The 137,945-nt window shown below is 34.0% G+C and overlaps 21 protein-coding genes, 2 long non-coding RNA genes and 1 other non-coding gene across 56 annotated transcripts in view; 9 read left to right on the top strand and 15 right to left on the bottom strand.

Moving 5' to 3' along the window:
* The window catches only part of LOC123916064 (E3 ubiquitin-protein ligase CHFR), a 7,895-nt gene extending 3,620 nt beyond the window's left edge, over positions 1 to 4,275 (bottom strand). For 5 of the 7 annotated variants that reach the window (XR_006812052.1, XM_045967404.1, XM_045967408.1 and 2 more), the window contains exons 1-11: positions 4,111 to 4,251; positions 3,002 to 3,152; positions 2,525 to 2,622; positions 1,858 to 1,919; positions 1,669 to 1,760; positions 1,452 to 1,575; positions 1,024 to 1,110; positions 712 to 808; positions 482 to 589; positions 228 to 328; positions 1 to 5 (exon numbers count right to left, since the gene is read on the bottom strand). The exon at positions 1 to 5 is cut by the window's left edge and continues 61 nt beyond it. Coding sequence is in view for 6 of the 7 variants with exons in the window: in XM_045967404.1 (XP_045823360.1) it covers positions 1 to 5; positions 228 to 328; positions 482 to 589; positions 712 to 808; positions 1,024 to 1,110; positions 1,452 to 1,575; positions 1,669 to 1,760; positions 1,858 to 1,919; positions 2,525 to 2,622; positions 3,002 to 3,152; positions 4,111 to 4,174 (989 nt within the window). In the remaining variant the exon portion in view is untranslated. Of the gene's footprint in view, positions 6 to 227; positions 329 to 481; positions 590 to 711; positions 809 to 1,023; positions 1,111 to 1,451; positions 1,576 to 1,668; positions 1,761 to 1,857; positions 1,920 to 2,524; positions 2,623 to 3,001; positions 3,153 to 3,769; positions 3,829 to 4,110 lie in introns of those variants that run through there. The other 2 variants (XM_045967402.1, XM_045967406.1) reach the window with 2 other exon arrangements.
* Positions 4,276 to 9,210: 4,935 nt separating this feature from the next.
* LOC123916061 (calcium-dependent protein kinase SK5) lies at positions 9,211 to 14,241 on the top strand. The gene is made up of 7 exons (XM_045967391.1): positions 9,211 to 10,007; positions 11,346 to 11,489; positions 11,607 to 11,759; positions 11,898 to 12,013; positions 12,725 to 12,892; positions 13,344 to 13,568; positions 13,950 to 14,241. The coding sequence occupies exons 1-7, from the start codon at positions 9,455 to 9,457 to the stop codon at positions 14,070 to 14,072; spliced, it is 1,482 nt and encodes a 493-aa protein (XP_045823347.1). The 5' UTR covers positions 9,211 to 9,454; the 3' UTR covers positions 14,073 to 14,241.
* Positions 14,242 to 14,792: 551 nt separating this feature from the next.
* Positions 14,793 to 20,201, bottom strand: LOC123916062 (VQ motif-containing protein 31). Of its 9 annotated transcripts, none has more exons than XM_045967392.1 (5): positions 20,050 to 20,201; positions 19,357 to 19,671; positions 19,226 to 19,280; positions 17,012 to 19,127; positions 14,793 to 15,725 (listed from the first exon to the last, which is right to left on the bottom strand). In XM_045967392.1, the coding sequence occupies exon 5, from the start codon at positions 15,690 to 15,692 to the stop codon at positions 15,117 to 15,119; it is 576 nt and encodes a 191-aa protein (XP_045823348.1). In that variant the 5' UTR covers positions 15,693 to 15,725; positions 17,012 to 19,127; positions 19,226 to 19,280; positions 19,357 to 19,671; positions 20,050 to 20,201; the 3' UTR covers positions 14,793 to 15,116. The 9 variants fall into 9 exon arrangements, with proteins under 9 accessions (XP_045823348.1, XP_045823354.1, XP_045823356.1 ...); XM_045967398.1 differs by having other exon boundaries at positions 17,012 to 18,653; XM_045967400.1 differs by having other exon boundaries at positions 17,012 to 17,321.
* Positions 20,202 to 24,520: 4,319 nt separating this feature from the next.
* On the bottom strand, positions 24,521 to 27,494 carry LOC123916060 (protein FAR1-RELATED SEQUENCE 5-like). Its single transcript, XM_045967390.1, has 2 exons — positions 27,371 to 27,494; positions 24,521 to 26,576 (listed from the first exon to the last, which is right to left on the bottom strand). The coding sequence occupies exon 2, from the start codon at positions 26,570 to 26,572 to the stop codon at positions 24,632 to 24,634; it is 1,941 nt and encodes a 646-aa protein (XP_045823346.1). The 5' UTR covers positions 26,573 to 26,576; positions 27,371 to 27,494; the 3' UTR covers positions 24,521 to 24,631.
* Positions 27,495 to 28,202: 708 nt separating this feature from the next.
* Positions 28,203 to 36,019, bottom strand: LOC123916059. The gene is made up of 12 exons (XM_045967388.1): positions 34,647 to 36,019; positions 34,266 to 34,400; positions 34,029 to 34,173; positions 33,270 to 33,572; positions 32,246 to 32,471; positions 31,891 to 32,057; positions 31,702 to 31,812; positions 31,384 to 31,435; positions 31,149 to 31,255; positions 30,919 to 31,047; positions 30,393 to 30,482; positions 28,203 to 29,740 (listed from the first exon to the last, which is right to left on the bottom strand). Exons 1-12 carry the CDS (start codon positions 35,861 to 35,863, stop codon positions 29,189 to 29,191), a joined length of 3,234 nt encoding a protein of 1,077 aa, XP_045823344.1. The 5' UTR covers positions 35,864 to 36,019; the 3' UTR covers positions 28,203 to 29,188.
* Positions 36,020 to 40,632: 4,613 nt separating this feature from the next.
* On the top strand, positions 40,633 to 47,343 carry LOC123916057 (respiratory burst oxidase homolog protein C). The gene is made up of 12 exons (XM_045967386.1): positions 40,633 to 41,472; positions 41,712 to 41,874; positions 41,963 to 42,011; positions 42,193 to 42,306; positions 42,411 to 42,833; positions 42,951 to 43,337; positions 43,434 to 43,529; positions 43,680 to 43,795; positions 43,970 to 44,072; positions 44,224 to 44,297; positions 46,106 to 46,641; positions 46,928 to 47,343. Exons 1-12 carry the CDS (start codon positions 40,944 to 40,946, stop codon positions 47,035 to 47,037), a joined length of 2,700 nt encoding a protein of 899 aa, XP_045823342.1. The 5' UTR covers positions 40,633 to 40,943; the 3' UTR covers positions 47,038 to 47,343.
* On the bottom strand, positions 47,335 to 55,731 carry LOC123916058. Its single transcript, XM_045967387.1, has 12 exons — positions 55,597 to 55,731; positions 55,310 to 55,438; positions 55,073 to 55,181; positions 54,797 to 54,930; positions 54,550 to 54,694; positions 53,669 to 53,847; positions 52,857 to 53,094; positions 52,001 to 52,099; positions 51,715 to 51,860; positions 51,458 to 51,562; positions 49,854 to 49,942; positions 47,335 to 49,543 (listed from the first exon to the last, which is right to left on the bottom strand). Exons 1-12 carry the CDS (start codon positions 55,663 to 55,665, stop codon positions 49,033 to 49,035), a joined length of 1,953 nt encoding a protein of 650 aa, XP_045823343.1. The 5' UTR covers positions 55,666 to 55,731; the 3' UTR covers positions 47,335 to 49,032.
* A 3,123-nt stretch (positions 55,732 to 58,854) lies between these two features.
* LOC123916055 lies at positions 58,855 to 59,693 on the bottom strand. The gene has a single exon (XM_045967385.1). The coding sequence runs from the start codon at positions 59,475 to 59,477 to the stop codon at positions 59,118 to 59,120; it is 360 nt and encodes a 119-aa protein (XP_045823341.1). The 5' UTR covers positions 59,478 to 59,693; the 3' UTR covers positions 58,855 to 59,117.
* A 1,718-nt stretch (positions 59,694 to 61,411) lies between these two features.
* LOC123916054 (glutamyl-tRNA(Gln) amidotransferase subunit A) lies at positions 61,412 to 66,116 on the top strand. Of its 4 annotated transcripts, none has more exons than XM_045967382.1 (13): positions 61,413 to 61,731; positions 61,849 to 61,896; positions 62,491 to 62,592; positions 62,676 to 62,900; positions 63,179 to 63,261; positions 63,394 to 63,494; positions 63,855 to 63,978; positions 64,069 to 64,223; positions 64,467 to 64,603; positions 64,681 to 64,851; positions 64,997 to 65,221; positions 65,388 to 65,621; positions 65,744 to 66,116. In XM_045967382.1, exons 1-13 carry the CDS (start codon positions 61,555 to 61,557, stop codon positions 65,879 to 65,881), a joined length of 1,920 nt encoding a protein of 639 aa, XP_045823338.1. In that variant the 5' UTR covers positions 61,413 to 61,554; the 3' UTR covers positions 65,882 to 66,116. The 4 variants fall into 4 exon arrangements, with proteins under 4 accessions (XP_045823340.1, XP_045823338.1, XP_045823337.1 ...); XM_045967381.1 differs by having other exon boundaries at positions 62,488 to 62,592; XM_045967384.1 differs by lacking the exon at positions 61,849 to 61,896 and having other exon boundaries at positions 61,412 to 61,731.
* Positions 66,117 to 70,224: 4,108 nt separating this feature from the next.
* LOC123916053 (ribonuclease TUDOR 1) lies at positions 70,225 to 77,053 on the top strand. The gene is made up of 17 exons (XM_045967380.1): positions 70,225 to 70,482; positions 70,666 to 70,837; positions 70,940 to 71,014; positions 71,137 to 71,250; positions 71,342 to 71,446; positions 71,985 to 72,191; positions 72,682 to 72,891; positions 72,968 to 73,075; positions 73,886 to 74,056; positions 74,150 to 74,347; positions 74,422 to 74,784; positions 74,882 to 75,112; positions 75,200 to 75,388; positions 75,468 to 75,545; positions 75,626 to 75,820; positions 76,058 to 76,435; positions 76,574 to 77,053. Exons 2-17 carry the CDS (start codon positions 70,673 to 70,675, stop codon positions 76,760 to 76,762), a joined length of 2,976 nt encoding a protein of 991 aa, XP_045823336.1. The 5' UTR covers positions 70,225 to 70,482; positions 70,666 to 70,672; the 3' UTR covers positions 76,763 to 77,053.
* Positions 77,054 to 77,639: 586 nt separating this feature from the next.
* LOC123916052 (calnexin homolog) lies at positions 77,640 to 82,184 on the bottom strand. 2 transcript variants are annotated; one of them, XR_006812051.1, is made up of 7 exons: positions 81,777 to 82,017; positions 81,603 to 81,672; positions 79,385 to 80,508; positions 79,189 to 79,260; positions 78,971 to 79,087; positions 78,674 to 78,878; positions 77,640 to 77,975 (listed from the first exon to the last, which is right to left on the bottom strand). XR_006812051.1 is itself a non-coding variant. In XM_045967379.1 (6 exons), exons 1-6 carry the CDS (start codon positions 81,882 to 81,884, stop codon positions 78,747 to 78,749), a joined length of 1,623 nt encoding a protein of 540 aa, XP_045823335.1. In that variant the 5' UTR covers positions 81,885 to 82,184; the 3' UTR covers positions 78,511 to 78,746. The 2 variants fall into 2 exon arrangements, 1 of the variants encoding a protein (XP_045823335.1); XM_045967379.1 differs by lacking the exon at positions 77,640 to 77,975 and having other exon boundaries at positions 78,511 to 78,878; positions 81,777 to 82,184.
* Positions 82,185 to 82,777: 593 nt separating this feature from the next.
* Positions 82,778 to 90,754, bottom strand: LOC123916050. The gene is made up of 3 exons (XM_045967378.1): positions 90,584 to 90,754; positions 89,898 to 90,492; positions 82,778 to 82,954 (listed from the first exon to the last, which is right to left on the bottom strand). The coding sequence occupies exons 1-2, from the start codon at positions 90,596 to 90,598 to the stop codon at positions 89,989 to 89,991; spliced, it is 519 nt and encodes a 172-aa protein (XP_045823334.1). The 5' UTR covers positions 90,599 to 90,754; the 3' UTR covers positions 82,778 to 82,954; positions 89,898 to 89,988.
* LOC123916051 lies at positions 82,952 to 89,225 on the top strand. 13 transcript variants are annotated; one of them, XR_006812045.1, is made up of 15 exons: positions 83,561 to 84,016; positions 84,508 to 84,604; positions 84,737 to 84,920; positions 85,126 to 85,308; positions 85,437 to 85,486; positions 85,563 to 85,620; positions 85,788 to 85,971; positions 86,193 to 86,315; positions 87,118 to 87,177; positions 87,343 to 87,431; positions 87,545 to 87,619; positions 87,706 to 87,774; positions 88,129 to 88,233; positions 88,385 to 88,526; positions 88,829 to 89,225. It is a non-coding gene; the product is annotated as an uncharacterized LOC123916051 (long non-coding RNA). The 13 variants fall into 13 exon arrangements; XR_006812049.1 differs by having other exon boundaries at positions 83,567 to 84,016; positions 86,222 to 86,315; positions 88,139 to 88,233; XR_006812050.1 differs by adding an exon at positions 82,952 to 83,366 and having other exon boundaries at positions 83,459 to 84,016; positions 87,545 to 88,233.
* A 1,007-nt stretch (positions 90,755 to 91,761) lies between the features above and the next one.
* LOC123916049 (pentatricopeptide repeat-containing protein At5g61800) lies at positions 91,762 to 93,674 on the bottom strand. The gene has a single exon (XM_045967377.1). It carries the CDS (start codon positions 93,472 to 93,474, stop codon positions 91,993 to 91,995), a length of 1,482 nt encoding a protein of 493 aa, XP_045823333.1. The 5' UTR covers positions 93,475 to 93,674; the 3' UTR covers positions 91,762 to 91,992.
* On the bottom strand, positions 93,642 to 93,723 carry TRNAS-AGA. The gene has a single exon. It is a non-coding gene; the product is annotated as a tRNA-Ser (tRNA).
* A 2,928-nt stretch (positions 93,724 to 96,651) lies between these two features.
* On the bottom strand, positions 96,652 to 101,161 carry LOC123916048 (calcium-dependent mitochondrial ATP-magnesium/phosphate carrier protein 3-like). 2 transcript variants are annotated; one of them, XM_045967375.1, is made up of 5 exons: positions 100,953 to 101,161; positions 100,253 to 100,784; positions 98,324 to 99,106; positions 98,113 to 98,203; positions 96,652 to 97,713 (listed from the first exon to the last, which is right to left on the bottom strand). In XM_045967375.1, the coding sequence occupies exons 2-5, from the start codon at positions 100,704 to 100,706 to the stop codon at positions 97,521 to 97,523; spliced, it is 1,521 nt and encodes a 506-aa protein (XP_045823331.1). In that variant the 5' UTR covers positions 100,707 to 100,784; positions 100,953 to 101,161; the 3' UTR covers positions 96,652 to 97,520. The 2 variants fall into 2 exon arrangements, with proteins under 2 accessions (XP_045823331.1, XP_045823332.1); XM_045967376.1 differs by having other exon boundaries at positions 100,249 to 100,784; positions 100,953 to 100,992.
* Positions 101,162 to 101,446: 285 nt separating this feature from the next.
* Positions 101,447 to 103,047, top strand: LOC123916047. Its single transcript, XR_006812037.1, has 3 exons — positions 101,447 to 101,688; positions 101,946 to 102,166; positions 102,715 to 103,047. It is a non-coding gene; the product is annotated as an uncharacterized LOC123916047 (long non-coding RNA).
* Positions 103,048 to 104,255: 1,208 nt separating this feature from the next.
* LOC123916046 ((+)-neomenthol dehydrogenase-like) lies at positions 104,256 to 106,042 on the top strand. The gene is made up of 4 exons (XM_045967374.1): positions 104,256 to 104,338; positions 104,970 to 105,228; positions 105,325 to 105,519; positions 105,647 to 106,042. Exons 1-4 carry the CDS (start codon positions 104,256 to 104,258, stop codon positions 106,040 to 106,042), a joined length of 933 nt encoding a protein of 310 aa, XP_045823330.1.
* Positions 106,043 to 106,699: 657 nt separating this feature from the next.
* LOC123916045 (succinate dehydrogenase assembly factor 2, mitochondrial) lies at positions 106,700 to 109,149 on the bottom strand. Its single transcript, XM_045967373.1, has 4 exons — positions 108,882 to 109,149; positions 108,670 to 108,796; positions 107,187 to 107,255; positions 106,700 to 107,089 (listed from the first exon to the last, which is right to left on the bottom strand). The coding sequence occupies exons 1-4, from the start codon at positions 109,097 to 109,099 to the stop codon at positions 106,943 to 106,945; spliced, it is 561 nt and encodes a 186-aa protein (XP_045823329.1). The 5' UTR covers positions 109,100 to 109,149; the 3' UTR covers positions 106,700 to 106,942.
* A 1,117-nt stretch (positions 109,150 to 110,266) lies between these two features.
* Positions 110,267 to 112,292, top strand: LOC123916044 (uncharacterized protein At4g14100-like). The gene is made up of 3 exons (XM_045967372.1): positions 110,267 to 110,899; positions 111,274 to 111,509; positions 112,014 to 112,292. The coding sequence occupies exons 1-2, from the start codon at positions 110,419 to 110,421 to the stop codon at positions 111,471 to 111,473; spliced, it is 681 nt and encodes a 226-aa protein (XP_045823328.1). The 5' UTR covers positions 110,267 to 110,418; the 3' UTR covers positions 111,474 to 111,509; positions 112,014 to 112,292.
* A 467-nt stretch (positions 112,293 to 112,759) lies between these two features.
* LOC123916043 (transaldolase-like) lies at positions 112,760 to 115,928 on the bottom strand. Of its 2 annotated transcripts, none has more exons than XM_045967370.1 (7): positions 115,796 to 115,928; positions 115,234 to 115,411; positions 115,090 to 115,139; positions 114,513 to 114,813; positions 114,062 to 114,250; positions 113,628 to 113,810; positions 112,760 to 113,302 (listed from the first exon to the last, which is right to left on the bottom strand). In XM_045967370.1, exons 1-7 carry the CDS (start codon positions 115,918 to 115,920, stop codon positions 113,060 to 113,062), a joined length of 1,269 nt encoding a protein of 422 aa, XP_045823326.1. In that variant the 5' UTR covers positions 115,921 to 115,928; the 3' UTR covers positions 112,760 to 113,059. The 2 variants fall into 2 exon arrangements, with proteins under 2 accessions (XP_045823326.1, XP_045823327.1); XM_045967371.1 differs by lacking the exon at positions 115,796 to 115,928 and adding an exon at positions 115,520 to 115,761.
* A 1,905-nt stretch (positions 115,929 to 117,833) lies between these two features.
* Positions 117,834 to 121,211, bottom strand: LOC123916038 (probable beta-1,4-xylosyltransferase IRX10L). Its single transcript, XM_045967366.1, has 4 exons — positions 120,829 to 121,211; positions 119,402 to 119,790; positions 119,034 to 119,275; positions 117,834 to 118,665 (listed from the first exon to the last, which is right to left on the bottom strand). The coding sequence occupies exons 1-4, from the start codon at positions 120,932 to 120,934 to the stop codon at positions 118,152 to 118,154; spliced, it is 1,251 nt and encodes a 416-aa protein (XP_045823322.1). The 5' UTR covers positions 120,935 to 121,211; the 3' UTR covers positions 117,834 to 118,151.
* Positions 121,212 to 124,378: 3,167 nt separating this feature from the next.
* LOC123914529 (protein FAR1-RELATED SEQUENCE 5-like) lies at positions 124,379 to 127,110 on the top strand. Its single transcript, XM_045965731.1, has 3 exons — positions 124,379 to 126,532; positions 126,623 to 126,961; positions 127,045 to 127,110. The coding sequence occupies exons 1-3, from the start codon at positions 124,379 to 124,381 to the stop codon at positions 127,108 to 127,110; spliced, it is 2,559 nt and encodes an 852-aa protein (XP_045821687.1).
* Positions 127,111 to 135,460: 8,350 nt separating this feature from the next.
* LOC123914528 lies at positions 135,461 to 135,953 on the bottom strand. Its single transcript, XM_045965730.1, has 2 exons — positions 135,801 to 135,953; positions 135,461 to 135,712 (listed from the first exon to the last, which is right to left on the bottom strand). Exons 1-2 carry the CDS (start codon positions 135,927 to 135,929, stop codon positions 135,461 to 135,463), a joined length of 381 nt encoding a protein of 126 aa, XP_045821686.1. The 5' UTR covers positions 135,930 to 135,953.
* Between the last annotated feature and the right edge of the window lie 1,992 nt (positions 135,954 to 137,945).

Genomic DNA, 137,945 nt, shown 5'->3' with positions numbered 1-137,945 from the left:
GAGATCTGCAAAGAAAGAGACAGGAAAAGGTCATAAAGTGACCATTCCATATCATAAAGATCAAATAGAGGAAAAACATTTTGCATATTTCACTAGATGGAGTTGACAAAAAAATCCACCATGTAAGGGAACGATAGTTACTTAGAAATATAAGAACTCTCCAGAATGCAACTTTGATAAGAAAAACAATTAACATTAACAATTGTTATACACAAAGTGGCCCATACAGGTTTTAAAGTATCTCGGGAACAAACAGGATATGAACTGCTCCTAGTTACTCCAAGAGCATTCCAGTAAGGTCCACAAAATGGTCTGTCACATCCTAAGCCTACAAGAAAAGACAAATACGAATTCTATGATATTTTGAATGAATGAATAAATTGAATATTATAGCTCACCATAAAGAAAGTTGAAAACAATAAAAATTGATTTCGCCGGTATAAATATAATGATGAGACACAAATCCCAAATGATGACTTACAATATTGAGGAACACTAAGACCATTACGGGAAGGCATCATTCCTCCACATGCTTGACATTGGAGATGATCAGTGTTATTATTGCATCGAAACCCACCAACAGCAGTAACTAAATTGCAAGGGAATTAGTGAATTTAATGAGTATGATGAGATAAAAATAAATAAGAGGTCACAAATTAGACTGCAGGCAATGATGAGGCCTCATCTGACATTGTATAACAGTAATATTACCACACTGCGGGCAATGATGATCGCTGCCATCATTTTGATCAACCATTGTTGTACTTGTGTTGGCCCTCTTTCGACTTTTCTTTGCAGATCCAATGACCTAATAGTAAAAATACAATAAACTCATTTTTTCCGATAAACTTGCATAGCAAAGAGAGGATATTATACTACAGGTCAACAACTAGACAACAACAAAAAATGAAAAAATTATAGTTAGTTCATTTTTGGTCTGATATTTCAGTAAGGTTGGAGCAAAATTGCATAACACTTCAGCAGGAGAGAAATTCTGATCATTAAAGGAATGATCATACTTACAAGGTTTGACCGTACTGATGCATATGTATCTAAAAGCGCAACTTCATCATGTGAGCGTCTTAGGGAAGAATCAGCTCTCACCATATCCTGAAAAGGGGGGGAACTGTGTAAAAATAACAACAAAGCTTCATTGCACCTAGTGGAATAACTATATGAAATCATGAATCAATCCAGACCATTCAGATAAACTGCTGAGTGAAATGAAATAAGAAAATCAATAGATCAAACAATATAGAAGTACCGCAAAAATGAAAAAGAACTCTCATAACTAAGAACAAGAGGTTCGTCAAAAATATGGACAAAAAAATGCATATAAGATGTCAAATATTCACTATCATGCCTAAATGCTATCCTCCATGTCAGTAATAACTATCCCCATTTTGCGAATCAGCTTTAATCTTTGTGAAATATTTCTGCATAAAATGTACCTCCGCAATGGTACGCAGAAAGTGATTTTTGCCAACAAATTGAACAACTGCTCTGCATTGAGGACAAAGTACGGTCGAACGTTTTTCCTGCGATCTCCGTAACCACTCTGAGAAGCAACCGTTGCTGTAATGTCACATGACAATTCAAGACAAAGTCAATGAACTAAACAGAACCATGTTCATCAAAAAAAGAGGATCAAAAGGCTATCATATATACCAAAAATTATGAAGGCATGGAGCAACAGTCACAACATCATGCCATATGTTTAGGCAAATACTACACTTTGCATGATCAACATCGACACATATCTGGAAAAGAAACACAGTCAAGTCATCAGCACTGCTGCGGATAAAAAACAGTATTGAAGAAGACATTAAGGATGCAGACAAATTAGAAAATGCCAACCTTTAGCAGCGTCTGGCTGGTTTCTGGGCTAGACATGATTTGGAATTTGTAGCTGAAAAATCCTGATGCCATGGAATTAAATAGATTGATAATCGGCTTAGAAATAATACACAATGGTATCAAAAACAAAATAATTTACATAAATTTTTTGTTCGACTGCACAATAAAGATATTTACTGGTTAATTATTCAATGGACCCAAATACCATGTTAATAATATCAATCATAATTAGTATATGAAAGCATGAACACTATCGAGGCAAGTAATTCTCACTGGTTATGAATATAAATGGGTTAGGATTAAAACTCGCACAATTACATGCCATGGTTTATGCCAATGTTACAGTCCACAGAACATGCTTGTCAATCGATCACACAAATTTTCATCCCAACACCTTGATTGAGTTGCTTATTTAATACACCAAACAATTAACACGACTAGTTTTGTCAACACAAGTTTGAATATTATTAAGGAAAACCAGAAACTTGGAATACATCTTTACTTAAGATAAATGGATGAATTGATGCGAGACCAACTGGCAACGCTACTGCATTGAAGTGTACCAATTAGTTCATAGATATAAAACACAATTTACAATTTTCTACCCTATATATGTAATCAGCAATAGGAAGTATTACACTAGCATAAATATTTAAAAGGTTCTAACCTTCTCTATCCGGGCCTGGGATAATTTCACTTCCATCCTTGATAACAGCAGTGTCACCATTGCCTACCTCAGCCCCATCAACAAGTATTGTATTTGAACTGCAGCATGAATGTGTGACACAGCCAAAAAATAAATTCTTTTTTGACAAAAACATACAACAAATATGCAGAGGAAAGGAGATAAGACCCTTCTTGCACAGAGACATAAACTTTCAGTACTTCAAAGGAGAAGATAGGAATGAAAAACGTGTAAAAAAAATAAAATTGGTAATCAGCATCCTTCACTATCATGAAGCCGAAACCTATTATAGTGATTTCAACAACAGCAAACCAGGTTGCTAGCATGTTTTAGTTTTATGAGAAATGGTTCCCTATTCTTCTCAAAATAATTTCTAATCAAACAAAAAAAATTATCTTGGCAGATAGAGAGCATAATTTACACAATTATTTAGTAAACACTAGTTCGTCGTGAATTTACCTCTTATTTTCCATTGTGGCAGAACATAGATCAGAATTCCTTGATATTTTGCACCAGCTATGTTTGTCACTAGAAGTAGCTGATATTTCCGAACATATTTCGCCTTCATCTGACCTTATTTCAACATTCAAGTATCTCGAGTCTGACTGAACTGCGTGAAGGAAATAGTTTGACCGAAATAAGTACCTTAAGAAAGTCCCAAACTTCACACTAACTATAAGAAAGTCCCAAACTTCACACTAACTATATCCTTTCACTTGATAATTTTAACAGTCAATTTGGTGTCCCCTCTAATTTGGGATGAAAATCCCAGATGAGTTTTCAGATTTTTCAAAGAAAAACCGTTCCTGTATTTTCCACACTTGTTTTCAACTGGAAGCCAAATGTTCTAGTAATTAGCAGGTTTCAAATAAAAGTCCGCAATCGCGATTTAGGGCACAAACGTGACATAACGATTTGTCTCTAGTCGAAGCCAAAGTGCAACTGCAATTGAAGCTGCATGCATCAATTGCATTTTATCACAATTCTCTGCAATATCAAGAATGGCAACGCGACTTGACAACAACCGCAACCTTTATCACTATTTAAAACCTTGGTAGTTAGTAGACAGCATCCAAACACCATCAAAGTGTAACAGTGATATACATCACTAGCCTCTATGGTCACTCCATTCCTTCCCAATTCCACCCTATTCTTCCCCACCCTTCTTTCAAAAACATTGCAAACCTATAAAGCTATTGTCATTGCTAAGAATTAAGATAGCAGCACCTATAAAATTGAAGCCCAAAAGTGACATGCACACAGTGCAAGTAATTAAATAGTGTAACCTAGCAAGAAATGAATTTTCAATCAAAACTTACATAGTGAACGAATACGAGTAAAAAATTGAATTTTTATTGTTTTACAAACTGTTGTGTTGAGTGTTAAACAGATAAAAGAACAAACATTTCATATACCCTTTTGATTCCAATTTAAAATTGAAGGGTTAAGACGAAATCCCAATAGGGGAAAAACTATGAAACCCCCCCAAATTTGAAACTTGAATTGATAATTGTAGTGTGTGAGTATGAATGTGGATACCCATAATTGAAATGAGGAAAAAGAGTTACCAAGCTTGGCCCAGATTTCATCTGAGGGTTTGGCTGAAGCAGAGGATTCTCCCATTTCCACCATTGATCAGAATCAAAAATGGATTCTTCTTTGTCTCTGTCACGTAGCGGCTGAAGGGTTTTTCTTTTTCTTTTTCTTTTTCTTTTTCTTTTGGGGTCATATATTTATTTATGTAATATTAATGTTTATATAAATGCATTTATTCACTATTTACTTATTTAGGTATTTTAATACTACAAAATTGAATATGGTTTTTATCTTTTTTTTTTTTTTTTTATCTACTATCAGCGTACAAGGGAAGATTTAGTACGTTTGTATATGTCCCTGTCGACTATCGTTTACTACTACGTTTGTATGTGTGTTGTTGACTAATCATTTTTATTTGAGAATCATATTTTGTGGACATCTCTTCATATTAGTTGTTTCATAAATTGTTAGAGAATTTCTTAGAAATGAAAGTTGGATTAACTTATACGTACAAAATTGACTTTGTAAAGTAATAATTATATTCATTTATAAATTCTTATCCAGGTCAACTCGTGGATATAAAAAGTGGGTAATCCAACGGATTTTGAAAAAACTTTAATATTATCTTAGAATTAAAAGTTAGACCTAACTCATTTATATAAAATCGACTTGTAAGATGATGACTATCTATTATTTATAAACATTTATCCAAACTAACCCACATACGATAGGGACTTTTTAATAAAATCGGGCATTCAAATAAGACACTTCTTTTATTTTGACTCATGCTTTGTTTGACGAAAAAAATGAGAAAAATGAAAGTGAGCAGAAAAAATTATTTTCATTGATGTATGAAAGAATCTTGGAGATAGGGATATTGATTGGTCTAGAATATTTTTAAAGAGACATGAGGTTAAAGAAAATAGCGGACATGTTAAAAAAACATTTTAATTCCGATTTATAAGAATAATGGTGATGTACAAAAATGAACAAAGTATATCAAATTTGATAGAGAATATCATGGTTCGATCTACCTAGGGTTGGGAATAGGCCAGACGGCCTACAGGGGCCTTCGCCCTGACCTGTATAAGTCTGGTCTGACCTGGTTATTAAAAATGTCAGGCTTAGGCTTTGAAAACGGTCTGTTTACATAAATAGGTCAGACTTAGGCTTCTAAAAAGGCCTACGAAGCCTGATAGGCCGGCCTGTTTATAATAATTATTATTTATATAATATTATTATTTATATCTTATAAAAAATATTATTTATATAAATATTATTAGCTTTTAATTATTGCGACTTTTCGTAATCGTATTTGTTATTTTATTAGTTTTTAATTATTGTGTTAATCATATTATTAGCTTTTTCTTAATGTTGTAGAAATTATAAAAATTTAAATGTGAACTTTTTAAGGTCTGTTTAGCCTATTTAAAAAAACTATATAGAGAAGCTTTAATGTAACACAGACTTTTAAACAGGCTACAAGGCCAGGCCATACTTTTAAAAGCCTCAGGCCAGGCCAAAAAAAATAACATTTGATAGGCCACAGGCCAGGCTCAGGCCTGAAAAAAAATCGTAGGCCAGGCTCAGGCCTGTCAAGGCCTGGCCTTGCCTGGCCTGTTCCCAACCCTAGATCTACCGCAACTACGATCGGGAGGGGCTAAAATAACTTAATCATCAAGTTTTGATGCACTCCCAAACCAGATTAGGCGGGTGGCCAATAAATGTTCTAAGGCTTAAATGCAGTTTTACCCCCCCTATTTTGAAAAATGCGGAATTTTACCCCCCCTATTTTAAAATGCGGAATTTTACCCCCCCTATTTTATAATTTGTTGGATTTTGCCCCCCCCCCACCAAAATTTTGCACAAAATCTGCTTCTGAGCCTCAAGTTCAAAGCTACGCACAGAACTCAATTTGGATCAATAATTCACCAAACTGGTACCGAAACGACCGCAATCGAGTTAGTTTTCCACAGAATCAAACTCCACTAAATTTGGAGTTACAGAGAGAGATTAATTACTGTTTTAGTGAAGGTCTGTTCAAATTAATTATCGTATGAAACTACTACTGGTATTCTCGTCATTCCTCTCACCCTGTAGCTCATTTTTTAATACTATTTACATGTATGGAAATCTAACGAAATTACCCTTGTTGGCATTTCAATTTCGTAGAATTTGGAGTTACGATGTGTTCGGTAGACGATGTTGAATTTGAAGATCACAAGTAGATTTCTGCAGAATTAGTAATTGGACAGACCTTCACTAAAACGATAATTAATCTCTCTCTGTAACTCCAAATTTAGTGGGGTTTGATTCTGTGGAAAGCTAACTCGATTACGGTCATTTCGGTAGCCATTTGGTGAATTATGGATCCAAATTGAGTTGTATGCGAAGCTTTGAAGTTGTGACTCGAAAGCAGATTTTTTGCAGAATTTTGGGGACATACCTTCACTAAAACGATAATTAATCTCTCTTTGTAAATCCAAATTCAGTGGGGTTTGATTATGTGGAAAGATAACTCGATTACGGTCATTTCGGTAGCCGTTTGGTGAATTATGGATCCAAATTGAGTTGTATGCGATGCTTTGAAGTTGTGACTCGAAAGCAGATTTTTTGCAGAATTTTGGGGGACATACCTTCACTAAAACGGTAATTAATCTCTCTTTGTAACTCCAAATTCAGTGGGGTTTGATTATGTGGAAAGATAACTCGATTACGGTCATTTCGGTATCCTTTTGGTAAATTATTGATCAAAATTGAGTTGTGTGCGAAGCTTTAAAGTTGTGACTCGAAAGCAGAATTTTAGGGGGGGCAAAATCCAACAAATTATAAAACAGGGGGGGTAAAAGTCCGCGTTTTAAAACAGGGGGGGTAAAATTCCGATTTAATCAAAACAGGGGGGGCAAAACTGCATTTAAGCCATGTTCTAATTAGATTTGTAAAACATGTTCTAATTTAAATCTTGGAGATGCTATAAATATAAATGGTGGGTGGCTGATGATGTGTGATATGGTTAAATAATATTGGTGATTATAAAGTTGAATAGTTAATTCAAATATATGCATAAAAATAGTGTGAATGTTACGATGAATATCATTACAAGTGGTTTATTGTGAACCGGTACTTAAAATTATCATAAATTATAATAACTATTAACAATACTCTTTAGACATAAAAAAATATGACATTTTTAGTCATTATGACTAAAACAATAATATGATTGACATTGATTCAATAAAAGTTACATTTTTAACTCATGTTACAATTATGTCATTATTTCAATAGTCAAAATAAAAAGAACCATCGGTTCATATTTCTAAACAACAGTGCATGTAATAGAATTTTTTTTACATATTTTTAAATATTAGTCCACCGGTTCATATTAAAATTTTCCTAAAAACTATAGGAGACGTGAAATGAAGCATAATTTCAGATATCCAAGCCTAATTTTCTAGAAAAAACAAAGAAATGAATATATATGGCACGTGATTGGTCCTCAAATCTATAAATAATGTCTACTCCCTAACTCAAACTTTTGTGTTTATTCAGTATGCCACTCGTGATTATATGAAATATGACAAATTGCATTGCAAAAAAAAAAAAAAAAAACATAAATTTATTATTGAAGAAAAATATGCCATTCGTTTGAAACTAATATTTTTTATACAGAAAAATTTAATTACAGCATTTGATTAATAATAATATATACTTGTTTTTTTTATTTACAAATAATATATACTTGTTAGAATATACAAATGGATATATATGACTAGGAGTGTACGTGAGCCGGATGAGTTGAGTTTGCCTAAAACCAAAACCCGAACTACATAGGGTACTCCTGATTGAGTCTAGTAAAATAAACACTTGTTAGGACATTTGGTCAGATCGGGTAAATTCACTAATTTTGGGGTTGAGTTGGGTTGTGAGTTATTTATACAAATTATTTTTCTATTTTTTTTAATATTAAATATCAATATGACGAATCATCCTATTTTTTCATTAAAATAACTCACCCATCGTATTTTATTGAAAAATGATGTAACTTTTCTTCACTATAAATTATAATCACCAATTTTTGGTGTAAACAACTAATTTACGAGTTGGATACTGTGCTACAATCCAAATTTTTTTTTTTGTTTTTCCGATAACAAATGACTAAACAATGAATTATCATATATGTTTATAAAAATTACTAATCCCCTCGAGGTAACTGAGATCCATTTAAGGGGTTGACCTATCCCAACAAATGTTTCTCCATACGCACTGACCAGGAATCGAACCAGGACCAAATACTTAATAGGTCCAAGTATATATCATTTGTGTCATGTTGGTGTTGTAGTTTTAGTATCATAATTTCCACATGCTCGTATTATTGATCTCCTATTTTGAAAATTATCAGCACTCTTAAATTTTGAAACTAAAAAATTGCGATGCCGAATATTTTAAACAACATGAGATATGATTGAATAATATAAAATAGTCAACATCAAAAAAATCACGATAAAATTAATTAAAAACTTCAATTTCAACTTTATAAATTATTAATCTAATTAATTATTTTCGATCAATAAAAATTCTTTTTATTAATTATTAATTTTTATAATATAAAATATAAATAATTAATTCATCTAACTTTTTTGACCAAAATTAATTCATTTAATTGATTATATATCATCATGTCATATAATTTTTCTATTTAAAATATGCTGCATCACTATTTCTTACCTAAAATATCCGCAATATATATTCCAAAACAGATGTATCTAAAAATGGAGAAGACCAAATAATAAAAAAGACAGAAATTGCAATTAACTTTCCTTTTTCTTTTTTCTTTGTTAACACAAACAATAAAAAAAGACTTACCAAAAAAAAAGTGAAATCATCGGGAAACATATTATGTGGACATGCATCGGTACATTTGCTGAATCAGATGATTTTGATTAGTTTATATATACAATATTTATTGATTTTTTATATTAAATACTATATGTGGACCAATTTCAATTATCCACCAAAATCGTATACCGATACATATCCACAATAATATGTACTAGTATATCGGAGTCTTACAAAAATAAATAAAAAAAGACAAAAATGGCAATTAAAGTTTACTTTTTTATTTGTTGACAAAAGCAACCAAACCTTCAAGTTGAAAGTTGAAAGTTGAAACAGTACAAAGACCAAGCCCACAGATAACAACCAACAGCAACATCATTAGTACAAAGACCAAAAAGAACAAAAATCTAGGATGCCCAAAAACATGACCACCTTAATTTAATCAAATCATTCATTCATAAAACGTGCCAACCATTCAAGTCTCTGAAAAACACAAACACAAACATTCAATCTCATTCAGGTTCTTTTTTTCTCTCTTCAATGGCTAAAGAGAATCCAAATCCAACCATAACATTGAAACCAGTAACATGGGTTTTACCTTACAGAACAGAGAAGGTAACTGAGATATACAGAATGGGTAGAAAATTGGGTCAAGGTCAATTTGGAACAACCTATCTTTGTACACACAAATCAACAAACAGAACATTTGCTTGTAAGTCAATCCCAAAAAGAAAGCTTTTTTGTAAAGAAGATTATGAGGATGTTTGGAGAGAGATTCAGATAATGCATCATTTATCTGAACATTCTCATGTTGTTAGAATTGAAGGAACTTATGAGGATTCTATTGCTGTTCATATTGTTATGGAACTTTGTGAAGGAGGTGAACTTTTTGATAGGATTGTTCAAAAGGGTCATTATAGTGAGAGACAAGCTGCTACTTTGATTAAGACTATTGTTGAAGTTGTTCAATCTTGTCACTCTCTTGGTGTTATGCATAGAGATCTTAAACCTGAGAATTTTCTCTTTGATACTGTTCATGAAGATGCTAAGCTTAAAGCTACTGATTTTGGTTTGTCTGTTTTTTATAAACCTGGTGAGTTTTATTTTTGGTTAATTTCTATGTTCTAGATTCAGTATCTGAAGTGATTTGATTTTGAATGTTTATTGATCTGATTGGAAATTTGCTTAATTTGGTTAATTAGGGTTTACTGATTTTGTTTTTCATCAAAACTTATTATGTTATTGGATGTGATTAATTGCTTCATTTGTTCAAATCATTGGCTAGAATCTATCAATGCTTTTTTGAATTGATTTTAAGTTTTGATCTTTGATTACTGGATGGAATTAAGGGGATTTAAGGATTATGTGGTGCCTTAAACTAAGTATGTAATATTTGTTTCCTCTTTCTTTCATTGATTATGAGGTGCTGGACTGCTGGTGTTATTTTACTATGGATCCATGTCTTGCTTGTAGTGCTTGATTGCATCTTTTCATGTGAATCTGCGGTTTCCTTTTTTCCAGTGAGCGGAATTTTTTTCTTGAGTTTGCATGATGATTGATGATAAAAGCAGCAATTGATGTGTTTGATAAGAGTATATACTGTAAATGGAATTTCATCAAGTTTATGAATGTGTTTTCACTTTCTAGGTTAATTATTGATATTCCATGTTATGTTAGAATCGGGTTATAGTTGATCTTTTCCGAAAATAGAATCTGGTCTATTTTTGTTAGGTTGTAAATTGGAATCCAGTCATTCAGTGTTGGAATTTTGTGTCATGTGAATGGATAAGGTTTTTAGTTATATTGTATTTCATTATTAAAATGCAATTGTCATGTCTAACTGTCTAAGTGATGAGAATAAAATTATTTTCTTTTATATTGGAGGCCAACAGTGGTGATGCTAGAAAGCGATGGGATATTGTAAAGGGTGTTCAAATGGAATAAAGGCACTTAGTCACATTTTCTGCCCCATCCTTTTGATCCCTTAACACATGAACCTTTTGGCCTTCTGATTGCTACTAAGTATACCGCGGAACTTGTGAGTCTATATTGTAGTATTTTTTTGGGTATGCTATATTTAAGTTTGTTTTGCTTGGAAAACTTGTAGAATAGTTGACAAAATTACGGTCTTTCTTAAAAGTTAAAATGGAGTCTTACTGCTGCATCCTTGTGGACTATGGTTGATAGTTGACACAGTTCTTTTCATGGAACTAAGTCTTAGGAAAAGGTTAACCTATTCCTAAGTGCTTAATCTTAGTGCCAATTGTGAATGCGAAAAGTAGTGATTAGCAAAATATACATAGCTATTGAAAGTTTAAGTAGAGGTTATGTGCTCTTGTTTTCATTCTAATTTTCAGTCATTGACTGGTTAACTGGAAAAACTTTCATGCTGTGTATGCCAATGTCCCTAACACAGTGATATTCTTTTCAGGTGAATCATTTTCCGATGTTGTTGGGAGCCCATACTATGTTGCACCGGAGGTCTTGCGCAAACTATATGGACCTGAGTCCGATGTGTGGAGTGCCGGCGTTATTTTGTACATCTTATTAAGTGGGGTGCCACCATTTTGGGCAGGTAGCTATTTGTTATTCATAATATGTTAAATTATCAACTGGGGATGTTAGCGTGTTTTTATTCATGTCCATCGTTCATTGTTATTGATACTGATGATCTGTAAATTTTCACCTTCAGAAACTGAACCGGGGATCTTCCGACAGATTTTAATAGGAAAACTTGATTTTCAGTCTGAGCCTTGGCCTAGCATTTCGGACAGCGCAAAGGATCTAATTCGGAAAATGCTTGATCAAAATCCAAAAACAAGGCTAACAGCACATGAAGTACTCCGTAAGTCTCTTAAACTTGTATTTTGAGCAAGTGTCATAATTAAGTTTACAGCATTGGTACTTAAATCAATTTTTTAAGTTGGTTAACAGATGTAAGATTTTTGCAAGGTTATGGCACTAAAGTGTATTTCTGTGTCAGGCCACCCATGGATTGTTGATGACAACATTGCACCTGATAAACCTATTGACTCAGCAGTTTTGTCACGTCTGAAGCAATTCTCTGCAATGAATAAACTGAAAAAGATGGCTTTGCGTGTAAGCTTTCTGTAGCCCTTTCTTATACACCGAGCATGAGTGAACACATTTGCTCTCTTGGATATTAAGCTGTGTGTATTCTTGTTATTCCCTCCATTTTAAATTTACCGTCGTTTTAAGGTTTTCCACAGGAATTAAGAAAAAAATTAATATGAAGGCCGGTTTTTTCTTTTATATTCATTCTTGTTATAATGTGCTCTTGGATTTTCGTTTGGTTCTCCATATACATTCCACTTTGTACGAGTGTTGGATATGGACCATGAAGCGGCTTCATCATTGTTGTTACATTATTTTGTTATCAACCATCCCTAAAATTGAAAGACACGGCTTGCACAGTTTCAGAGGAACTTGAACTGTTGCTTTTGTGCAAGTTTTTGTTACTTCAAGCAGGGAATACCAAGGTCGGAACACAAACATAAAGAGAATTTGAAAGAATTGTGCATTTTTTGTCTTGCCACTTGGCAGGCTAAGTTTCAAATAAATTAACATAAATCAGCAAAAATTATGAAATGCTGCTTTGTTTGCATCCTTGCCCTGAACCTCAAGCATCATTGTGTATCTTTAGTATGTAAAGTGTTACTATTCATGACGTTTTTGAGTTAGGATTTGTTATTCCATCCTTTGAAAACACTAACAATATTGTGTAGTTTTCTATATGGCAAATTCTAATACCAGAACATTTATAGTTTTTCGCTCACTTTATCCTACTAGGTTATTGCTGAGCGTCTATCTGAGGAAGAAATTGGCGGCCTAAAAGAGTTATTCAAGATGATTGACACCGACAGCAGTGGAACCATAACATTTGATGAGTTAAAAGATGGCTTAAAGCGAGTAGGATCTGAACTTATGGAGTCTGAAATCCAGGATCTTATGGATGCTGTAAGTGTTTTCTTGTTAGAGGGCGATTCATATTTTTTTTTTTTTTTTTTATGTAAGCCTTTAATTTAATCCAACGGGGTTGCCCTAGTGAAAGCATGCTATGTCCGCAAGTAGGAATGTTTAGAAAAAATCAAAAACCAAATACTGAACTGCACCGAAAATAACTGAACTATGGCTTACAGATCCCTAGCTGAAATGAAATAGTTTGGTTTTCCTTCCTCAGCCGAACCATGAACAGCCCTATGGACCTCTAGTTAGGAGAATGTATACAAGGATAATCTTTAGTACGAGGTGTCTGGTTTGAAAAATAAATCTCATATCCTTGTTGATTTTTTCGGCCTTAAACATGATTGCCTCTAGGCACGAGATACATGCAGATTTCACCCAAATTCCTTTTACTTCTTTAATTTTCCATTTTTCATAAGATCTTATTATTTTTTGCACATGACAGGCTGATGTTGATAAAAGTGGGACAATCGACTATGGTGAATTCATTGCTGCAACTGTTCATTTAAATAAGCTGGAGAGAGAGGAAAACCTGTTGTCAGCCTTCGCTTATTTTGACAAAGATGCTAGTGGTTACATAACCATTGATGAGATTCAACAAGCTTGTAAAGACTTTGGCTTAGAAGATATCCACATTGATGAAATAATCAAGGAAATTGATCAAGACAATGTAAGTATTTCATTTTTTTATTGACAACTTGATCAATGATGAATGCAAAGGACTCTGTAGAATCTTTATCTTCTTTTTGGTCAAGTAGCCTAGTGGTTAGAATTTCACATTTTAAGGTAAATAAGTGGAAATATCAGGGTTCGAATCCCGATCCCTGTATATTACATGCAATGACCCTGCCAACTGAACTATACTCAATGGCAATGGGCTCGGAATCTTTGTCTTCTAATACCATATTACTTAAATATCTCATTTATTGATAACCTGATCAAATTATCAATAAATGACATATTTCAGTAGTATATAGTTCTCTTGAAATGTGCACCAATTCCTTAAATTGTGGCAACTTGTGTTTATTAACATGAAAATTTTGTGGTGCAGGATGGACAGATAGATTATGGGGAATTTGCTGCAATGATGAGAAAGGGAAATGGAGGAATAGGAAGGAGAACAATGAGAAACACACTAAATTTAAGAGATGCTTTGGGATTAGTAGGCAATTGATCCAATCAAGTTATTGATGGTTACCTTAAGTAATCACTTGGTGACAAAAAAAAAATTGAGGAAAAATAATTAAATTTGATAAATTTAAACATTATCTTTAGATTGACCAAATTTTTTGCATATCTTTTATTAGATTGATCATTCCAAAAAAAGATATTCTTTACCTTGATTATTATGATGTGGTCCATGTGGGGTAGACCATGCATGATGCATTACTGCTGCATCGTTTTCTATAGTACTCCGTATTTTATTGCATGAAAATTTAAATGGTCCACACAACAAATTGCAGGTTCGTTCTTAATCAAGCTCTATGATAAGCTATCATTTTCTTTCTCATTTTTTGAGACGATAAGTTGTCATTTTTTATGTCCTTTTTACCATTTCACTTTAATCCGGAATCAAAGGTCATGTAATAACACTATCATGTAATTTATTTGTCCCAACCGTAATGAATCTTAATCATTGATTTTAAACAATTGCTATGATTAATTTTGATCAGACGATCGAGATCTATGACGGTGCCACATACAATTGCAACAAAAATTCTATTTCATTTTCATGCATTAGCACACCACTGATTGTAAGTTAAAAAGAAAAAAGTGGAATTTGTGGTCTGGTCTCAAACTCAACTCACAGATTCAACTCAAACACTTTTATGAATTCAAAATGCACCCCCTTCTTTTCTTATTTTTAACAATAAACAACTGAGAAAAAAAAATCTAAATGAAATAAGTGTAGGCCTCAGCAAATATATATACTTACAATTTTAGTATGCAACAAATATTTTTCATAATTACATAATAAAAAAGAAGTAAATAAATTGAAGAAAGCATACATTACAAATTTATTTCCCTTGTTAAAAATACATAGCATCATATATTTTTAGCATATCTTTTAACCCTCTAATTTACAGGGAAACAGATAAAATTTGACATATGATTATTTCAGTCAAAGATTTGAATTTATATTCTTTCGAATGATTCGTGCTTACATAGTAAATATAATTTGAAGCATGCTGAAGATAAAATGGCAGCATTCTTGAAATTATACTTCCTCACTTGCCTTAGGAGATGCCAGGGGAAACAAAACAAGTAACTCCGGTTCCCCGAAACCGCCTGATTTAGACCTCGGCGACGGATGCAAATAAAACCTTCTCTCTTTGATAGCTTTCTCTTCTTCTTCAATGTTAATATCATTTAACTCTTGTTTCCTTTCGTCTTCCACAATAGTTAACCGAGAGAACAATGTTGAAGGAGTGGTAGGACTTGGAAGAAGACTAGAACTTCCACTTCCTGATACAGGACTTGAAGGAATGCTAGAATTTCTTGACTTAGAAGAAGGTGATGCACTTCCTGGTTTATAATATTGAAAACTTGGTTTAACTATCTCAAGTTTTGGTTTCATGCATTTTCTTCTTTCATGAAGTTTTGATGGTGTTCTCTTCATAGGAGGTGGTGCCTTTGTTGCTTGGTCTTCTTTTGTTGCTGTGACTTCGGAGGGACCTGTTAACCTTTGCACTACTTCCCTAAATCCATCTGTGTTGGTTTGAACAAATGTTGTTAATGGTTTACAATCACCTGTTGTAGTACCATGTGTTGGTGGCTTATCCATTCTCATCATGTTCTGATTTTTTTTTATATTCACTTGCCACACCTATATGAAAATTCAGAAACTATAAGCAACCATGAAATGATCCATTGCATACTTAAAGATGAAACCGAAAAAATGCTATAGTACAATGTTTTGATGAAGAATTATTGTATTGGAAAAAAAACTCAATTCTCACCTAAAAGTTGTTTTTGCTGATTCTGTGAAGATGAATCAGACGTAAAATCTAAGATGATATTGGAGTCTATCTTAGATTGTTTACTAGGCTACCATATTTTCAACACAATAAACAAAATCTAAGAATTTTGAATAAAAATATTTGTAATCAACATGCCTTGTGCATCAACAAATAGAAGAGAAGAGGAATCACTTCACCAAGGAGTCCTATGTTTAGAGAAGCAAAAGGAAGGTGTTGTATATGACTAAAGATCCAAAGATAGATTTATTGTAGCTGAAGATTCTAAAGATTATAATGTAGGATTAAATATTTTCATGATTTGATCATAATGACCCACATGTCCTTTAGAATGTAAAAGCAAAATGCTTTGTGTCCTATTGAAAGCATGTCATATCAAATAATTCAGGGTATGTCTTAACAATTTAGATTCGGGAAGAGATTTTTTGAGGTATGTGTATGTCTATAAACATGGGACATGCTATTGAAACTATATTATGTGTCCCTTAATAATGATGTTCTAGGAAAAGGGTAGGCATTTGTTGACTGGTAAATTGTTTATCTTATAATAGAATGTACCTTAATTAGATTTTTGCAATTCATAACACTTTATGCCTAACTAGTAACTGTCTATGACCTGTTTATCTTTGACTCTTGACTTTTTAGGTTTTAGAATTGGACTTGTCCCTCTGTTCTTTTCTCTCATTTAATTAACTGAAATTGATAAATCACCAATTTAGGGATTTGAATCACATGCACTCAGAATATCAGTGGCCGTTGGATTAAAATCAAACGGTCCAGATTTTAAGTTTGATAGATTAGTAAAAAAAATTGCACATTTTCTACACTGTCCGATAACGAACACCGATGTTCGGATTTCTTGCGATCCAAATCCCAAATTTCGCAAGGGAATACAGACCAATAATGTTTTCTATTGTGTGGTATCAAGGGAAGGGGCATCATATCTATATATCATTCCATTTCCCACAAAAAATAAGATGAATTCAAATTATTTGCAGCTATGACAATCAATTAAGATGAAATGAATCCAAACCACATGATAGAAACCAAACAAACACATCAACTTTATAAAAAAAAAAAGCCATAATTAAGAAACATATAGAAACTAAAATGAAAGGAAAAAGTTATTTCCTACCTAAGATGATTTGATGGTAGTAAAGTTACTCTTCTGCTTTTCTTTTCTTGTATCTTAATATAACTCTAAGAAGAAAATAAGTTGAGAATGAAAGGGAAAGGAAAAGGAAGAGGAAGAATAAAAAGGTCTCAACTCTCAAAGACAGAGAGAATCCTGTAACTATTGGGATGGAAGTGAGTGTAGTTAAAGATTGCTTTCTGGTACAAGGTTGTGAGCCAGTTAGGACAAAGAATCTCTGACCTCAAAAAAAGCAGTCCAACCATTACCTTTGCCACATCAACATTGGACCACAACACTTTCCTTCCAGTAACTGCCAAATAAAGATTTGGTTAACTCATTCAAATATAATAAGTGATTCTAAAAAAAGACAATTACAAATTAAGGATTCTTTTTTGCCTTTTTTAAGATTTGTGTATATATGTCATCTAGATTAGATAACAGAAAAAATAAACACCATTTATCTCCAGCGGTAATTCACTTTCAAAAAGGTAATTAAAAAATCCAACCATAAAATTCTCAACCATTATAACTAGAAAAACTTGACCATTATTCTCAACCAATATAATCTAATAAATCATATGTGAAAAATTGTTGCTTCATTCATGAGGAATTTGAACTAATAAATTTGTGGCATAAAATAAAACACAATAGTGCTCAGAAGGTAACTAGCCTAACCTGAAAAGCCATTAAACCAAACCTAGGAGATAATGAACAATTTAAACAAGCAAGTAAATGCCATACCAAACATAAATATTCAATTTTGTAATAGAAAAATATAAATTAACATGCGTTTATATGACTCTCCCTTTGTCTGCATAAAAATCATGTCCCTGAACAAAATTTCTCACATTATATTTTCCATTGAGATGCAATAAACAATGGTAAAAAAAGTAATGAGGGAAAAATGAGATTAATTTTTATCAAATCAATCCATAATTACACTTACTATATTAACTCTTAAAATATCTCCACAAATATTTATATAAAAAGTTTTGCATGTATAAATTAAACATAAATATTGCACAACAATTTGACAACTAATCAGAATGGAAAGCAAATTGAGATTGGAGTCATCTCAGTGTGAAAAGAATGAATAAGTTTTTAAATAACAACAAAAAGAGCAAACCAACTATAAATAGCATGAAATTATCAGGATATTCAGTAGAAAAGGTATTGGATCAATCCATTAATCAACACAAAACTGATATGAAAAAAAGGATAATGGGAAGTATGCAACGATAGTAATCATCATTTACTAAATTAATACCAGAATAGCTGTTGTTCTTCGATGCATTATAGAAAACTTTGCCTTTCAAATAAACTATAGCATTATGAGCTATCTCACCATAAGTGAGTGTACATAAATAATTCAGGACCAAGTCCTGTATATCTTTATCAAAAAGACTAAATAACAAGTACTGGATTCCTTTCCCTAAAGTTCACCCAAATTCCAAAAGATAAATTGGCAAAATGACAGTTTATCATGTCCTATGCTCATAATTTACAATGAGAGCAAGCAAGAGACGGCAGATAGATCAAATAACTGAAACATATCTCTTCTTCACCCCCCATCACATTGACCGTGTAGCAGTATATGTGCTAGCAGAATTAAGTTCCTCCGGTTTAGGTTACCTATCTATACCTGTCCAAATATATTCAAAGAATAAAAATATGGATTTAACACAACCAGAAACATTTAAGGAAAATTGGAAATGTTTTGGCAGTTGCTACAAATATCAAAGGTCAAAATTAAATAATACAATCGCTAGATTATCCATTAATCAATGGATGCAGAACACAAAAAATAAAACTATACCTTCTTTTCATCCTGCTCAAACATTCATATTTCATAAAGGAAACTATATTCCAATCTCAATTACAGTAGCAAGGCATGATTAGTTAACAGAGGACAGTATTACCATTTATTATTCGTTAAGATCAGTTTACTGCGCCGAATCATGATCAGTTAAAATCAGTGTATTTGTTACTTTCAAGGAAACTAATGCTCAAAATGTGATTGTAATGCGCAAACTAATTTTTTCTCATTCAGTAAATTCTCATATTACTCTCACCATCTTCCCTGGAATAATTTTTCGCCTATCTATCTACCAAGCTTCTGAAAAGGAAAGTCATAAGTTGTGTCTCAAGTCAAGTAAGTGACCAAATAGAGTCATAAATAATTTTTCACAGAATTACTAAGAATAAGAAACATACAGTGAGGAAGGTTGAGATCGCATCCGGATACTCTGCATCACTCTCTCTAAAATAGCTGAGATATATTACATAAAAATAATTATAAAAAAAAAATGTTGCAGGTTCAAAATTTTCATCTTTATGTTGCTTACCAACTCTTGCTTCCAACATTTTTTTAGGCTTGTGACTCCATTGGTTTGAACACGGGAACATAGCCATATTTATGTTGCTTACCAACTCCAGTGGCACATGCCTTATCTTCTTGAACATCAGAATGCTCATCTCCACTTGTATTACTTAAAACTGTTTCCTCAGACACATTCTTTTCCTCAACTTCATCATTGTTCGTGGCTCTTGAGGCGCAGATATGAAAGGTGGAAAAGAATGTGTCTGAAGAAACATTTTTAATAATACAATGTTGTAAAAAACCATACCAATCTTTGACTTCCAATCTTGTATCAACAATGCTACATTTCTCAGAACAAAACAAAACAAACATATTTATACATGTATAACAAACCAATGAGAGATAACTCATTCCATATAGCAGCAAGTATATTTCTTTTTTATGAAAAATAATAATAATTCATTTTCAATTTCCAGATCGAACATATAAAGTAAATGTATAAATGTCCACAAGTCGTCGACCAACAAATTAGTGATTTGTGCTAAATGGATTGAAATTGCAAAAACCTATGAAATGCCATAAAACCTAAATATGATAATTTGATTATGATATATTATTATTATATAGAAAAAGACTAAACTTTAAGATTGAAACAGATGGAAAATGAAAAACAGCACCATCAAATCAAATTTGACGTTGAAAGCAAAGAATTGGGTACCTGAGTGAGAACAGTGCGATTGCGAAGCACGAGAGCAGAGAAGAGAGAGTGTGATTTTCGGACTTGAAAATGTTTCGTCAATTTTTCCATTTTCATTTTAGGTTTAAAGACAACAAAAGGTTTAACTTTAAAGGAAGTACAGCCGCCACACCACTTCAACCCTAATTTCTCGTCTTTTTGTTTTTTTTTTATATGGTGTTTGTTTTGTTCATATTTGCTTGGATCCAAATTCATGAAGATTTAATAATGATTTTAGAGTCGTCAATGTTGCAGATCCGGATACAGACATTCCGGACACTTGAATTATAAAATCGTTTAATATGTTATTGAGACCGATTATGATTAATGATTTATGCATTTTTATTGAATACTGTTAATCTTGATCTATCACAAAAACATATCAAAAGATTTTAGATTTTTGTAAAATTTAACATAAATGATCTATACAATACAAACTTTCAATCCAACGGTGAATTTTATAAAATTTGTATTCGTTAAAGCGTTATTGAGCGGTGTAACATTATTCAAATTTATCTTTCCTTTGTTAGTTTGGTCCTCAAATATGTTTTATGTTAGTCATCAGTTTGTCCAAAAATTACTAATAATAAACATATTTGAGAATACTTTGTAATTTCAATACACTTTATTTGACAATTAATACTTCATATATTTAAGGACCGATATATTTTATGTTAATCATTTATTTTTATCATAGTATAATTCATAATACTAAACTAAAGTGTTATAAATAGATAATTAAGACATAATAATAATATATATATATATAGGGGGCTGCTAACTTAGACCCAGTTTGGTCTAAATTAGCAAAGTGCACCTTTTCAGTTGGACCAAAATACTCATTCTTTTTAATTAATTAATCAAATTACCATCAATGGACGCGGATCCAGTGTCGCGCGCGTACCGCAGGACCATGGTTACAGGCCGTTGATTTCCATCAGACAGCCAAGATCTGATCTCATCAAGACTGTCTGATCAATCAGACATCCCAGATCATCCGAATCCATCAGATTCCAGCGCGTGCACCACACTGGATTACACCCTGGAGAGAGAAGAATCTACTTTTTAAAAGCAGGACACGTGTCGCTGTCTGATTGGCTGGGCGTGATTTTTTTCCATTTAATATTTTGAACTCAATTATTTCGTTGTAAATTAATTTTTTATTTTTATTTTTTATACCAAAATTCATAATTTTTTTTTCTCTACAAATAGAGACTTGGTTCGTTTGATTTGGACACAGAAAAAAAAACCCAATTTTTCACTACCTTAATCTCATTTTTCACTACCTTACATCAACTCACTGAAACCATTCTATCAGGAAAATGGTTTCAGATTACAACTCTCTGAAACCATTGTACCAGATAAATGGTTTCAGAAGCAAACACAATTAATAAATTACTCACTGAAACCATTCTACCAGTAAAATAGTTTCAGAGTACAACTATGTGCAACCATTCTACAAGCTAAATGGTTTCAGAAGCAAATAACTAATAATCAACTTACTGAAACCATTCTACCAACAAAATGGTTTCAGATTACAACTCTCTGAAACCATTGTACCAGATAAATGGTTTCAGAAGCAAACACAATTAATAAATTACTCATTGAAACCATTCTACCAGTAAAATGGTTTCAGAATACAACTATGTGCAACCATTCTACTAGTAAAATGGTTTCAGAAGCAAACATTAGTTTTTAATTACCGTTTTATCTCATTTAATTAACTAAAAATAGTTTCAGGTCTCCAAAAATTTCATAAAATATACCAAAAGTTCCAGAATATTATCTACTATTTTCCTGGTATAATGGTTTCAGTGAGTTGGTTGAGTGATGCGTGTTAAATTACAACACACAAGTAACGTATTTAGTAGACAAAAAATGAGATTAAGGTAGTGAAAAATTACATTTTTTTTTCGGTGTCCAAATCAAACGAACCAAGTCTCTATTTGTAGAAAAAAAAAATTATGAATTTTGGTAGAAAAAAAAAAATAAAAAATTAATTTACAACGAAATAATTGAGTTCAAAGTATTAAATGAACAAAAATCACGTCCAGCCAACCATTGTGTGACACGTGTCCTACTTTTAAAAAGCAAATTTTTCTCTCTCCAGGGTGTAATCCAGTGTGGCGCACGCGCTGGAATCTGATGGATCAGGATGATCTGGGCTGTCGGATTGATCAGACAGTCTTGATGAGATCAGATATTGGCTGTCTGATGGAAATCAACGGTTTGTAACCATGGTCCTTCGGTACGCGCGCGACACTGGATCCGCGTCTATTAATGGGTATTTTGGTTAATTAATTAAAAAGAATGGGTATTTTGGTCCAATTGAAAAGGTGCACCTTGCTAACTTAGACCTAACTAGGGTCTAAGTTAGAAAACCCCATATATATATATATATATATATATATATATATATATATATATATGGGGGCTGCTAACTTAGACCCAGTTGGGTCTAAATTAGCAAAGTGCACCTTTTCAGTTGGACCAAAATACCCATTCTTTTTAATTAATTAATCAAATTACCATCAATGGACGCGGATCCAGTGTCGCGCGCGTACCGCAGGATCATGGTTACAGGCCGTTGATTTCCATCAGACAGCCAAGATCTGATCTCATCAAGACTGTCTGATCAATCAGACATCCCAGATCATCCGAATCCATCAGATTCCAGCGCGTGCACCACACTGGATTACACCCTGGAGAGAGAAGAATCTACTTTTTAAAAGCAGGACACGTGTCGCTGTCTGATTGGCTGGGCGTGATTTTTTTCCATTTAATACTTTGAACTCAATTATTTCGTTGTAAATTAATTTTTTATTTTTTTTTTATACCAAAATTCATAATTTTTTTTTCTCTACAAATAGAGACTTGGTTCGTTTGATTTGGACACAGAAAAAAAAAACCCAATTTTTCACTACCTTAATCTCATTTTTCACTACCTTACATCAACTCACTGAAACCATTCTACCAGCAAAATGGTTTCAGATTACAACTCTCTGAAACCATTGTACCAGATAAATGGTTTCAGAAGCAAACACAATTAATAAATTACTCATTGAAACCATTCTACCAGTAAAATGGTTTCAGAATACAACTATGTGCAACCATTCTACCAGTAAAATGGTTTCAGAAGCAAACATTAGTTTTTAATTACCGTTTTATCTCATTTAATTAACTAAAAATAGTTTCAGGTCTCCAAAAATTTCATAAAATATACCAAAAGTTCCAGAATATTATCTATTATTTTCCTGGTATAATGGTTTCAGTGAGTTGGTTGAGTGGTGCGTGTTAAATTACAACACACAAGTAACGTATTTAGTAGACAAAAAATGAGATTAAGGTAGTGAAAAATTGCATTTTTTTTTCGGTGTCCAAATCAAACGAACCAAGTCTCTATTTGTAGAAAAAAAAAATTATGAATTTTGGTATATAAAAAAAAAAAAAAAAATTTACAACGAAATAATTGAGTTCAAAGTATTAAATGAACAAAAATCACGTCCAGCCAACCATTGTGTGACACGTGTCCTACTTTTAAAAAGCAAATTTTTCTCTCTCCAGGGTGTAATCCAGTGTGGCGCACGCGCTGGAATCTGATGGATCAGGATGATCTGGGCTGTCGGATTGATCAGACAGTCTTGATGAGATCAGATATTGGCTGTCTGATGGAAATCAACGGTCTGTAACCATGGTCCTTCGGTACGCGCGCGACACTGGATCCGCGTCTATTAATGGGTATTTTGGTTAATTAATTAAAAAGAATGGGTATTTTGGTCCAATTGAAAAGGTGCACCTTGCTAACTTAGACCTAACTAGGGTCTAAGTTAGAAAATATGAGTCTCTAATCAATTAGTTAAAAAAATTATAAACATACAACCAGAAACGAAACAGTGTATTTGTCACTTTTCGAGGAAACTAGCTCAAAATGTGATTGTAATGCACAAACTAATATTTTCTCATTCAGTAAATTCTCATTATTCTTACCATCTTCCCTGGAATAATTTTTCACCTATCTATCTACCAAGCTTCTGAAAATGCAAGTCATAAGCTGTGGCTCAAGTCAAGTAAGTGACCACATGAAATAGAGTCATAGATCATTTTTCACAAAATTACTAGGATTAAGAGACATACAGTGAGGAAGGTTGAGATTGCAACCGGATACTTGCATCACTCTCTCTAAAACAGCTGAGATATATTAGATAAAAAAAAAAATGTTGCAGGTCCAAAATTTTCCCGCAGACAGGAACCATAACATTTGCATCCAACATATACTGAAAAACCTATACCCGAAAAACAACGAGAACTATATCCAAAAAGAAGTCAAACAACCTGAAAATATTTGCTTCACATTTTCTGGATCGGTCAATGTTGTGATATCCTTATCAAAATGTTCTTATAATTTGAAAGACACAAGCAAATGTTTCACCTCAGGATGTGATAAGAAATTGCATTAGTTGGAAGAAATGCTCATATAATTGCGGAAATTTACAATAAGCTAGTAAAACCAGTGACATTGATTTAAAGAGTAATTGGTTTCTTACACAGAAGACAAAACCAAATGCTACATGCTATCTCTTATATTGCTAAGGAACTGACTTGGAGTTACACTTACTTGATTATTTTGAAACTCCAACATTTGCCTATCTAATTCATCAATAACTTTGCTAAGGAACAAGAATGTTTCTTTACTTCTACACGCTTCAATGGCTATCCTAATAAGGCGGGGACAAATTTTTTTGTAGCGTTGCGATGGGGATAGATCTACATCTTCTACCACGTCACTAACACCAACATTAGGTAAAGCCCCACTTCTTGCTAACTTTGTCCACCTTTTCAGGATATAACGTGCGGGCACTGATTTGACGTCCATATGAATAAATACCTTTATACAATGACAACAAAGTATACCAAAGCTCTCAAACTTACGACAAGAGCAACTAATTGAAGTCTTATCCAAATCAAAAGACACTTGCCACTCTCCCAAATCCCTTACCATGGCAATCACAAAATCAATTGTGGGTGTTTGCATGTTCATATTTTTGTTCATGCTCTTCACGGAACATGCTTCAAATAACTCATACTCGTGTTGAAATAGATCAAAAATAGTGGGAGTATAAAGCCCATACACGCTTTGTAAGATACCAGAATAAGGGTACTTGAGTCTTGAAATATTTTGGCGTGCTTCACATTCAGACTTCAGTTCATTATATCGCTTTTCTTCTACAACACCCTCAAAATGCTCGAAAAACTTGATTATATCCAAGTCTGCATTCATGAAACTTTTAATTTCTACATTCACATTGTCACTAAGTTGGGTGCTTTGCATTCCTAATGTAAAAGCTTTCTTCATATAACAAGCTGCCCATTTCTCCTTTATAGTGTACACTCTTTGCAACCAAGTATTTTCCTTAACATCATACTTTACAAGGAGGGTTCTCCAACCTTCTTCAAACTGTTCTTCATCTTCATAGTCATACATGCACTTCTTAAAGTCAACAATAAAATCGGACTTGTCCTTCATTAAATTGTCCAAGTTCTGCATCAAGTGCCACGTACATAAGCCATTGTAAGTTCCAGGCATAACAACAGCTAATGCTTTTTCTATTGTCTGGTTTTGATCAGTAAAAAATGTTTGAGGCATTTTCTGCTTATGTGCCTCTAGAAATTTCTCAAAGAGCCACTTATAGGACTCTGCTGTTTCATCATATAATAACGCAGCCCCAAAGATCACCGTTCCTCGATGATGGTCAAATCCTGAAAACACTGCTAGTGGTATGTGCGGACAATCGGTGCAGTATGTTGAATCAAGAGAAACCACATCACCAAAATACCCATAATCAATTAGCATCCTTGCATCTGCCCAAAACACATTGGTGATTCGATCTTCAGCATCCATTTGATAGGCATGGTATGAAGTTGGATTTTCAACCAATTGTCTTTGAAAGTATTGCAATAGATGCCCAACTTCCCCATTTACCAAACTCATCTTCCTTCTTTTGTGGATATTATGCTTTTGATCGGGGGGAGTATATCCAGAGTCACTACTACCTTCCACTTCTTTACTCATTAAATCAAGTGATGCCCTATGTTGTAGGCCGTCATCATTTGCTAGATCAATTTGATGGCATTGAACTTCTAAAACTTTTTGTTCATATGACAACATATGAATGGTTTCTTGTAGATGTACATTGTGGTTATGTTCCTCTACAAAATCATACACAATAAATTGTCCACCCGTATGCTTAAGTCCTATCCTTGCTCGACAATTTGTTCTAGTCTCCGGTCTTGGATTAATTGTTTTATAATCTCGCTTGTCTGGCTTCCGTAAGCCTTCTTTGCAACAAACAAACCTACAAGAACTGATTGAGCCATCTTTTTTCTTGTGTGTATATTGTTTCCTCACTCCAAATCCAAGTCTTCCACCATAATCAACCCAGAACTTCCAAGCTTCTTCAATGTTATAAAAAACCATACCAATCTTTGGCTTCCAATCTTTTTCCATAATGCTACATTTCTCAAAACAAAACAAACATATTTATACATGTATAACAAACCAATAAGAGATAACTCATTCCATATAGCAGCAAGTATATTACTTTTTTTTTATGAAAAAAAAAAATCATTTTCAACTTTCAGATCAAGTGTATATTATTTATAAACCCATATAAAGTAAATGTATAAATGTCCACAAGCCGTCGTCCAACCGACAAATGCTGAGATCGTTAGGCAAGACACTTTCACCCACTTCGAATCCATAACAACCGGTGTGTGTGAGTTTCAGTGATATTTGTCACTCCGTCTAAGACAGATAAAAAGTAGTAAATATCTATACCATATATAAAGAGAATACAACAATACCCTTGATTTTTTTAGTAGCAACAAAAATGTTTTATTAACAAACTCACATGATATAAGACACAATTTTTTTTAGCAGTAAATTTTTTTTATTAACAAACTCACCGTAATATAAGACATTTGGACATAAGTTAGACACAATCAGGCGCGGAACGCGCTTTCCTGGCCGCTAGTATATATATAAATCATATGGTAATAAATTAGTTTAAGTTGAATAAAAGATTGTATTTTGTTCCTAGTCACTTTAAATTGGGGCTGTAATAAATTAGTGATTTGTGCTAAATGGATTGAAATTGCAAAACCCTATGAAATGCCATAAAACCTAAATATGATAATTTGATTATGATATACTATTATATAGAAAGACTAAACTTTAAGATTGAAACAGATGGAAAATGAAAAACAGTGGCATAAAATTTGACGTTGGAAGCAAAGAATTGGGTACCTGAACAGTGCGATTGCGAAGCACGAGCAGAGAAAAGAGAGTGTGGTTTTCGGACTTGAAAATGTTTCGTCAATTACTCATTTATAATTTTTCCATTTATCAGTTTAGTTTTAAACATAAATTTCTTTTTGACACAGTTTAAAAAACATAAATAGATTACAGAAGGTTACCCCAAAAAAATTCCTTCGAGGAAAAAATTCACTTTGAACATGTTTTTTTTGACAAATTTTTCTTTGTATTTTTTAAAATATATTTTATAAAACTGTTTTTCAAAATATTAAAAGTTTTTTTATATTCATTTTTTCTAAATTAAAATACCAAATTTAATATCATATAACATAAACATACATCGTTGAAGATCAAAACATAGTCAAAATCTTAATTTTTTCAAAAAGTTGTATTTCAAAAATAATTTTTTATGAAGGATCTTGCTAACCAGTGCCCCCGGGGCACTAGTTAAGGAAGAAAGAAAAAAATTAGAAAAAATGTTGGATTGTATAAGTCACAAGATAATTACCCTAACTAGTGCCCTAGTATTTGCCTTCAATACAATGTTGGGAGAACCTTCAAGAGACATAAACTTTTCTATAGCCAATAATAAAAAAAAAAAAATTCAAACTCAATTTATAAGTAGCGTAAAAGATTCAAACTTGTAGAAGTTGAAAAGCAAAACGGCATTTCATTGACCTAAAAATGTGGGATGACTACCATATACTAATATTGTTTACTGTCTCAAGCAATACAACAATCATCCAGTAAAAAAAAATACAACAATCATTTCACTTCACTATGTAATAAACAGGTTTAACAGACTACAAGTATATACACAGACTGATCTTACAATCTCTGAAATCAGTGTTACATATTGAAAAATGATCAATAAATTACAGTGTCGCTCTATTTAGAGTCCATAGAGCTTATTAACTACTGTAAACTATCTAACAACATGTAAGCTAGCCAACTGACTTACAGTTACTAACCATACTAACTAACTATAGTGTATACTTCACACACAATCCAATAAGAGGTGGTTGCAGCAGCCTTTTCGGAGTTTATTACTTACAAGGAATGTATCGAATCAAATATTAATGCTCAAAGATACAACAATGTAAAGCCTTACGCTTTACAGATCTAATATAGTATACCATGCTGCAGAAGATTTTGCCATGTTCAGGTATGCTAACCCCACTCGGACTGCAAACACCGTGACAGCATTTTGATCTTATGAAAATTTGGAATCCTTAAGCCTAACTGGGGGTCTATTGGTAGCAACCGCCTCTTATCCAGTCGGTGGTTTCCAACGCTGGTTATCAAGATTTAGCAGAAAAATAATAATTACAGTGCTATACACAAATCATCTAACTATCACTTTCAAATCCTCCAATTGAATCCTTAATTAGAGCTATAAGAAATGTTATTGGTGGTCCTCCCATTCTGTTTATCTTTATAATATATTTCACTAAAAACCCCCATTTAGAGGTGGAATTGAAGCAACAAGGTGCACAGAGCAAATCAGATTGGGACCTGAAGCAAGAGAGTGGTATCAATAATTCGTCATGCCTAAAATGGACTGAATTACATGAGGTTGGAAGCACCACTTCCTGCTCCAAATATAAATCAATTTGCATCAGACAAATCGTTGTTGGACAAGTCCTAATCAGTTTCTCTTAACCGCAGGTCAACAACTTTGCTCTTCAATCCTAATTAATATCTTAGATTAAGTTGGACATCTGCAATTATTTATGTAGGTTTGAAAGCCACCCTTGTATGTTGCGACCAGATACCGCGACTCCCCCAACACCAATGTCACCAATATACTCATGTTGACTGCGCCATAGCTACTGCGTCACTGTCCTGGGAGTGGGAAGAATCAACCTGACTCCAGAGTATATCAGCATATGCCTTCTCTTCCTCCTTCTCCTCTCCAACACAATTAATTTCTTCTATTTCTTCCTCTTCCTCAAGAATCTCTTCCATCATTTCTTCTTCAGCTTGTTTCTCACCCTCTCGTTCAGCAAGTTCAGTCATCGCCTCTCTCATAGCAAGCTTCGTAGCTGGCCTATCTTGAGATCCATATTTTGGAGCAGGAACAACAAATGGCAGAATAATATCGTCTAATTTTGTGCTTTTAGCTTTAGGAAAATCATTATTTTCTTTTGGAGGAAAAGTAAATATAATCCCAAGTTCATAATTGCAAATATGAAGCGCTGAATTCACAGATGGATCTCCTTTATGAGGTCCGTCTGTTTTTGTACCAGATGGATTTGAAATTTGTCGCCCCCAGGCAGCAGCACTAAAATTATGAGACCCACAGTATACCCAACCAATCGAAGGTGCGCCCCTCCTAGACCAGAAGCATCTGCGTACCACCTGCGAGTTCATATTAGACAGAAAAGTGAAGCATCTCCATAATTAATGAGAAAATCAAAGGAGTAGATTTTAACAAATTCATAGTTTTTTTTTTAAACGGCCAATATTATTATTGTCAGTATTATGCTGGGAGTGGGGATTGAACCCTCAACCTCCTTATCACACTCTACTTCTTAACTCCTCCGCCCCAGCCACCAAGCCATCCTTATATCCTCCAAATTCATAATTTATTAATTGTTGATTTTCTCTATAATGGTTAAGATGTTTTACTTTTTCATCCTTAAAGGAGTCAAATCTCCCTATAGAGCAGCATGACATATATAAAAAAGGAAATCCAATGACAATCACACCGCATGCATGAATCAAAGTTAATAAATGATTCCTCCGAAACCTACTCATTTTGGGATACATTGGTGTGTTGTGTGTGTGTGGTGGGGTGCGGGGAGGTTGGTGCAATATTTATTAAATTAATATGGTAATTCGAGTGCTGTCGTGACAGATATAACCTAAATACGTTTAAAATTATGTCGAGATCAAGAAAATGCGCACCAAAAATCCCAAGAAAAACAAAAAAAAACTTGAGTATATTTTCTATTAAACATTTAATCATCAAAACATAAGACTGCAGGAGAATTAGGGTACAGTTAGTTACCTTGGTATGCATTGGATGTCCTACTCTTTCATGAGAGTGAGGGATGGCATCATGAAGTACATCTAACGTCTTCAACCTTTGCCATGTTCTCTGTTCAAATGGAGAGAATCAGTTCTTTACGCGAAAGCATCTATAACATCAAAAGTTCACCTCTTTAAGATAAATTCGAAAAAAGTTCCAAAACTAATTATAAAATGTTATCTGGGTAGGATAGGGGGTAGTCGTCGGCTGATGATTGAGAATCATATCTGTGGCTACTGCTGTTTTACCTGTCTGTCTGTCCCCAATAATCAATTCTCGCTGGCCACGCCCTATAGGGATCATAGAATCAATAGCAATAAGTCCCGTTTGAAGAGGTTCATACACAGAACGTCTGGAAATAATACTGGGAGCGAACTCTCTCTCTCTCTCTCTCACCAGTTTCCTTATAAAATAAAAGGTACCAAAGGAATATAACTTGAAAAAATATTACATATTGCAAGACACAGCCTTTACCCATTCAAAGCCGATAAGAAAATAATATTACCTCTGAGAAACAAAGAATACGTCTTGAAGGTAAAATCCCATCATAAGCATTCTTCACTCTTTCAATAGTGGGGAAAATAATCTTAACAGAAGGATTCTTCAATTCTTCCCTAGCATTCCAGCAGCCCCACTGTCAATGAACACACAAGTTTAATGAATCATGCATCTAGCAGCAGATATGTAAAAAAATTCAAGCAAATCCAATAGAAAAAGCAAAGGCCTTCAAATTACTTCAGGATCAGACTCTTCTGAATCAAAATGTTGCAGTGATTTCTTCCCAGCAGCAGCCGAAAATGCAGCAAGAAATTTTGAATTGACAGAACCAATGGAAGAAGCACCTGATAGACAAAAAAAGACCAAACAAAATAGTCCAAAAGAATGGGGGAAAAGGTCAGCTAGTTGATTTGAACTTCTAGTGAAATAGGGTTGGCATTGTACTCTATAATATTCAATAAAATGGACTTACCATATACAATTTCAGACTTCAATGATTCAGGCCATCTATATTTATTCAGAACCTATTATAAACAGTAATAGTTATTATACATAATTGGATATGTCAAAAGTTATTGGATATGTCAAAAGTTATTTTAGCATAAACTTTATCCATATGCAAGAAGATTGGAAAGTGTTTATGCAACAAAAAAAGAAATTTTTAACTCATTAAATCCAACCAAACAACAAAAGGAAATCAAATATAACCTTGGCCCCAACATTAAAATAAGTGCAACCACTTCAATAAAAAATTCAAAACAAAAAGTATTCCCATTTTAGTGCAACTTACCTCTTGTAGTCTCCAGAGTCCATAATGTCTTTGCATTGAAGCAATGAGTGAGCAAAAAGCAGCAATTTGTTCAGATTGCATCATCTTTGACATATCTCGAAAATGATGCCCCTACAAGTTTTATAAATATCAGATCACATATACGAAGACAATAACCAAGTCATCCTATAGAAGACACATCCAACATACCTCTGACACATTCAGTATCAGTTGAACTTTCTGGCAGTTTTCTCCCAAAGCAGCTGCAAGGGCCTCTTTTGGAAAAACATATCCAGAAAATGCAAAGAATCCAGCATCCCAAAGAGGAGAAACCCATTTTGCTACATTTCTAGGCAAAAAACCAAGTTGAACATAATCTACAGATAGGAACAAAAAAGCATTATTTATTATTTCTGTTACTGACAGCATGGAAAATACAACTGTTAAGTCCAAAACACAAAAAAGATAAGGAAATAAAACTAAATTTCAAAATCATAAGACAAATGACTGAATGAGGGATCAATACAAATGGCACAACAAAAATCCGAAGCAATGTAGCTTTTACCTCCCTCAGAAGTTTGATCAGACTTGGGAACAAGAACGCTAACAGCATTTTCATCGGCAGGCACATTGTGATTTCTTCTTAAAACAATCTTGAACGTCCCATAAGCATTATTACAAGACTTTCCAAGGACAGCAGCCAGTGCTTTTAGACCTGCACCGTTTGAGTCCGCCACAGTACGGAAAAGATGGCTCAAACCAACTACAGATGCCACAACTGAGCCAAGAAACTACAAACCAGATGACAAAAGGCATTGCAATTAGTGTCTATAAGAGTATAAATTGCAGTTAGAAAATCCAGAGCAGAAAGTGGCTTTAACAAAGACATCAAATCAAATTATGGCTAACAATAAGGCTAAATTAACACAAAAACAAGGATCTTCTCTATACACTTAACAAAATAGAAGTTCCAGAACTTCTGTAAGCCACTGCTACTATTCATCTTCCAGATGTTTTTTTTCTTCTCTGATTTCTTATTTGGCCTTCCATCACTACTATTTGGGTTAAACTTAATTTCTTTATTGTCCAGGCTATGTGTTATACAAAAAAAAAAAAAAAAAAACAGAAAAAAAAAAAGAAGAAGAGCGCTTTATGTTTAAATGAAATTTTAGAATAAGAGTAGGGTATAAAATAATAAAGATGAAAAAAAAAAGATTAGATAATACACAAAACTTTCTTCAATTTGATTTAACTTATTTTTTCAGAGTTTTGTTTGTTATTATTTTGTGTTCGATTATGACACTTTGATATCAAATCACGAATTTTGATAAAATCTTATACTAATAATAAAATAAATAAATAAAAATTAAATGAGTAAATTTTAAGACAATATACACTGCCAATGAAGCCAATAATATTCCAACCCACCTATAAGTTAGGTTTGCCCTGGGTGCAGTTTTTCAAATATACACGGCCAAGAAAAGATATTGTTTATATCCGAAAATAACAGTACAGATGCAGTGGCAAGGCAGTCAGCCATCACCTTAATTAAGTAGCAATATCTTTACATGACATACTTAAATACTTACAGAAGAGGACTGATAGGATTCTGACAGAATAGAAGTTCTATTAAGGTGAACTCCAGGTACTGAAGCAACAAGATGCCCTGTTGCACCGCCAAAGTCATATTTTGTGAGCTGAGTAATCCAGTGAGCCTGGCTAGGTACATCAATAACAAGTGATGCCATAAACCCAGCCAATTGAGCAGCAAAATCACATTTTGAGTCTCTATGAATCTCATCATCATATATTTTTGGGAAAAGTGAAGCAAAATCAACCAAAATGGCACGAGGGAAATCTTGCCACCATACAGTGTTAGTCACACTGTTCCACTACATAGCAATAAACATTGATCAAAATATTGTTATATTAATGACATATAAACATAACATAGAGATAAACCTACTCACTATGCTTGGTAAGTTTTTCTACATAATGGTAAGTTTTTCTTTACTAAATGAGTACAGGTCTTCATTCGTCACCATAGAAGAGCATCATTCTAACTTCCAACGCACAACCAAGCATGATTAACCTTATATTCAATCATGCTAGAAAAACGAATTAAGTACATCACTTCTGATAGAATGTGGATACAAGACCACAAAGGAACAATACTCCTAAACTATAAACATTTCACCAATCAGTGCAATGAACCACCAAGCATTTGATGTCTAAATTAATAATTTAATAAATCGCATCCCAAGAAAGCAACATTTTTCTATCCAAATTGCAAGATAAAAATTATGTATTAGTAATATTAATAACTAGAAGTCCGGCTAACAAAATACCTGCTTTTCCACCAAATTAGCAGATGTAATGACAACTCGAATACTATCTTCTCTTTGCAGAACAATCAACTTTGGGTGATGGCAAGCTATCCCATGTCTCTTGCGGTCTTTACCAAATGCTATGGTTTCAGGGAATGGAGGATGCCTAATATTCAACAAGAAAGTAAATTACCAGAGAGGAGAAAAAGGTTAAGCTGTCTATTCCCACCACTAAACAAAAAGGAAAAAAGTCCTTACACTACAACTAGGTTAGGATAATTATGGTAAGGCACAGATACTCTTTCATCAGGCTTTGAACTCCAACATTTCTCGGTATTCTGACAGGCGATTGTAACTGGCAGATGTAAAGGAATCTTGCAATATGTCAAGAACCTAGCAAGACAACTCTGTTAGGGGTTGTAAATAAAACAACTTCAAGTGCTAAAGTTCACACATGGTATTGAAATAACCATCGTCCATCGGTATAAATGTAATGAAAATGCACATTGCAGGTTATCAAACATGTAAACACAAGGAGGCACTAAAACGAAACACAAATCAAGGAGCAAAATGGTTTGAAAAACAATATGAATATCATCAAAGGAAAATAATACATTGGGAAATTTTAGACGAACCCACCATGGTATGTCACTTGTAAATGTTGCAATAAACATCCTCGTCATGCTTTCAATAGGATGAATAAGTTCATTGAGCGATATAGATTTATCAAGACCCGACAAGTCATGGTTCATAAATTCAAGGCGATTAAGATAAAAATTCTTTCCAGGAGGTGGATAAAAATTGCATCCATTTTCACCCTGCCCATTATTGCCATCAGAAGAAACATTATCCTTCTCAATATAATCTGACACTACCAAATTCAAATTCTTATCAGCAAAAGCATTAACATTAACACAATCAACTTCCAAATTCTCTTTTGGACAAAAACTTCCACCATTTCCCTCCAAATCCATCCCTTTACTTTCACAAAGTAAAGCAGAACTTGACTGCACAATATCAACACCATTATCTTCCACCACCTTCTGCACTAACCCGGTTCGAAAAGCACGCTTATATCCACATTGCAAATCCAAATCAGACCGTAAAATGCAAGACAAAGGATCATCACTGAGCAATATATCTCTACACCTATCTACAAGAAACCTTGCCCTCCCAACAACCCCATCAAATTTCGTATCATTGGCCTTCACCGCAAAAACCCTCTTACTCCTTTTCCCACTTTGAGAATGCCCTGAAAATGTTAACCTATCAATTTCACCATCATCATCATCATCATCACCAACACAATTTTCAAGAACAATTCTCTCTACAACAAACCCAATCCGATTCCGAATCCCACACGAACCGTTCAGATTTCCACAAACAAGCGAAACCCTATCCCCTTCATATAATTCCACCGCCATTCCCTTTCTAATTTCAACACCATTAACAAAAACACCATTAGAAGCTTCAAGAAACGGAAAACCCTCACTCCCGCGAGAAAACCTCACTCTTTTCCTAAACTCATGAACAAGTCGAAATTTTGAATTAACGGTAGAATCAGTGAGTGATAAAACCCCACTCAGAATGTAAAGTTTACGAAGCGAACCGTCGAAGAAGATCTGACAGTGTCGTTTACTGACACGGCGGTCGTTGAATACGAATTCACAGTCACGAGACTTCCGGCCAATCAAGTACGGTTTGTCGGCGTGAAGATGCATAGATTTGCAGATCGAAACGGCGCCGTTTTGAGTGGCGGAAAAGAGAGGAACTTCGAAATGGTTGAAAACGACGGAGGCTGAAATTGAAGAAGGATTATGTTGGAAGGGTCTCTTGTGGTTGGAATCTGAATCCATGATGATGGTGATAGATTCGAATTGGAAGAGGAAAATTGAAAGGGAAAAATGAGAAGAAGAAAAATTTGAAAGAGGAAAAAGGAAGTTTTTTTATTTGTGAAGAAGTGTGTTGGGGAATTTTCGCTCTAAATTATTTTCCCTCCAAAATTATGATTTTGGAATGGTTAAAAGGGGTTGGACTTTTGTAGGGAAAATGAATTATCTAACTTTTATGTGTAAGGACGTATGAACTGTGAGCGGTTAGAATTAGAAATATTTAGACTAAATTTTTAATTTAAAAACAATTAAAATCTTATCTTAACATATGAATCGTCTATATTCTTACAGGGTGTATTGGATTGAAATTCTGAGAGCCAATTTTAACAAAAAAAATATCAAAGATTTTATAGGATTGTATTGATTTTAAGATTTTTTTTAAATATTTTTTACCATCAAAATTATATTAAGTTCAGATTTTAGTGGATTTATAATAAGAGTTTCAAATTTTTTTTTTATGGATTTTTAGATTTTCAAAAGATGATTGTTTTTTTTTAAAAAAAAAAATTACAAGAGTGAATGACATAAAAAAAAAAGTTTGCATTATGTGTTCATTATATGTTTATCTATTATGTTAATTTTTTTTTAATGTTCGTATTATATTTAAGAATTGACATGAACACGTCAAAATTATATTCATTAGGATTAAAAACATAAAATTTTAAGAGAATCAAAACATTTCCCTTTCATTTTGTGGGCTAAAACTAAAATTCGCTATATTTTAAGGTCGAAAAACTTATCTAATTCAAAATAAAAATACAATCTAATAATCACTTAGATATTATAATAATATTAACGCAATATCAATGATAGAGAAACGATTAAACAATGAATCATGAAAACAATTCACATAGCCAAGGAAAAAAAAACTGAATAGAAAATAAAAATAAGTTGACAATTAAATGGATCACGAAGACAATTCATATATAGAACTAACTTAAAGAAAAGAAAATCAACTATTGAAGCATGATAGGTAAATCTCATTATTTTTCATATAATCGTAGTAAACTAGATCTTCTCATCTTAAATTTCTCTACATTTCTCCTTACTCTTTAATTTTACTCTATCTTGATTTATTTATTATTTTTTATTGAAGAGAGATTGAAATTTAGAAAGAGATAGAGAAGTGTTATGGATTGGCGTAAGTCCAATTTGGCGTCGAGCTTGGTCCAGTTAGGCGTCAAGCTCGGCCGAACAAGCATGTTGCCTCAAGTCGAAACATCTATGTTCAGCGGTCACAAAAGTTGGCGCATTTGTAATAACACCCGACCTCAGAATGATCGAGAGTTAATTAAGTTATTATTCCGACAATCATTAATGGTGATGACGTCGTATCTGTCCTTGTATTTACGATATTGACTCTGCCTTTGGGGCTATGTATATCATTCTCATGCATAAAGAATTAAGGACCATGTATGATTTCATTTTTACTCTAAAATTTTGATTTCATGCAAATAACCCAAAAACCAAACCGAACCAAACAAAAAAAAAACTGAACCATAACTAACAGTTTTAAAACTGAACTGAAACAGTTCGGTTCGATTCATGATTATCAGTTTGGTTCGGTTCAATTTGGTTTAATTGTTCAATTATTTTTAGTGAAAAAATAGTTATGATTTGGTTCAAAACCATAAAACTGAACCACTTTAACAATTCAGTTTGGTTCAGTTTGAAAGACAAACAATTCAGTTTGATCCAGTTACTATGAATTTTGAAAACAGTTGGTTCAGTTCGATTCACTTTTCTTCCAAAACCGAACCATACCCGCCCCTACTTTTATCCAACATCTCGTGTAACATGCATACAGAAGACTAGAAGAGGACAACAAACATAAAGATAGGGAAAGGAAAACCCTACATAAAATATGTGTGGATCAGAAAGTTTAGGTTTAAGTAGACGCTTTGTATTTCACATGCTTTTTTCGTCAAGGTATTTCTTTCACATGCTTTAATTTACACTATTTCGTACCAAATAATGCATATTGTAGTTTGGTTCTTTACTAGACTATATGCTAGCAAGTAGTAGCAATGTCCCATCACTTTCAAATGATGTACAATATATTTTTGCTACAAGAAATTTTCGGGCATAAGAAATATCCCAAACCTTTTAATTGAATTATTGAGATGTTAATTCATAATATTTTATCGTCATTTTTTAATGATATTTCCTTGATTGACTAAGTAAATATTTAATAAAAAGAAAACAAAATAAACTATTAGTATTGAATAGCAATTTAGAAAGCTGTAATTGAAAGTGACAAATAGATACTTAATAAATAATTAAAGGTACCACACTACTACTAATTAACTTATGCAACTGCATGTGCAATACTTTATTTTAATCTTGGATTTCAATTAAACGTCGTTTAGCAATTAGCATTGCTTTAGTGTAATGCATCGTGGCATTCGTAAGATATCAAAGATTCAAAGCGGTGAAGAAGTCACATGATATATGCCCCACATTACGGTGCTTATCCTTATTTCAAAGGTTTTGGTACAATGTGGGGGATCCTCGCTGGTCAGGTGAAACGGAATGACATATGCCTTGTTCTATTTTTTTTCTTACCTTAACCTTCAAATTTTAATGAAAGAAGATTTTAATAGTTACAAGTTAAATAAAGTCTAATAAAAAAATATTTCACTCATAATTTAAACTCGGTTCTATCAAAAGACGTGTCTAGTTCAACTGGTTTCACGGGTTTTTCGACAATTTTTTTTGGTTACAAATGTAACATTTATCGTGGAATGGTGGAAAGTAATTAATAAATATAAAAAATTTACATGTTTGTTGAAAAATGTAAAAGAAGAAAGAAAGAAACGATTATTTTTGCTTGAGTGACTTTAAAGAAAAAGATAAGGAATAGAAACAATACAATGCAAAGTAAACACCACTGTCTTCTTTTTTGGGGGTATAGAACAACGTTGCTATCTGTCTCACAGTGTTGCATGCAAAGTCAAAAGATGCAAACTCACTATCTAAATGAATAATACAAACAAATTAATTAATTGCTAAATTCAATTAGCCAGTTTAGTTATGTAAAAAAGCCAGCTTAGATAATTTCCAAAAATGAAAAGGGGCATATACATAGTAGTGGGAATGGATCCCCTCCGGGTGGAATTTTCAATTTCACTGGATACCCTCATGTTTTAATCTGAGCCATCAACCATCATCTATTTTTTCAACTTTTTTCTCTCTTTATTTTTTTGTAGGGCTGTGATTAAACTGGATGGTAATGTCACTTCAAGTAATCCACTCCCACATAGTAGTAGGTCCTTTTTAACCCACGCACACGGTACACCCAATCAATAAGAATCTATCGTACTCCATCCGACCTTATTTATAAGCAAAAGTTACTTTTTAGATTCATTGAAAAACCAATGTATTTAGTCTATATTTAAGCTAGATACATCAATTGTTCAATGAATCTAAAAAGTAACTTTTTATTTATAAATAAGGTCGAAGAGAATACTTGTTAAAGAAAATCACAAACTTCTGTACAACTTTTAAATAAAGATAACCAACAAATTACTAAATTCATCCATAGCATTGTAAAAATGATTTTTTTTTCTCTAAATTTTTAAATTACTAATTTAGTGGTTAAATTAATGAATAAGATGAATTTATGAGGTTTGAATCCTAATCTCTATATACTCTCTTCATCCTTAATTATAAGCAAAAGTCACTTTTTTAGGTTCATTGAATGATTATTGTATCTGACATATATTATTATAGACCAGATGCATCTGTTGTTGAATGAATCTAAGAAGTAGAGTTTTGCTTGTAAATAAGGATAGAGAGAGTATACTATCAATTGAGTTAAGTTTATGGTGACAAATTGAACATAAATCGCAGATGATCCACTCTACATGGAAGTGACATCATTGTTGCATCATACAAATTATGGTTAAATATTTTTTTAGTCTCAATAAAGTTACTAAATTTTGTTTTTGATCCATATAAAAAAAGTGGCGTATTTTGGTCCTTATAAAATTATTATGAACATAGGTTTTAATCCCTACTATTAAATTAATGTGTATTTTTGATTGATTATTGTTAAGAACATTATAAAAAGTTTCTAAAAGAAAAAAAATTCAAAATTTGATTTTGAAGTAAAATTTTCGTTACTTTATGTTTACCTTTTGAAATTTTAAAAATTACTCCATATTTAATTTCTCATTTTATTAAAACAAAATGAGTTTTAAAAAGGGACCCACATGGATCATTGTGCGGTAGTTGGAGAAACGACACACAAAAATTAGCAAGATTAGCAACTTGAAAGTGAGAGGTGCGACCAAATAATGAAAGATAGGAAAAGGTATAACTGTATAAGTAAGCCTTAAATTAAAGTTTTATCTCCTTTAAGGAAAAAAATATAATTTTATTGATTTATTTTTCTTATCTAGTGTAAAATAAGTTTCGTTTTATGAAAGGATAAAAAGATTTCATAAAAAAGGGTAAGAACGTATCTTTTTGAACTAATAATTAATTATTTAAGCTACTTGTCAAAAAATAAATACTAGGAACATTTATTGACAATAAATCGTTCCTGATAAATAAATGATAAATAGCCTGATTGTAAACCAAAAAAAAAAAAAGATAAATAGCTTGTAACTTAAATTATCAACCAAACTCATACATTTTTAACTTTTAAAGTGCGCCTTTTACTTTAAAATGATTAGGAGTTTACGACTCTACACTTATCTATCAATGTAAATTGTTTGACTAAAAAAATCAATATGAATTGCAAAGTGTAATTTTTACTCTAAAAATGCTAAAATCTGTTAATCAAATGGTAAAAAAAAAGAAGTAAAGATGCATGAATTCTTTAAGTTTTATTATCTTTTTGATAAAAAAAATCATATGTGCTATTATTATATCATTATAAATTCCCTGTTGCAAAAATGCAACATACTTATGTTTATGTATATATAGGGAGAGCAGATGGAGTAAGTAACTAATAAAGAAAAGAGCAAATGGGTGTGACAAAAGAGACAATAAAGTGTTGAATCAGTGGAATCAGAATTCAGACAAACAGAACAGCAACATGGAAGGATCTTCTCCAGATCTTCATCATCATCATGAATCAGATATAGAACTCATTGCACCTGAAAACAGCAGAAAGTTAAGCACTACCGAGTCCAAAGCTGGCACAGATGTTAGTTATAACAAAGAAGAAGATGCAGACTATGTTGAAGTGACCATGGATATTCAAGGTGACTCTGTTGCCTTACACAGTGTGAAAACTATAACAGAAAGTGACATGGGAGAAGGAGATCATGAGAAACTGAGTTTGACTGGGAAGAGGTTGGAGACGAAAAAATCATTTGGTGCTTCAGTTGTTCAGAATGCTACCAATCGTATAAAGCAGCTGAAGCGAATGGCAACATTTTCGAGACCAGAAGTAAAACGGTTGGAAAGGACCAAGTCTGCAGTGGCTCATGCTCTCACTGGACTCAAGTTTATCAGCTTGACTGATGTTGGTGCAGGGTGGTGTAAAGTTGAAAAAGAGTTTGAGAAGCTTACTGCCACCACTGATGGATATCTTCCTCGTGCTCTCTTTGCTAAATGCATAGGTATGCCTGTTCTACTATATTGCTTCAAATGATATGATAAGAATTTTGATACTTTGACCATTTTTTTAAATTTTCTGCAATTGCATTATTGGTCCATGGCATCAACTATTAAAGCTGCATCAGTTGTATTTGACAACAACTCTGCAATATCAAGGATCGTAGTGCGCAATCAGAGTGATTTAAAACTATGATTATAATTATAGAAAAATTTCTAAGTGTTTATTTGCCTTCAATTGCAGGATTGAATGAGGAGTCTAAGGCATATGCAGAGAAGCTTTTTGATACTCTTGCTCGACAGAGAGGTATTCAAGGGGGTTCTATTAACAAGATCCAGTTTAGGGAGTTCTGGGACTGTATTTCTGATCAGAGCTTCGATACAAGGCTCAAAATATTCTTTGACATGTAATTCTTCGTTTTGATTAATGTAAGCATCAAGTATTTGTTGAATATTGCTTCGTAAACATATCACCAACATTGATCTGGAATGCAGGGTTGACAAAGATGCAGATGGAAGAATCAACGAGGAAGAGATAAAAGATGTATGGTATCATTAATTAAACACTAAAGATCTAAATATGAACTGTACAGCCTGTAGTGAACTTTACTTTTGATGATTCTTTAACAGTAAAAAAATTAGTAAAGTAGTTTTTTATCAGCCAATTTGTGCTTGAATGATTTTTATGTGTTATTTGATCATGTTTTATGTGATTCTTCTGTCAGATTATATGCCTGAGCGCCACTGCCAACAAACTGTCAAACATCCAGATACAAGCCGAGGAATATGCGGCTTTGATCATGGAAGAACTAGATCCAGATGACACTGGATACATATTGGTAAATTAAATGACAAATTCTACACTATAATCTTCATATTAAAAAAATATCTATTTCAATATTATAGAATTGAGACATTAATCATTTGATCATTTTTGTAACAGATAGGCAACCTAGAGACTCTCTTATTGCATGGACCAGAAGAACCTACAAGGGGAGACAGTAAGGACCTGAGCAAAATGTTGAGCATAAAACTTAGGCCTACAATTGAGGAAAATCCTATTAAGAGGTGGTATAGAGATATCAAGTACTTCTTCCAGGATAACTGGCAAAGATCTTGGGTATTTGCACTATGGATTGGTGTTATGTTTGGTCTATTTGCCTATAAATTTGTGCAATATAGGAGAAGAGCTGCATATGAAGTGATGGGGCATTGTGTGTGCATGGCAAAAGGTGCAGCTGAAACACTAAAATTGAACATGGCTATTATCTTATTGCCTGTTTGCCGAAACACCATCACATGGCTCAGGAATAGGACCAAGCTAGGCGCTTTTGTTCCCTTTGATGATGGCCTCAACTTTCACAAGGTAATTTTAGCTTCTGATTTTTCCCTCGAGTGGCAAGAAAATAAATTACACACATGTTTTGTGAATTATAGCAGCATTCACAAGTGAAAAGGCATAAAATTAAAATTATTTTTGCAGATGATAGCTGTGGCAATATCAATTGGTGTTGGAATACATGCTATTTATCATCTTGTTTGTGATTTTCCTCGCCTTCTTCACGCAAACAATGAAAAGTACAAGCTGATGAAGCCTTTTTTCGGAGATAAACAACCATCGAATTACTGGCATTTTATCAAATCATGGGAAGGAGTAACAGGGATTCTAATGGTTGTGCTAATGACAATAGCCTTTACACTGGCCAATCCTAGGTTCAGGAGGAACCGCACCAAACTACCTAAACCTTTCAGCAAACTCACAGGTTTCAATGCCTTTTGGTATTCTCATCACCTCTTCATCATTGTCTACACCCTGTTGATTATCCATGGAACCAAACTTTACTTGAGTAAGGAATGGTATAAGAAAACGGTCAGTACCTTCAGTTAACCCTCACTTTGGTCTATTTTGTATAGTTTTTTTGAGCTAAATATAATCACGGGCACTTAATATTATTGTGTATTGTAGACTTGGATGTATCTGGCTATTCCCATCACCATTTATGCATTGGAAAGGCTTATTAGAGCTCTTAGATCGAGCATCAAGTCTGTGAAAATATTGAAGGCAAGTACCAAATAATTATAATAAGTTATTCATCACTGTATATATATGATTTGAAGACACATATGGGTTCTCCCGTAATTACTTTTCCTAAGCTTAGACAGCATATACATCTCATCTCATCCCGTTTTCATTTTATTGTCAAATTTAAAGGTGGCTGTTTATCCTGGAAATGTGTTGGCAATTAATATGTCAAAACCTCAAGGGTTTAGCTATAAGAGTGGACAATACATGCTTGTCAATTGTGCTGCGGTGTCTCCACTTGAATGGTATGTATTTGTTTATGAACAAACATGTTCTATATGAAATGTGGGTTTATGTGGTATCTAAATAGCACCATATAACCTTGGGCAGCTACATACTTTTTCCTACTTTTTTATTTCCAAATGATCTGATTTATGTAATGTATATATATCTCAATTCATTATTTATGCATTTCACAGGCATCCATTTTCTATAACTTCCGCCCCTAATGATGATTACCTTAGTGTTCACATTAAAATACTCGGTGATTGGACTCGAGGTCTGAAAACTAAATTCTCACAGGTTGTTGTTGTTGTTATTATTACTATTATTATCATTATTATTATTATTATTATTATTATTATAATAATAATAATTATTATTTTTTTATCATCATCATCATCATGATGTGGTTTCTCCTAATTAACAAGCTTATTGCTTTTGTTTCTTTCAGGCATGCCAGCCAGCCATCAATGGACAGAGTGGACTTCTAAGAGCAGAATGCTTGAAAGGAGATAACTGCCCAAGGTATGCCTTACATTGTTTTTGCAAGTAGGTATATTTTTCCCCTTCAAATATGTGATGGTAGGTAACATGCAAAAACTATAGTCCGGTTTCGTCACTTAAACAAATTTAAATGCAATTAGATAACTGCTAATATATTTTAATTTGTTATAAATAATTGTTAATTAAGAAAATTTGACTATGGCTTTGAATGACTTCACTTGAATATACTAAAGAAGAAAACTCAATCGCCACCTAAGCCCCTAATTTAACATCCTTAAGTTCTTGCTAAAGAAGACAAAGAACAAAAGTAGACAATTTATTAAAGAATAAATTATTTAAATGTTATGTTGGAGAGACTAAATTGTCTCTTTTTATTTACTATTAGGGACCAAACCGTCACTTTTTAATTATTTTTGGACATAATTGTTCATTTTGTGACTGGTGGTTCATGTAACAACTAAGTTGTTCCATTTTTATTGTTCTCACAGACCAAATTGGATCTGCAACTTTTTTCATGAACTAAAATGAGTTTTCAAGTTAGTTATTCAGATACTCCACAAAAAGTGAGTTCCATGTTGGTTAACTTCACCTGTAAAATAGGTGATTTAAATCCCAACAGAAGCGCCTATAACTAAGGTTAGGATGCTGCTGCTCTATAAAGACGTGCTAGTGAAACTTAATTTCACACCCAACAAGTGTAACTGTGTAAAGACTAAAGACCTTATGATATTTGGTTAATTGAAATATAAGAAGGTTATACAAAGGCAAAAATGTATGCTAGAGAACCACATTCATTACTGGATATATTACAGGATCCAATAATTGAAGAACGTGTTTAAAGTGTTTTTTTCATTTTATTTTTTACGAGAAGTGTTTAAAGTAAATTAAGAACATGTTTTTTGTTTTGTCCAATTTGCTTTGGATGTCAATTTATCGTTACCGAGATTCCCATAATCCCATTACAACTTGACACATGCCCTGTTTTATATTCAAATGATTATGTTAGCATTTATTATGCGGGGCCAAATAGACGGACTGTTATCTTGTTTTTTTTTTATGGACGAACTGTGGTTGTCATCTGAACTTTGAGGGAAAAACTATTAGGGTGATAAGGACGCTTTTTGAAAATGTAGGCATGCAATAGCAATAAAAACCAAAGCGAACCCAGAATTTTTACAGTAAACTTTGGTATGCAATCTTATCCAGCCAAACTGTATGTTGGCGCAGAATTTTTGTTTGCAAATGTTTTTATGCAGACGATTACCTCAGCTATTAGTTTTTTATTTTTTATTTTATTTTTAATTAAGGAGTATTTAGGATACTTATTACAGTAACTGTCTACCTAACGGACCTTCTTAACAAGTATCTATGCGAGTCTCTGCATTTTTCATTTGCCTACTTTTTAAAAATGATAAATGTTAATTGTTAAGTGGGGAAATGAACTTGTGAACTTTGTATTATGGATTATGATGCTTTTGACATGATGAGTTTATTCTGGTTAAAAGAAAAGAAGCTAAAAAGGACCTTGTAAGTTTTAACCCAAAAAAGAAGAGATAAAAAGAAATACGTTACCCAAAGTATATTTAACAGGTGGTGATGATCTGAACCAATCATGCAAAGACTATGATGAATTTCCTATGTCATGCATATTAATCATATAAGAGAAAATTTGAATCTAACAAAAGTTGATGTATTTGGTCAACAAAGATTGATGTATATCCAGGACCGGAGGGAGTAGTAATTAACAATGACGTTTTCAAAAAATTATGTGCATATCCCTTAGTTGAATAACATAAAATGATTGTATTTATGATTATGATATTATGCAGTGCTTTTCCTAAAGTTCTGATTGATGGTCCGTATGGAGCACCAGCACAAGACTACAGGGAGTATGAGGTGGTTTTACTTGTGGGGCTGGGAATAGGGGCCACCCCAATGATAAGTATACTAAAGGACATGGTCAATAATTTCAAGGCAATGGAAGAGGAAGATGGGTTCGCAATAGAGGAAGGATCACCGGTGACAACCAACCATAAAGACACTAAGTTCAGTGACTTCAAGACAAGGAGGGCATACTTCTATTGGGTGACAAGAGAACAAGGTTCCTTTGATTGGTTTAAAGGGGTTATGAATGAAGTAGCTGAGGAGGATAGAAGGGGATTGATTGAGCTACACAGCTACTGCACCAGCGTCTACGAACAGGGTGATGCTCGCTCTGCTCTTATTGCTATGGTGCAGTCTATTAACCATGCAAAGAATGGTGTGGACATTGTCTCTGGCACTCGTGTCAAGACTCACTTCGCCAAACCCAATTGGCGAACGGTCTACAAACGCATCGCTCTTAATCATCCGGCAGCACGAGTTGGTGAGTCTCCACTTATTAAATGTGACAAGTGCTTTTGTTTCTTCCTTGAAAATCAAAAGTTAAAAAGTAATTGCTGATCAATGATCAATAATAATATGCTTTGGAATCCAACCAGAGATGCCTCTGGAATGTTAATTTCAACGTAATAAAGAAAAAAGTCTCTTCGAAGTGGTGCTTGCCTTTTTTATCAAAATCAATCAACATTTACCTTTTTTTTACGTGTTTCATTAAATTTAAACTTCTCATCATATTGCTAAAAATTGACAACATGCTTTATGTAATGCAGGAGTATTTTACTGTGGGCCATCTACCCTGACCCACGAGCTACATCAGTTATCATTGGATTTCTCACATAATACATCCACCAAATACGACTTTCATAAAGAAAATTTCTGATAAGATGAAAATAATTGAGGATAACAGTGGAAGCTTTGAGCTAGTCCTCCACCAAGATGACTCAGCAATAATCATGTATTGTCTCCACCCTTTTGTTGATAACATATAGTGTGTTTCTATTTCTATACCCATGGTTGTGATAGCTTTGTAAAAGAAAGGTAAACGTCGGGGGTAAATGGTTTGGTGGTGAGTTGGCTACCAAATACTAAAGGTGAGGTAGGATGGCCCCATTGTATAAGTGTGTCGTCGTGTCTGTAGAAATATAGATTTCATTAATTAAAGGGAAATAGATAAAGGTTTTATGTTTGTTGTTTTGTTTTTTTATTCATTTTAATAATCCCAGGAGAAGGGACCTGGAAGAAAGTAAATCAGGAGGGAAATAGTTTGTCCGGATGCAGTACAAGTTTATATTTTAATTTTGTCAAGAAGTCTATATTTTAATTGGTTTTGTAAAATTGATGATGAGTACGTTGGAAGTGAAATTATTAAATGAATAAATGAAAGTTTGTAGTATTAAAATAGTGTAAATTATCAATCCAAAATCAAAAGCTATGTTTCACCACTTCAATTTAAATCAATATTCCAACACTATCTAGAATCAAAATAAAAAACATCAACTTGACAAAAAAAAAAAAATCAAAAAATTCTTAAAATCACATTTGAAATTAAGTGAAAATGATTACATGTTTCTCTTCTTTCAACTTTCAAGGCTGCTTAGTTCGTAGTTGAAGGCAGGTCTCGTATCCCGAGATCTATGTGAAGAGAATAATCTTCCGTGAGTGAACAATGAGGCTATGCTTTCTACAAGGCACCGTAAGCTCATGGTCAATCCATTCATTGGGAGGAAGGAAATCATAAAAGAAAGAAGAACCAATCTTCTGCGTATTTGGATTCACAGCGAGATTGATATAATCATATGATGAAACACGGCAATTTTGACAAAATTTTTATCTAGGATGTTTTGGGTTTTTTCATAGGTTCTCTTGAGATAACTTTATTTAAGGCGTGTCAGACACGATGAATATCTCTCTTAACTGAGATTCAAACCTTAGTTTGTCACATCTTAGGAGTCTAACATAGACCAACCCTCTTGGTTTTTTTTATCTAGAATCATTTACTTGATGGTATATGCAGCCCAAAACAAAATTGAGTCACTTTGGTTAAGAAAGATGTGGATTGTGGATAACCTACACCAGTGACAGGTTGACTGATAAAAGTGGGGAGGAGTTGGAGATGATCGAAAGCTTATTATTATATCTGCATGTCAGTTTCCAATTAGTCAGTTTGCCGGCATTGTTTTTAAAAGAGCAAATAGATATATTTTTTCTTAGTGTAATTGTGTACTGTACTATCTTTGTCTTTGTACTAAATTTTATTAAGATATTGCTTGATATTTATCAAAAAGAAAGGTTAGTGTCTGAGATCATGCATCATACGTCACGTATAATCCTAATATCCTATTAGTGAATATATTACCGCTCCCTTCTTTTCTATTTTGTGATTATCTCAAAAGATAAATGTACTTACTTGAGATATACTATTACACCCTTATTTATTTGGGAAATTTCACAACTCCGCTGAATTCTGTTTAAAGGACACTCTAAAATTAAATTGATCCTCTCCACCAAATCGGGGAGAGAGATAGAGAGAAAAAAAAATAGAAGAGAGGGAAGATGAATCGATGACAGAGATAGGGAGTGGAGCGGAGAGGGGTTTGATGGAGAGGATCCAAACCATCCCTTGGAAATTAGTTGTGAATACTGTGGAGAGAAGTAGAGATAGAATTTTAACATAATTTATTAAGTGAAATATCGATCCCACTAAAAAAAGTATGTATTTTAACGATTCTGATCCATTAGAAAACATGTTTCATCATTAATTGACTTTATTTTAGCAGAAAAATAACTTGCGGCATAATAAAAAAGGGAAGAGAAATATACTGACCTTATAGACCTTTGAACAATTGTTTTCATGAAACATCAAGTTGCGTTCTTTTCATCTTAGTTTTCTTTTCTGCCTCTGAAAGTTTGGTTTAATTAACTGGCTGCCGACTATGACTTGTTCTGTATTTTGGCTTGGCTGGAATGGTATTAGAGGCTTCTTAGTGGGCACAGTTATATTTTTCATACAACTTTCATTTGAAACAGGAGAGGCTTTCTTTCCTTTCAATGGCCTTGGAACCTCCAATCTCTCCAAAATCCTTGATGTTTCCTTGTCTAGCTGTCTATTACCATTTTTTGGTGATACACTCGATTGATCCAACTTGGCTTTGGGCATGCAAGATGGAGAGTACAACTTGGGCTCTTCGCTTACAACCAATTGCTTCCACTCTTCTGTAATACAGGCCATGGTTCTGTCGTCTTGATCCGTAATATCCATGGACAAAGTTTCCTCATCCACAACAATGACGTTAGTTGCTGATTCTGCTCTCCCGATGACCTCTAATGAAGGTTGTCGAGTTGAGCTTACTTCAGAAAATGCACTGTCCATTTTGGGAAGTATTGACCTACAGACATCATTAATAAACATACAAATCTTTGAATGTTTGGATAACAGACTAAATTTGCAACAATGGCCCATTTAGAAAAACGAGCCAAAAAAAGGCAGTCTTAAATCAAAATATCATGTCATCTTTTATCTTCAAAATAGTCAGTTGCTATATCCGGCAGCATATGCTCAAAAGTGCTAGCTGTTAATTCTTATTTTTACTTCATTTGAAAAAAAATATTTGTTTTGAGAAGTTATTCATGTCCAAAGGTATTATCAAGTTCATGCATTGTCACATGTCAAGCTGCATGTAGAAAGTAGAAGCTCACCCCAATTGTAGGCTTTCTTTGACAAGCACATTTAGTTTTTTATGAAAGCCTCTTTCATGTAACAATGGATCATAGTCTGTTAGATCAATCTGCAAGCAAATTTTGGTTTCAATACTCCGTAAAATAAGGTACTTATTCAAGTTTGTAAATATTTATGTGATTCAATTTGAATTCAAAATCTAAAGTTTAGTGTGCATAAGTTTGCAAATTAATTCTTTTGGTAATCAAGATGTTTGGACAGTCCATAATTCTACAGTCCCCTATCCCCACATATCAGTCCATAATTCCACAACTTATCGACTACAGCACCTGCCAAGCTGAAATTAACCAAACAACCCTTAATGATACTCTTGATGGTTACTTCAATCAAGAGCAGACACACAAATGTTAGTGGTAAGATGGTTGGACAGGATAACAGGCCTAGGTTTAAAAAGGCTAGGAGAGAAGCCCTAAGATGGCTCACAGATTTTATTTTTAAGGAGAGTATAAGGTTTAAGAATATGCCAAATAAATAAAGGAAAAATTCATTCTTTAATCCCTGCCTTTAAGAACAAGAATGACATACAAAACTGTGAAACCTTTGGGAGAGAGTGATTGAGCAGAGATTAAGACAAATCACCACAAAAAAACCAATTTGATTTTATGTAGTGGACATTGATCATGGAAGTCGAATACTTGATTTTCTGTCGTTAGTAAAAGGTACAAGGAACCTAGGTCTTCAGATTCACCAGCACTCAGGCTTCAATTTATATGTTTTCTTTGATGCAAATTGGGCAGATTGTTCTCAAATGAGACATTCCGTAACTGGTTACTGTACTTCTCTTGGTAGAAACCTCATCCACAATTGTTCGCTCAACTACCAGGGACGTGTCTTTTGCTAAATTGCCACTACCAAATTTACCTGGATTTCCTTTTTTGCTAGAGACATTGGTTTCCCTCTGCTAGATCAACCCACACTCCTCTGTGATAGTGACAACTTGAGTGTCTAACATCTCACGGTCAAGCCCAAAGTTTGATTCTCGACATTGGTTTCCCTCTGCTAGATCAACCTACACTCTTCTGTGACAACTTGAGTGTCTAACATCTCACAGTCAACACAAGGTCTAAGCACTAAACGATCAATTTGACTAATTCTTTGTTGGGAAAAAGTGGCACGGAATTGTTAGTCACTAAATTTGTTCCACCTGCATTGCAACTAGCAAACATTTTTAAAACCCCCTTGTCTCAGAAAAACTTCCATTAGCGGCAAACCAAAGTCTAACTAACCACCAGACTCTCTAGTTTAAAGGATGTGCAAAAGGAGGTCGTGCTTATCCAATAATATCTTAATATCTGTTTCTTAATTTTTACGTTGTTATATTTTGTTCTGTTGATAAAGTTTATCTCCTACTATTTTAGTGTATCTCCTAGTTTAACTCCCAAAACCTTGAAGAAGAAGAAACCTAAAGATAAAATTGTATGCATGAGGGGTTTTCTTATTCTCCACAAATCATCCTCACAAAATAATGCCTACATAAAATTTCATGTCTACATAATAAGTCGATCGAAGGAAAAAAGAAACGAAAAAAGTAAATAAATCTTCAGGTAAGATGTTTAAATCAAACCTTTAGCAAACAAGCTTGAACAGAGTTCTCTACATCCTTATTGACCGTTGATTCAATTAATCGATTGTCAGGAGCTTGTTTGACTTCTTCTGCCCCTGCAAGGCGCTGCGTGTTTTATGGATAATGAAAATTGATGAATCACCATCAAGGTATAAAAGCCAGAACAATTGGAATGACACTGTGCATGGTTACTGTTATTCTACTATGTGCGAATGTGCAGAGAATAAGAAGGATAGAGAGCAAAAACTAGTTCTCACCCTCATAAGCATTGATCCATTATCTGATGGCTGCAGAATGTAGTAACAAAGATAAGGAGCCTCTGTCATTGTTTCTAAATCACAATTTGATGAACATATCAAACCCTGGTCCATTGAATGTAGAACACTGGAAAGGCCTTGAAAAACTGTCAAATAGTAGCCATGTTAGGAAAAAAGATATACTTTGTGAACAATTTGACCAATATGCATTGAACAGAAACAATTCAGGACTAATGAAAATGATACGGGTAATAGAACTTCAAAGGGGAAGGATCCTTATACGCACGTTTAGCATTCATGTCTGACTGATCAGTATCATCGGAGTTGGTTTCGATCGCATAATAAGGGGATGGAGTCATAACAAACGAAGCCCCCATTATTAGACCTGCATTACAACTCAAAATCCAGAAATCAAATTTCTTTGTAGCGAAACCACAAAGAGGGGTTAAGAACAAGACATTGGGTGCACCGATATTGCTTAATCAGTCTCAATACTCCATCATAAAGAGGAAACAAATTGGTATGACATAGACTTTAAAAAAGTGAAGTAGAAAAGAAAAGGAGGAAGTGAAAGAATGGTGCTTTCTTTCTCTCCCATAAGCTATTGATATAAAAGCCCGACAAATCAATTTGATTGGGCAACCATTCAATCAATCAGCAGTTTGTACAGGTTGAGTTTTAACTGAAATTAAAATAACACACAAATTCCCGTTGCATACTACTATTAACAAATGACAAAACTTATATCTCAGTGCTCTGGGTGCAGATTTTCTGTTTCTCTCACAAATAGGCAGCTTTTATTTTTAAAAGACAGTTCTTTTACACCTTTTCAAAATAAAAATAAAAAAGTCTTTTTTTTCTGAGAGGACGGCAAAAACAGGGAAAAGGATTGCCTGCAGTTGAATTTTACTGCAGGGTCCTGCTGTAAGGCTTTTAAGCCATTCTCATCCACATTCTTTTTTTAGTTTATAATTTGTTTATATTATTTAAATAACAATTGGGCAAAGTTACTCAACTGTGTCATCCTGCAGTTGCACACAACTGCAGGTAATCCAGATCCCAAAAACAGTACCTAGAGCACTAAATCTAAGTTTTGTCCGTTAACAAAAGCTATAGATGAAAGGCCACAAGCAAATGCACACCTTCATCAAGAGATGCCAAGTTTATCCTCTCAGTAACAATTAAGTTGATTGGTGAATAAATTGGTAGGAGCTTCAGGGAATTATGGAATGACGGAAGAAATAGAATAGTTTTTTCCCCAACACGAACAGAATTTTCATTAACATCACATGTTTCCAGATTGGAGCCAGTGACCGGACAGGAAAACATGTTGAGTTTTTTTTCAGCATCCCCTAAAGGAATGCCATGGCACCTGCATGTCTGTAAAATTGCAACAATCAATTATTCTTCCTTTTCCTTTAAATGAGTTGAACTGATATTACGATGAAGGAAGAGGAGGATTCTGGTAGATATGATATTGCACAAGATTTTACAATAAATGATGTAGAGGGCATTCAAAAGATATTGGTATTAGACCAATAACGAAAATAATTAATTGAAGGTGGGAATTAATAAATGAAACTATTTTGCTTGTGTAATGCCGTCTTCATGTTTTTCGTATATATTCCAGCTAAGGTTTACTTAGTTTCCAGATGTTACTGGAGGTTTTACATATTTTGTCTGATTAAAACCTCCTATTGTAAAACTAATTATATTATATTCAAACACGGTCAGTTTCTCCAGTTTGCTTCTGGACTGGCATGATTAAAATTGAGCAGTTGAATAAGTATATACAAAATCTATAGTGTAGTATGTTCATTAGAATATTGTCTATACAGTTGTGGCAATAACTTTTCTAATCTAAACAACCAACACAAACATACTATTTCTCAACAAAAAAACACATCTACCAAAATTTGGGATGGTTAGTAAATGTAGATTGACGCACTATTACCTGACATTGACTGAAGCCGTTGGCTATTGGATTGACCGATGGAAGCAGGTTGCAGAATATATGATTCACAGAATCTAAAAGATCATCCTTGAAAACGAGACGTGCTTGCAGGGGTTTGTCCATGTCATCTTTCAAAACCTGCAGCCATCTTTTAACCAGGCCGTTGAATGATCTGAAATCTGCAATGCTTTAGACGTGATTTTAGGAAAATAGTCTATTTATTTAATGATATTTTTTGTTTCTGTGTTTCTCAAAAGCTAGTGCTATGATGTGTGCTTTTTGCACATGATCTAGCTCTATCTAGAGAATTGAGGAAAAAATAAATGAGAAGTTAGAGATGTTAAGAAAAGCTTTAGAAGCACAAAGCATTCATTTATGTGGAAGCAAAGTGGAGTATATAGACTGTAAGCTTAGTAACTGCATACTAATTCTTCCTTACGGACAAAATTGGAGATCATATTATATTGCAAATCACTTTGTCAAATTATCTTGGGTTCATCATACAAAATGAGGGGGGAACAGAGAGAGGTGTAAGTTATAGGATTAAAACATGTTGATGAAACAAAAGAGTGTCTTGCGTACTATTGTGATATAAAAGTACCATTCAAGCTAAGGAAAAGGTTTATCTCACAGTTCTAACTAGCTAGGCTTGTGATGTTGTATGGAATATTGTGTACAGCAAAGAACCAATAACAAAATAAGTTCAGTGTTATAGAGATGATAATGATGTGATAGATATGAGGAAACAAATGATGAGATAGGATTAGTAATGAATGCATTAGAGAAGAATATTTGGTAGCTCCTATATCAGAAAAGATTATAGAATCTCATCTTAAGAGTGTTTTATTTTGGTCATTACACATTGTGAGAGAGTTCTTGACCTGTGATATAGGTCTGGACTGAGCAATTATCAAGATGAGAAATGCAACGACGAAAATTGTTAATGTTTTCACGCGAATCAGTCAGATGGCTTGACTTCTGCTGAAATACAGCAAAATCAACCGAAACACATTTATCTGCAGCATCCTTTAAAAAAGGAAAATAAAAACCAGTTTAATATTTTGTAGAACAAAATTGAATTACACAACTCAAAAATACAAAATCAATGTCATGAATGCACACGCTCACCGAGAGGCTCTTTTGCATTACAGAATTCACATCTTCAGGCAAGATCGAAGTTATTACTATCACTCTTCTCTCAATATCTTTACCTTGCCAAGAATACAATACTCGTTCGCTCAAAACATCTGATATCATTACATCTGCAAATTAGCCATCAATTAATTGTCAATGCATGTTCACGGCAAAAAGGAAATATGTCTTGCGCTATAGATAATATATACAGAGAGAGAGAGAGAGAGAGAGAGAGAGAGAGAGAGAGAGAGAGAGAGAGAGAGAGAGCACCAGATATGCTATCGATATCAGGCAGAAAGGCATCAGATGGCAAGTTGTTAACAGCGTGGTGGAAATCGCGTAGATTGAAATTTCCAACAGGACGATACGCAATCATCAACTACATTACCAGAAGATTCACTCTCAGTCACTCACTCATAGGGACCATAATACAAACATGTCTCGTGCATTTAAAATTTCTCAACCTAATCGCGAATTGTGAAAAGTTGCTCAGTGCTGAAACATTACCTCGTCGGAAGAAGTTAAACGATTCTTAACAGCATAGCACAAACCGATCTTATCGCTGAGAGTATCCGATTTGCGAGCAGAAGAAGACGAACTCGAAATGGCGTAGAAATTAGCAAGTTGAAGTAACGACTGAAAATGAATACACGAACGAAGAATGAGAAATCGAAAATCTATTAGGAATGACGAAATTGTGAAAGTTTTTCAATGAATGTTTGTGAATTCGGAAGAGAAAACAATAGATGAACGAATAGAAGTTGAGATCATAGTGAAAACGAAGTTGATTGTACCTGCTTCAAGTCTACTAGCAATGGCGGTGGCAAGGTTCGCAGATCAATAACGAAACACAACTGAACCATTTTGCGTCTGCAACGATCGCTCTCTGGTTTGGCGCGAAATGCAAAACCCTCAATAGAAAGAACTAGAAGTACACAAGAAACTAGGCATGGCAATGGGGCGGGGCGGGGACGGGTATTGCTCTCCCCAAACCCAAACCCATAAAAGTTCGGGTATCCCCAAACCCATCCCAAATTCGAGCGGGGATAAAATATATAACCCCAAACCCATACCCGACGGGGATCGGGTATCCCCATCGGGGTTCGGGTATCCCCGTTACACATCTTTCCACATGAATTTGAATGATATTTTAGTATTTTTTTTATAAAAAAAAAAAATAAAATGTCCAAAATTATTTTGTTTCAACAATATTTTTTTAAATAAAGAAAAAATAGAGAAAATGGTTTGTTTAATACTCAAATTAAAAATAAATATAAACATATTAATGTAATTTAAGAGATTGTTGAAGGGTTTCAAATGTAAAATAGATAAAATATAATTTTAGTATAAGCGGGGCGGGTTCGGGTACGGGTTCGGGGTGGGTATCAATGTACCCATTACCCGCCCTAAACCCATATTTTGAAATCGGGGAAAACCCAAACCCGAACCCAAACCCAGTCAACTCGGGTTTTCCCCGTCAAAGCGGGTAGGGTTTGGGCGGATACCCACGGGTATGGGTTTTATTGCCATGCCTACAAGAAACACATTTCAATTTTCAACCATATTCTTTATTTATTATTTTTTTTTTTGGTAGTGAATTTTTAACCATATTCGATTGTGAGTAAACAAAAAATAAATAAATTGGCACTAATTAACAAAAATTAGCTATGTGTGTGTTTTTTTTTACAATGAGTGGAAATCGAACTCATAACTCATACTACTCAAACTCTTCACCACTAGACCAAACCTAGTGACTTAGCTATGTGTGTAATTATTCTTTTTAATCTCATAAAAAACATAAGTTTATATTCAAAAATATCTTTCGTAAAAACTTTGTTCAACGAGAATAAAAACAAGAGTCATTAGAATATAAAATTTACTAGTAAAAGATATTAACTAGTAAAAGATTTGTATTAACTAAAAGATATTTTAGAAGTAACAATAAAATTAATGAATATATTAACCAATTAAATGATAAAGGGATAAAAATTATGAATTATGTTGTGTGCACTCGCAACCTATGTTGTGTTGCAGTTAGTTACATTTAAACTGTCAAATTAAAATGGTCGTTAGGTTATAGTCTGTGGTGGTGGTGGTCAATGTGATGGTTAACAATGGTCAGAGTAATAGTCGGTGATGATTAAGGTGGTGGTTTACGATGGTCAAGATAATGGTTAGAGTTGCAACCGGTTGTGGTCAGAGTGGACTTTTGGTGGTCAAAGTTGTAGTAGGTGGTGGTCGAATCGGTGATCATGTCAAGTTAGATGGGGCATTGGTTGGCGATGGTCAAAGTGGTGGTTGATTGTGGTAAAAGTGGTGATTGATGGTGATCGGAGTAATACTCAATGGTGGTCAGGTTGGTGATTAAAGATGGATGGAGCAGTGATCGACAATGGTTAAAGTGGTGGTCGGAGGTGGTTGAAGTGTGGTTGGTAGTGGTGATAATAGTTGGTGGTGGTCAGGTTGAAGATCATACATGGATAGATTGGTGATCAAAAGTGGTCATAGTGGTAGTCGGTGGTGGGTGAAATAGTGGTAGACGAACTATAAAACCTATTTTATTTTACTTTAGTTTGAGTGGAAAACTGTTTTGAAATTAAGTGAAAACAAATTTATTCCTTTTTTATCAGAACAAGTTTTGATTTTAAAATTAACTTTCATACTAAAAAATGTCACTACCATTCCGAACGGACCATAAAATTATGCAGTTGCTCAACACATATCTAATCAACTATAACGAGAGTTCCGTTATTCACTTATAAAAAGTACAAGAGGATTCATAAGTGTTTTACAAAAATCACTTATGTGAGAAGAACTATATATATCTAATCCATCACTTGTTCAATGCACCACATTTTATTTGAAAAAATGGCATTACTATTTGAACAACAATTTTAAGATAATTTTGGGACAACTTTCATTTTCTCTATTTTGATTGGTCAAAAACAATAGAGAGAGAGAGAAAAAAAGGGAGAGAGTGAATAAAAATATAATGTGAATATGAGAGACAAAGTTGTCAAACATTAGTTGTTGAAATAATATTTCCCTCTTAAAAAATCATCTTATGGTAATATTTGTGTGTAGGTTATTCAACCATATTTTATAATTTTTTTTTAAAGTCTACGAAGAATAATCTCTAAATTATTTATAAAAAATAATTTTTGAATAATCTAAAACAAATGGCCAATATTTACACTATGTTTTGCTGACCTTTTCTAAGTCGTGCCTTGTATTATTAAGTAGTAAAAACTAGTGTGGGTATTGGTAAACTAGTTTAATTAAGTAAGCAACGGATAAGAACAGAGATATAGGCGGCTCCCATGATTAAATAAACACTAATAAATTATTTTTTGCAGGTCATTTGGCTTGTCAGCGTTTGAGTTATATGGACGGAAAGAAACCACAGATTGTTCAGAGGCTCAACTAGCACTTCACATCAGTTATTGGACAAGATTAAGTTATTTTCTTATAGGTGGTTAAAGTCGAAGAATATTACTTTTGCTTTAAACTACCATAGTTGGTGGTCTAGTCCTTTGTTATGTTTGGGTCTTGTATGATTTTGATCTTTATATTTTTCTTTTCTGTCTATCTTTGTAAACTCTGGTAGTCCATTTTGGCACACCTTGTGCTGAGGTGACTATTTTTTAGTTAATATATATCTCATTTTAGCTTCTTCAAAAAAAATAAATTATTTTTCCTAGTTTATAGTACTAACTCAAATGTATCACCAAAAAAAGCGAACTCATTTGCAATTGAGCAAATAGATCGAATATAAGAATGATAATAATTTCTATTAATACTTAAAAATTTCCTATTCATATTTCTGGGAATCAAAGGAGATCATCAGGAGTGTAAATAAAAAAGAAAAAGATCAGGAGTAGTTGTTTTCCTTGTAGAAAAAAATCAAACAAAACAATTAATAAAGAATTTGCTAGATATACATTAAAAATCAACACATTCTCTTTTAATGTAAATGACAAAAAAAAAAAGGAAAATATATTCTAACAAAAATATGTGTATTATCTTGAATTTGAAAATAATCCATTCAACCATTCATCAAAAATCAATAATGATACAAAGCTAGATTTAAAAATAACTTAAAAATCCAATGATATATTAAAATCATTTAATTTTTGTGAGAGATATGAGTGACATGCCATCAACCTCTCTAACAAATCACATAATTCTATAAGTTGTAACCAACAATACCATTGAAAAAATGAACTTTCATTAATTAAACATCAATAATCTTCAAAATCAAAACATGATTTGAACCACGTATGTAAATTGTGTTTAAAATTCTACAATTTCAACATCAATATACAGGTGGTACATAATCTCTTGAACCTGTACGTGCTTTATAATTCATGTGTCCATTTGAATCAACAGAACGTGTTCTGTGCTTAGGAGAACAATATAACCCATTAGAGAATTCGGTAACAGAATCATGTCTTCGAAAATCGATTTTCTTTGCGTATTGATCATCATCATCATCAACCCTTGAAATATAATTTGGTTCTTCATTGTAACTATAATTACCATAGCCATGATCATGATCATTTTGAGGGTAGAAATCGTTGTAACGTAGAGCAGCACCTGATGAAAGACATTTATATTTCCTACGACTTTTGTTTTTCCTTATTGCTCTAAAAATTAAAGGCAAAAGACCCTCCATAATATGTATCAAAATTTTTCTCCTTCCTGAAGAATAAGAGGAGAGGAAGGAGAAAATGTTGGTTATGGAGAGGCTTTTGCTTTAAAATGGAGAATTATAGGCACATTGTTGGGTTAGGTGGGTTTTGAATTTATTTATTATATTTATATTTATACTCTATATGAATATATGAATGAATTGTGTTTATATGGTGACATGTTTTGTGTGACAGAATCAATGGACAATATAATAATGTAACACATTAATTTAGTTAATATGGCATGGGGCATGCTAATATAAGCCAAATGAATTGTTCCGAGGAAGAAGTTGCCTAAGTTAGTTAATTGACTTTTTTTTATTTTATATGGTCTATGACAAATTTGTGATGTGTACAGATAAACAGCTAACCAGTTTTATTTTATTCCTGAAATGTGTTTACCTGAACTAATTATCAATTATTTACTTTTTTTTTTTGTTGACAATCATCAATTATTTACTTTTAAAAGGTTAATGTCACATTTTGGTATGTCAAATGAGTTTGGTGCTTCCCCGACGGGTGTGCATGAAGAAATATTTGTTGGGAGAGGTCAACCTCTTAAATAGATCCTAGTCACCTCGAGAGGATTAGTCTCTACAGTTGCGCGTAGAGATACCTTTGGCGGCATGTAAATTAAAAATAAAATAATTTTTTTTGGGATTAAAATAAAATAATTCCTTAGATATAGATTTTGATTAAAAAAAAAGAGTTTGGTGGCTGCTTGGTTAAATGCCTCCCACTAAATTTACTGTGCCAAAATTGAATTTGTACTGTAATTAGCTAGTATGAATTGACTATTTTTTTTTTGGTTACATGAATTGACTAATTTTGAATTAAGGTAATAATAATTAGGAGGGTGTGTGGAGTGTCCACAAACTTATTCAATCTGTAAAATCACATTCAAACTGATAAAGAATGTAATCCAAATAAAAGAGGAAAAGATCAAAAATAATGATTACAGTAGAAGAAATCTAAATTATGCATATGAATTATTGAGATATGTAGATTGGTCAAATGAATCTCAATTATTTCAAATAATATTTAGTTTTGGCAGTTGCATACTAAGAAATATTGAATTACAAATAAAGAAAAATATTTTTTTTTGACTAAATAAAGAAACATATTTGTATAAGAATAAATTGTTCCAACAAAAATTAATCAATTATTAAATATTTTTTCTTATTAAGTTAGTGGAATTATTGAGATATTGTCAAACCCTGGACCGAACTTTAAGTTGTATGTAATTACTAATCTTTGTCAAAAAATAAAATAAAAATGTGAGGTATATAAAATGAGTTTTCTCCTCTTCACTAATTTGTTTCATGCGCAATAGTCAAAATCAAACACATAATCACTTGCTTAATAAGTTTTAATCTTTACTATCTGAGCCAATTCACTATTGATATACTTATCGTATTTGTATTGAATGATCAATTCATTCTCATTATACATTTATTTATTGTGAGTGAATATTAAGAACAAGTAAGAACTTCGTACAAACAATGGTTGACGCTATTAAGTTGAACATCACATTGAGCCAACACTTTAAGACATGCATTTGATTTATGAGTGAGTGATCTCACTTATTGTCCAATATTGGTAATAAGAGGATCAAAAACAATGAAACAAATAAGTAGGACGCCACACTTTTGGCGCCACACTTTTGGCTAAAACCTTTCATAATTTGAGTATATTTACCCATAAACTAATGAGAATAAATCACATAAGTGAATTTGCATGTGATACCTACAACAAAGTTGTAACAAATCTTTGGATTTGCATATATGGCTTGTTCTGGTTAGTTAATAGTACTCCTACTTAATTAACGCAAGTGGGACTAGCTAGCACGAATATATTCTGATGCGAATATAAACCAACCTATCATATATAGTTTAATAAGCCAAAGATTCTTCATATTTTCGTCGTATAGAATCAATCAATGATTATAATAATAAAGTACGTAGTTGACTGAATGAGAGGGAACATTTCCTTTCTTCCAGTTCCTTAGTAAACTCACCAGACGATCCTTGCCAGTTGCCGTGAAAGAGTGACACCATCACCATGCCCAAAAACAAGTGTCCTCCAAATTCACAGACACGTGCCACCGGTGGTGACACTAACAACAGATTATTTCACTTTTCTGTTATTTTCTTATTCTGCTATGTCTCCACCGTTCCGCTTCTCGTCTCTCCCTCATCAATTTTTTCTTCCAACGGAAACAACCAAACAATCTTCATGGTAATTACATAACATTCTCACTCTTATACCATAGTATAGTAGTAACCAACTATTTTATTCCTAAGATATAAGAAATACAATTTATTTTTATTGCACATCCTGACAGATGTAAAACAGGTTAGAATCATAAAAAGAATATTCAAAATATTCTGCCACAAATTGCAGGTTAGTTGATGGATTTTATTACCTACTACTAAAGCCATGTTAGATTTGCCTATACATGTTCAGAAAATATGTTTAGGCTTAATGCATATTTAGTCTCTTACATTTATTTTAAGTTTTAATTTGATTCCTTATGTTTAAAAAATTTCAAATCGGTCCCTTACGTTATTGATAGTGATGTCAACATAGTTCGTTCTTTTTTGTTAGAATTCGAGGTAATTTCGCCTAACTTTCCATTAAATTTTGAGTTAATTTCGTATAAAACTTTTATGTGGCACCCTCCTAAGTTGTTGTCCGCATATGCAAATCTGTTAGCAACGTAGACGATTTAATCACAAATTTGACTAAAAGGACTAATTTGAAACTTTTTAAACGTAAGAGACCAAATTGAAACCTAAAATAAACGTATCGACCAAATATGCAATTAAGCCTTATGTTTATCAACTGTTTGAACTCTATCTTGAGCTACCACCTGTTTAAGTTCATAATTATGTTTGTAACCAAAGGTTTAGTTTAATTTTAGTGTATTATGAAATGCAGCATTGGTTTGGTGCCTCAAGTTCATGATACCACTTTTTCTATTTTGTTATCAAGCAGGGAAGTATGAACCAAATTCAATTTTCAGAGAAGAAATGTTGTGTTTCTTGCCTCAGATGTTCTTTAGGTTTACTTGATGCCAACTTCTTCAAGGATAATCAGGTAGTTTTTTCGATTTCGATGACTTGTGAGTCTGTTTGTTACTATCGTTGCTGTTTGGTGGTGACTAATTTTGTTCCTCTTAGATTGAGGAGATTGCTAAGGGTGTAAATGAGTTAAATATTCCAATTATAAACGCCAATAGAGAACTTGTAGCTTCTAAGAATGGAGGACTGCAATATCCCTCATCTTTAGTTTTCAATGCTGATTGGGATCACAAATCACCTCATTATGCAACCAAAAGGTTCACATATCCTTCCATTTCTGGGATACAGAGACCTGATTCTGAAGAAGATATCACCTTTTTGACTGTAAGTGATCTATATTGCTGATGGACTGCTAATTTGATTTTGATTATGTGTATGCTTGAAATCATGGTGAGTTTAACGAAATCACATGTGGTATCTTGATTTTGTTGAAAAAATGTACTAGCTTTTATCAGAATCGCTGTAGCATCCTGTGATTTTGTCGAACTCACTGTCAATCAAAACAAGCGCTGTATCTGATATAAATATTTTATCAAGAGGTACCATTTCATGATTGGCTTTTTTTTCTTTCTTTTTCCTTCTTCCAATTTGTTTAAAACCAGGTTCTTGAGTTAGGCGAACTCATCAAAACAAAACAAATTACTTCCCAGGAGCTTACACAAATATTCTTGCGGAGATTGAAAAAGTAGTATCAGAGCTAATGCGCTAGCGATTGTTGAAATATGTACCGCGTGTGTTTGTGTTTTTTATGGGTTGAATTCCAGTATTTGAAACTTATATCTTCCTAATTAACTTTATCACCTGGAATGGACACCAGGTACGGTCCTATTCTTGAATCTGTAGTCACTTATACTGAAGAACTAGCAAACAAGCAAGCAAAAGAAGCTGATGAGTTGCTTAACCAAGGAGTCTATCTAGGTAGTTATTTTTTCTCTAGCGTGTAAAGTTGCGAACATTTGAATGTGGTGATTTTTCTTTTTAATTTATTTCCCTTCTAATTAATACTTTTAGCTTTAGAAAGATCATTATCGACCAATGCATTATTCTGGAACTCTAAGGTCTAACCATGCTGCATCATCGATACATGGACTCATATACATGGACTCTGATAGTACCTTGTAACAGATTTCAGTCTGTTTAAGCAGTGCTGTTGCGGAACATTATGATTTTGAGATTAGCGAGCTGCCACCTTCTTTATCCTTTTGGGATTAACTGTATAAGCTATGAAGTATTAAAAAGAAATAGTTTTAAAATAAATATATATATTTTTAATTGAAGGGCCTCTTCATGGGATTCCTTATGGATTGAAGGACATAATATCGGTGCCTGAATACAAAACAACATGGGGATCAAAGTCATTTAAAAATCAAGTTATTGACACGGAAGCTTGGATCTATAAAAGGTGACATCCATGAGAAATGAAAATCTACAATCATTAATCATGTTTGTGACTAATTTCACTTATTATATATTTGATGATGTTGTTCAACAGGTTGAAATCTGCAGGGGCTGTTCTTGTTGCAAAGCTTGTTTCTGGATCATTGGCTTATGATGATGTCTGGTTTGGTGGCAGAACCAGGAATCCATGGAATATTGAGGAATTTTCTACGGGTTCCTCTGCTGGACCTGCAGCAAGCACCTCAGCGGGTACTTTTCAATTATCATTCGTAAATGCTTGCACTTTTATTTATTTATGTCTTTCTTTCTTTGTTTCTTTCTTTACCTAATCGATGCGATGGACCATCTTTAGAGGTCTTTTCCATGATATGGTTTATTTTATGATTTACTGGTGAAGAATATGCTTATATGTCTAAAATGTTGTTTGTTTCCTATATCTGTGAGCAATGCATGTATTATTTATTTATTTTTTAATTTTGTTTATTGTGACAGGTATGGTTCCATTCGCTATTGGTTCGGAAACAGCTGGATCCATTACTTACCCTGCAGCTCGATGTGGTGTTACCGCATTGCGCCCAACTTTTGGTACTGTTGGCCGAACTGGTGTAATGAGCATATCAGAAAGCTTGGTAAAATTTAATACTACCGTGTTCTTCTATTATAAGTTGAATGTTAACTGACATGTTAGTTGTAACCTTTATACTAGGATAAGCTTGGCCCTTTCTGTAGATCTGCAGTTGATTGTGCTGTTGTTGTGGATATAGTTCGGGGAAGAGATCCTGATGACCCCTCATCAAAAGATAGCTCCATTGATGATCCATTCCTGGTTGACATTTCTAAGCTGACTGTTGGATATCTTGATGATGCCGAGATGGAGGTTTGTTGGTTTACTAATTTTAATGTAAAGATATATGTTCAAGTTTTGACACCAAATATTGCCAAATTTCATAGACTCATTTGCATTTCTTGAATGTTGTTGGGATAATACATGAAACTAAACTTCATTTGCTATGGCAACTCAGGTTGTTCATGTTCTTGAGTCAAAGGGTGTCAAGATGGTTCCTTTTAAACTGAATTACACAGTTGATTCAGTTCAAGGTATATTAAATTTCACAATGGATGTTGATATGCTGGCTCACTTTGATCAGTGGCAGCGCTCAGGGGAGGATAATGTGTATGAAGCCCAAGATCAGTGGCCTACCGAACTACGCCGTGCTCGCTTAATTCCAGCAGTGGACTATATACAGGTCTTTTATTCCGTTCACGTAAAATAGTTAAATTAAACTATGGCATATTTGATACGAAGAATTTGCTGCATTGTAGTGATAGAACTAGATGAGATTTTAGGAGAACAATGATATTTCATCTTTAGCTACAATATATTAGCATTCGGATTTAAATTATTGTGTGCAGGCACAAAGAGCACGGGGAAGGCTAATCAAAGAAATAAAAGAGTCTTTTACCGTGGATGCATTCATTGGAAATGCAACTGACTGGGAGAAAGTATGCATAGGCAACCTTGTTGGTTTACCAGTCGTAGTAGTGCCAACAGGATTTACTAATATCTCTGATCCACCATCTGGCGGCAGCAAAAGAAGAACCACCATCACTACCGGCATTTATGCTCCCCCTAACCGTGATCACATTGTATGTTTGTGTGCAATATATGCTTAATATCTTCTAGATTTTTACTAGGATAATCATGAATCAGTGACTTGATTATCTGTTTACCATTCAATATCAAAGCTTATTTACCCCTATTTATGCAGGCTCTGGCGTTGGCAATGGCTTATCAAGCAGTCACTAATCATCACAAACAGCGTCCGCCTATTAATGATCTTGGTCCAAATGATAAGATACCTGATGCATCGATAGATGCTTATCCTCCCCGGGTTTTTGGTCCTTGACCTTGAGCAACTGGGTCCAGCGGCTTCAGCATTGAGGCTTACTTGTAAAAAAAAGTTACGCACCTCTACTACCAATTACAGTTAGGAGCATTAGTAATTTGCTGCGTTTGCATGTGTATGCATAAGCATTTTATCGACTAAAAAAGGGTAAATAATTGTTGAAGAAAGGAGTTAATTCAAGTTGGATCAAATTAGTTTGAAAGCTACTTGATAGTTACGCTTGTAACAGAAACTTCAATTAGCTTCTGTTTTGAAAGCTACTTGATAGTTATGCTTGTGTGCGCGGTTCCCGATTATCTCAAAGGCTTAGTTCTAGCAACAAATCTATCTTCTCAAGTACTCAAAATCGTTACTATTGTTAAACTAGTACTTCTACCCGTGCGATGCACGGGTAAATTATTTATAGAAATTACGGAGTATATTTTTATTATAAATATGTTAATTTGAAGTATTTTATTTTAAAATAGTTTATTTATGTTTTTATGTGATATTAAATATGTGGTACATTTTTTTTTGTGTGTGGTATATAAGGGATTTAGATCCTCTCTAATTTTTTCTCTCATGTTAGTCATATTGTAGTAATCTTAGAGTATCTTCAATAAGAGAATTAAAGAGAGTTTCATAGGCTAATGATCTATACATTTTCTTTTATCATTATAATTATAAATTTTTTTGAATCATCTCTAATTTTTTCTCTCATGTACTCATTTTGTGTAAGTTTCAGCCTTTCAGGTATTCAAATTCATAAATTTGTTTCTAAGAACTAAGATAATGCTTGTGAATGATGACAACTATATACATACACTCATATGTAATATTTTTGTAGTCCCAATTAAGTATATGTGTTTAGTGAAAAGAATAATCGATGCTTAGTGTAATAGGAGTATTTGTTTAGTTGGAAACAAAAGAAGAAAGCAACTATCTTAGAATAGGAACTCACAAAAATTACCTCCAACTACAGTGATTAGAATGTACAAACCAATTGATGAATGAAGACATGAATAGACCCAACTACTCTATATGAACCAATGGGAAGAAGAAAAATAAACTCCAATAACTGAAAATATAAATAAAATATAAGGATTAAATGCGTTTTTGGTCCATATAAAATATGGACTTCTAAATTTAGTCCTTACTAATTAAATTTAGTCTAAATTTATTTAATTATCAGTAAACTTTTAATTTTTTGAATGATTTTTTATAATGTTCTAAACATACATGCGAAAAAATCATTCAAAAATATATGTTGAATTAGCGGTAGGGACCAGAACTAAATGCATGATAATTTTGAGGGACTAAAAATAAATATAGTAAAAAAAAGTAAGAACTAAACTTAAAAGATCGACATTTTGTAGGGACCAAATATATATTTAACACTAAATATAAAGCATAGGAAGAGGAAAACTTCGGAGAATGAAAAAACAAACATAAAGGCATGTCAATTGGTAATAATTGAGAAAAAATTGAGTTAGAAGGATTGTATAGGTTTGATTTTGTTGGAATTGAAAAATTGATTTGTCTAACATGTGCAATATTGCACATGTTAAAGCAATAAAAAGTAGCAACTTTTTATTAAAAAACAATAATTATTTATTAAAAATTATGCATTTAATATAAAATAAAATGCACAAATTGTAATACAAACTTACTATTACTATTTTAAACTTCTTAACATATGCAAATTTGTACATAAGAAAAACTTTGGAAAATTGAATACGAATAAGTGTGAATAAAAATTGAATGTGAATATTTTATCGAAAAAAAAACTTGATTGTGAAGGTGTAATTAAAAGAAAGGGACAGATGGAGTATTGGGTAAGGTGGTGATTCAAACTCTCAAAATAACATGAATAAAAATTGAATGTGAATATTTTATCAAAAAAAAAAAATTGATTGTGAAGGTGTAATTAAAAGAAAGGGACAGAGGGAGTATTGGGTAAGGTGGTGATTCAAACTCTCAAAATAACATGAAGGAGGGTGAAATTTGGGGAAAAGAAATTTTTTATGATTTCTAGAAAGAAAATAAACGTATCTAAGTAATTGCATTAATTGAGTCAAAATATTATTTTTTTTGAAAATAGAAGTTGAAGGGTTTTTTTTGAAAAAGAATGAAGGTGGGTGGAAAAGTACTTAGGCGGGATAATAAAAAGTTTTGGCTCCAAATCTTTCTTAACATGTATCTTATCTTAATATATAAAGGATATGCTTGCATCTCAACCTCAAAAGCTAGCTCAAAGGGTGAGGTTGCCCTCACATATTTATACACTTCACATCCCGAGAACCTAAGCATTGTGAGACTTCCAACACAACAATCAACATATTCAACAAGTATATGTTTATGATTCAACAAGAATATGTTTATGCTTCTCTACCGTTAGACAAGATTTCATGATAGCTCCGAATTTTGATATTGGTGTTTGTTTCTCCGTTGAACTTGTTCAAACTTAGAATTGTTTTCATTTATGTTCACGCAGTTTAAAAGCGGGTTTTATGGGATGGAAGAGAATTGAAAATTATAAAAGTACAAAGTGTTTTTTTTTTGGAAAAAATTATAATAAACATAAAATGCGTGAAACAATTTTTTTTTCTCTCATATGGTTATTGAAAATTATAAACGTTTATTGATGTATGCGGTTTTACTTAAAAAAAAGGAGAGAATTTTTAAGGAAGAGAATCCAAATCCATTTCGTTTCGCAAATAAAATGACCTTAAAGTTTTTTTTGGGAATTTTAACATCAAAAAATTACATAAATGATAAACAAACATAAAAAAAAAGTAATAAGATCCCATTACATCTAACTTAATGGCTTGAATGATATTCTTATAATTTTCATTAAAGTATAGAGGCATAGTTTGATTTTTGACTTAAATTGAGTGATATTGTTCTAAATTGATATCTCATTTCTTTCTCTGAACACCCCAATACTCTCCTCACCACCACCGAACTACCACCATCTTCTCCAACTCGTCCATCACCATCATTCTACTTCTTTCCCGTTTTGCTGCAAGTGCAACCACACCCACCCACGATGCCGTCATGCTTCACCTTCCCAAAGTTGCTTTCTCCGGCTAAATACCCACTTGCAAGAGGCGATGTCGATGACCATGAGAGCTTGTATTCGTGATGAAAAAGACAAATTTATTGCTGCCATGACAGCCAATAAGGAAGGTGCAATGACCACATCGGAAGCGAAAGCTTGGAATTTAAACCAAGGTATTCACTGGATGGTTAGCTTGGGATATAACAAAGTCTATCTTGAGATGGATTGCAAGATGGTGGTGAATGATGTGAATAACATGAAACCTAATCAACCAGTGGTTCAATTACTCAAGACTGTAGAACCTTACTTAGTAACTATAACGACTTTTAGTTGTTTTCATTAGGCGTCAAGCAAACGGTAGTGCTTATGCACTTGCAAGAGCAGTTTTATCTCATGCTTCTCGCAATACTTTTTGATGTAATTCATAATTATATTGCTATTATTATTATGAATGAAATGCCATGATTTTGCCTTGAGTAAAAAAAAAAAGAAGGTTAACATGGTATTTTTTGGATTAGGATTTGTTGTACTAAACTAATAACGTAGTAATACATATTAATCAATCCCATCCATTGATTTCACATCAGACAATTATAATACATTGGACAATTGATATTGTAACCGAGTTAACGCAATTAACAATCTATTTTGATATTTGTATAGTCAATATTTTTAAAATATAAAAAATGATAGTCCTTATGTCCTAAAATATAAGAAAAACTTGGTCAAACAAAAGTTGATGTATTTAGTGTAAAATTTAGACAAGATATATTAATTTTTTTGTGACTTATTTTTGCCTATATTTTAATATGGAGAAAATATTTTCGATACAAAATTTATCTTTTTTTTTTTCTTTTCATTATTAGTATCCAGCCCACTGGATCGTTTAACATGGTCCGAGGGTCAGTTTTGACATCAAGTGATTTTCGCCCCCTCCCAATCACAATTTTGAGGGATCGATGTGCGATCATCCCTATCAAATCTAGTGTCAATTACCACTAGACTAACTAACAATTAATTACTTCGTATTTTTTTTTATTTTTTTTAACTAATGTCCAAGTAACTACTAGCAATTTGTTAAAAAAAAAATAACGACTAGCATCACTCGATAATAATAAAAATAAAATTGTGTTTGGATATTTATATCTCCTCCACATACCGACTGTATGACTATGTTTAGTAAACGTGATGTAAAAACAAGAGAAAAATGGTTGTGAAAAAGGTGAGATGAAGTCAGTTACTTGTCCTTATTCTAGAAAGTAGGATAAGAATAAAATTGGTATTAAGTAGTACACTACATACAGTAACTGAAAATAGTGGCATTTCCGGTAATTTTATCCTAAAACGAGGCCTACACACTTGACACTCAAAACACAACAACACTTATAGTTCAAAATTTCAACTCTCTTCTCTTCTACTATTCCAATTGCATTGCATTGCATTGCCATTTAGGAGTATATATAAACTCAACAACCAAACCAAACCAAAAACCTTTCTCTAAAATCTCATTATTCTCTCTTCCGCCGCCGAATCCTCACTTTCTCTCTCAACACAAAAAAAGGTTCTCTCTCTCTCTCTCTCTCTCTCTCTCTCTCTCTCTCTCAATCTTAATATTTTAGATCTTCAATTTTCAATTCTAATTCATCTTCATGCAATCAATGTACTTTGATTTTTTACGCGATTAATTGTTAATGTTAATATGCATGTGATTCATTTTTATTGGTGGATTGGTGAATTTTGATAGATCGTTAATGGCTTCATCAACTGTGGCTGGAAATACGGGATGGTATAGAGGTAGAGTCAAAGCTGTTCCTTCAGGTGATTGTTTGGTTATTGTGGCAATTTCAACTCCAAAGCCTGGTCAAACTTTGCCTGAAAGGACTATTACTTTATCATCTTTGATTGCTCCTAGACTGGTAATTCAAAATCATCATTTTAATAATCACCTCAATTTTATGTATATATATATATAGCTAATTCATAATTGTGTTGTGTTGAATCAATGATCAATGATTTAGGCGCGTAGAGGCGGTGTTGATGAGCCGTTTGCATGGGAAAGTAGAGAGTTTTTGAGGAAGCTCTGCATAGGGAAGGTTTGTGAAAACTGAATATTTTTATTTGATTTTATTTCTAGCTTTTGTAGTTGTTATTGTTTTGTTATGATGATAATTAATGAGGTGTTTGAAATGTTTGAATTGTTGTGTTGTTGGAACAGGAGGTGGCTTTCAGGGTTGATTACAATGTGCCGACCATAAATCGTGACTTTGGAACTGTTTTTCTTGGGAATCAGAATGTTGCAATGCTGGTTGTTTCTGGAGGATGGGCAAAGGTTGGATTGAATACTCTGTGTTTGTGTTTGGACGTGTATGTTATGGATTGAGTTACATCTGAATTGCATATTTGTGGTTTTGTTTTTGCAGACTAGAGATCAGGGGCTGCAGAGGGGGGAAGTTAGTCCTTACCTTGTAGAATTGTTGAGATTGGAAGAACAAGCTAAACAGGAAGGCCTTGGTCGATGGAGCAAGGTTTGGTTCTGAGTTTTCATCTTTTAATGTTCAAATTAATGTATGTGTTAGTTACCATTCAAATTAATGTGAATTCCTTGCTTTATTGGTCACTTGGTTTACTTGGAAATAACACGAGTTCTGCTTCGCATCTTTGCTGATGTAAAGCGTTACCTTATCTACTGTCGTTTTTTCAATGTTGGCCTAATTATTCCATGCATTTAAATATAATACAACTGATGTAAAACATTGTTGTACATGTTATCGTAGTGTTGACGTAATTAAACGTTGCATGTTAATATGTAATATTAAATTTCCTAATATGAAAATTATTACTTTTTGTTGTTTTCTGAAATAAGGTTTGATCACCGAATCAGGACATGCTTTGTCGTCCAATATATTACGTAAATAGCTCCAAACTGTGTCGTTTAAAATTCGCCACACAATGATGCTATAAAGTGGCTGAAAAAATATAAGATGGAGAGGCAAAGCTTCCTTTTCATTCTAGTACAGAAATATATCGTAACTGAACCACAAACAATTTTATGGCTGATTGCAGACTCCTGGTGCCGCTGAGGCATCTATCAGAAACCTACCACCATCAGCCATCGGTGACCCTAGCAACTTGGATGCAATGGGTTTATTATCTGCAAACAAGGGAAGGCCCCTGGAAGGAATTGTTGAGCAGGTTCGTGATGGAAGTACTGTGCGCGTCTATTTGCTGCCGGAGTTTCAGTTTGTCCAAGTTTTCGTTGCCGGAATTCAGGTATATATGATAAATGCAACATTTACTTTTTAGACCCCTTTTTAGGCATCCGATTCATGATTATTAGTATCTTACGATAGATGACTCACGATTCAATTCGAAATAGACTCAATCTTTATGAATCTGTAGTGTGTATGTATTTTAGATATGAATCTCATGTTGAGTCCCGATTCAATGCGATGAATCCCGATTCACTATGCCGAATCTCTATTCGATCTATCACTATATCTAAACTTAGTGCAGTCGACCTCTTTCTTTTGTCATTTGATTTATAACCTGAATCTTGAATTATTTTGTGGATCATATATGATATATCAGCATTTTTCTGTGCCACTTGTTTTTACTTTTAAATGTCATATTTTTATTGGTAATGTATCTTAAGATTCATAATAAGATTCAACTTACGATTTGGAAAATAGATCTTCAGATTCACTATTTGAATCTTGATTTGATAACCACGTTTCAAATAATTTATTTTCCTTTGAATTAGGCCCCACAAATGGGAAGGAGAGCTGCACCTGAAAGTGTTGTTGAACCAGAAGTGAAGGCTGATGAGACTAATGGAAATGTTACCGGAGAACCCCGAGGCCCGCTAACAGCTTCCCAAAGAGTTGCAGTTTCAACATCTGCTGAAACTGTTGTTGATCCTGTTGCTTATGAAGCTAAGTTCTTCACTGAGATGAGAGTATTGAATCAAGATGTGGGTAATCTGCTTCTTTAACTTATATATCCTGCTGCATTTCTGCATGTTATCTAAATCCCATGTGGATATGTAGGTTCGGATTGTCCTGGAAGGTGTTGATAAGTTCAGCAATTTGATTGGGTCAGTGTATTATCCTGACGGTGAATCGGCAAAAGACCTGGCATTGGAGCTTGTGGAAAATGTACGTGCTTCACTTATGTGGTGATATTACTGTGGTTTAGTTTATTTTACTCTATCGTTGTTGGAATATTTCCTGTAAAGCTTTTCTACTTCAGCACGACTACACGGTTATGCGAGTAAGCAACAAGCTTGTAAGCTGTAACTACTTGAATATGAGGTGTCCATTTGAGCCTACGTTGTAGTTGACATATATGATGAACATAGTACAATATATATTGAAGCTTCAAAAGAGTCTTTCATTAAAATTTGCACTAACTATATGGATTTGACTAGGTAAAACTATGCTTACTCTTTTCTGCTGGCTTTATGGGTTTAAGGGGATTGAGTGATCTATTAAACAAAAACATCAATACTATAAGTTTGGGTGGAATATATTGTTTCCAAACATCAACAAAATACACATATTTTATGGAAATGTTGTTTTGCACTATTTGTTTTTATTGAGAAAGCTACACAAGTGAGCATGGGTTGCTGAATGTATGTGCAGTACACAGTTACTGTTGCATTGACCAACTCATGTATTGTTATGCATTCTCTCTTTTTGTACTTATCTTTGTAACAATCTGTTTGTACTAAATAGCATTGCCAATTTCGTTTTACTTCCTTGTTTATTTTTTAGTTTTATGGTTTACAAGGACTTCTTAGTTGGAGTCTCTTTATGTGGTTTCTTGTCCTGTAGCTTTGGTAATTGAGATGAGAGAGATATGAATTATAGTTTCTTGGAGGAAGATTTGAATGTTTCTTCATCTGATAAGATATCACTTGAACTATCATGAAAATATCTGTCATTTTGATTTCTTCCATAATACAGGGTTTTGCAAAATATGTTGAATGGAGTGCAAATATGATGGAAGAAGAGGCAAAGCGGAGGCTGAAGACAGCAGAGCTTCAGGCAAAGAAGAGCAAGTTAAAGCTTTGGACAAACTATGTACCACCACCTACAAATTCAAAGGCAATTCATGACCAGAATTTTACGGGAAAGGTAAAATTTTCTCCAATCATGGATTTATCCTAAATTAGTCAATATTCAGCTCAAGTGATACAAGTGTGTAATATTTGAACTCTCTTTTTTCAGGTGGTTGAGGTTGTTAGTGGAGATTGCATCATTGTTGCTGATGATTCTATTCCATATGGAAGCCCGCTAGCTGAGCGGAGAGTCAACCTTTCGAGTATTAGGTGTCCAAAATTAGGAAATCCTCGTAGAGATGAAAAACCAGCTCCTTATGCTCGTGAAGCAAAGGAGTTCTTGAGAACACGCCTCATTGGTCGTCAAGTATGTAATATCTTTTAATGGTTTATTTTGGTATCATTGGTAAATTCAGTTCTAAAAATTACGCCTGTTTTCAGGTGAATGTACAAATGGAGTATTCTAGAAACGTTGGTCCAGCAAATGGGTCTGCAGTTCCAGCAGGAGCTCCTGAAGCAAGAACAATGGATTTCGGATCAGTATTCCTGCTGTCCACCAGTAAGGCTGAAGGTGATGATGCCCCATCAGCTGTCGCATCTGCTGGAAGCCAGCAAACTGGGGTGAATGTTGCTGAGTTGATAGTTGGTCGTGGATTTGGAACTGTTGTTAGACATCGTGACTTTGAAGAGAGGTCAAACTACTATGATACTCTTCTTGCTGCTGAATCACGTGCTATTTCTGGAAGGAAAGGGATCCATTCTGCCAAGGATCCTCCAGTCATGCATATCACTGACTTGACCACTGTGAGAAACCTTATGATTATACTAAATTTTAATTTTAGCATTACATATTCTAAAAACTACTTTTAATTTTTAACATTTACTTTTTTATTCATTTTAGACATCAGCAAAGAAAGCCAAGGATTTCTTACCTTTCCTTCACCGAAGTAGAAAAGTCCCTGCAGTTGTGGAATATGTTCTCAGTGGCCATCGTTTTAAATTGTTAATTCCGAAAGAAACTTGCAGCATTGCTTTCTCATTGTCTGGCGTCAGATGTCCTGGTCGTGATGAGCCATATTCTGATGAAGCTATTGCACTAATGAGGAGAAAGATAATGCAGAGAGATGTTGAGGTAATTAGTAGTTCCTCGGTGAAGTTGAGATTTGTTCATGTAGTCACTTCTTTTTTTCCTTAAAAATGTATTTTTCAATGTTGACAGATTGAGGTGGAAACGGTTGATAGGATTGGAAATTTCTTGGGCTCCTTGTGGGAGTCTAGGACCAATGTGGCAGTTACACTGCTTGAATCTGGTCTTGCAAAACTTCAAACCTCCTTTGGTAGTGACAGAATTCCTGATTTTCACCTTCTGGAGCAAGCTGAACAATCTGCCAAGAAGGAAAAGCTGAAAGTAAGGAGGACAAAAATCATGCTTGAAAATACCACTGTTCTTTCTTTATTTACTGTTCTAAAAGTGCTTTGTGTCACAGATCTGGGAGAATTATGTTGAAGGGGAGGAAGTATCTAATGGCACAACTGTTGAGAAAAAACAGCAAGAAGCGCTTAAGGTACTTGGTATACTGCTGCATAAATGACACTTTTTGCATTGAAAAATATGAATGTTTTTCCCATTTTTACATGCTTGTAGGTAACGGTTACAGAAGTCTTGGGTGGTGGTAAATTCTATGTTCAGCCCATTGGGGATTCAAATTTAGCATCCCTTGAGAAACAGCTTGCTAACTTGAACCTTCAAGAAACTCCACTGCTTGGAGCTTTCAATCCTAAGAAGGGAGACACAGTCCTTTGTCTTTTTGGTGCAGATAAAGCTTGGTACCGGGCAATGGTAAGTTCTTAGTTTTAGTTCCATTCTTGCAAGACATTTACATGCTATGGATGAAAAATGTGCCCATTCACTGGAGAGTACCGAGACATGGCTATATTCAGTCAGATATTTAATTACACTTTGAGCCCGTGCTCTTGGTCACCACATTTTGCAATTTCGTGTAATTATATCTTTTGCACAAGCCTTGTTTAATTCCACTCCTTTTTTATTTACAAAATGGTGTATGTAATTATGTAGATCGTGAACGGACCTAAAGGACCAGTTGAATCTCCTAAAGACATATTTGAAGTATTCTACATTGATTATGGAAATCAAGAAGAGGTACAATACAGTCAACTACGGCCTCTTGATCAATCCGTATCCCATTCTCCCGGTCTTGCACAATTGTGCACCCTTGCATACGTGAAGATTCCAAACTTGGAAGACGATTTTGGTCAAGAATCAGCTGAATATTTGAGTGAGCTCACTTTAAGCAGCGGAAAAGTGTTTACAGCTAAGGTTGAGGAGAAAGATACTGCAAGTGGGAAAGTGAAAGGGCAAGGAACTGGAACAGTTTTTTCTGTAACTCTTGTTGCCGAGGAATCCGAGATCAGCGTGAATGCAGCCATGCTGCAGGTATTTACTGCCACTACTAACTCCTTTGGCTTGCTTTCAAAGGCAGATATACGTTGATTACATGCATATAGCGACAATACCTACGATACGAAACGCACCTTGTCTGATATTGTTTGTATTCCTTTTTGAATTTCACAGGAAGGACTTGCTAGGTTAGAAAAAAGAAACAGGCGGGACAGAAAAGAAAGACAACTGGCCCTTGATAATTTAGAGACGTTCCAGGAAGAAGCACGGACCAGCAGGCGCGGAATGTGGCAGTATGGAGATATCCAGTCAGATGATGAGGACACTGCTCCTCCTGCAAGAAAGGCTGGTGGCCGGAAGTGAGTGTAATTTTATGAAGTTATAGTCCTGAACATTTTACTTCGAGGTAGAAAGGAAGAGAAAATACCCTGCCCGATGCTTCAAATTTTGTTGTTAGATTGAGGGGACAATTCCTTTATACAGATGTTGTAATACAAGATGCATGCGGCAGGGTTCTTTTCGCAAGGATTTTTTAAAACTTGTCATAGGTTTGTTTTACAATACCGTTTATCATAGGGTTGTTTAAGGATTACAACTTATCATAGTTGATTGTCGTAATTTAATGTTGCAGTAAAATTTTAGATAATTATTCCATAGTGAGAGCGTGCTATGCAATCCTGAGTTTTTAAAAATCCATATTTTTTAACATTTGAATCTTCTGAATGTTTTAAAAAATATGCAAAATGAGTTCAACCGTTCTCGAATTGGATTACATCAAAAAGAGAGGACTATGGAGATAAAAGTATGATATTGATTTTAAATTTTTTTGTCGAATAAAATAGGTTAGAATCAATCATATAGTCAGGTTTGAATCAAGACCACAAATTCAACCTACTCCATAATTATCCCAAGATACTTTTTGAAAATAAATCTTATCTTAATTTCATCTCAAGATACATCCCAAACTCCTCATTTTCAATTTTCTTTTAAGTGCGGGTCTAAGTCGAACCAAACCGTTTAAAACCAAAAATTTAACTGCAGGCAATTCACACTCCAACTTTTGAAGTACGACCGACAAAAACTTATGTCGATGGCAGATATTTACGAATTCCAAAGTCCTTTTCAAAAGAATTTCTGCACAAGTTTAAAGGGTTTGTATCGTTAAGGCTTGGTGAAGATAAAACTTGGAAGATTGACATCAATTATAGTAGTGGACTTTTGTTATTCTGAAATGAGGAACGACTGGAAATCATTTGTCAAGGAAAATAACTTTTAAATTGGAGATAATTTGTAAGTTTGAGATGATTGATTACAAACATCTTTTATTTCTTGTTACAATTAGAAAGATGTAAAAACTTGTTGACAATCTAGCAAGTGCACTAGTTATCTCGCGCAACACTCTCAAAAGTTTTCATTGGTAGATTGTTAACAAGTTTTTGTTATCGTTGCTGGGGATATCCTCCAACAATTTGCAAAATCATTGCGTGCCGCACAGACAAAGCTGCGTCCCGCGCAATTCAACATTCATCAACCCCACTTTTGCAGTTCTCTCTTCACTCCTACCACTTTGTTTAACCTGCAAAATAACCATAAACAAACACAAACAGAAAATATGAGATAAAATGTTGGGTTGTCTCCCGTCAAAACTAATTTATTTCTTGTTACAATTAGAAAGACGTAAGTTCTTTTTTTCTACTTTTAAGAACAATGTGGATTTTGTCAAAAAAAAAAAAAAAAGAACAATGTGGATTGAATTTATGTCTGTGAATACATATGAGACGAGAGCAACAATGTTTTTAGACCAAGTTGAATATATATTTTTTTTCAACAAGGGATCAAAAAATGATTTTTAGACCAAGTTGTTTCCACAGGCCTAACAAGTTGACAGCAATTACATTACGTTGATTAATTTAGAAGAGAATCAAATTATAAATGAAGGTTATAGATAATATGATAACTAATGGTTAATAAATCCATAAAAGAAGTTTAACGCATGTTTCAACCTTCATGGCCACGTAGTCATAACGTTGGATCAAGCACATGCTTAAATCAGGATTATAGTTAACAGTGGGAATTTTGTATGGCGAATTGATTTCTGTGCTACATAACTAGAAAGATTAAGAAAAATCATTGTACAACCTGAATAATCTAAAAATACTCAAGTCTACAAAGTGACCTGCAGAATATCTCATCTACACACTCCTTATGCATATCATCTTTCAAAAAGTCAATGAGAAAATTGCAAAGAAAGTGCTATGGAATAATGGAATTGACCTAATCTCCAACTAAGCTCAAAATTTTTGTGGTAGTGATCTTGTTCGGCCGCCCCTGTCTGGTTTAAATCATTTCAATTATCTCGCTTTACCCTCCGACGTGGACCCTTGGATGTTTCCTCCTCTTTGTTTTCTTCATTCTCTGCACTGCCTTGGTTAGTGGAAGTTTCTGCAGCTGGTGTTTTTGTCTTCTTCTCCACTCTTGCCTGCACAACAAGAGACATGATCCAGTGATTAGCATATGAAGGAAATATAAAATGATAAGCTAGTCTTTTGGCTACAAGGAGTTTCTACTTACAGGCTTTTTCTTCCCACCGAATATAATATTGAGGAAAATTGTCACGATAAGAACCACAACGGCTACAAGAATTCCGACAGTGAGATTCGGCTGCGATTCACCCTTTTCAATGAGATTCTGCAAAGCAATATAGAATTCAAGTCATATTCCAGCAAGTGAACATTACATGAAGCATATGCCCCAGCAGGAAATTTTTTTTTTTTTTCTTTTTCTCTTACACGTATTTCAAACTTGTAGGCACTCAGGAAAGGAATGTCTGCGAACTTGTATAACAGGTCAAACACCTTCTTCTGCAAGGGCAAGAGGTAAAATCATGCATTCAAAAGAGGAGTTAAGGACAAAATGCTAGAACGCAAAGAATAGATTAAAAAAGGAGTTAAAGAGAGAGAAAGAGAAATGGCAAGATGACATTACTTGGATGATTGCAAGACCACTTGATCCAGTATCCGATTCTTGCCTCTGTTTTTCTTTCTCAATAATAAACTTGGGCTTCCATGTAGTCTCCCTGTATGATGCGGCAATCTTATCATCTTTAGCTATCAAAATATTGTCAAACAATATGCCATCCTGCATTGTCCAAATCTCAATACCAATAGCAGCAATAGGTTCAAAATCAGGTTTTTTAAGTTCAAAGTAAGCAGGGTTGGGAATGTCCTGAGGCTTCCATATACCCTTATAAGCTGGGTTTTCAATAAGGGGGGCATGCCATTTTCCCTTATATGCTGGATTCTTCTTCATTGGCCTTTTCCATTCACCACAACCAGGGGCTGTTTCACAATTTGGGTTAGTAACCTTTGGGGCTTCCCATTCACCATCCTCCTCATCGTCCCAATCTTCTGGTTTTGTAGCCTCAGGGTCATCTATCTCCTCAGGCTCATCATCCAACCATCCTTCAGGTTTCTCAGCTTCTTCATCAACAATTTCCAAGGGTGCATCCTCATCCCAGTCATCTGGCTTTACTGCACTTGGGTCTGGAATTTTCTCTCTCTCGTCCCAGTCCTCAGGTTTATTATCATCAGGATCTGGGATTGTCTTGGGAGGGATAAGAGCAGGCTCAAAATCCTCAGATGATAAGAAATTTGCCTTTTTCTTCTGTTCCCCGTCAATCAAAATTTGCAACTCATTGTCAGGTTTTAAAATAGCAGTGTACACGTGAGATAGCTTGTCAGAAGGAACAGATGGAGGAAACTTGAGATGGTGTTCAACATACGCCCCACTCTTAGGATTCTTATGCTTGAAAATGAAGTGCACCTTGTTTGTGGCCCCACACTTGTCAGGACCAAACATTATAGAATATGGAGAATCGTTGTCAAATTCCTTCGGTTTCCAACCGGCCTCCTGTGGTCGAAGATACTTTAGATATGCACCACCGCATTCAAGGCCCTTCTGTAGGCGAGTCTCAAACTGGAGAACAACTGATTCATCCTTAAGAATCACAGGCTCATCAAGTTCTTTGACTATAGCATATTTCCTTGCTTTCTCACTGACAAGAAGCCCGTAATCTTCATGCCCCTCATTCGCTGCATGCTTCCAGACACCTATGCACAAAACAGATAAAATATTAAATCAAGTTTTGCAAGAATAAATTATTTATCAAGAAGGGAGATTTGGATCTTTTCCATTGAATTGTATCCAATATGCACCCACTACCAAGGGAACCAATGAGCTAAAACATGAACTTAGGGGAGGCCATGCAAAACTGGATTTTAGGACAAGGTATATATGCACTAAGGAAATAGTAAAGGTGAAACACATTCTGAAGTTCCACTTCATAAAGTACCAGAAATTTGTGAATCTATACAATTTATCCTTTCTTAGAATATATGATCGGAAAACAACAATATGTCTGTATGCAGTGCAGTAGACTCTTATATTTTGATAATCATCACAAAAACTCAGTCACTAACTTCCACAAATACATACACTAGTAGCTTAAAGAACACTAATTGAGAAATGGATAAAAATGTTTATTGAAAAGTGTAACATTTAATATATTGATAGTTATGAAGATTTGTTTTTCATTTAGTGCTTTCTATTTTCAAATTCTTAACTAGTGCAATTAATAATTTGTTAAAAATCTGCTAACAACACCTGTAGGTACCACTAAAAAATGAAGGTATAAAATATTAAATAAATAGTAAAGCATTTTTACATTACCAACAAAAAATGTTTAAATAGGAAAATGCGGAAACAGATCCCGCTGTTACATTTTTGTACAGTGAAATCCTGACCATTTATTCATTTTAATTAGTGTAGCATTAATATTAAAAGAATAAATAAAGGGTGTGGATGGGCACTGGACCTCATCCGGTGAATAACTCACGGGAGAGGATCCAGTCCCGGAACGCTATGGACAACTGCCAAGAAATCAATAATCAGAAAAATATTTATTGACAAATGGCAATCACCGATCAACACTAATGTACATTGTACTTTACAAAAGATTTGTTTACAAGTCTATAATCGTGGAATTAGTGATTTACCAATGAGTAAGAAATTCCGTTGAGAAGTTAACAATACCAATGAAACATAAAAAAATCAACCGCAAATTGAATGATCCAAAATGAAAGAAAGAAAATATTCCAGAAGAGGAAAGTGAGTTGAGAGTATTCATTCATTATTAATTAATTACCGTTGTACTCATCCTTCTCGGAAACAATCCAACGGCCATCAAAATCTTCATCAAATGATTCGTAGAAGGTCTGAAAAAATAAATCAACATAAAACAATTATTACTGAATTAATAAAAACAGAGAGATCGAAATCGAATAATGGAAAGAAATTGAGAAAGGAGAAGAGGAATTACAGCGTCATAGATATCATCGGAAGCATGGAGAAGATGTAACGAAGAGGTAGAAATGACGAAAAAGAGAAGTGCAAAGATTCCAAGAGGAATTCGCTTTCGTTCTCCCATATCGCGCGATGAAATGAAACCCTAACGATGAAATGAAATTATAGAAAAAGTTGTTATTGAATAGATAGAATATGAGAGAGCAGTTGTGTGAGAGTGTTTGTTGTTCGAACGAACACGAGATGAAAGAGCAGTTACAGTTGCGGTTATAGATCTCAGTTTCAACTTTCAACCAATTATGTTATACTCCACGTCATCATTCCCAATTAACTCTTGCCACGTTTTCCTTTTTTCCAACTTTAAAATTAGCAAAACAATTAATTTTTATGTACAAATTTCACGATTACTATGGTTATCTTCGATGAGAAGATTATCAAGTTAATTTCACATTGGTTATTATCGGTGATAATTGATGTTGAACTTGGTATGGAAAATCAAGTTTAATTTTTCGTAACTGCGATCGGGAAGAAGTTGAAACCATTTGATAAAAAAACTGACTCCGAACAAAATTAGATAGTGAAAAAAAAATCACATTGGTTGGAAGAGTTAAAGTTAAACATTTTATAAGTGAAACGGCTCATAAACTTAATATTTTAACAGTTAGGATAAAAATGTGGTATTAAAGTCACTTATATGATTGCTAGTGAAACATCTATCAAGTGTGAGTTACCTTAAGTTTCAACTTGGTTGAAAAAATTAAAATTTCACACTGATCCATAAACCTAATACTTATATGAAAATATGGTATCAACATCATATTATATAATTGCTCGATGCCTAATATGTTGATCTATGTTGATCTACTTCAGTAAAACTCTGCCTCCATTTATATGGGGAAGGAAGTACTATCAAAAGAAAAGTCACCTTGTATTTTGTAAAAATATTTACAAAAAGATTGGTATTTATCATTTTAGAGGAACCTTATGGGTCGTCAAAGATATTGAATATTGCAACTTACATATAAGATGAAAGTAACCACAATTAAGCTAAATAGTGATAGTAACAAAGCCATAGGGCATGAAAGAAGTAATCTACTGAGTTGTATGTACAAAACCAAACCTAAATATTGATTGATTTATTTATCTACAGTAATAGCTTAATAAAAAAGGAAACAATCTTACAAAACCAGATCATCTATATATACTAAAGGTTGGTGGACTTTCCAACCCAAACCCTAATTCTCCCTTCAAAACCCTAATGCCTTATGTCATGTGTGATATCATGTGGATGTAACCATTGAGTCTGTATAAATTTTACTGGACCTCTACTAACACCAATTGAAGAGCTTCAAATGTCTACCATAATTCATCATTTAACAAGTTTATTTCTCTTTCTTCTCTGCTACTCTCTCATTTTGTCTCATCATCCCCACACTTTCATCTCTCTCTATTCTCAATCTCTCTTTCTCTCTGCCATCCCCATCTCATCTTTATGCTCTCATCTCTCATATCAATATCATCATCTAGCAAATCCAAACCAAGATCAACTCAAAGTTCACATGCAAGTGTAGATTTGTAATCCTTGAATCTTGGGCTTTCAAGAAAGGTAAACATCAAATCAATCTCTTCATTCCTTCTAAAATTCGTGCCTTTTAATCAAGCCTAACATTGAGTTTCATGTTGCATATGAGCTTCAAGGATCAAGGAGCCATGGTTAAGGGATTTGAAGTAATTTAGAAGAATATTGGTGACCAGGTTTATCCAAACAACTGGTTTATGAAAATAACTGGTTTATACAAACAGTTGCTGGATTGGATTGCTGATTTATGTAAATGTTTGGTTGCATGTGTTGCTCCTAATGATATCATTTCATTCTTCTATTGCTGGCAAAGAAGCGGAAACAGAGTCCTCAATTTATCCATTCAACATGTCACTCTCCTCATTCTCGTCCGCTCCCCTCGTGGTACAGCCACCATCCCTCCCATCTCTTTCATTTTTTCGCTTCTTCCTCTGCAGAAGAAGCTGCGGCAGAGCGCCGTCGTTACAAGCACCGTCTCCTCTCCCCCTTCTCGTCCGCTCCCCTCGTGGTACCACCACCGTCCCTCTCATCTCAATCACAGTCCGTTTTTTTGTTTCTTCCTCTGCGGCAGAGCACCGTCGTTACAAGCGTAGTCTCCGTATCAAACTTCCTTTGAACACAATTCGTCCTCCACCTCATCAACATCATCTCTCTCTCATCAAGATGGCAGATCTCTGGTACCAATTCTAAATTCCCCTTTTTCAATTTTTTGGGTTTTCATAAATTTGTTCTTTGATTTGTTTGTGATTTTGTGATTTTATAAATCTCAGAAAAAGGTCAGTAATGCCCAGGTTCATCGTATTTATGACTTAATTACTTTGTATCATTCAGTAACAATCTCCTAATATCAATTTATGAAACCAATTTTTTTCTGACATTCCTAAGTTCTTTCATTGAAATGAAATTTTGCAGACAAGTAAATTTTACTTTATGTTAAACATTTTGAGAATTATTGTTAGTGATTATGGTTCTTAATTACTTCTGTTTAGAGGCCTGTTATATGCTATTCTTTTGTTCTTTTTCAAATAGTTTTTCATCTTTTCTTGGGTTTGGAAGAAAATCTAGATGAAGTATGATAAACAACAATGAATATTGTTATTGTCTAATTTAATTGCAATATTTGTTTTATATTGTTTTCTAAACTTGAATCCTTGAATGATAATTGCAGGGTAAGGGAATGGGTAATTTCCGTAAGAGAAGGAACAAATGTGAAACAGTACCAAGTAGATAAGTAAGGTCTTGGATGCCACCCTTGAAGATTTGGAGTAAGTGTGTTTATCTAACTCAGTTAGTGCACTTTATTCAATCATTTTTTGTAGTGTACTTATCCACTTGGTTGTTTTTACATTGGGATTTTGATAATTTCTGATTTTGTAGTTTTTTTTTTTTGTGTGTAGGTTTTGATATGTGATTTCTTGAATCCATCATGGGACAAGAGTGAGTAACATGAAATTTGATTTGAGGGTAGTTTTGATTCAGTTTCAATTATTGCTTTTGACCGTGTAGCTTCTACCGTCAAGTCTGCAGTTGATATTCAAACACCGGGTGATCTTATAACTCTTACTGCTGCAGCTGCAACAGGTACTTGCTTAATCTTTCTATGAACTGACATTATCTACAGTTTGGTTATTTAAGCAGTTCAATCGCGATTTTGTCTTGGTTCATTGTCTGGTTGGGTTTATAAAACATTGTTTACTATGCTTGTAAGATGTAAGATTTTCTACGGAACAATATCGATTATTTTGTCTGATGCATTCTTCTTTTTTTTTTTTCATTGCATTATAAGCTTTGAGAGGAGAAGCAGCTTTTATAGCGAGATTTCCAAAAGAAGCAAAGAAGAATGCATCAATAAGTCCCTATGATAAGGGAATAGCAGAAACACAATGTCCACTTGCTTTTGCTTTTGAGGGTCAGATGTTAGAAAACTTTTCTCCATGTGTGGATGATTTGTTGCAGGTTACAGAAAAAGGTAATTAATCAATAAAGATCACACTTAGTTCTTTCTCAATAAGATTAAGGAATTCACAACATTGTAGTGTTTTATTTGATTTTGTCATCATTATTTTAATTTATGGTTGTTGATGTAATTCATTATAGGTGCATTACGATGGAAACATGTGTCTGTTTACATCAACAAGAAATATTAGGTACCATATTTCATGCCTAAAAACAAATCTGTTTTGGTGATAAGAAAATTTATTTAATATTTATCTTAATTTTCAGGTCAAAATTAAGATCAAAAGCAAACACATTGGAGGAGCTTTCTCCAAAAAGAGTAAATGTAAGCATTTTGTTATACACATACATATCTTGCTGCAAGTACCTATGCTCAATTTGTCACTGTAATAATAATTTCCTTAAGAAATTTTTGTATAGTCATTTCTTTTGACTCTAGATTGATTCAAGCAATTAGGCACTTTCTGATTACATGTAACACAAATATTGTAGGTGTGGATTATGGAGTGTGTAATGAAGACTCGGCATGGCCATATCAAAAAGAAAGGGAAGCTTCTGAAGAGCTCTATTTTGGCCTCAAAACTGCACAAGGTCTTCTAGAATTTAAGTCTGAGAGCAAACTCCAAAAGCAAAAATGGGTTGATGGGACACTATGCACTATTTCGTATCGTTTGAGGTATGAGATGTTAATTTATGCATAAATTTTTCACATCGAGTTTTTCCCAAAGTTGATCAATTTTTTCTATCATCATTTGCTTTTTTGAATCTTTTGCAATAGGCTTGGTTTTAAGAAGTATATCAATTTTTGCGGTTTTGGTTTTGTAACTTATTTGCTAACCATTTTACTTTGCTAATTTGCTAAATATTAGACGGTTTTGTTTTGTTATACATTTTCAGATTGCTCTTCTTTCTCGATACATTTTCAGATTGCTCTTCTTTCTCGCTTTCTTTTGGCATACCTGGCGACGTGAATGAGTGAACAGGGAGCACACACAAGAACCGCGGCAGCCTCCGATGTAGGTAAGGATTTCAGGTCCATTCTAACCCTAATTTGGTTACCTACTAATATCCTTTATTTAATGCATTCCTAAATGCCCTCCAAAACACAATTAAGAAAAAAAAAGTAGTAACATGTAATTGAGCTCATGTCACATCACTACATTAGATATGCTTTAAGTATGTAACTATAAGTTAAAGAAACACATTTGTAGAAACAGTCCAATACTAGACTGGCCCAGAAGTTTTTTGTTTTATAGCAAAAAAAGGTTTGAATGTTATAAATTTACATGTTGGCTTTGGCATACATCTCTGGGGTATTGCAGGTAGCTTCCTCATTTTTTCTTATGTAATAAGTGACAAGATTGTGTTAGAGACTTAAATCTGTGAAATTGAGCTATAACATGGTCATGTTCTGTTATTCAACTTTGTCTAAACAGTTAGTTGTCATTGTGTAATTTATTTGCCTTAAATTCAGGTATTAAGTTAAATTATTGGATATTTGTAATAAAGCATCCTACAAAAGTTTAAATTGACCTTGAGAACTTACATTGATTCCCTTCTCTATGTTTTTGTCGGTTTAAGGCTTCTTTTCTCAGTTGTCAAAAAGTTGTGTGATCAAGAAGGTTGGGTCAACCTTTTACAAAATGGGCTAAAGTTAGTGGTTAAAAGTGCTATTATGAAAGTTAAGATAGCAAAATCGCAAGTTTGTGAAAGTTAGAGAGCCAAAAATGCAATTTAGCTTTTATCTAATTATTATAATTATATTATATATTAGATTTATTTATCTCTTTGATACATAAATTGATTAATTATAACTCAATAGATGAGAAGGTGGAAAAGATGGGAAGAAGAAACCAAGACACTGAGTACCAATTTTCACATGGTTAGTTAGCGTTCAACTTATGAATTTTTATCAAATTATTATGAAAGAATGTCTTAAAGAAAGTGCTAATCAATTAAATAATTAATATCATGTATATAAATAATTTTATATATTATGTTAGGGGAACTTACGTGATTTATTTGGTGCATTATTTGTGTATGACAGATCCTGAAAGATTCAGATTTGCTGGTGAGACTTCATTTGGAAAAAGACACTTGAGTTTCTGGACTAAAAAACCTGTCCTAATTTGGATTGTAAGTCAAACTCATTCTTGATCATTTTCATCATTTTACAAATTATAATACAGTACTAATTATATTTTACTAAATAAATTATTGTCTTTGTTATACTTGATTGCAATTTGCAGGTTTGTTTCTTCAGCCAATTTATAAGGTCAGTTCCTGAAGTGGATTACTTGACCTTAAGGCATGGATTTATTATGGTAATTAATATTACTCCTCTATACCAAATTTCTATCATTTTTTTGGTTATTAGTATTCATTAATAATAAATTAATAATACTCAAAGGATGGATCGTTCGGAAGAATCCGAATTCAATTTTTGAGTCGTTATATTGTTGTTGAAGCTCTCTACCAGGTAGATCTTTTCTATCATGTTTTTATTAGCTTTAGACATCTATATTGTGTTTCCAAAGTAGTGCTCACAGTCTTAAGATTTAGTTGAATGAATTGCTTGCTTCAAGCATCACTCAATATTGATTAATTACTTAATTTTGCTATATGAACTGTTATTTCTGCTGAGATAGTATGGTAATCAACAAATGCAAATTGAAGATATATGAAGTATTTAAACAAATATTTTGATCTATTGGTGTTGCTGTTAGATTGGTGTCTGTTGCAAGTTTCAATATCATTCCTTAAAAGACTATTGTTACTTGCCCTGGTTTCATCCACTATTCTGATTTCTATCGCTATTTGTGATTTATTGTAGTGTGCTGCAGGTTAGACATTAGATCTTATAACTGCTGCTATAGGACATGCATTGGCCACAGAAGGAAGATTCTGCACCAGAAGTGCGAGAGTTACAGATCACCAAGTATGGTAGTTCATATATAAACTGATTCATAAACTAATTTGGATTTTCATGTAAACTGAGATAAAAAGAGAGGAAAATATGGTCGATGATGGTGACTATTATTTCTCATCCATTTTCCCAGCACTAATATCTGTGGTTTCAACTTTGGCAGCGATTGAGTAGCTCTGGCTACGTCTTTTATGCTTCTTTGCCTCCATATCTGGCAAGCGCTGCAATTACAACTATTGATGTCCTCGAGGAAAATCCCAGTCTGTTAACAAAGTTGAAGAAAAGCGTCGCTGTCTTACGGAAAGGTAGGCTTTGATCTAAATGGAATTGTATTGCAGTGTCCATGATTTGGCTTGTGATCAAGATTGAATTTCTCTCCAAATAAAAATGGATTTTATTTCATTTTATTGATTTGGTTAGGCATTTTTTTTTTTTGAGATACATTGGCTACTGCAGAAAAATGACAATTTCACTACAATATTTCCTCCCCAAATTTAAACTCTTTATCTGTGTTTTTTTTTTCTTTTTTCATGAGAATGTTTTGGTTCTAACTTGGGGATTTTATGCAGTTTGTTCAATTAAATATGTGTTTGCTGTTTTGTTTTAGGTTTGTGCAGAAGTTGGTCAATCCAGTATAAAAACAGAACTTTCTCAAGAAGATGCAGAATCTGAGTTTCTTACTCCAAAAAGTTGCTTCTGAATTCTATTGATAAGGTTGAGAGGCTCTTGCATAAGAATTGGTGAAACTTTCACACATTGATGTCTATGAGGTGAAGAAAAAATTAGGAAATTCTTGAAGCATAGTTGAAGTTAAAGAGAGTTTTTATCTGACATTAGAAGTAGTGATTTAGAGGTGAGGTAGAAAGGAAATTTGGATGAAATCCTCTTCTAATGATATTTCCAATATTCCAATTGATTCATCGTAGGGTTTTGTACTCTTTCTTACAGTTACAATGTACAAGAAGAATGTTTCATCAAATTGTATAGTGATTTCCTTACTCGAATTTATTGGTTTTGGAATTCATGATGATGCTTTCTTTGATATGATATATGACTCTATTATTCAAAAGCAAGTTTTGCAAATTAATTGACTCACTTTTTTGAATCAATTGTAGACACATGTATGTGACCTGTGTTGTCAAAGAAGACATATTAGTGAATTGTTGCTTGAATTGTGTGAAACTGGGTGATGATTTGTTTGGAGTGGTAGCATAGTAAATGATCATTCAAGAGCATTTTGCTTTGAGTGATGATTTGTTTGGAATGGTAGCATGATCTCTTTCAAGAGCATGTTTGATTTGTGAGTATAAGATGCGATTTAAACTTACTCATTTTCATAATTCAGTTTGATTTAGCGTGATCTCTAACTCGAATGATCCAATTGAGCTTTGATTTGTTTTTGATGTATTTTCCACCTAGGTACTCTGGTTTTCTCTCCACTTATGTTTTCTTTCCATTAGGCCATTTTGGTAATGATATTGCAATTAAATTACTTAATTTCCATATGTTTATGATTAATTTCCTTTGCTCATAGTATCCATGATTGGTATATATAATGACGTTCCCCCGAAATGATTTTCGTATGCTTATGACCAATTTCATTGGCACATTGCATCCATGATTGATATACACATGATGCTCCGCCGAACCCGTGCAACGCACGGGCAACCATCTAGTTTAAATAAGTATCCGGCCACAGGGTCCATGAACTTAGTCAACACAAAAAGTGACATCATTACTACTTAATTATAGTGACACAGTCACACCTTAGGATTGAGAAGGATCAACACCAACAGACTTAAGAGTCTCAGCACGAGGCTTATAAGCAAAAGCATCTTTGTTAATAGAATCAGGAACTTGATTATGATCAGGATAACTACGTTCTTGAACATGTGCAATTTTCCTGAAAAACGAATTCTTAAAGAATTTATCAGATTCCTCCATAACATGATCTGGTTCCATTACTTCAGGAACAGTCTCTCTTCTCTGTTTCTTGACACGCACGGTTGGATTATTCCTTAGTTGTTGCCATGCTGTGTGAAGACCCAACATTGTTGACAAAGCTATCATCCCAACAGCAACGTAAACTGGTACAAAATCTTGTTTTGCTGATTTGGAAGATTGTTTACCATATTGTTGTCCGTGATGAATGTATCCATAATCAGATGTTGGTGCATATGCTTTCATTTTTGGTAGTGTTGAGGTTGTGTATGATGATGATTTACTTCCTCCTCCAAATCCATTTTTGAGGAGTACCATCCATTTACCCATCTGAAACATACAGTTAAGAATTCAATAACCATAAATAAAAAGGAAATTCATTGAAAACATATAAATAGGTAGAGAAACATAAAAAATGTACCGTAGGCTTCAACATGATTACAAACGAATTAGAGAAACTATTGTAGTTAGTTACTGGTGCAAAATCTGAAAGCAGTTTATGTTGATTGGTTTATCTAGTAGTGAGGTTTTATAGTTTGATGTATCATAGGACATTGTATTTGTTTACAGAAAGCGATGTAAGTTACAGTAAAGAAGGAAAGTTCTGGAGCCACGTAGCAGAGTGTTGAAGACACTGGACACTTGTCACTGTATATAATTTACACGATAATCATAGAAGCCTCTGGACATGCCACGCCCTCTATTCAATCTGACATGTCAGTAAGTTGATAAATAAATTGTGAGTTTTTCCTACACTACTCCTTCATAATTTAGAAATTTTCAACAATTTATAAAAATAAATCATATGCACGTGAAATAAAAAATAAAAATTAATTACGGCAATCTATTTGTGCTGTTTGTTCTCTTGATGCTAGAGTAAATACCCTCAAACTAAAAACGGATAGGTAGGTTTCACCTAAATTGTGTTATTCTAGTGATCCAACACTCATGTCATCATTTTTCTTATCACATCACTAGCTTATCTTTATCTTCTTCTTTTTTTCACATAAGGTCAATGCTCCAAAAAATCAAAAGAGAAGAAAACACCTTCAATACAACTCAGCAACAACTGATAAATGTTTAAAGGACTATAAGAGACATCACTCAATAATTTAAGCTATTAAATAAATGAATCATCTCTCGTATTGACTAGAGACCGATAAACAAATTAAGCTGGCGGTAGCGGCTAACTTTTAGAATTTGAGAGTTAAGTTTAACTTAATCCTATAAATTCGATTTATAAGGTGAGGGTTACCTCTACTTTATAAACATATGTTCAAGTCATCTCGCAATGTGAAACTTCTTAACAGTAACATCTAACTAGATTGACACCTTAACCACTACTCATCTATTGTCAACCAACTCAAATGCATTAATATAAATAATAAACACAGAGAAATGGGGACAAACGATCATACCTATTTGAAGAATCAACTAAAATTAGTAAAATGTAGAATGACTTTGAAACATAGCACATGACTCTATATACCGTGCATGTTGTATCGGGATGAGTTTGACACAATCACAATAAGCTACACAATTGATGCAAAAACAATATTTTAAATTTTCACAAAATTCTAGATAATAATCCATTATATTTTAGTGTCATAAGGGAGCTATGTACCATTGCATCAAATCAAATAAACTATATAAAAATGACATCGTTACGTCAAGAAAATAATTTAACAAAAGTGTAGGTGATATGCAACAAATAAATATACAGGTGATTGCTTAAATCTCAATAATTCATTAACTATTAATATAAAAACTAATAAATAAATCTAAATAATCACCAAGAGTGCAAAAGGAAATAATCATCTTGGCATCTTGTTAATTCCTGTTGAGTCTAATCAAACTAGAGGCAATAATTTTCTTAGCTCTTCTGTTAGCACCCAATGATCTCCTAATCTTAACTAAATCATCCCATTGCTCTGTGTTAGCATAAATATTAGCCATGACAGAATAAACCCCACCATCTTCAGGCTTTATCTCCATTACCTGTTGAGCTGCTTGCTTTGCAATCTCAACATTCCCATGTATCCTACACCCACCTAACAAACCACCCCATGCAAACACATCACCCCCACTTGGCATCCCTTTTATCAACTCCACTGATTCATCAATCAACCCAGCCCTTGCCAACATATCAGCCACGCACCCATAATGCTTAGATTCTCTAGCAACACCATACACAGTTTCCATCTCATTGAAAAACTTTCTAGCTTCACTAACCAAACCAGCATGACTACACCCAATCAACAAACCCAAGAAACTAATCCCATCAGGCTGAACCCCTTCAGCAACCATTCTAGAAAAATAGTCCAACAAAATTAAACCTTCCCCATGAATAGCAAAACCAACAAGCATAGCATTCCATGTAAACACATCTTTATCTTTGCATGACTCAAATATTTCCCTTGCAATCTCAACACAACCACATTTTGCATATAAATCCACCAACCCAGTTGTCAAATACGAATCAACTCGAATCCCATTCCTTGTTATGTAATCATGAACAAACCTACCCTGTTCTAGTTCCCCTAGCTGAGCACAAGCTGATAAAACCGAAACCAATGCTATATTATCCGGTACAAAATTCAAACTAATCATCTCATTAAAAAGTTGAATAGCTTCACGGCACAATTTACCATGACTATAACCCGCTATCATAGTCCCCCAAGAAACTTCATTCCTTTGAGGCATTTCATCGAACAGTTCACGTGCACGATCAAGATGAAAACTTTTAACAAACCCATCAATCATAGCATTATAAGAAACAACATCTCTATAAGAACATTCACAGAACACCTTATGGGCATCATTTACACGATCATTAACCGAGTAAACACGGATAACCGAGTTAAGAACAAACAAATCAGCAAGAAAACCAAATTTGATTACTTGTGAGTGAAGACACTGAGCAAGAGACAATGAATGGATTTGAGAACAGGCTTTGAGGATTAAAGGGTAAGTGTGAAAATCAAGAGGAAGACAAAGACGGCGGAGAGATGAAAAGATTTGGACGGCAGAGTAAGGAGAAGAGAGGAGAGTGTTGATTCTGATGAGAGTGTTGTAAGTGAAAGTTGTTGGATTTGGAATTGAATTGAAGAGGGAAAGTGCATAGGTTGTTAGAGATAAATTGGAACATGTTTTGTTGTTGTTTTTGGAGATTAAGGAAGTGAAAGTGGAAATTATGTTGTTTAAGATTGCGAGTTTGTGGTGTGGTAAAAGACCAATGGTGATTATGTGAGCATGGATTTGGTGGAGTTGTTTGATTGATTTGCATTGTTTTATTACATTCAAGATACTCATATGAATTTATTGTGTTATTGTTGATGTAAATGTGAATTTATGGTTATACATTTCATATATTATTTCATTCTATTATATGATTGTGTTCTTTGGTTCTTCAATGATTTATGGTGTTATAGGAAGAAGCAAAAGGTGCAACGAAAAAGGGAGGAAAAAAAATGAAAAAGCGTGGACGGCAGGATTCGAACCTGCGCGGGCAAAGCCCACATGATTTCTAGTCATGCCCGATAACCACTCCGGCACGTCCACAATTGTGTTAATGTGTGCCATATACTGCAATATATAACTATTAATTTAAACAAAGTTTTTTTTTATTAATATTTTTTTTTCAAATACTGAAGAAATTAAAATGTGAAAGTAGTAGTAATTGTATTTTCTAATAATTTTTTTTTTACAATGAAGTCACTGAGGATCGAACCTAGGATCTCATGCATACTATTGATATATCACCACTGGACCAAACCTAGTGGTTTGTAAATAAGTCTTCTTTTGTTTCATGCATTATCCTTTTGCGGAATGTGTGATCAAATATTAATGGACAACTTTCTTTATCGAAATTTGAACTTTTGTACATCATTATAAGAAACGGCGACAGATTCAAGAATCAAACTTATGATTCACAACTGGTTTACTTATATCATTCATCTTCAACCTCTCATGATTCACAACTGGTTTACTTCTATCATTCATCTCCAACTTTTCATGGTGAAGTTCTCTCATTCATTCACCTCTGAAGGTGGACTATTCAAGTTACTCATATTCATCGTGAAGCAAACTCAAGTGTTGATGCACTAATACACGATGTTGGTTTCTCCCTTGTAATACTAGATGATATTCCTTATAGTATTAGTCTTCTTGATAAGGACTTAAGAGGAGTGCATTCTTCTATAATCGTACCTTAGTGTTTTTTTTTTCTTTTTGTATTTTAAAAAAAAAAAATCAGACTTATGAGATGCAACTTTTTTGTTTATTTTCTACTAAATTCTTTTTGGCGTATTATCGCATGATAAAAAGTCCTATATTTTTATGTTATGGAATTTGGTGTGTTGTGGAAATAAGATTTGAATATATGTGTAATTTCTACCCCCCACTTGACATTGTTGGGAAATATTTATACACAGATAAAAAAATTTATGAGAACACACACCACAAAGAAATGATTAAGAGTAGTACTAATACACCATTTGAAGTGGGTTACAAATTATGGTAATTTTATTTGAGATATCACGGAGTGTGGAACCATGTAATGTAAATTACTTGTGTGCACTATTATTTCTTACTTTGTGGTGTGTGTTTTTATCTAAGAAGATATAGTGGTATGTGTGGATTTCCCCCCCTAAGACACAAACTATAGCTGGGTGGGAACTTTATCTTATATATGATATATGATATGATTTTTAGAAAACGAAAGCAAAAAACTATAACAATGTGAAGAAAATAAAGCTTCCCAAAGCGTGCTTAAAGCATCCACTTACTATTAGGAGAATGGAGGTTACGACCTAATTAATTAGGTAAATTATATTATCATAAGGAACTCCAATAATTGATATCCCTCTCAGTAAGGAAAGGAAAGATTGTTATATTCTAAATCGGGTTAAATTAATTGAGCAACATCATTTAATCCATGTGATGTGTGACACTTGTGTTCATTAAAAAAGTTGAGTATTGGCTTTCTTTGGTTATGGTATAATCACTTAAGGATTAAGAAAATCTCACTAAAGAATCAGTGATTATTATACTATATCCACTCATAAAGCATTTCCCTCCCACCTTTCTTTTGTAATGTAAGTGCTTATCCACCACCCTCTCCCCTCTTTACACTTGGTTGTTTTGCCAATATAACAACTTTAACTAACTTTTCATTATTATATTCTCTTCTTTTTACCTGTTTGTTTTCCAAGTATCGTTACTATTATGAGCGGTGAAAATCGAATACTCAATCTCCTTATCACTAAATGTTGTTATCATCCAAGCCTGAGAGGTCTCTGCAATCGTATCACAACTACAAGTGTGGCTGCATAAGCCATACTCATCAACAATTTTATGCAGTAGCAACAATCGCTACCGCCATTTAAAACCTTATCAGTAAAGTAATGCTTTTGAGAGACCTTTTAGAAATTTAATTTGAATATTACAACCTGCTGTATACCTTTGCTTTTGGCAACTAATATCTTGCATTTTAAATTCCCTAACAAGTTGGAGACCGGATATAGGATACATATTTACCTTTAGACACTATATATATGCTTGAATGTGAGGCAAGTAAGACCTCCCAGTGTTGATTCTCCTTGAGTAAAGGTGTCAACCAATCTTCAACAGAGAGAACATGGAGGAAGAAGAAGGAAATGAAGAGGCTGAAGACAAATGTGTTTACTTCTTCAACACCATGCTTCTCTCCTTTTAAAGAGAGGAGCATGAAACTAAAAGGCAATTCATACAGGCTAAGGGAAGGCAAAGCCTTTCTTCCAGGTTCAATTCGCGATGCTGTACCTGCACTAGTTATTAAGATCAAACACAGTCTGTAGTTTCATCTTAAATCAATGTTTGTTAAGTGTTGTATCTCTTTCTGCTCATTCTTTAAGCTACTTAGTTTGAATGGTTAACTCAAACAATGCATGATATATATCTAAACAAAAATAATCCAATGATGTATGTGTCTGTTAAAAGAAGTATGTAATGTTTGTGCTGTTTTTGCTGCAAGCTGTGAATAAAATGGTAAACAGTTTGTTGTCACACAGAAAACTTAAGTGTTTTCCAGTGTCAGCATTTGCCTTTTGCTCGTTGGATTTTTCGGATTTGTGTAATGAGGCATGTCCATTTGTTGTCTATGATACTTAGAAGAGCATAAAATCTCCAATCTGCAGTAAGACATGAACAATAATGGTGCACATCATATGTGAAGATTTATGTAATCAGTAATCCATGTACTACATCCTAACAATATTATGGCATTAATACACTTAACATAACTACCAACATGATGTGTGAGATTAAACACAGAAATGGTACCATTATGCATTGCCACCTAGCGGCACCACAAATGAAACCCGAAAAGAAGTAGATATTAAATTAAAAGAAGTTCAAAATGAGTTTCATATTACATAGAACATGAGATCTCATAGTGTGATTCTTCCCTGCCATTATCATCCCAAAAAGATAATTCGATGCATTTTGTAGATTTTTCTGCCCAAACACCACACGAGATGGTGATATAACTCGCAGGTGTGAAAATGTTGCGACTCATGAAATCCACATCCACATGGCTAAACAACCAAGAGATATATTTTTCACCTGTGCAATGGTAGAGCAAACAAAAACCACTAAGAGTGACTTCTAGTTTTTTATTCCCTTGACAAAAATTTCAAGTTCAGCGAGTGTTTGGAACTACAGTGAAACTTCCAAACTTGGAGCTTCACTGTCAAATGTGATTCATACGTTGGCTATCTAGTATTTACCATATTTCCAAGCACGCGGTCAGAGGTCTAAGGTCTAAGCAATTTTTTTTGTTTTGATCCCAAACATGACAATAATCTCACTTTGTTTTCAGCAAATGTTCCTTCAACATGCATTTAGAGTTCGACAGTACAATCAACAGAAAACGTCACATACAGGTCAACTTGTAACAAGAAAAGACTGAACTTATTGTTGTTTCATAAACCTAACCTCATAAGAATGCCATCCATCAATTATATCCCACCATTACAAAGCCATGCGCCAACCTGTATAGTTAATGGTATATTGACTTTGTACTATATACTATAAGAAATTAATAGTGGGCAAGTACAATACAAAATGAATAACACCTAATAAGTTGGTATAACTTGGTATATATAGAATTACAGTCCTAATTTCTCAACCATTTAGTTCAGATAAGCATGGGGAAAAACTTTCTGACTACAAATTATGTTTTAACACCCTCCTTGAAGAATCACTACTTGTAATAGTGCCTACAGGACTAGTTAATATCTCTTTTTTCGTCACCATCAACAATTCAAGACATCCTATATAACATTTGAAATTAGCTCTGGACAATAACTGTAACAACTCTAATCAAGATCTAAACTCTTCTTCATATTTTCATAAACCATATAAGTAATGCTTGCAGCTGGCACAACTTTAAGGAGATTCGGAATGAGTCCCTTGTAGAACCCTCGAAAGCCTTCATCTTTAAGGGTTTTCCAAAAAACATCAGACATTCCCCTGTAAGCACAAGAAGTGTTGGTAGGTTGTGCCTGCAGCCTGAAAAGCATGACAATGTAATGTGAGTAAACAACATACGTATTGTATCAATTCTAAAAGGCTAAACTACATTTTTGGTCCCGTAAGTTAAGTTTTGCTTTGGTCACTTGAGTATTTTTCGTTCCATTTTGGTCACTTAAGTAATTTTATATTTCAATTTGGTCCCTTGAGTTACAATCATTAGATACTCTAGTCCTTTCTGTCAGGTTTTCGTTCGAGTCATCCAAATATTTCCTAAGCTTCCTTCTTATTTTTGTCGAGTCAGACGCCTAATCACCAAAAGGTAATGTCCTATAGGATACATTTGACTGACTCAAACATAGAAACCTGACAGAAAGTGTACGGATTATTTGCTTTTAGGGGAGAAGAGAAAAACATAACTTCCGACAAAAGTAATACCTTGTACGGATAACCTGCAGTGGGTAGACACATGTAGCTCCGAGAGCTCCTGAAACCGTCCCACATCCGAGTTGTACTAGAGGACCAGGTTCTATAAGAAAAACATAAGAACATTGAATATGTTAGAAGTGTTGATATACCAATAAGAATATAAAATGTACTGACAAAATAAAATAAGTTCAAGAGAAGACAGGTTGTCGTAATATCATACCACTGTCATAAACAATATATTTCTTGGATAAATCTTTCAAGGTGTCATAAGCAGTGAGATCAATGCCCGCATAAGGAATCATACCAAGAAGAGATGGAACAAGCCCTCTATAGAAAGCGCGGGGTCCCTCTTGGACCCATATATCTTTTGTAAGTGTTCCAAGCTTAGGACCCTTTCCACCTTCAGAAGCACAAGTCTGCAACCTAGTTTTGATAAGATCTAATGGATAGATAGCAATCTGCGCAATGGCACCAGCCATGCCACCTGCAAAGAGTCTTCCAGCGGTACCAATATCTGTCTTGTTTCCTTGACTATCTCCAATTACATTTTTCAGCATTTCATAAGCATAAAACTTGATGGCACTCTCCGGTGCAACCTTCACAACGTTCAATCCATTACCTCGGAAAAACCCTAATAAACCATCTCGTTGCCATATCTTCATCACTGCTGGCATAATCGACGCCTTTCCAGTCTGAATTTGTAAGACCACCTTTAGACGATCAAGAGGAGCGGTTGCTGTGCGAGAAGCAGCTCCTGCTATTCCGCCTGCAATAAAATACCGGCTCCTGTGCACGTGTTTGCTGATGCCTTCGGGAATCACAGCTTGTTCCCCAATGTCTACAAGGCACATCCTCTCCCAATGTTGATATATATTTTCAAGGGTTGCTTCATGAGGATAAAGTAGAAGAAAATCTCTCCATTCTTCAAAAGTGATAATTCCATTATTATCCTTATCAACATGCTCAACAAAGCGCGCAAGTTCTACCTCATCAATTTCAATCCCTGCAGCATCAAAGCTGGCTTTGGTTATGATAAATACTATGGGGAAAAAGTAAGCAAGAAAATAAGTATGAAAAACACAATAAAATCCACCATCAAAAATTTAAGTTGAATCGCCCTTCACAAGTCTCAAACACCATACAACGACTATAAAACCTCTGCAGTCTCTCCACATTTGTTCATGCATGATTGATGTGAGTTATACCAATGGCTATGAATTATATCTCAAACAAATATCAAACAGTACCTTTCTGGCTTCTAATCTAAGTTTACAAGTGTTAAGACAATTCCTAGGGTGAGCTAGTATTACATGTGGACTACGGTGAACTGATGCTTGAAAATCGCTCAAAACTTCGCCACCTTTAAGTAGAAATTCAAGGTCCTCCACGTCATTACGGCTAAGACAATACAGATTCATGTTGCTAGAGTTTCAAACAATTACAAGCATCAATCAACATATGAGATTCTCATCCTAGAAGGCATCTTTATGTAACTCAATCTCATTTACAAAGGTTCTATAAAATCTACAGATACGGTACACTCTACATTCCTCCGAGCAAAACTACATTTACAACTTGCAACAGCCACAATCAAAGGCAATGCAAGTTTAAGTTAAGGAGTAGTAACTAACACCAAATGTCAACATATCTTGGCCCACTCAAGGAAAAATAAAAACCCTAAGCAACAACCAACAACATACTTCCATCACAATAAAAAAAAAGGAACATGCATGAAAGGGTGAAAGAGATAGATAGCAAACAATATTACTGTCAATTATTATAGTCATAATTATAATTATCCTCTCTAGTTAACATCATTCACACAGTCATAATTATAGTCATAATTCATAACAATTATGATGAAACAACATATAATTAATAAATTGTCACATAACTTGGAGGGGTCGGGGTTCAAACCCTGATTACCGGCCACTAGACTACGAGACAAAAAAAACATATAATTAACAAAGTTGTCCCTTAAAGTTAGCTCAGTTGTAGCTACCACGACGAGTTATTGGAGGGTTATTGGAGGGGTCGGGGTTTGAACCCAGATTATTAGCCACTAGGCTACCGGACAAAAACAAAACATAATATTTAAGAAGAAACAGTAAAAGTGACATAAAACAAAAGGGTGTAAAAGAATACCTACCAGCCTTGACAAGTGCATCCCAGAGTTCTTCAGGTAAAATACAACCATTATGTGCAACATCAATAGCTTGAAAAATTCTATAAAGTTCAAGTTCTTTATCATCCATATAACGTCTAAAATCTTGATAATCAATTCTTCCATCTCTATCAGCATCACAAACCTTAAAAAGTTCTTTAGCATATTTATATTCAGGTGGTATCTGAAGTGCAGATAAACCTGCTTCAATGTGAGTATAATCCAAATACCCTTTATTGGTAGAATCAAAGAAATTAAACAAACTCCGAATACGAAGATCCCTTTCTTCCTTAGTCTCACGCAAAGCCAAAAGAACATGATCCATTGAAATAGAACCGGTTTTGTTACTACGACCATGATCGGTGGTCGGAGAAGTCGCCGGTGATGATGATTTGGGTTTGGAAAAACCCACGTGGTCCATGTCTATGGCTCCAGACATGTTCAAATTGGTAATGGGGTTTTGTGAGAGATGAAAACCCAGTGAAGCATTTGAATTTGTGAAGATTTTTATTCAGATCTGAAAGAGAGAAAATTGGTGCGGTTAAATGGGTGAAAATCTAGCAGTTAGAAAAATTATTGAATTTAAAAACAAGTCAAAGGAGAGAAGGAAAATTAAAATTAAAATAATAGTAAGATCAAAATTAGAGTCAGAACTCAGAAGTGTGAAGCAGAAAGAAGAAGTTACCTGAAATTGAAGAGAGGTTTGGTGATGACGGTTTCTATATGAATATGAATTTTTTTTTTTTATGATTAGAAAATGTTTTTAATTTATATTAATAAAATATATGGCATGCGTTACGTTATGGTTTTTGTTGCGGAGTTACCGTAGAAAGAAAATGAGAGTAATTGAGAGAGACATCGAAGGTGCCTTTCGCATAAAAGATTTTTGATCATGATTGTGCTGTCGCTCTTTGGTACAACTAGCTAGAGAAGAGAATATTCTTTTCATTTTTTTTTCTTATGATAGTAGTATAGTGACTAAAAAATCCACTTAAAAGTGAACAAGTGGAATATTCGGGGTTCGAACTCCGACTCCTGCATAATACTTCATCCGTCCTAAAATATAAGTAAAAGTGAGTCAAAAAAAATTTGATGTATTTGGTTAAAGATTTAGACCAAATACATCAATATTTGTTAACCAACTTTTGGTTATATTTTGAAACGGAAGGTGTATTTTTTTTATTATTGTTCTTGACTTATTGTATATGCTAATTCATTGCCTTATTGTTTATAAGACAAGATGATTATCAAACAGCTCCTGTTGCTTACATAGTTTGGTTCATAAGATGTTTATTTACTTTCATTTAGGTGATATGTGTGGTGGTAGTGGAATTGAATTCATGGTTGCAATCCCTAATAATCAGCTTGCTGAATGCTGATATGAATGATTATAAGCGTGCCAAACAATGGGTTAACATCATGTGAGTTTTTCTACATCTTATTTTTTAGTGCTACTTAACTGATTTATTTGTTAAGTATTGATTTGCATTCGATGTTCAAGTCCTTGATTCTTTGTATTAATTTTTATTGGAGATGTTGTGTATGGTTTTCTAGTTTTAATACATGTATTGATTTTGCTTCATGGTTTGGTCTATTATTTTTTTCTTATGTTTTTTCCATGGTAGAAATTAAATCCTTGAGTCATGTTGTGTTCATTTAACCATTTTTTTGAATGCAGAAAAATTTTATTAGAAGAAAAATAGTGAGCCAAGAAAACAAGAGCTGCGGTGGAATACTATCAAGGTACAAAGGAAACAAAACAAGCAGGCCATAGCAGCCATTGAAACAGAGGCGGAAGCATCACACACACAACCTCACAGGCAAACCAGAAGCAGAACAACAAGACCAAAGAACTGCCCCAGCACAGTCACCTACCCAAGCACGGATGCCTCTAATAGAGTAAGCACATAGATGCTTTCGATCTACCTAACCACTATTTTCTAAGATGAGGTTTTTACCTCGTAAACCAACCCCGGTTCATATACCATTTTGGTTGTTGCAAGATATGGCAACAATTATAAATCGTCGCATGTCCCCTATTCCCACGGCCTCAGTTTGACATAGTGGGGAGTCTCTTTCTTCCACTACTATTTGTTTGATATTTGTCAAAGGTGGTGGTGTTCTATTTATATAAATTAATAATTCTATTTATTTTAGTAATGTATGCCATGTTAGATTGAGGAATGGACTTCGTTGTGCAACATGTTAAAATTGGAAATACATTCATGACTTATCTAATAGTTGGTTATTTAATTTTGGCATGAGCCTTGGTCTTATAACTTGGTATTTTCATGTTATTGGTTGGTATTGCTTTTGCAATTGTTTGTATCATAGTTTCAAATTGTTGGTGGTTTCAAAACAATGCGTCAAAAAGCTTCTCTATCATGTATATTAATATTCAGAAGCTACTGCTAAACTTTTTCATTCTCTTCTTTTTAATTTTTCAGGGTCTTTTTGAAAACATGAGAGATGTTGGCTTGGAAAATGGCAGAGGATTGCTTAGGTTAATACTAGTTTGTCTTGTTTTAATTAGTGTTATGAACATAGTATGTCGCTTAGGTTAATTAGTTGGAAATGGTTTGAGAGCTTATTGTCAATGTTGTAGTAAACCAAGTTTTGGTATTACTAGCATGGAAGTTTCCTTTTGTCTTGGACATAGAATTATCTTGCTTCTTTATCTGTTTTGTGAAGGAAGGGAACCTCATGTAATTTGATTGTACTTATTGGCCTTCCTTGTGCCTTTTTATCTTTAATATATTTTTGGCCTTTTGACCTTTGTATTATTTGCCATTATATTCTAAGTTTCAAAATTAAGCTTCAAGTCACCACTTATTGAAAAAATACAATACTTCCAGGTTGTATAACAAAATATTGAAACAGATTTGCAGAAGAAAATAAATTAAATTGCAGGTTGAAAAGAAAGAAAAAAAGAGACATACAATAGCGCTTTTGTAATGAAGCGCTGTTAAAGATAGGGCAAACAATAGCACTTTTGAGCACAAGTGCTATCGAAACTGAAACATATGATAGCACTTTTGTAAAAACCGCTATTAAAGCATGTTGTGTAAAAGCATTGTGAACAGGTATACTATAGCGCTTTAGTGTAAAGCGCTATTAAAGATTGGTCATACAATAGCACTTTTAAAAGTGCTATGATAAGCACAGACTTTTAATAGCACCAGCTTCTATAGCACTTTAAAGTGCTATTAAAGCCAAAAAAAAGTGCAATTGTAGCCCAAAATTGTAGTAGTGAGATTGAGCCCCATTCAAAAGATTCAATTAAAGCATAAGAATAAATTAAATTGTTTTCAATTGTGCCCAAAAAAATTTAATTGAATAATATTTTAGATCCATATTTTATCACTTTTTTTCTTTTACCACCAGTTTAATCTGGTTCGGTTCGAAGTCAGTTCTAACATCAAGTGGTTCCGATCACTCTATATTTTATCACTTTAAAAGTCACGTTCCTTTATATTTTGATATTGAATCATTTATAGTTTGATGATGTAATTTGGAATTGGAATAGTATTTTTATTTTTTGGTAAAGAATGCTAATAGTATGTTAGATCCTATTTTATCACTTTAAATGTATGTTCTAGAATGATTAGTTTAAATTCCTTTGTCGATACGAAGTAGATGCATGCATTTTTTTTTTAATTGATGGGTGATTAGAAGATGCATGTTAATGGAGTCCACATTGCATGGAAAGTGGCATACAATGGTCCTAATTCTTTTGATGAAATATTTTCCTTAAAGTATGCCGAACAAAAATTAGGCTGAAGTCTAGTTCTACACATTTGACCAAATGGCTAACGTTGTGCTTAGACCAACAACGTGTCACACATTTTCATGTGTGTTACACATTTGTGACTATGCACTTTCAACTTCAACGTTACACTATCCTAACTTCTATCAATCCAAAATTCAAAGATCATTTTATCTTCTTTGATGCTAAATTAATATAATATTCCTCAAAGTGATAGAAAAAATGGGGCACAAAGAAAAGAAAAAAGATAAGCATTTGCAACAAATATCACTTTTGAGGACCATTCCTTATTCAGATCATCAGAGGTTTGCATTGAATTTCTAGTTTTATGTTCTTTGATTTTATAATTTTATAATTAGGTGTGGTCACTGTATGTTTAAATATAATTAAACTAGCCAAAAGCGTGTAAATGAGATGATTCGAGCCTCTTCTGACTTAATCAAATGTCTTGATCAATTTGAATTTAACTCCGAGAATGCGACAATTTTAAAACTCTCAAGAGAGAGTACTGTTGTCCAACATAATCCTATTCGGTTCGATGAATTAGTATATACAATTACGCGTGCAAGATTCTATTTTTTGGTTCTATGTTCTTTCATTAGGTGTGGTCTATGCATGTTCAAATATAATTAATTAAACTGTCCAATAACATTTGAATGAGATGATTTGAATGTCACCTAACTTAACCAAAGGTCTTGAATTTGAATCCAGCCTACAACTTTAAAACTCTCAACAAAGAGTTTTATTGTCGAGCGTAACCCTACCCAGTTCGAGGAATTAATCTATGCAATTACGCCTAAAAGATCCTGTTTTCCCCAAAATATAATTCAAACTTGTGTATTGATTGATTTTTGTATCAATAGTTAACAATCCTTAATTAATCATGGAATTAATGAAGACTATATTTCTCATTAGCATATGTTTTAATTTAAACAGGTGGTGGTCTAAGGAAACAATTGCTGTGGTTACTGGTGGAAATAGAGGAATTGGATTTGAAATTTCAAGACAACTTGCTGATCATGGTGTAACTGTGATCCTAACATCAAGAGATGCTAGTGTTGGTGTTGAATCAATTAAGGTCTTACAAGAAGGTGGTCTTGATGTGCATTGTCATGAACTTGATATATTAGATTCTTCATCCATCACCCAATTCTCTGAGTGGTTAAAGGAAAATTATGGAGGCCTAAATATTCTGGCAAGTTAATTTATAAAACCTATGGTTACTACAAGATATATATCTCAATAGAATTAAATATATGGATATAAGCAATAATGTATCATACATTTGCAGGTAAATAATGCAGGTGTTAATTTCAATTTTGGGTCTGATAATTCAGTTGAAAATGCTCATAAGGTCATTGAAACAAATTATTATGGAACCAAGCGTATGATTGAAGCTATGATTCCACTGATGAAGGTATCCCCTGCTGGTGGCCGTATTGTAAATGTGAGCTCGCGTCTAGGTCGACTAAATGGAAAACGAAATGTAAGTAATATATACATTAGTTTAATTGTAAAAAGTTTTTTTTATTCTGTGTCAACATATCGCAACTAAATATATGTGTGATTTTAGAAGTAGTTATAATTAAAGTCAAACGTTTTTTATGTTTTAGAGATTGGAGAATGATGCTTTGAGAGAGCAACTAAGCGATGTGGAGAATCTTACGGAAGAACTAATTGATGGTGCTGTGAATGCTTTTCTACAACAAGTAGACGATGGAACATGGGAATCGGGAGGATGGCCTATAAGATTTACGGATTATTCTTTGTCGAAACTAGCTGTTAATGCTTATACAAGATTGATGGCAAAAAAACTTTCTGATAGACCAGATGGTGAAAAGATATTTATCAACTGCTATTGTCCTGGTTGGGTTAAAACAGCTCTTACAGGGTATGCAGGAAGTGTTTCAGTTGAACAAGGTGCTGATACCGGAGTGTGGCTTTCGCTTATTCCTGAACAAGCAATTACAGGAATGTTTTTTGCAGAAAGAAGAGAAATAAACTTCTAAGAAGTTTATAGGGACTTGAAAAATCAAATGGCATAGACAAGTTCACATACTGCAATGGAAAGAAATTTTGAAAATCTAACTTAGTAGTTTATGTGTTAAGGAATCTACACTTTGTTAATGTGACATACATGAAATTATTTGAGGCACTACTTTCTTGAGGGAATTGTTACCATGACCCATTTTGAATGTTGTTGTTGTTATTCTGGATCATACTTTGAGACATATTCTTTCAATAAGTTCATTCTTGTAGAAATTAATTTTAGCAGGCATATTATTTCCTAATACAATCAAAGAGATATGGTGAATTTTGAGATCGTACTTTCGGATCCTCTCCTTTTTTTTTCCAATTCTCTCTCCAGTTCCTTGTTTTGTGAGTGTGAAGAGAGATAAATTAAAAATAAAAAATAAATAAATGATGATGAAAGAGAAGAAATGATGAGTCTGAGAGGATTATATTGGTCTGATCTTGGTCCAGTTGTGATACTACAATCCTTGTAGTAACAATGAGACCCTTGATTTACTTGTTCTATTCTATTAGTGAATCGTATTTCGTTATTTTCTCAACAGAATGAATCAGTGCTAAAATATAATTAAAAAGAGTTCAAAACAAAATACAAAGTGAGATCAACAGTTAAAACAGTAAAAGAAAAATCCAGATTCAGGCATTTTAAGCTATAACATATATGATGTAACCACCAACAATAGGTATACAAAAGATGAATACAGAACAAAGCCATAATCTTCTACTTTTCACTCGTTTTATTCTTTTACTGATTTCTAGTAGCCAGTAGCCTAAAACAAATCTTCAAGTTGTTGTTACTCGGCCCTTATTTATAGGAACATAGATGGTATACAAGAATTCATTTAATTGTTACAAAGCCAGTATCTTCTATTCTCAAGCTACTGATTTCCAGTGCTGGGGCCACCCTTAAATTTCTGGATATCATCCCAGCCTCTTACCCATGGTTGCCCGGGTGTTGCTCTTGTTTCAGGAGAAGAATGGCTGTCAAGATTCTTCATAACTACTTCCCGCACTGCAGTAAAGACCTAAGCAACAAACAACTGGCATGAGCATTGCGCCCCTAATAATATTGGAATTGGAATTACATTTAATTATTCATTTAAATATTTAAATGAGACTCACGGGGTTAACGCTGATTGATTCCGGGGGTTGCTCCTGCCCAGATAACCATTTCCATAAATCTGGATTCTCCTGCATAACAGAAGTAGGATTTTAAGTTAACATAGACTCAAATCAAGATACCCGTTCTCTCGAAGTTAAGCAACTAGTTGCTAACAAATTTATATTTCCCATTAAGACTTGCAAAATTAATCCCCTGATAGAACCATTCACCCTATCAACATTCGTCACGCACAAACATTATCAAAATAAGTAATTTCCAAAGGCACGGTAAATTAGACCTATTCTTAGTTCTCACCAATTTCTTTTGGATTACTTTCACTGACAAGCAGGATGCAAATCACACCATTTCATCCTTTATAAAAAAGATGCTAAAGTTTTCACTAATTAGATTACAAACATATTAGTCCCCTCTTACGGTAAATGTGTCGGTAGCTAACAAGAAAAATAACCCAAACTGAAGCACAGGCACATAAGAGTAAAAACAGGATTTAGGACCACTTCACACATGAAATTATTAAATGAAGTCCATTTTCATACACAAACAGAACAAAAACTCCCATTTAGAATATCCATCCAGGCTTCTCTAGCCAGACAGCAGACACCATCCCTTTTAAATAGATACACAGTTTACTTCTAAAATTCAGGATAATAAACCCTATATTTATTGTGTAAGCCAAGGTCTTGATGTTTGAATTTTGAAGTTAGTATTGTAATCATACAACATTTTCAACAGCTCCTCAATTCTATCTTCATTAGATTCATCATTTAAGAAACTGATAACACACTTTATCTACCGTATTGTATTCTTCCCATGTAGTACCTCAACAAGTGGAGTTTGTCAAGAATCCCGTGAAAGAAACACTCTTGGACTTGTTTAAATTGACATTTTTGAACTTATATATTAGCATTTGGCATAAGCACTTGCAAGACTATATTTGGGACAGCTTATAAAAAAGAGTTTATGACATGCACATTAGTTGTTTTGGGGCCCGTTTGGATTGACTTATTTTTGAGCTTGTGCAAATAAATAAGCTTGTATGTATTATTATAAATTTATAAGCTTATCAATATATTGTATGAAAAAACAGCTTATGAAGATACAATTTTTCTTAGTGAGAAGTTATGAATTAACATAAAAGCTTATTTATTTGCATAAGCTGTTTTTTCATAAGCTAAAAAATATGCCAATCCAAACAAGCTCTAACTTATTTTCATAAGGATAACTTATGAAAACAGTTTAACTTTATTTTATCTTTTGTTAGAGAAATAACTTATACATAAGCACTTATAGGATAAAAACGCTTATGCTATAAGCACTTAACTAATCTGATTATCCAAACAGCGCCAGTGAATACTAAAAGATGATTTGCATTTAGATTCATCATCAATTGACACACAGTGATTGCTATTATATTAGCATAAAATTTCACAGAAATCATATTTCTCAGCTGGTATAATGAAAAGAATGAAAACAATTACATACCACATCGAGAACATGAATGAGAGATCGAATTTGATTTTCATCCAATGAATGAATATTATTCTCTACCCATTTTCCGAGAACCAAATCGAGTTCAAGGAACCCTCGTTGCTTGCTTCTATATAATAACCTATCAGTAACAACATGAAATCATTCAGTATTAATAAAAATAAAAATAAAAACGAAAAGAAAGAGGAAGATTGAGAAAAACGAACCTGTTGAATAAGCTTCTTTTAGATTCTTCGTTGGATAAATCGATGTTAAGCGAGTTATTAGAATGAGTAGTATTGTTGTTATTTTCAGTGTGGGAAGTGAAAGGGGAAATTTTATAGTATCCAAAAACTGGCCGGAGAATGGTGGTTGATGGCGGCGACGAGGAATTGAGGACTCTCTGAGCGTTTAATACGGCTCTTCTCAGAAACAGAGAAGCCATTTCGAATTTCTTAATCTTTCTCCAAAATCTCTCTCGTAACTCGTAAGCACTTTTTAAAAAAGAGGGGGTGTATTGGATTGAGATTTCATGGGATTTTAAAAGACTTTTTTATGACAAAAAAATCTTGAGGTATTCAATCAAGACTTTTAAAAAAGTTAAATAAATCTTGTGGTATTCAATCAAGACAAATAAGATTTTTTTTTCAGGGCAACACAATCCGTTGGTATTCAATTGAGATTTGTTCCTACTTTTAAAATGTCTATTGGTATTCAAAAGATTCTTGTTTGGAATGGATTTTGAGAGACTTTTTAGTTGAAAATACACTTGATAGACTTTTTTAACAATCTCACCAAAAACCTTGAGACTTTTTTGAACTCTCCAAGACTTTTTTCTTTCATATGTATAAAATTTCTTCTTCTTCTTTATTACTTTCACAATTCATCATCACTGCACCCGGTTTTTTCTTCTTTTCTTTGTTCACTTTTTCAACAATCTCCCCAAAAGCCTTGAGAATTTTTCAAACTCCTCAACACTTTTTACTTTCATCATCATTATACCGGTTTTCTTCTTCTTCTTCTTTACCTATCAAATATGTTTTTTTGCAAAAAAATATTTTAACAAATTCTACATCTTTTTTACAAAGTTTTGATTAATTACAACGGCAAACAAAGTTTTTTCGTCACTCATTCATCTGCTTCTATTTTCCATCAATGGTAGTGGTAGTGATAACCTTTTTATTGGTGATTAGAAACATATACGTAAAAATGTACCAAAAAAAAAGAAACATATACGTAACAAAAATGTAAGGTTTTTTTTTTAAATCTTTGGATTTCCAAAAAAATATAATTTCTTTTATTAAAATTTATTGATTCTTTTAAAATTTTCCTAATATACAAAAGTTTCCTAATATATAAAGTGTTATGAAATCTTGATTGTAAAAAAGTCTTTTGAAAAAATCTCTCAAAATCCATTCAAATCATGTGTTAAAAATCTTGATTGTAAAAAAGTCTTTGTAAAAAAGTCTTTAAAATCTCACAAAATCAATATAGTCCAACAAAATCTCATAAAATCATCAAGACTTTTTTTGCCAAAATTGTCTCATAAAATCTCAATCCAATACACCCTCCTAAGTTTTAACACAAAAACTTTTTTCTGCTTCTTGCTACCGTGGCTTTTGTCCCCTCCACAAACTGTATTATTTGGCCACGTCACAAGGATTTTTTTTCATCGGAATTGTGATATTTTTTTTTTTGTCTAAGTAGTTTTTGTCACAAGGTATATCTTATCTACGTGATTCATACCTTTTCCCAAATTCAGCAATGGCTTCTTCTACTACCGCAGAACAACGCATTTGTTTCTGTTTCGGTCTCTTCTTCCTCTTCCTTCACCTCTCAATCTCAACCACCACAGACAACCCAGTTCCAGCGGCATGGCCAGAACAGTTCCACTCAGTTCTATTCATAAACAGAAGCGGCAATCTTCAAAAAACTGACTTATGGTACGATTGGCCAAATGGACGCAACTTCAACATCATTCAGCATCAGCTTGGTGTTCTCAAATATGACCTTGAATGGAACAATGGCACTTCCTTTTACTACACTCTAGACCCTTTTAACCACACTTGTAAAATCCTTCATTTTGATGTGGGTATTCTACGACCCAATTGGCTTGATGGTGCTAATTATTTAGGTCAACAATATGTTGATAATTTTCTATGTAATGTTTGGGAGAAAGTTGATTTTATTTGGTACTTTGAGGATGTTATCACTAAAAGACCTGTTAAGTGGATCTTCTACTCCGGTTAGTTTTTATCATTTTATGTCTATACCGGTTAATTTACTATGAAACACTGACACAGACACGAATAAATATGTAATAATTTTAGGAATAATAGAAGTGATGGAATGTAATTACATGCGTCGGACACTGTTGGATAGCCCCAACTGGTTTGAGCTAAAGGTCGAAAGAGTTTAAACCCTAATTTAGGAGAAAATTACATGTGATAGTATTGTGTCGGTGTAAACCAACACATGTGCGACATTGCTTCAATCTGGAGTGTTGGTGCTATATAGCTAATTATTACAGTACTTGCTATAAAACTATGCTATGTTTATTAAATTAGTGAATTACTAATTGTGTTTCTGGTGATTAGCTAATTGTGTTGGTGAGTGCAGGAATGATTTCTCATGTGATGACATTTGAGGTTGGGGCAGTGCTGGATGATGCACATTGGCAGGCTCCTGTCTATTGTTTTAGTGAGGCTGAGCCTGAACCGCAGATGCTCGCCAGAAAGAGCAGCTTTTTATCATTAGATTTAGAACCTGCTGCTGTTCTTGGTGGTTTTCGTGGGACATTAATGAGTGACATGAGATAGACCGCCCAGCAATAGCGTACGATTTATAATTGTGAGGTTAGCATATGTACTGCGTAATAATCTAGCTATATGCAGCACTTTGTTTTATTGGAATGGATATTAAGCTTTTTTTATCGATTCTTAATAAAACATTTGGTTTTGGCTTGCATAATCCAAATATGCATGTTTCAAGTCTTGCTAAATATCTAGATCATTTTGGCATTCATCATTTGTTCTCCTCTATGGCTGAGATTCATGGTATTTGCTACTATTGTTCTTGCCTGATATCACGCATGACACTCTTTAGTTTAGGCGTGTTTTGTATACCAGATATCAACGCTCATTTGACACTTATCACACATCTCATATAAGTGTCCTGAAAATACTGTGTCTTTTAATTTATGCTCAAATGATCATGATGTTTGAATTTCAAATGGAAAACTACACATGTTACAAGTGTTTTTGTGTCCAATTATGATACACCAAGCATCTCTGACTTGTAGAAATTAATAGGAAGATGTTAAATTGATAACAGATTCTCTCCCAATTTTCTCATTTCAGGTCCAAAACATTGACTACTTTTTGGAATGGCTTTCTATCGATGTCTGCACAAACATTTCTTTCTGCAATAGATGATTGCAAATAGAACCAACATCATAGTTAAAGTTTGCATCAATCTCAAGTTTCAATTAGATTTTTCTCCCTGAAAAACCCCTTTTATATAACCACAATGTGTGATTCTATTATTATCAGAGGCAATCTAGTATCTTACTAGTAGTGACTTATTATATAACCTTGATCTTTATGGATTTATATAATAGAATATCCATCTTTTTTAAATTTGTGCTAACATATCTATCTAGTTTGTATGTTATTTCTGCCTTTTAAGAATTTTCTTGTATGGAAAATATAATAGCATTATTGCTAACTTGATAGAAGAAGAAAATGGATCCACTGCAGTTGACAGAAACACGCGAACACGCAAGAAAGAATTCTTGACATCGTTTTGTTGGAAAATTCTGCTAGCTCTCATTTTAACATTGTTCAAAATACAAAAACTTGTTATCAAAGTTAACTTTTGACAGGAAATATATCACTCCCTTATAAACTACATGTATCATTTATCTTGCCCCAGGGATGATGATATACTTGACCCAATTTCTTTCTCAAAATAATTGTACAATTTATTGCATGGCCATTCTAAGTGCTTAGCTGTTGGAAATTAAAGCAGAACATGAATAAAATTAAACACAATGCTTGAACTGAACATTCAGCCTAGTATGTGTTGTTGAGATAGAAATAGTATAATCCAGCAAGCACTGCAATTCCCACGAGAATCCCAATCGAATTAGTCCATGACTTTGTTTGATACTCTCAAATAGGTCCTTCATCTTCCTTGTATCATTTATCACTTGAGTGGGAGTCATAATTTTATTCAACGTTACAGCGTTTGGTATAAGTAATAAAGACTAAAGAAAAGAAAAATAATATAAACAAGAAATTACCAATGTAATATGATTTTAACTACATGCCAAGCTTTGATATGCATCAAGTATTGGCTTATTTACAAGCATTGAGACTGTTTCTATTCATCTAACACTAGTGGTCTATTGGTTTATGAATTCATTAACCTTTTTTGTCAGGCACCCAAGCACGTTGTCGAAGCTTCTTGTGAAAGAAGTAAGCACCTCGTTTTCAAGTTGTGATCCAACAGAACTCCAATCAATCCCTAATGTCTCAATTGCATTGTATATGCTTTGAGCTTCTGATACTTTTGCATCCAAGGTTCTTGAAACAATACCATGGTCCATGAATGCTTTAAGAGCAGGGTCTGGTGGTATGGTTGAAATCTGTAGATGCACCAAAGAATGACAGTACAAATCATGATCAATGTATATTTGAACACAATTTGCATGATTAATTGATATTTTATATATTTGAATTGAAAATCGTTGTTAATGACGTTCATAATTGTAACGAATCATGTTTAGTGGACGATTAATGAATTGTGACACCTTATTATATTTATCCAACATAATTAGCCACGTTTGAATTGCGTTAATCAACCATATTGTTGTCGAAATTTGTCTGTTAAAATGTCATTTATGTTTAGATTAGATGGTCATCGAATGAAGGTAAAGCGAAAGGTATATATCTGTGACTGATATGGCTTACCGTATCAGGTCCAATAAGAGAATCAACATAAAAAGTATCACGGTAAGCTGAATTTTTCACATTTGTTGACGCCCACATCAATCTTTGCTTCTTGGCACCTCTCTTCTCCAGGCGCTCCCATCTTGGACCAGAAAACATTTTCTGGTAAAGTTGGTAAGCCAAGGCTGCTTGAGCAACCGCAGCCTGAAATAATCATTACAACAGTCAACATATCTTCGTGGTTGACAGTTTAAATTGCACGCGGTAAACATTTCTTGCAGTTGTAATTTCAGTTGTACGTTGAAGATTGAACGGTTATGGTTTTAAGTTGTAATGTAAATCATTTTTAGAAGTTAAAACATAAACCGTCTAATCTCCATCTAATGATCAACATTACCCGACTGTCATGACTGCAGCATTTGTGACAATAATTAAGGGAAAAAAATGTTTCACACCTTTCCTGTGAGATCAAGAGCCTCAGCGGTACCAATCTGCTCAAGTTTCTTGTCAATTATAACATCCACTCTACTGATGTAGAAAGCTGCTGCACTAGAAACATTAGAGAGATCGCTTGTACTAGAAGCTTCAAGACCATCCAAGTAAGCATTAATTACAGCTTCATATCTAGGGAGAGAGAATATGAGCTGTTCAAAAACACAAACTATATTAGCATATTGGTGCTGCAGCCAGTAAGGATAAAATTTTGTGATATGATTGTAGCACCGACACTTTAATTTGAAGGCGTGTCTGGTGTCCGACACTAACATGACATTGTCACATATATTATATTCAATTAATTCATTTTCTAAACTTGTTATTGGTGTCGACATGTCAGTGTTGAGTTTGATGTTTGGCTATTTGTCAGTGCTTCATTGATAATAATGTCGATAAATAACAAAAACTTACAGTGACATTCACACTTATCCCAAGTGAAATAACTTCCTTAATTGAAGGAATAGATTCATCAATTGCAGGGATTTTAATATAAACATTTGGACATCCAACCATTTTATGAAGCCATTTTGCTGCCTCAATTGTTCCGTTGGTATCATTTGCAAGCTTCGGGGAAACTGCAACCGATACATACCCATCTACCCCATTTGTTTCATTGTAAATTGGTTCCAAGAGTTTGCAAGTATCATGTATGTCCTTCACAACCAATTCCCAGTAGGCACTTTCTGTGTCTTTCCCTCCCTCTACCAACTCCCTGCTTAATCGTAAATCATCGAATACATATAATTTTATATTAGATCCCAATCCTCTAAAGTCAACAACTTGTTTTAGAATGTAAAGTGAGTAATACCAAGTATCAACTATTGATGAATAAGCACTTGTGAATGAATTTATCTATGTCTCTAAAATGCTTATATTAGATTGACTTATTTGAGTTTATCTGCAGGCGCAAGCATTAGCCGAACAGTTTCTGAGAGTTTACGGAAATAGTTAATGAGATGCCAATAAGTTATAAAAGCAAAAAACTGACCTCAACTGTTGATTGTAAGCATTTGATAATGATATAGCTTTTTCAAATATCTGCAACATGAAAGCATTGCGGTGGAAATTAATCAAAAGCAGAAACATGTTGTTTTGAAACAGAATAGCTATAGCTATAGGTGAAGAAGAATACCGCAGGGTTGGTAGTAACACCTTTGATTCCAGAGGCAATGAATGGAACCAAATCTGAAACGGGTCGACAGAGATTATCATAGTAAGGACTTTGTCTTTGTTTCTCATAGAGATCATGCAGAATAGTCCTTGTAGATGTCACGTTACTATTATTCATTTTTGCACATAAACACTTTAACCTGTGTATTCAAAATTCAGAGATAACATTAACAAGTGTTGTGCTATATATATATAAGATGCAAATATTCTTATAGTTGAAAAAAAGAAAAAGAAATAAGGAAACTAACCTTAAGGCTTTATGAGAATATTGCAAGAAACTTGGTGATCTTGTGTGAAAATGAAAATTCAGTTCCATTTGGTTTAGAGTCTGATCTCTTAACAGATGTGTATGAAAAATATGTATTGAAAAATGTCAACTTCTTACATTAGATCCGAGTTATTCAAAAATAAAAAATACAATTGCATGTAGAAGATATACCATAATTACCACACACAAAATTTATTTATAAGCATATAGTAATATTCTTATAGTTGAAAAAAGAAAAAGAAATAAGGAAACTAACCTTAAGGCTTTATGAGAATATTGCAAGAAACTTGGTGATCTTGTGTGAAAATGAAAATTCAGTTCCATTTTGATAGGTACATGTGTAACAGAACCTGTGATGTTTGAGATGTTGGTTGAAGCCATGCTGTCATTCAATTGCCAATTGGAATACAACCCAATATAATAAATGGAACATGTTACCATTTTATTTTAATTGAAATTTTTCGTACTATGATAGGTTCACAAATAGTGTTTATTAATTTTTAGACCTATCAGAATTCTTCATGTGTATCGATACATATTCAAATAAGATGTGTATCAGAAGTGTTCACCTTTATTATTATTATAATTATTATTTATTTTTGATAAAAAAAAAAGTTATTATATTCATCCCAAACTAAGTAATGTCCTCTTGGTAATTTGGGTGTTCATAATGGTAACATGATAATATCTTTCAACAAATCTTAACCCTTTAAATACATTTTAGTTACTTTGTGAAATTAGTCCTTTTTTGGCTATTAGTTGAGTTTTAAAATTAGTTGACCTAGACTAAAATTAAAAAACCATGAAAGAACTGATGGCGTGTTGATATTTTTTTAGTTACACATGGCGTGTTGTGTTGATATAGAAACATGTTAGTTAGGGGTTGCCTTAAAAAAAATGTTAGTTAGGGAGTTTTTTAAAAATAAAATAGAAACATATATTAGGTAGGTACCAAGTGGAGATATTGTGTAATAAAGATGAGTTTTAGTCTCTACCAAAAAAAAAAAAAAGATGAGTTTTAGTATAATTGATTGAATTGTAGTTTTGGAATTAAGATATTGACTTTGAGATTTCAAAAGATAAAAATTTATGGTTAAATCTCAAGGTCAATAATGGAAGAAATTGCAACTTTTGATTATTTTTAACTTAGTTTTCTTTATACTTTGTAATTTCATAAACCACCGCCGGCCCTAAAACTCTTTTTGATTTTCTTCTTCTTCTCTCACCCATAGAGGGGTGGTTTTAGGTCAATTTTTGGCCTAAAATCACCCCTTTACATTTTTTTCTTCTTGCTTTTTAATACAAATAAGTGATTTTCACATAGTTTAAGTCTTATAGTTTTGTTTTCATCTTTGCGATTTTATCCTTTGTTTTGATTTTCAGTATTGTTGTCCCGTCTTAGTGCGGAGTATTGTTGTCCCGTCTTAGTGCGGAGTATTGTTGTCCCGTCTTAGTGCGGAGTATTGTTGTCCCGTCTTTGTGCGGTGTTCATTTGTTTCAGGTTTGAAGATTAAGGTTGATCCAGTGCAGATCCAATCAATGACTTTTGTACCATCAACGCTACAGATCCGGCGACATGAATTTTCCGGAAACTTCAATATAGTCAAATATGTAGGCTTTTGCAATATGCCGTTTGATGCTATTAACACGGATGCTGTGAGTTTGTTCGCAGATTCATCCTTTTTGTTTTTAGCGATTTTGATTTGTATTGCATCGATGTACTCTTATCAATTTGAATGAATGAATATCTTTTATTTAGTCAAAAAAACTTAGTTTTCTTTATAGTAATTTGTTTCCCTTTAGGTGAACAAAATTACATATTAGTAAACTTTAATACAAAAACCGTCTATTTATAAAATTTTGCACAATAAACAAAGAAAGACAAATGCCAAATGGCCTATAATAAAATTAAGCCATCTCCTTCCCTAGTTAGAGAACAAACTAGAATTAAGTATCACCAAACTATTGTCTTTGTTTCATGAGAATCAATGTTTGAATTAAAACAACAAGCTATGATATGCTTGAAGTCTCAGTTGGAATAAAAACAAATTAGGGCCCGTTTGGATTATTTTTTATCTTATGATAATAACTTATGCAAATAAATAAACTTTTATGTTAATTCATAAGTTTTCACCGACAAAAGTTGTATTTTTATAATTTGTTTTCTCATAAACTAACTTGTAATAATACATAAAAGCTTATTTATTTGCATAAGCTGTTTCGCATAAGCTGTTTCGCATAAGCTCAAAAATAAGTCAATCCAAACATGACCTTAGTCTATCAAGAATAAACACTTATTCCAAACCCAGTAACTATCATCAGAACAAGAAAGACATGCATTGCACTATTGCTGCCATTGTGACTCATTTTCCAATGCAGTGATACAAAAGAAAAAGGCACTCCTAGGGTAGCAAAATAAGTTGCATAAGTATGTATACCATGATATCAATCATATTGTAAATTGAATTACAATCTAATGAATTGTCTGCAAAAATATCAAAATATACAATGTCAACAAAAAAAGACACCTTGGTTACCAACCCATATGAACATTTTAGGGAGGATTGACCAAGACATAAAGAATCATAATCGCCTCGGAACTATTACAACTATTACCAAGGTTTAAGGTCACCGACAGGGCCAGCAGTCCAATTCAAGCTCTTCTCCCCTGGTTTCAAGAATACACTCCTTTCATGCGGCAACTTCCGTGCAAGTCCATTTAGAACTTGATGGAAAGCATCTCCGGCTTGCGCAGGTTGAGGGAACAACATTGCTTGCTTCATAGAAGGGTTAGCAAGCAATCTTTGTTTCCTCAATATAACTTCTGGTGGGATCGATGTGAGTATGGTATCCAACTTAGGAACATCCTGCTCATCAACAAACACCCCGATCTCTTCCCACGGTATTGCATCGGCAAACGGCAGTACAATATCATCTGCAATAATAACAGGAATGCAACCGAATACCACAGCTTCAACCAACCTTGGGCTCCAAGGGGCCCATCCAAGTGGGCATAGACAAAACACAGCTCGTTGCATGTCCTCGTAATATGTTGTTGGATGCTCAGTCGAAATGTCAAATAATGGGTTGTTCTTAAAGTTTTCCCACACTGCTGCTCTTGCACCTCTGCAAATTTAAAAATCACAGCCAGATGACCGGTTAGGATTATTTGTTCATCCGAGTCTGTTTTGTTATAATGATATCAACACATGCACCAAAAAACATGCATGCATATTTGATTCTTTACCAGAATTTCAGAATGGACCAAATTTAGATCCTGAATGTTGAATACAAATAATCTCAATATGCATCATCAATTTCAATAACGACACTAAATACAAAAATATATTTTTAAATAAATCAAAAGCATTCTCCATTGCATTTTTGGTAAAAGAATGCAAGCCAGCATTTGTATGCATACATAATATGATAGTAAATAAAAAGGATGCATAGTCAAACACTCATTTGAAGTTTGAGCTTGTAATAAGACCTACCTTGCATAATAACCACCTTCAGGGTCATTTCCAACATCATAAAACAGTCCTCGGAAGTACACAAAAATTGACCTGGGAGTCTTATCAGGAATCAAGTGAGTATGCATTTTCTGTGGTGGAGCATATGGAGGAATGGTAATTGAGCCATCTTTCAAGCACACATGATTCCTCTGTCCAAACGTTTGAACCAAGGTAGCAAGCTGCAGCAATGGAAGAATCCCTCTTTCAATTGCCTTCTCTTCCTGAAACAAAATAATGATAAAATAAAAGTGTGCTACATGATCTGATCTATGTGCAGCATTGGAATTCTCAAAGTAGCGCTAACAGTGATATGAACAATAAATTTTAAAAACTGTATAAACTCATACTTGATAATGAAAACATGCCCCAAAGTCATGTGGAACCACAAAGAAATGATCCGCTCCCTCTGTTCGGTTCCAATAAGGCCAGTTTGAAGAAATAAGTTGTATGGCACTTCTCATCATTCGTGGTGACTTAAAAGGTAAAGGGAGGCCATTTGGTGTCAAATCACAGGTGGTGTACACAGGGGTATAAAACCAATCAGCTTCTTCGGGATTAAGGGTTCGGACAGCGCTAGATAAGAGAAACCGGTGCATAAAGATCTCGGCAGCAAACATATGGGCGAGGCATCTTGGGTCCTTTTGCAGAATTTTCTTATTGTATTTACTTGGAAGTTCATAAACAAAAACCTTCAACCTTCCAACCGGATCATCTTCCAATACATCCCCAGCACTACCTACAATTGGTTCAACCACAACATATTTAGAATGTTTAATAAAATAAAATATCATTTTAAATAACTACACTCGCATATTTAGAAGGTGTGTGCACATTGAGAGGGAGTGGGAACAATAATTTTCACATGCCTATAAAATCAAGCACAACCTATTTATAACTGCAAGGTCCAATTTTGGTTGCACTGTCTTTAAAGGTTCACTGCCTATGTAATTGTACATCTTCTAAACTCCTAGTTGTCAACATTGGACCAGGGACGGATGTAAGTTTGGCATTGCAGTGACCCAGCCCAGCCCCTGCTAACACTTTTTGTAATTCTTAACAAAAGTTACTGAGCCTATGCAAAATATGATTCACTTCTACTCTTCAAAAACAACATTTATTTCGACGAAAAGTGGATCAAGTTTCATCCTGAAAGTCCTAAAGTTTTGTTAAAAAAACGTTCAAGAAAAAGATAGCAATTTACCAGCAAAGAGCTAAATATATTTACAAAGCTTATAAATGAATACTTGAACTTCTTTTAAATAGCTTTTGCATTACGACAACATTACTCACGCCTTCTTAGTCGGATATATTTATGTTTTAAATATTTGTTGGATAAACTTTAACTCAATAATTCCCCCCCTCCCACTATCATTTATGTCTGGCTCCGTCCCTGATTGGACCTAATCGAAGGAAATGTGCTAAAGAGAAAACCGACAAAAAACAAAAATTGTAGTTACACAGTATCTAACTAGCAGACTTGGCACTGCAAAATTCAGATCTTAAAGCTGAATGCAGATTCCTAAAAGAATCAATGTTTTATCATTGAAATTACAACATTTCAAGCTAATTAGTATCAACAACTAATGCAATAAATATCATAATCAATCTCAATCAAAATCAGATCTTAATCAAACACATCCATAATAACCATTAAGACACAAACACTGAAAACCACAGCATAAAGCAATAAAAACCCACATGATATTGATACCTACCTAACAGAAAATAAATTGATCACAATCAAAAATTTCAAGACCTCAACAAAAAAAACTACCTGAAATTCTTTCAGTAGGTTGATTCCTGCGAAGTTCAACAGCATCAATTGAAAAGAGAAAAGCACCAAAAAGAATCCCAAAAAAACCCAATTTCCAAAAACCCATTTTTTTGTTCCCCAAAAACAGAAGAAAGATGGTACTACAAAAGAAGTAAAGTAAGTAATATAAAGAAGTGAAATTTGGTGAACAGAAGAAGGTTAAGAGGTCACAAAGGAAAGTAGTTGTGAGAGATTTCTTAGCAATGGGGTTTGAGCTAGAAAGAATGAAAGGGAAATGGGTATTTTGTATGAAGCAACAGAGACAGATTAGAAAGAGTGAATTTTCATTGAAGAAATGAAGAGTGAGGAAGAAGATGAATGAATGAAGGAAGGTGGTAATGAAAAATGAGGAAAGAGTGTTTATTTATTGTTTTGTGTCAAATTTGATGTTAAGTCAATTTCACATAACCATTTTTATGCACCAACTAACTATTACCTCTTTCTTGAGTTAAAATTTTTACCTTTTTTGTTTTTATTTTTATTTTGGTTATTTAATTAATTTGATGCTAGAATTATCTAGTGTGTTTTTTACCAAAATAATCAAGTGTTTTTGGTAGGTTTTAGTCAACAAAAATTATTATATGAACATCAAAAATTCAGTATTTTTGGTAGGTTTTTTATTTTTGGTAGTTAGATAAAATGCCAATCCATTAAAAGTTCACACACACAAAATAAATAAAGTGTGGTTCGAACTACGATCATGGTGGCGACCTGTAATAAGGTTGAGTTAGGATTTGTGGACATAATTTTAATGGGTCTTAATCAACAAAAATTATTACTTGAATATTAAAAATAGACATTATATGTACTTATCTTGATTTTAGCAAGGGTTAAGTGTATTATAATTCTTTAGTAAAAAAAAAAAGTGTATTATAATTCTATGATGTTTTTGGAATTTTATAATACTTTTTGAAAGATAAAATGTTAAAACACAAACTAAAGGAAAATAAATAATCATAAATACTTTTGACCAAAAAAAAAAGAAATGTCATAAATACTTGAATTAAGCTGATTTTTTATTTTAAAAGTTATCATATACTTACATAGTATTTTGTTGAGAAAATGGAGGGAAAATGAGAAATTTTTTTAAATTTTTTTCTTTGATTTAAAGCTTCGGAGGGGAATGAAAGAGGAAAAGTGAGGAATATTTTGTTCTAACTTTTTTCCTTCTAATTTCTAAAGATTTTTATTATGATTCTTTTTATTATGATGATTGAGTAAAACAACGTAATATTAATATAATATTTTTGTTTTTAACTATAAATGTGATAACTAATATAATATATTAATATATTAAATTTTTATTGGAGGACATGCAAATTTATGAATTTATTCTTATGAATGTTTTTTCTTACCAAGAAAAAGAATGTTTTTTCTTTTTTTGACAATACTCGTTTGTATTTTGAATGTTGTATTAATTAAATAAAATGGAGAAATTAAATCAATTCTCGCTCCACTTTGACTTTTCTTTAATATTAAGGTGATTTGAAAGAGAAAACAAAAGATTTTTTTTAAGCTGCCAAAAAAAAATTGTTTTAGCCAATAAAAAATACTTTATGCATGTAACACTTACTTCAATTGACAATATTAATATCATTAAGTTGTATATTTTTACCCGATTTTGAACTCAAGACTCGCGGTTATTATATGTGAGTTAGAGGTGGTGATTGTTATTTTCGAGTGTGATGCGATTATTTTTATTTTACAATTGCATAAAATTAAAACATTAAATATTATCAAAATAATAATAATAATAATAATAATAATAATAAAATAGAGAATCCGAGGTTCAAAAGATTTATTTTCTAAGGAGAAGTGATGTAGCATTGTAAGTGACTCATGTGGTTAAATGAAAAAATATTATTGGTTTAAGGATTATGGTTTACAGAATAACTATCTAAGATTTATATATATAGGAGTAATAGGATATATATCTGCCCAACATATAAATCTATTTCAAAACACACAAATGATTGGATGAAAAAAGATGTGGCAAAATCTAAGTCACACAATTGGCATATAAATAGTGACAGAATTAGAAAAACTCAAATAAAACAAATAAAATTAAAGGGTACATACCTTTTAAAAATATTCCAAAGGGACATATGTGAACAACATCAATCTCACAATTCAGTTCTTAATTTTGAGTAAGAGATGATGACTCAAAGCCTAAAATAAAAAATTATAAAAATAAGTATATCAATAAAAAAATGAACAAATAAAAAATAAAGGAGAGTAAAGTAAAACAACTATTACATAATTCAATTAAAAATAAAGTATATATTATTTAATCTGTATCATAATAGAATATGAATACACATATACAGGTTTGGGTGAGTGTATATTAAAAAGTCATAAGTTTATAAATGTAAAATATGAAAAGTATAGAGATGAAATAATAATAATAATAATAATAATAATAATAATAATAATAATAATAATAATAATAATAAGTTTCTTTAAAAAATAATAATAATAATAATAATAATAATATAAGTAGAAATGATGTGGCATTGTAGAGTGGTTTAATTGGATTTAAATGGATGATGTGGCTAAATGAAACAATTTGATTGGTCTAAGTGGATTAGGGTTAGGAGAACTATTTAGGAATTATATATATAGATATAAATGGAAAAAATTTCCCACTTTAATTGTATCACATAGCAAAATGTTTGATTTCTATCGTAAAATTATGACTAAGCATATTATGATTGGTGAGCACTTCCGTGCAGCAGAAATTTGCGCTGCACCGGTGCAGTATGCACGAAGCCAATAGGCGGATGCCACGCCTGCAAATTCGTTACGAAATGGTTGCCTGGCACGAAAATTTTAAAAGCTGAGTTAATCACCACGTGATGCGTCTGTTTACATAAATACCCTTGTATTGATATGTCTGTTTACATAAATACCCTTTTATTAATATTTCAAAATCCTGATTAGCAACTTAATTGTTTTTCTTTAATTGGTACAAGATTAGTAGCTTTAAATTATAAGCGCACCTATATTACCAAAGGAGATCACTGTTTATCGATTACCAAAGGAGATCACTGTTCATCACTTCTCATTATCTTCGTCTGATCCCCAAGTATAAGTCTCTTATCTTTGTTGCTGCTGTTGCAGATCTTCGTCGATGTAAGGATGACAGTCTCTTATCTTTATTGCTGCTGTTGCATCTAATTATTGGCGCCCTAATTATTTAGTCTAGGATTTCATGACTTAATTTTTGTTTCTGCTGTTATTTTGATTTCTGCTGTTATTTTGATTTATGTTGATTAATGTGTTGATTTCATGTTAGTGGAAATTATCATAATGTCATGTGTATGAGTTGCAAATGGAATAACAAAAATACTCATGTGTATTAGTTGATTAGTGTGCTGAATTATGCAACAATAGAATGGTTTATCATATTACTACTCTTATCATTTAGCGTGTTAGTGTCAATTACCACCTCCACAATACCACCAACTCTTATCATTTCATGAATTGTAATTTTTGTAGTTTACTTAGAGAGATGTCTGCGGATGGTTTGTCGGGTTTCGATGTCGAAGTAAACATGAAAGACTTGACAGCAGAAGAAATACAAAATATGGAATTTGAATCTATAGAAAAAGCAGAGGAATTTTATGTAGAATATGCAAGGTGTCTTGGGTTTTCCGCTAGAAAAGATGTAAGGCGAGTCACCGCTGAAGGTGTTGTACATACACGTCAGATGGTTTGTTCTAGGCAGGGTGAGAGAGCTAAAAAAAATATTGAGCGCACTGAACGTTCGAGACAACCCAGGGGATTGTCACGAACATCTTGTGTAGCTATGATTCGATTTCACCTTAATAACAGTAGTGGTACTTATGGTGTTGTCTGCTTTATGCCCGTTCACAACCATCCTTTAACTCCATCCACACATGTTCACCTGATCCCCAAGTATCGTGGATTGAATGAAGCCGATAAGAATTTCGTAGATGGGTTGCATTCGTACGGGGTTAGATCTTGTCATATTCTGGGATATTTGATGGGTCAAAAAGGTGGTCATGCAGGGCTTGGTTTTTGCAAAAAAGACCTTTATAACTACATCACCAGGAGTGGGAAGGCAAAAATGGAGGATGTTGGCGACGCGTATTCTGCTTTGTGTGATATCCAGACAAGAACAGAAAATGACCACCTTTTTTATTGTAAGTTTACACTCGATGATATGGGGCATCTAAATAATTTGTTTTGGTGCGACGGAGCTAGTCGCGTTGACTACAGCTGTTTCGGGGAAGTGATTGCCTTCGATGCGACTTATAAGAAGAACAAATACGACAGGCCACTCGTTGTTTTTTGTGGTTACAATCACCACAAGGAAACTACAGTTTTTGCCTGTGCCTTAATTGTCAACGAAAAAACTGAGACATACAAGTGGTTGTTAGAGACATTCTTAGATGCGATGTATCAAAAGCATCCGCTTCGGGTGGTGACTGATGGAGACAATGCTATGAGAGAAGCAATTAAATGTGTATTTCCGAATGCAAGTCACCGCCTTTGTTCTTGGCATATCCACCAGAATGCACTTGAAAATGTGAAGAATAAAATTTTTTGCCAAGAGTTCTCTTCGTTGGTTTATTCTACTTGTAGCCCTGCGAGGTTTGAAAGTGAGTGGCAGAGGATTATAGATGAGCATGGTCTATCAGGGAATCCGTGGACTCGAAAGGTTTATGAGACAAGGAAAAGTTGGGCAGCTGCGTTTATGCGGTCGGATATGTTCTATGGAATGAGAACGACTTCAATGTGTGAAGGTCTAAATTCATTTATTAAAAATTTTGTGCAGAAAAGAAGCACTCTAGTTGAATTTGTAAGGGATTTTCATAGAGCTTTAGCAGAGTACAGAAACCAGGAAATGACGTCTGATTTTGTTTCAACTTACTATAAACCTGTGATGTTAACACATATGCCAGGTCTTGAGCAAAAAGTTTCTGAGATCTTCACCAGAGCCATGTTTATGAAGGTTAGAGAACAGATAACAAATTCAGCCTCGCTGGTTATTGGTGAACAAGTTTCGTTGGGGAATACAGTGGTGATTAAAATGGATAGATTTGGCGTTCCCGGTTCAACGGTGACAGTTTGCGTTGATTTGGTTGGTCCCATTTTTAAATGTGAATGCCAACACTTTGAGCGCAGTGGGATTCCATGTTGTCACGTCTTTTGTGCCATCAAGCAGAGACACATGGATTACCTCCCGGACAACCTGGTTTGCAAAAGGTGGACTAAAATGGCGAAAAATAATGTCTTGACGTGTACGGTGGATAAACAGGATGCTGATAAGTTGGAAATGTATCGTCGAAGTTCATTGACTGCTGCGTTCAATACATTGTTGGAGGTTTGTTGTAAAACTGATTCCAGTTATAAGCAGGGTATCAGTGCAATGTACGGTCTTATTAACAAGTTCAAGAAAGCTGATGCTGGGAACAGAGGAAAAAATACAAATGAAACCCCGATTCGCGACCCAAAGAAGTCGAACGCCAAAGGCGCTCCTCGCAAATACAATAAACACAAGAAGAAGAAGAAGAATACAAAGTGTGGCCATTGTCAGATGGTTGGCCACGACAAATCTGGTTGTCCGGTACTACATCCGGGCAGCGATTTAGAATTCGACGACACTGTGCAGACTGAAAATGAATCGATTGATATGGATGTATGCAGTTTTGAGTGTTTTGGGGTTTTTATTCTTCAGCGAAAGTTACTATCTGTCGTTTTTTAAAAATTTTACTATGTTAATGTACAGGTATCAGATTCGCTTACTGAAGGCAGAAACGACCGCGTACCCGGTGACAGGAGTAATGGTGGTCAGCGAAGGAAGAAACAAACTACTACAAGTACAACCACTGAAGTACCAACACAGTCCTCATCATCCAGCTACAATGTAGGGCACGGATACCCGCACTTTCCATCACAGTTTAGAGTAAATCAAAGTGTGGGGTTGTTTCCAAACTTTCCACCATCGGCTAACTGTGCACCGCATGCGCCACCAATGAACAGTAATATGGCTAACTGTGCACCGCATGCGCCACCAACGAACAGTTATATGCCGGGTGGATCTCATAATGTTCCTTCTCGTTCATCGGTTAGTGTAAACAAAATTCTTAACAATCCTTATGTTAGAAGGCCGGACATGTTATAATTGTCGTCCTTTGTTGTTTTTGGCAGTTCTTGCAAACCTTGGGGGACGTGGAGCTGAAAGCAAAAATGAAGAAAGAACGACCGGAAAATTGACTTGTGATTCAATGAATTACACACTTGCAGTCGAGCGTCATAAACGGCCTTTGTAAAAATATTTAATATGGTTGTCCTTTGTTTTCCTGTTGTATATTGCAGATTGTATGTTGTATTTTTCAATTCTCCTTTTGAGTACCTCCCCATACTCTTGGTAAAATCAATATATATGATTTGAAAATTATGAGTTTATATGAAATATATGTGTGTGTGTCTGTGTGTGTGTTGGGATTAACGGCAAAGGTAATACTTATATGCAAGGAAATGTTTTTTCAATCTTTTCATAATCGACAATAAAAAGGAAAACTTTTTTCAAACTTTGTTATAGTTATTGCAGCTGCTGAAGCAGCTATCGGACTGATTGTTGTTTCCTCGATTGCTCGTAACATAAAATCAATTTTTTTTTATATTTTGAACAAGCAAATGTAAATTATTATAAATTTTGGACCAATAAAACTAGAACAAACATTCATGCAAACTATACTTATATGGCATAAATCACAGGCATATATGGTAGCACAAGTATAGCATCCTTGCAGGTTTAAATACAAAATACCAAAAAAGAAACATAACATAATACCACCCAACACAGGTTAATTTGCATCCTTGATATAACAATCATGACCCTACTTCAAAAGAAACATAGCATTATTTTTAAACATTCAAGATTGCAGCGTAAATTTTGGAAGGACGGTTGGGATCAACCGAAAGCCTGATCCTACTTCCACTCTTTAGTCCGTGTTCCTTGACAAATTCCTTCCATCTTCCTACTAAGAAAGTCTCCGTAGTGTTCTTTCCGCTCGACCATCTGAGTTGACACTCAAATACATCACCCTCCTCATCTTGTAATATAATGTCAGTCATACTTTTAGACAGCCGGCCTTCTCGAACAAACTTCGCCGGAATATTCTACACAAACAACGTGATCAATTAATTAACTGTTACTTGTTTCAAAAAATAAAAAATAATTAACTGTTACTTGTTGGTAACACATCGATGACATGAAAGTTATGTAAACATTACCAGATTGTTGCTCGATGCTTTATATTGTGAAAGTTCTATGTCGCAGTCGACCATTTCTGCGTGTTCTCCATGGTCAATGCCTGCGGCAGCAGCATGAGGGACAAGGGAGATGGCAGATGGTCCTGCACCTTCAGAGCCAGTGGCTTTGACAAAGGGGGGATCGTAATCACAATGCCAGGGAGGGAATTCTTCAGGGGGAGAGTCAGGGTGTTTGCCGGTGATCATGCTGCTTGGATTTATCATGCCACTCACAACGTTCAAGTACTCTCTGGGGGTAAACAGACGGTCGAGATGAGGATAAATTGAAGCGGGAGGGTATGTGATGGGCTGCATATCAATGTTGTAGACTCCAATGTGAAACGTGCTGTCACCTAAGTAAGTGAATGAGACCCAAATCCCCTCCGGTTGATGGTAGTGTTCAAACATATTCTCTACACCTCTGTGGATAAAACCGTGTTTTTTGCACTTGAACAGGTGTACCCCGAATCTTGTCCCATTTTGATCTTGTAACCACACCTTATCTTTCAATTCATCTTTAAATCGTTCAAAAAAGTATGGTGGCAATTCTCCAATACCCTGCAAAAATATAGTGTGTAGAGGATAAAAACCTACATGTCTGTTGACCAAAAAAAAAAAAAAAACCTAAATGTCTAAAATAAAATCAACATAACAACAGCCAACGGATGGATTAGCGTTTTTTGGGTTTTCAAGCAAAATATATTGTGCTAAAAATTAAATCCATTAAATCCACAGTGAGAGAGACAACAAAATAGCCATAAACTAGACAAGTGAAGAGACTCTTATTGTTGTCTCTTTGTATAGAATAAGGTTGTAATGCACAAAGAGACAGATTAAAAACCACTACTTGCATACCACAACAGATCGTATAAGATTTCAACGGAAAAGAAAACAAAACGACACAATACAAGGAAGATGTGTGAAGAAAGAACAATATTGTTTACCACATCGGGTAGAAGCAGCAAACTGAACAGTTTGTAATGAAACGCCATTGTTGGTGTGCAAAGCAAACTAGACCGGAATACACGCCTGGAACTCGATCGGAATACACGCCTGGAGTGTGATTGCGGTGGCTTTGCTTGTATTTATTCACAACGGGTGAAGTGTTGCATAGTGTGGTGTGACCGGGTGTGTTGGGACTTGGGAGTGGTTGACGTGAGCTTCTACACTGTCAATTTGAAATCCAACCATTGCACCCTTTGATTTTCCTTTGGTTAGGGCATAGGGGGAACACGTTGCAATGTACTACTGTACTAGTAAGTGTTGTGTTTCTTTGTAAAAAAATAAAAATAAAGCAAGTGGTGTGTTTCACAGAGATATCAAAAACTCAAAATTAGAGTTGTGAAAATGGGCTAGCCCGAAAAAATTAAAATTGAAAAAATAAAATAAAATATAAATCTAAATAATTTGTTTTGGATTATTTGAAATTAGTTTGTAGTATAAATTATAAAACACCGTCTGCTACTTAAGTAGCAGATGAGTAAAAACAGAGCACCCAAAAAACTCGTAGGTAGCGGATGAGTAAAAATATGACGCGCAAGAAAATCGTACGTAGCGGATGAATAAAAATAGGGTGCTCGAGAAACTCGTACAATTTCACATGAGTTAAAATATGGTGCGCGAGAAAGTCGTAGGTAGCAGATGCTTAAAAATAGGGCGCGAGAAACTCGTAGGTAGTGGATGAATAAAAATAGGGCGCGCGAGAAACTCGTACGTAGCGAATGAGTAAAAATAGGGCGAGCGAGAAACTCGTACGTAGCGGGATGAGTAAAAATAGGGCGCGCGAGAAAGTCGTAGGTAGCGGATGAGTAAAAATATGACGCGCGCGAATATATATATATATATATATAGCGGATGAGTAAAAAATAGGACGTGCGAGAATTATTAATGCTATTGACATCGTTGAGTTTGAGCACTATAAGTAAAAAAAATATTAAAAAAAATTAACCGGGCCAGGCTCGGGCACTAATTTTGGTAGCCCATTTTTTATCCGGACTTTTTAGCCTAGCCCAACGAAGCCCAAAGCCTGACCGGCCCGCCCGTTTTGACAGCTCTAGTCAAAATGGGCTAGCCCGAATTCCTTATGTCTTACGTTTTAACTGTATATTTGTAAAATAAATACAAATTTTTCAATTACTATATGGTTTTAAGTTTTAACAAATTGTATTGTTAATTCTTGCACTAGCAATTTGCAAAAAATAAATGAGAAACTTCATGGACGGATCGACAAATTTGGAGCATTGTCATGTACAAAAAATAAATTTGGGGCAGTGTCTCTCTCTTGACAATCGTAGCTCCGTCCACATAAACATTCATCAACTCTTCGCATCACAAATATGTGGCAATACGTGTACTTAGCTTCGTGCTATATGACATTATCTTTAAATGTGTATGTATGTGTAAATAAGAGTTACGTTTTCTTCATTATGTACCCTACTGCAAACTAACCCCTTGATGAAACATATATATACTGTGAGTGTGTGTGTGTGTGTGTGTGTGTGTGTGTAACATTTTACTTTCCTATGCATCAGACAGTAGAGATAAATAAAAAATAACAATGACATGCAATAGCAAACATGCATGATCATTAAAGGTTGTCCAAGTCTTACAAAAAGGGCATAGAGAGCCCATTGTGTTGTTAACATCATAGAGGATTTCCAAAATACAAACTAGCTAGGAAAATATACAAAATAGCAATGACATGCAATAGCAAACATGCATGGATCATTACACTTGTCCAGGGTTGTCCAGGTCTTTCAAAAAGGGCATAGAGAGCCCATTGTGTTGTTAACATAGAGGATTTCCAAAATACACAAACCAGCTAGGAAAATATACAAAGTAGACATCATAAATTTGGTCCATGATCAACTCACTGCTGCATAACTGTTGCATAGATTCAACTCACTGCTGCATAACTGTTGCATAGATGGAGGCTGGCATATCCGGGTCAACTTCCAGCCTAACCAGACTCCCCCGCCTTAGATTGTTATCTGAGCAAAACTGCCTCCATTTCCCTACTATATAGGCATGCGGCCGATTGCTTGAGTAAGACCACCTGATACGACAGTAATAAAGACGCTCATTTTGATCCGTTATAATCACTTTCGAGGGGAAAGTGTCGTTCCTTAACAGTCCCCGACGGACAAACGCCGTTGGCAGATTCTGCATAATCAATCAAAATATAACTAAATGTCAGCTGTAAATAAATAACTAAATAACACCATGATTCTACCATTTGTAGCACGTGTCAACTGTCGATTGTGTGTGCAATTGAAAGAAGAAAAAAACTGAAGTATCTAACTCTACTTACAACCATGTTTCATAACAATTAATAACTTTAAAAAACTGAAGTAAATATTACCATATTGTTGAGCGTCGCCTGCGTTTCGGAAAGCCATACATCACAGCTTACCCTATTATATCTGACAGCCTGGGGATGGACGGCATTGGGGGCAGCAACATCTTGTGGGGGATGGGGGTCAATTTCAGGAACATTGACAGAGGGAGGGGCAGCAGCAGCGAGGGTAGGGGGATCATTCTCGGGAACGTTGACGGGCGGAGGGTAATCATTTTCGGGAACGTATCCGGGGGGAGGGATAGCAGCAACACCGGAAGGGGAACCATTTTCGGGAACGTATCCGGGGGGAGGGAAAGCAGCAACACCGGAAGGGGAACCATTTTCAGGAACTTGGGTGGGGGGAGGGCCATCAGCAGCACGGGGAGGGGAGTAGTTTCCAGGAAAGTAGAGGGATGAACCGGTACCAGCAGCATTCAAGGTTTCTTTTAAAGTTAACGGACCACGTGGAAGGAGATGTTCCACTGTCGGTGGATATACAATGTCGTTCATGTCAATGTCTCGGACAGCCATTATAAATCTATTGTTACCCTCGTAGTGGAGGTGGACCCAAAGCCCCAACGGTTGACCATAGTGAATAAAGAGTTTGTATAATCGGTAGATGTAACCATATGTTGTTGATTTACTTAGCAGTATCTCAAACTTTGATCCTATTGCATCTTCCAGAAATACCCTTTCGGTAAGTTCGCCCTTGAACCGGTTGTAAAAGTAGTCTGGAAGACGTGCAATGTCCTGCAGATTGGTAACAATATTATTGACAACCATTGGAATAATCAAACAGCAATGATTGGAGCCATGATCGAATATGTGTCATTACAGCCAACGTAGAACGGATTGCTTGAAACACAAGTCCCGCGTTGTAAACAAACATAAAGAGTGACACGTCTGTGTATTTTAACCATCTAAAACAAGACCATAAAACAAACAACAATACAAGCTACACCAAATACAAACATTGAATTCGTCAAAAATCAATAAAAATAAATATAAGCATTGAAGATGTGCAGTTTTGTTGTATTCGTGTGAATGGTTATGTGAGTATGAATATAGTTGTGGCCAATTCGGCAAACAGTCCTAGTTATTACGGTGATTGAAGTATCGGCACTTATTTCCATATAAACAAATGGGCCTTAGATTGAAAGATTTGATTTAACAAATAATCAATATAATCAATGGTAGGGTGGTTCACTGCTCCCCCTGTAGTGAAAAAAGCAATTTCGGGATCTGGTATCGTGCTGTGTGGAACAAATAACTTGGAGGCATATGTACAACCAAGATTAACCTTACCAACAAAAACAAACAAACAAAATTCCCAACAAATGATAAAAGCAACAACTACAAGAAAAATAAAATAAGGAAAAACCAAAAAAATACTACTGATCCTGTGAAGTTGAAATTAACAGTGGAAACAGTTATATGCGAAAAAACACTAAATGCAAGCAACAACAAAAAAATCATCTCAAAATTAATAAGCCCTTTTGTTGCGATCATGTGAATATGCATGCAATAGCAAACAATACTTATACAATCAATGTTTCCCAACAATACGCAGTCAAACAAAGCAACAGGTTCAAGGTATATACATCTGTTCAAAACAAAAACAAAAAAATATACGTATATACACATCTAGTATGTAAAGATCGGGTGAAAGCCTTAACTCAGAGAAGAGAAGAACAAAAAAAAAACAGATCCAAGCCATCACTCACAAACAATGCCGTTCAAACAAAATATAAAATAAAAATAAAAATAAAAAAACCCACAAACAATATCAGATTCAACAGCGTTACCTTCTCCGGGTCAAGATGTATACAGAAAGTTCTGAACTGGAAAACCATCTTCGGTCACTGCTGAGAGCAGCGTCGTACAGTAGAGGTGGCGAGTTGGAGTAGGGCAAACCAGGAAAGTGCACGTTTGTCTTCTGGTTCTGTTGCTATGTGCAGTAGGTTGAACCTGAAGGGGTTTCTGTGCACTTGTGTTGGATAATGTGTTTTGGTGGTGTCTTTTCAAATCTTCAGAGAGTGATTCATTGGTGGGGAATGGCGTGTGACTAGGGAGGAGCGCCTTACTCCTTTCAATTATGGTAACCAAATACTAGTATAGCACAGTAGTAAGAGACTTGTTTTGTTTGTGTCACCATAACCGATAATATTTGTGGGAGGGGATTACATGACTGTCACCTGGGAAAGTCAAGGTGACTTTGATCCATTCTTGTCCGTTCGATCAATCATGTGGCTATACATGACTGTCACGTGGGAAAGTCAAGGTGACTTTGATCCATTCTTGTCCGTTCGATCAATCATGTGGCAATTCGTTGCTACATTATAGTGTGGGTATGGTTTGATCCGTCGGATTTAGATCATCTGCAACTATCGTTATACCGACAAAAATTCGAGTTCAATCTACATTGCCGAATTTCACATGAACAGTCGTGGTCAATTAAAGCGCAAAAATTATGTTTTTAAACTACATAAAATCTTTACCGAAAGACAAACGGATAGGCCTAATATTTTAAAAATATTGTTAAAAATAGGTAGCGGATGCGTAAAAATAGGGCGCGAGAAACTCGTAGGTAGCGGATGAGTAAAAATAGGGCGCGAGAAACTTGTAGGTAGCGGATGAGTAAAAATATGACACACGAAAAACTCGTAAGTAGCGGATGCGTAAAAATAGGGCGCGAGAAACTCGTAGGTAGCGGATGAGTAAAAATAGGGCGCGAGAAACTCGTAGGTAGCGGATGAGTAAAAATAGGGCGCGCGAGAAACTCGTACGTAGTGGATGAATAAAAATAGGGCGCACGAGAAACTCGTACGTAGCGGGATGAGTAATAATAGTGCGCGCGAGAAATTCGTAGGTAGCGGGTGAGTAAAAATATGACGCGCGAGAAACTCGTAGGTAGTGGATGAGTAAAAATACGGCTTGAGCATTAATATAGCGGATGAGTAAAAAATATGACGCGCAAGAATTATTAATGTTTTTTACCTGGTTGAATTTGAGCATTAGAAATAAAAAAAATAAAAATATAAATAAGAATAAAATAAATCGGCCCGGACTGAAAGCCCGACTACCCGTACCGGGTTCGGACACTAATTTTGATATAAATAGGAGCCGCTATTATAGCTTTTATACCCTTATAAAGTAGGGCATATCTAGTGTTTTTCCTTTAAAGTGGTGAGAATTATGACTTGTGTCTAACAAGTCAAATTGTACTAGTGCATATTGTGACAAATAGTAACAAGTCCATTTTAAAGTACAAGTACTTTCTAGTTCCAAAAGTAACTGGTGTGCAGTACCTGTGACCTGTACCACCAGTTTGTGTGAAAGTGAAATCGTTTTTGGTGATGGGTCCCACCCCAAACTTCCTTAACCTTTCACCTACTTCGTAAATGTGCATAGGAAAATGTGCATAGGAAGTGGATGGTTTGCCTGACTGCTGTCCTCTAACTTTATTGCGGGACTGCACCTGCCTTTCAATTGTTTCAGTCCATCCGATTAATCCAACCATTGATATCATGTCACATATCCTTTTTATTTCTTTTTTAAAATTTAAAATTAAAATAAAAATGGAAACATGGTGCTGGTTGAACCACACAATTGATCCAATGGTCCATAACAATTGAAGTGTGTGCGGGGGAGACCAAACCTTTTTTAAAATAAAAAAAAACATTTTTTGTCAAAAAATAGTATTACTTTTAGTTAATTAAGCCTTCGAATGTTTATTTAACTTAATTAACCATTCTGAAAAAGAAAAAAACAGTAATTAATTAATGAGATAATGAGATTAGGAGAACAATTACAAACACTTAACAAATACACACTTAACACTAAGTCCAAACACTTACAAACACAGTTACAAACACTTACACAAATACACAATTACAAACACTAAGTACACAATTACAAACACTTATAACAGTTCACATAAACTGGCAATTACAATGACTAAAACACTTAATACTAGCAGTAGCAGTTCATTAGAAACACAACATTCATTAACATAGACAACACCAATAAAGTCACTACAATTTTGACCGTCATCCTCTGATCATTAAATTTCTTTTCAACTTCTTCAGTTTTCTTCCTTCCATCTTCAATAACCCCTAAAAAAAACTTTGACAGTGCATCAATTCTGCCATCGTCAACTTCATCAACATCAAAGATCTCATCTTCTTCATCAACCCAAATAAACATATTACATGTGGTTGGCATCTAGCAACAATAATCCATAACATAAAAGTATTGAGAAAAAATTAAAATAAAAAATCGCACAAAAGTTAATTTAATTGTAAATTACTACCATCCAAAATGGACACCTCCAGAACTGTCTCCCTGCATGAATACCCTTTTTTGCAGTCAAAAGTATAGTATGAAAGCCGCAACGACACAATCTTCCCCGGCGAGAAACTGACGACGAAGGTACAGACATGGAAGAATGAGATTGGGAATTATTGCTTTCGTTTCTGCTACCCGCCGCATCTTCGATTGTTGATTCGATTACCTTCCATAAGTCACAAATTCTGGAGCACGAAAGCTTTTATGAGGAGAGCGGAGAGAAAAAATTAGAGGAAGAAGACGATTAAAAGGGAGAGGGTCTGAAGAAGTGGAATAAATTTAGGGTTTTGACTTTAAAAGATATGTCACATAATAACTGGGCCGGGTATGTAACTGGGCCGGGTATATAACTGGGCCGCTGCTGATATTTTAACCTTATATTTGCATCATTTTTTATTAAAAAATTATTAATTAATAATAATGCTAAACATGAGGAGTCTAATAAAAATTATTTTTTAGATACATTGGTAGATTGATATATCTAGAGTGTATCTAATAATTATTCAACATATAAGTCTACAACCTGATTTCAAAATAATTTTTCTCATTTTTTCTTCATCTTGTTTGTTCTTCTTTTGGTTCCACCCATTCTTCATCTTCCTCAGATTTGCAAATCATACCTTATAAAACTTCAATGACAACAACAAAATCTATAATAGGGTATATATTTTACACAAGTGATGAAGAACTCGTAAATTACTACTTGAAATACAAATAATTTTGTGATGATTTTATGGTCGACAACATAGCTCATATTCATCTTCTCAACTTTGCACCATCAGAATTACCAGGTATATGTCATTAATTTTCTACAACATTTTTTTTCCTTGTTTAATGGGGTTATATATGAAATGGTGGTTTTTTTATCTTTTATTTTTCTCATTCTTGTGTTTATATAAATGTGATTTGTTACAGCAAAGTTGAAGATGAAATCAGATGAGAAAGAAGGATTTTTCTTTACTTGTCTTGATTTGATGAAGATGAACAAAATTACAAGGTGTGATGGAAAAGCAACGGGTGGTTATTGGAAGATTAGCGGCAAAGGCTGTATAATCAATAAAAAAGACACACTAACAATGTTATTTGTAGAAAAAATACTGTTCTTTTCTATACTTCTCTTCATGAAAAAAACAACTGGGTTATTCACGAATACCATGCAATTGAAGCAATTTGTCCTCACAACAACGTATATGGTTTTCATGTTGTTTGTGTTGAAATGAAAAAACCTTTCAGCCATCCTCGACATCTTCAGGCCTTCCCCTAACCCATAGAGGTCTTCCTCTCACCTTTCCTCATTTTTTCTTCATCTTGTTTGTTCTTCTTTTGGTTCCACCCATTCTTCATCTTCCATAGATTTGCAAATCATACCTTATAAAACTTCAATGACAGCAACGAAATCTATAATAGGGTATATATTTTACCCAAGTGATGAAGAACTCGTAAATTACTACTTGAAACACAAATAATTTTGTGATGATTTTATGGTCGACAACATAGCTCATATTCATCTTCAGGCCTTCCCCTAACCCATAGAGGTCTTCCTCTCACCTTTCAGCCATCCTCGACATCTTCAGGCCTTCCCCTAACCCATATAGGTCTTCCTCTCACATTCCAGCCATCCTCGACATCTTCAGGCCTTCCCATAACCCATAGAGGTCTTCCTCTCACCTTTCAGCCATCCTCGACATCTTCAGGCCTTTCCCTAACCCATATAGGTCTTCCTCTCACATTTCAGCCATCCTCGACATCTTCAGGCCTTCCCCTAACCCATAGAGGTCTTCCTCTCACATTTCAGCCATCCTCGACATCTTCAGGCCTTCCCCTAACCCATAGAGGTCTTCCTCTCACATTCCAGCCATCCTCGACATCTTCAGGCCTTCCCATAACCCATAGAGGTCTTCCTCTCACCTTTCAGCCATCCTCGACATCTTCAGGCCTTTCCCTAACCCATATAGGTCTTCCTCTCACATTTCAGCCATCCTCGACATCTTCAGGCCTTCCCCAAACCCATAGAGGTCTTCCTCTCACATTTCAGCCATCCTCGACATCTTCAGGCCTTCCCATAACCCATAGAGGTCTTCCTCTCACATTTCAGCCATCCTCGACATCT

This window comes from Trifolium pratense, linkage group LG3, assembly GCF_020283565.1.
Source record: "Trifolium pratense cultivar HEN17-A07 linkage group LG3, ARS_RC_1.1, whole genome shotgun sequence".
NCBI lineage: Eukaryota > Viridiplantae > Streptophyta > Magnoliopsida > Fabales > Fabaceae > Trifolium > Trifolium pratense.
The sequence above is the reverse complement of the archived record's forward strand: the minus strand, read 5'-3'. Positions and strand labels throughout refer to the sequence as shown.

Bases quoted from the DNA above. Each gene is read 5' to 3' on its own strand.
- LOC123916061 (XM_045967391.1), top strand. From the start codon at position 9,455: ATGGCTAAAGAGAATCCAAATCCAACCATAACATTGAAACCAGTAACA. The intron at 10,008-11,345 runs GTGAGTTTTATT...TATTCTTTTCAG, and splicing joins GTCTGTTTTTTATAAACCTG to GTGAATCATTTTCCGATGTT. The intron at 13,569-13,949 runs GTAAGTATTTCA...TTTGTGGTGCAG, and splicing joins AGGAAATTGATCAAGACAAT to GATGGACAGATAGATTATGG.
- LOC123916062 (XM_045967395.1), bottom strand. From the start codon at position 15,692: ATGATGAGAATGGATAAGCCACCAACACATGGTACTACAACAGGTGAT.
- LOC123916060 (XM_045967390.1), bottom strand. From the start codon at position 26,572: ATGGAAAAAGATTGGAAGCCAAAGATTGGTATGGTTTTTTATAACATT.
- LOC123916059 (XM_045967388.1), bottom strand. From the start codon at position 35,863: ATGGATTCAGATTCCAACCACAAGAGACCCTTCCAACATAATCCTTCT. The intron at 31,436-31,701 runs GTAAGTTGCACT...TGTTTATAATAG, and splicing joins GACTCTGGAGACTACAAGAG to GTTCTGAATAAATATAGATG. The intron at 30,483-30,918 runs GTAATATTATTT...CCATTTGAACAG, and splicing joins GTATTCTTTGTTTCTCAGAG to AGAACATGGCAAAGGTTGAA.
- LOC123916057 (XM_045967386.1), top strand. From the start codon at position 40,944: ATGGAAGGATCTTCTCCAGATCTTCATCATCATCATGAATCAGATATA. The intron at 42,307-42,410 runs GTAAATTAAATG...TTTTTGTAACAG, and splicing joins ATGACACTGGATACATATTG to ATAGGCAACCTAGAGACTCT. The intron at 43,796-43,969 runs GTATGTATTTGT...TGCATTTCACAG, and splicing joins GCGGTGTCTCCACTTGAATG to GCATCCATTTTCTATAACTT.
- LOC123916058 (XM_045967387.1), bottom strand. From the start codon at position 55,665: ATGGTTCAGTTGTGTTTCGTTATTGATCTGCGAACCTTGCCACCGCCA. The intron at 54,931-55,072 runs GTGCTCTCTCTC...GCTAATTTGCAG, and splicing joins TGATATCGATAGCATATCTG to ATGTAATGATATCAGATGTT. The intron at 51,563-51,714 runs GTGAGAACTAGT...TAAAACACGCAG, and splicing joins ATGGATCAATGCTTATGAGG to CGCCTTGCAGGGGCAGAAGA.
- LOC123916055 (XM_045967385.1), bottom strand. From the start codon at position 59,477: ATGGAGGGTCTTTTGCCTTTAATTTTTAGAGCAATAAGGAAAAACAAA.
- LOC123916054 (XM_045967381.1), top strand. From the start codon at position 61,555: ATGCCCAAAAACAAGTGTCCTCCAAATTCACAGACACGTGCCACCGGT. The intron at 62,593-62,675 runs GTAGTTTTTTCG...TGTTCCTCTTAG, and splicing joins ACTTCTTCAAGGATAATCAG to ATTGAGGAGATTGCTAAGGG. The intron at 65,222-65,387 runs GTCTTTTATTCC...TATTGTGTGCAG, and splicing joins CAGCAGTGGACTATATACAG to GCACAAAGAGCACGGGGAAG.
- LOC123916053 (XM_045967380.1), top strand. From the start codon at position 70,673: ATGGCTTCATCAACTGTGGCTGGAAATACGGGATGGTATAGAGGTAGA. The intron at 72,192-72,681 runs GTATATATGATA...CCTTTGAATTAG, and splicing joins TTTTCGTTGCCGGAATTCAG to GCCCCACAAATGGGAAGGAG. The intron at 73,076-73,885 runs GTACGTGCTTCA...TCCATAATACAG, and splicing joins CATTGGAGCTTGTGGAAAAT to GGTTTTGCAAAATATGTTGA.
- LOC123916052 (XM_045967379.1), bottom strand. From the start codon at position 81,884: ATGGGAGAACGAAAGCGAATTCCTCTTGGAATCTTTGCACTTCTCTTT. The intron at 80,509-81,602 runs GTAATTAATTAA...TTTTGTGCATAG, and splicing joins CGAGAAGGATGAGTACAACG to GTGTCTGGAAGCATGCAGCG. The intron at 79,261-79,384 runs GTAATGTCATCT...TTGCCCTTGCAG, and splicing joins GTGGTCTTGCAATCATCCAA to AAGAAGGTGTTTGACCTGTT.
- LOC123916049 (XM_045967377.1), bottom strand. From the start codon at position 93,474: ATGAGTATCTTGAATGTAATAAAACAATGCAAATCAATCAAACAACTC.
- LOC123916048 (XM_045967375.1), bottom strand. From the start codon at position 100,706: ATGTCTGGAGCCATAGACATGGACCACGTGGGTTTTTCCAAACCCAAA. The intron at 99,107-100,252 runs GTAGGTATTCTT...TTGATGCTGCAG, and splicing joins GGATGCACTTGTCAAGGCTG to GGATTGAAATTGATGAGGTA. The intron at 98,204-98,323 runs GTATGATATTAC...TTTTTCTTATAG, and splicing joins ATATATTGTTTATGACAGTG to AACCTGGTCCTCTAGTACAA.
- LOC123916046 (XM_045967374.1), top strand. From the start codon at position 104,256: ATGGGGCACAAAGAAAAGAAAAAAGATAAGCATTTGCAACAAATATCA. The intron at 104,339-104,969 runs GTTTGCATTGAA...TAATTTAAACAG, and splicing joins CCTTATTCAGATCATCAGAG to GTGGTGGTCTAAGGAAACAA. The intron at 105,520-105,646 runs GTAAGTAATATA...TTTATGTTTTAG, and splicing joins GACTAAATGGAAAACGAAAT to AGATTGGAGAATGATGCTTT.
- LOC123916045 (XM_045967373.1), bottom strand. From the start codon at position 109,099: ATGGCTTCTCTGTTTCTGAGAAGAGCCGTATTAAACGCTCAGAGAGTC. The intron at 108,797-108,881 runs GTTCGTTTTTCT...TGTTACTGATAG, and splicing joins AAAAGAAGCTTATTCAACAG to GTTATTATATAGAAGCAAGC. The intron at 107,256-108,669 runs GTATGTAATTGT...TCTGTTATGCAG, and splicing joins TCATTCATGTTCTCGATGTG to GAGAATCCAGATTTATGGAA.
- LOC123916044 (XM_045967372.1), top strand. From the start codon at position 110,419: ATGGCTTCTTCTACTACCGCAGAACAACGCATTTGTTTCTGTTTCGGT. The intron at 110,900-111,273 runs GTTAGTTTTTAT...TGGTGAGTGCAG, and splicing joins TAAGTGGATCTTCTACTCCG to GAATGATTTCTCATGTGATG.
- LOC123916043 (XM_045967370.1), bottom strand. From the start codon at position 115,920: ATGGCTTCAACCAACATCTCAAACATCACAGGTTCTGTTACACATGTA. The intron at 113,811-114,061 runs GTGTGAAACATT...TGATTATTTCAG, and splicing joins CTCTTGATCTCACAGGAAAG to GCTGCGGTTGCTCAAGCAGC. The intron at 113,303-113,627 runs GTAAGCCATATC...GTGCATCTACAG, and splicing joins CTCTTATTGGACCTGATACG to ATTTCAACCATACCACCAGA.
- LOC123916038 (XM_045967366.1), bottom strand. From the start codon at position 120,934: ATGGGTTTTTGGAAATTGGGTTTTTTTGGGATTCTTTTTGGTGCTTTT. The intron at 119,791-120,828 runs GTAGTTTTTTTT...AACCAATTGTAG, and splicing joins ACCTACTGAAAGAATTTCAG to GTAGTGCTGGGGATGTATTG. The intron at 118,666-119,033 runs GTAGGTCTTATT...TTAAATTTGCAG, and splicing joins GAAGGTGGTTATTATGCAAG to AGGTGCAAGAGCAGCAGTGT.
- LOC123914529 (XM_045965731.1), top strand. From the start codon at position 124,379: ATGTCTGCGGATGGTTTGTCGGGTTTCGATGTCGAAGTAAACATGAAA. The intron at 126,533-126,622 runs GTATGCAGTTTT...GTTAATGTACAG, and splicing joins ATGAATCGATTGATATGGAT to GTATCAGATTCGCTTACTGA. The intron at 126,962-127,044 runs GTTAGTGTAAAC...TGTTTTTGGCAG, and splicing joins ATGTTCCTTCTCGTTCATCG to TTCTTGCAAACCTTGGGGGA.
- LOC123914528 (XM_045965730.1), bottom strand. From the start codon at position 135,929: ATGTCTGTACCTTCGTCGTCAGTTTCTCGCCGGGGAAGATTGTGTCGT. The intron at 135,713-135,800 runs GTAGTAATTTAC...TATTGTTGCTAG, and splicing joins GGAGGTGTCCATTTTGGATG to ATGCCAACCACATGTAATAT.